At 39.4% G+C, this 144,179-nt stretch overlaps 1 protein-coding gene across 1 annotated transcript; it reads left to right on the top strand.

Moving 5' to 3' along the window:
• The first annotated feature begins 44,293 nt into the window (after positions 1–44,293).
• Positions 44,294–142,780, top strand: pcdh11 (protocadherin 11). Its single transcript, XM_067248106.1, has 4 exons — positions 44,294–44,833; positions 50,530–53,016; positions 106,960–107,158; positions 142,374–142,780. Exons 1-4 carry the CDS (start codon positions 44,294–44,296, stop codon positions 142,778–142,780), a joined length of 3,633 nt encoding a protein of 1,210 aa, XP_067104207.1.
• The last annotated feature ends 1,399 nt before the right edge of the window (positions 142,781–144,179 follow it).

The following is a 144,179-nucleotide window of genomic DNA, read 5'->3' as shown; positions in this document are numbered from 1 at the left end:
AACATGGTCAGATAAAAACCTAGTCTAATTGTTAAACGACAATTTCTAAGATTCTAATATTTTACTCATAATTAGCATACATAATTTACCCTATTTCTGTTTGTAATCAAATAATGGCCATAACTAAAAAACGATGTAGGCTATTGTGTATGTTGGCTGTTCCTAAGACTCCTTACTGTATCAGCATAGTGTACTAACCTCAAAGGGGCATTGAAATTGCAATGATTTGCATGCAGCCTTAAAGTTGGAGAGGTAGAAGAAGGGGCAGAGAAAGAGGACATTAAATTAATGAGGAGAAAAATGAATGAGCCATGGTAGTCGAACTGATAGTATTTTAGAATTAATATCTTGGAACCTAGTTTGGAAATAGCACAAAATACGAAGTTAACATACTAACATAACCAATACAGCATTTATAAATCTAGGATACAATCAATGCTATGAACGGTCCTTCTTCTTACAAATGACATCACTCTCATGTACTGTAAAATGTGACAGGAGATCATGACACAACAGGAAGGTGAAAAGACATTCAATGATTCCCATATTCTACCGTATACACCTTGATACACATAACTGTAATATTTTCAAATCAGAGATTAACTTTTATTTTAGAGAAATATTCTTCTCGCAACCTTTTTTGGGCACATGGATGTGTGATTTCAAACGTTGTATTCTGAGGATGCATCTCTGTAAATGGTGTGATGTTGTACATTCAGGTAAGTGTGATTATGCATTCCACCCCATTCTTTTGAATCTATAATCATTAACATCTTCTCTAGCTTTCTTGATTGAACTATTTTGCCCCTGTATGGTCCACTTATCCGAGTTAACTCCTCTTCGGCTAACTCAGCAGATAAAGAGGGGCCTTCAAAAAAGGCCCTCTTAATAAAATCCTTATACGCTTTGCTGTGCCTTTGCTGTTTGGTAAAAACCTTACAGCAGGTTACTCCTACCAAGATAAAAATGTCTTAATGTTGCATTAGCTTATTATGCCTGCAAGGAATGGATTTAATATCCAGTTGCAGGATTAAAATATTATGATATACATTATTGTTCGTGCTGTATTGATTCAGATGAGGTAAGAGTGCAATGAGAATGTCACAATAATATGTTGTCTATTGAAATTGAAAACTCATTAGAAATAACATTAACCTTGTCCTTACGCTAAACTTAAATGACACCTTTTTTAGTTGCATTTGAAATAATTAATTGCAATATTGATTCACTCATTTCACTCAAGGTCTCATCAAAAGCATAATAGGCCAATGGCTTGCAAGTTTCATCCAATCATGTCACCTTTATATCAATTGATTAAAAGGTATCAATATTTTCAGACATTGAAAGACCTTGTATACCTTACATCATTTACAAAAACAAACCAAAAATGCTCTGGTTACTCATCCCTACAGAACATATAAATAACTTGGGACCGAAAATTATTAACATGTTTATCTATATGTCTTGTAGAGTTGAGAAGAAGTTGAGAAGGAGTTACATTCCTTTTAAATCTTTTGTATTTTACCTTTTTTTGTCCTAGACTATTCCATAAAACATATTTAACCATCAGTGCACTTGAATTTGCAATGTCCTTAATTCAGCCCTCAATTCTACAAAATACGGTCCTTGAGCAAAATGGCATTCCGACTAAGTGGGTCTTTTTTTGCAAGCGATCAAGGCTGTAACTAGAATATTATTTACTGGATTGGCAGTGTTAAAATTAATGTTGCAAAAATCCTCTTTCTACAGTTGGATTCCAGCTTTAATGAAGCTTTACTGATATGAGTTTTGATGGCTCTGCAGAGGAGACGGCCTCCTGGAGGAATGTCAAAAATTACCTCTGCATCCCGCTGTACCTCATCAGGGTCATTTAGAAGTTTCATTACATCCCTGCTGCAGAAATGACATGCAAAAGTCCATGAGAAATCACCTCTCACGCTGAAGACCACAGTTGCTGAAGTTTCATGCCTGGAACTTAAAGTGTATTTGCATGTTACAGAGGGAAAGTGTTGGATGTGTCTGCCTTCAGAGCTCTTAGTGCACATTAATGTATTGATTTTATGGTCAATTTAGCTATCACAGACACTTTTAGACTTGCATAACATACCACAGAGAGACTCTTTTAAGTATAGTCCAGAAAGGTAAAGCGCACTTTGAGGTAAACTGTCAAATGTAAAATCAACTAAATAGTTGGTATGCCTGTATCATTCATGATGACCTATTACACAGTCCACATATTGGATAATGTTGGCAACCATTATATACTGATCACTGAAAAATATCTATACTCTTACTGTATACAATACATTGAAGCAGAGGTAATTGGCCATGCTATTAAATGTTTACAAGACTACTTGTAACATTGTAACAAGACTTTATTTGATAAAAAAAAAAACGTAATCCTCAGGATTAGAATCTTATTTGCAGTTGATGAGTACTACATCTCTAAAACAAAAGTTACTGCTGATTACAGGCAATTAACAATTGCCAGTGGGAAGAAGTCAAGTGGGTACTCTCAGCCCGTGTTCTACAGTATCCATCTATCCAATCCATCTCAAATCTATTTTTTATTAGTTCTCAAGATTTCATTTTATTCCATTTCATCTGTTCCCGTCAAATCCACTTTAGGGGTTCTCTGTCTCTGAGCCTAAAGCCACTCTATGGGTGCTTTAACTATGTATGTGACCAGTTGACCTTACAGTACAATAAATCAGGTGACACTTCAGGTTTGATTGAACCCTGTCTGACTTTAGCATTGTCAAAATATACCTTGGCATAATTTTCTATCAAAGTCCTGGGGAAGCATTTACAAAACCAAATTAGGCTTATTACTAATATTTCCTAATAAAGATAATATGATAGTTACAATAGCTGATATAATATATTTGTATTATGTTAACATATAATCAGTGTACCTCAATGATGCATTTGCATACTTAATTTGACTGAGTACCGGTACTTGGTGAAATGATTGGAAAGTTAATACAGGATCGCCTTTATTCCAGTAGAACATTGTTTGTTGTACAGTTTGACCTAAAAGGTCAACTCTATCATTGGCAGCTGCTACACATACATCTACAGACATAATGAGATCATAATCCTTCATATGCATACATTGTTCGCCTGTGCCCTCCTTTGAAAAAAAAACCCTCTGTTCTTAACTGTTAAAAACATGTAAAAATGACAAATGAAGTTTAACAATTTCCCACTGCACTGTGCAAATAACATTTGGTTTAACTGCATGGTATAAACGTCCCATCAAAGTCCTATCAAGCACTTTTGATGTAAACTAGACTGGAGTCTCACACGCATGCAATTTGAAAGAGTCTTAATAATAAAGTGGGTAAATCTCAAGAGAAAAAAGTCAGGGTCTTGTATTTCATTAATGATAGTTAATTATAGAATAGGGAAGGGTGGTATGTGTTGAGGATGGACATATTTGCATTTTGATATGGTTGGAATTGTGCCATCGTCTTCATTAAACCAGTTGAAATCTGCATTCCTGAAGCTCCCAAACTTTCACCTGCTGGGAACTGTCAGAAGCACTTACAAATCTGGTTTACACACAGAATTATACATGGGGTTTTCATCGCATAATGCAGGCTGAACACCACCAACCTAACACGCTACTGTTAAACATTTGTAGAGATTAACACTGTGAAAGTTGTTTACATATCTTGCCATTGGCATCATCTAAGATGTTTTCTCAGTGGGTATCAGTTTGGTGTCTGTCTTTGTGGAGCGTCTTTGAACAAGCTATCCTTGGACTACCACCGAATGTTGTCTCAGTTAACATGGCTTGTGTTGACATGTTTCTGCAAGGCATTTAAAAAGTTCCAAAAGAACCAATGTTCAGAGTACATTTGCTTTAAGGTTGTCTTTCAATTGTTGTTAGCATTGCAAAGTTGCATTGCACTTTCAGACAAATTAATTGAGAAATCCTATTAAAAGGTTAACAAGTTTACAAAACTGTAATTTTTCTTAGGCCGTTACAAAAATGTCCATCACTATGAAAGTGTGTGGATGTTTTTTGCAGTAAGCCAATAATACTAGCACAAATCTTTGGGCATATGAATCTCTCGATTCATATGCCCACGAGCCATCATCAAACTCTTTGTGTGCATTGTGTTGTCCCTGTCATTAGTCATACTATTCTATAAATATTCAATCAGCTTGACTATACCAGTCTAACACTACAGTCCTGAAAAACAATTTCACAAATGTTTACATGATTTATCTTCATAGCTTCCTATGAATTATTTCACCATCAAACATGTAATTTAATGTTTTTCCGTGCTGGATCTTCAAAACAATCATCAGAACAACATGAACAAAAGAACTTGCAGACATTTTTATATAACAATCCAGAACTTAAACTTCATGCGAGTCCAAAAAGCAATGTAGAAACCTGCAGTGACGACAACTGACAAGGCAATATACAAATGTTGTATTTATTAAGTGTAGTATGTACTGTCTGTATGTATATTTGCTTTTAAAATATATATTTATGTATATTGGCTTTAAGATGAGATAAGATCATCCATTATTAGTCCCACTATGGGGAAATGTGCAGGATTACAGAAGCGTAGAGATAGTGCAAACTACAAACAAGAGTAAAAAACCACATGGTACAAAAACAACAATGTAGCAAAATAAGTTTAATAATAATACTGAGCCATTTTCTCATAGTTACTTTTGTTTCGCAATTCATCTCGGACACCGAGATCTCAGGTAGAAAATTGTTTCCTGAATAAATGCACCAGCTAGATTAACTTTAGGTTCAATATCAGTACTAATAATTACTGGCCTGTTGTCATGTGACCCGCAACAACTCAGAGATCAAGGCCATAATCAGTGATGCTTCCCACTTCTTTCATTTCCTGCATCAATGTCATCTTTGCTCACACCTACAGCAATATTTTGGTACAAAGAAAACAACATCATTATCACTATGTGCGATGGTGTATCACCAGCCTGCAAAGTTAATGTCTGCAATGGAAGTTACTGTGAAACTAACCACTTACAGGGTGTTTAAAAATCTGAGAATCAAAAATGGGTTGAGGGGGAGCCAGCTAACTTTTCATAACAGGTACAGGATTGGGTGATTAGCATTACAGTTATGATGTCACTCAATGCCCATTAGAACAAGGTTCTTCTTATCTTTGAAGGACAATGATGAGTGTCTTATTGTTATAGGCCCCAGCTCACTGTAGCTGGTCATTAGTCCCTGTCTGGCCCTCGCTCATGTTCAAAACTGGGAAATCTGTGTTCTTGTCATTCCCCCATTTAAACTCAATTTTCAGAACTCCTTTTGGTGATGGATTGGCCCCAATAGCGGCACTTCAATCAGAGCTTATTCTCTATAACACGTTGGAAATGAGAGAGAAAATGATATGGAAATAAATCACATTTGGTACTTGATCAGAACACAGAGTGAGCCGCTCTGCCTTGAGTCAATTACTCATTACACATGGCTATTGACCTTTCTCCCAACAGGAAGTGCTGCGACTATCTCCGCGAGGATTGTAATTGACAAGATGTCTCTTCTAATAGAAAAATGCCCACATTTCCCCACAAGTTAATTATAAATTCAATGATGATGCCGATGGTTGTAACTGCTGAGAAAGGTTAGTGTAGACATTTGTACCTGCCAGGATGCCCATACATGAGGAAATAATTTGTTTCTGACAGAGCAATTACCATAGGGGCTACTTCTGATGTCACATTGTGCTCGAGAATGTCACAATATCCAAATCTAGGTTCAAGTTTAGAGACCCTAGTATGGACTCAGCAGAATGTGAAATTGCTTACATAAACACAAGGTAAGCTGATGAATACAAGTTGGAATTGATTGTATTTGCAACCCAGTCTCTCAGAAATTTTGTTTTGCTGTAAATTTGCAGTTTAGTTTTACATTCTCTCCCTACTTAATTGTGATAAATCACATGTACTTCAGGAAGCAATGGTCCTGTGGCTATATTTTGGCAAACCCTAATTATGTTGTGAATCAACAAATCAGATGGTTTATATTTGTTATGAAAATATAATATTATTATATATTTAACATTGGCCTACATATACCAGTTGTTATCTGTCCAGCAGAAGTGCAATGTTGCTACATTTTGTAGCAACTATTTTACATTGTTTTCTAACCCTAAACATAACCAGTCACAGACTATTAATATAACTATGCAGAAATGTTTGATATCATGCCAGCACAATGTGGTATTAGAGTATTTTAGAACAGGCAAAATATGAAACAGGGGACTTGCCTTTGGCCCTATACATACTTTATATACAGTTCATTTTCTTGAAGCCAAAATGATCTAATAGTATGGGCAATTCAGTTTGCATTATGAGACAATTCTAAGGTGACATCTCATCCGTCAAAGTAAGGAAAACATGACAAGATCCCTCCACTTGCATGCAAATCTGCCCTTCATTTGCCCCCACACCTCTCCCTGAACCCTGCCAAACGATAAGAATGATCAACACACGGTGCCATTCCCATGATAAACGATTTTAGAGAGCAGTTCATTCTTATCTTCTTAAAATTTGTGAGACTGTGTATTACATCCCAATGCATTAACTCCAGGGATGCTGTGATGGTTGTGTAACACCCTGTCTCGTTTCTGAAAAGAGCCTTCAAAGCCCTCTCACTTTCCACATAGGAATGAGGGACATTGACATTGTTCTTTCTCAAGGAGGGTTCAAGTGTGACTGTGGTTGGTTTGGACGGAATTACTTTTGCCTCTTTTTGAGTAAATCCCATGAGATCATTATGATCATTTACACAACCTCCTAAATATAATTTGGTATTTTTGGGGATGAAAACCTGAACTTGATATTCCACTGATTTGGCACATGCTTTTAGATTGCGCTTCAAGATTTACCTACAAACAAGAGACAAGAGCACAATCTATTCAATTCTCATGATGGGAAGCCAATCTGATAAACTGTCAATTTGGAACTTTGGCCCTCAAATTCTGATTTTGTTGCCGTTTGTTTTTGCTCCATTCATGAGTTGTCTTGAATATCACTCCATTGGCATTCTAAATATGAATCAGTCCCTGACTAGACAGCAACAATGAAAAACAGCAGTCTGTAACCCCCGGGACATTTACTGAATAGCCCTGTACTTGGTTGGTAATTAGGCTGATTATTCATTTTTTGTACAGTAAGAAAACGATCTGCAGTCTGAACAACAACAAAAAAATGATATTGAGCACTACCAAAGTGGAGAGAGCACAGTAGGGATTGACAATAAAATGTCCTTTTAGTGATGTGATGAATACATCCACATTAACAGCCTTGTTCTGAAGGGTTTGCTTTGCAGTTTTGTGTTGGGTGCAGTTCTGATTTGGTGGATCAAATTCCTGTTTCATTAACAAATAACACAGACAGTTCTTTGCACTAACAATATATCTGTGGATGAAACTAAGGCCACATCATCACAGGATGGTGGTTTCAAACCACCAAATTTACAATGGGCCACCACTCATTGTAAATCTACCAAGTGCAAATGTTTCCGGCAATTACATGGAAACATGAAGCAAAATCTAATCTGATGAAGGCAAAGAGTGCCATTTCTCATCTGTTGCCCGAGTCTGCAAACAAATTATACTAAATGAAAACCACACCGCATGGATGAAGGATCAACTTGAACCAATGACCAGCTAGAAAGGGAAACTCTGGGATTTGGTCTAAGGTCTTTCATTCAGAAACCAGATTCCCTGAGTGACAACTCTAACTTCTACTGTGTGAAGAAAAGTAATTGGCAGTGGGGAAGACATTTTCCATCATCTCACCACATGGTAATAGGAAGAATCTCACATTTACCCAGCTTCCTTGAGTAGCAACACCACACAGAATATCATGTAAGGGAATACAATGTACTGTTTAAACTATTTATAAGGAAATAAAGTATATCACACACTTACCTCATAATAAGACATTATGTGAAACTGAGACCTTGTACCATATCTAGTAGTGATCTGTTGCAGACTCCATGAGGTGATAAGAATGTCTGGATCGGGCATCCACAGGTTCCAGAAGTCAACTCCTTACCTTTTTTCACAATGATCAAAGTTGAGGTCAAACACAACGTACATACAGTACACATAAGCATATACAGTAGTACTTTTATATAGTATGCATGCATCATTCTCCTATGAAATACTCAACGATGCGATTGCAATCGTCTACTTTTCAATCCCACACATTCAATGCACATCTCAAGGGAAGTTTTGGAAACCTCTTGACATGCAGTTTCCTGTTCATTAACCAACCAGCTGTTCTCTCATTCTGGTGACTTATAGACCCATCTCCACTGGAACTGGTTACATGTCATCTTCCCATGGAGTTGAGCCCATATATTTGAAGAGAGAGTTCTTGTCACCAACTTTTGTTTTTACTTCTGCTGTTCTGAGACACTTCGCATGCAGCTTGTTATTCTGATGCATAATGGCCTCCTTTGTATAATAACTCATTTTCATTCAAGAAGCTTCTATGTGGTGGTATTACAAAGCATTAAGGCAGATTTGAAATATATTTCTAGAAATTGAAAATGCACATAACTCCAACTTCGATTGAACACTACAATTACTACACTACAAGGTATTCTCATTTAGCAGCATACCATACAGTACTTTACAGTGGATTTACCACAATTGCAGTTTGCATGCCAAACTTTTCCATATTCTGTAGTCTACTGTCTCAGGGTTATGTTTTCTCAAGCAAAGGGAATACCAAACCTGAACAAGGTATCTCTGCATTGTCACATGTATCAGAGAACAATCAGAGCACCTGTGATTTAGCCCTGCGGGGCAAGATTAGCTTCCTCAGGTTGCAGCCCCATGAATCCTGACAGATAGAACATGTACCCTGACGCAGAGAGAGAGAGAGAGAGAGAGAGAGAGAGAGAGAGAGACTGCTCACTGTGTGCCGGAGGAGAATCACTCCCTGATGTATCACATTAATATATGATAAACAACCTTGCATTGCCAGATTACAATAAATAATTCACTGCCCTTCAGAGAATGTGATATGTCCCTGTGCAGATTATTTACAGCTTTGAAATTATTCTTTTAATCTCGCAAAGGAAACAGCCAAGGTGAACCTAGACTAAATAATACATGTAGAAAGTTTATTTTCAATACATTTTGGGGGTAGAACATATCAAATAGCAGTCCATGCAAAAGGAATAGTAATCCCAAAGCAGTGTGTCTATTGTCTGGGTTATTCTACAACTTTGATGGCTGTCTTTGGTTTGTTTGGTTATATGGTTGTTTTTCTTCAGTGAAGGGTTTTGTTTTTATCCGGCGGATAGCACTGGATTTGGAAAGCGGCCTGTATTGCACAGCAATGTGGACTCTCTCTATGTGTTTCTGAAGTTCAATAGTTCATCTCAAGTAATTATCTCAATTCGATATCAGCCATGACTCTTGATGAAAAAAACTTTCTTGATTGCATCTCAATACAATCTTCATATCATAAATGCATACAAAATACTTAAACCCTAGCTTCAGTTACTTAGATCACAGAACCAATGTTAACCAGTGTTTCTTGTCGATAGTATCATCATTATAGATTATATAGATTTTATTTTGAATGTTATTTTGAATGGAAAATGTATGAAATGTGTCTTTATACCAATTATTAACCACACATCAGTACTCATAACAACAAGAAATAAGTATACAGTAAGAAGATTGGGGGGGTATTTTATGGGGGGGCTACCAACATTATTGTGCCACATAAAGATAAAACCTCCTCTTAAAGGTAATATATCAGATTCGGAGATAAATATAATAATTCCACAGAAGACCATTATGAGAATTATATTACATTTTGCATTGATTTCGCTACTAAATTGCTGACTACAGCTGGACCTACTAAAAGGTAATTTTAAGAAGTCAAATACATTGTTATACAGGTTTGTCTTACCATTTGGTGAAAATCCATTAGTGCTTAAAGAATACAAAACATGTGTCACCTTCTTGATTGGAGGATTTATTCACACCCACACAAAGTTACTGTGGTAAAAGACCCATTTGCCCATCTTTAAAGAAAGAAGTATGATCACCTCTCCAAGGGCTTGACTCCACCACCTCACCACCCAAAAGTGATGACACTAGGATCTGATGAAAAACAGCTACCTAAGCATTTTTGTACTGTAGCTCCAATTTTAACACAAGGATTTCTGTCTGACAATACAGTGGGGAGGACCTTACTGAGAAGGGGCACACAATTTGTATTCCTATGCTTGAAGACAGTAAGGTTGGTATAGAGCTAATGGGCTAAAACAAATCTCAAGTTTTGTTCATTACTGTGGAAACATCTGTACATTGGACAGAAGGCTGAGCTTGGTTCAGCTAGAAGTAACAGAAAAAGTAAGTTTGTGGAAGGACGGTTGACTTAACAAGCATTCCCCTTTGGTGCCAGTGAACTATGTTCACTTTGCAAAAAAAGATCATGTGAATGTTTTGTTTTAACTCACAACTTAATGGTGACGTTGATTTCAAAGGGTATCTAGATGCCTACCCAGCATATTATGGGTTCAGACCAACACACTAGTTCACTTTTTTTTCAAGTTCATGGAAATTACCCTTCTTAGCATGCATTTAAGTTTAATTGTTGTATTCAGACTTTGACAACATTTCACAAAATGTTCCCTTCTTTCCATAAATAATGCTTAGCATTTAAATCCATTAACACATAATATACATTTCACCTTATTCACTCAATATGGTAGTACATCAAGAAGACAGTTCTCATTTATCCTGTCTCCCAGTGCTCATTCGAGAGGTCTTTTGTGTACAAATCAAACACTTGGAGATGTCTACATTTCCAGGTTGTAGACAAACACACGCTCGCTTTACTGGTACAAATGATTTTAATCATCTGAGTTCAGAGAAGGAATGATACCGCAAATAGATCAATACTGCGTGCGTGCCACACCAAAAGTTTTCCACTTTCACTCCTAGCCCCTGCCAGGATAAGAAGCAGGCGCCACCAGCCATACAATCTTCAAGTACAAATACGGCTAAGCCTTTAAGCTGATGATTGGTGTGGGAACACAGTATGTAAGCGAATGACTTTGAGGAGGAGGAAAAGGCCCCGCTGATTTCTCAATTATATTTCCTTCTCGGGCCTCGGAGAAACAAAAAGCTAAACTGCATCATTGACAGTCAGCAGGGCCAGACAGAACCCTTTTGCCCTGAGGTTTTGTGGTCCAACAAAGATGGGTAATAGAGCTTGCTCCATGTGCGAGGGGTTCACGCTGCTCAGAGACTAAGAAAGCAGGTTCCACATGTGAACTATGTGACAATTCAACACTCTTGATCTCAGTTTGAGATCAACCTTCATGATCTGTGGTGTGTTTGGGGGAATATGCCATTGATCGACAATTTGATTGATCTAGGCCAACATAGGAAAGTCGAATCTACCAAAACTTATGGTTATATGTACATGTAGTGCACATCATTGCCTGAATTTAGCCTAAATCAGCATGTTATCCAACTTTTATAGAGACTGTAGAGTCAAAATATATTTTTTTGTTATGGACCCATGTCATGGGAAAACATTACAATCGAATTCATGAATTTTGAATTTTATCTTAACAACAAAAGGAAACATAGTATAAATAAACATAACCATTAGAATTGCATTTGGTAACTTAGTAAAAAGTAGGTTATGCTAGAAATGTTGTGTTTGTGTCTCAATGGAGACTGTTTAAATACTTAATGATGGTGAGGCCTGTATCTTTAAGGGACACATTTTGTATGCAAGAGTATTGGTCCATTTGCCAAATATGGACAAAAATATAGGTAACAAATACATAAAATTCATAATTATTCGGTCTTAAAATCGACATTAAAAACATCAAACGCCTTTAGGACAGTATCGTACGAGACAAAGTACACAGCAAAGCAATATATAAAGATTTGAACCCATGCATGCACATTTACTGTATAGGCATTTAACAGGTAGAATCTCCTACCACAACACCATGTACAAGACTACAGTACCTGTCACTTACACTGAGTGCAAGGTGTAGGCGGACTGTATTTCCCTTGCTCTATCTGTCTATTTTAAGTGATCTTGTTTCCAAGCCAGCAATCTGGTAATTAAGGCCCTTCATCATCTTTATTTATCGTCACAGGTCTTTGACAACCTACAACTGTTTCGCCACCCACTGCTAAACCTTGTACACACATTAAAACTCCTATGGGGTGTTTGATAGTTGATTGTTCTTTCATGTTGATTCTCTTTTAGCACATTGGTAAGATCAGAAGAAATAATGTCTGAAGCAAATAGACCTCCACATACTCAGATTATAACCTATCATAATTGTTCCTAGAGTTTACAAAGTAGTATTATTCAACAGTCTCATGTGTTTCTAAATTAAACTGTCACTCTAGCTGAACAAGAACTAGACTTTCATCCACTCTAAACAAGGCATTGCTATAAGGAATGCAGGAAACAAAAACATGATATGTTGAAGTTGTCTTTATATCTAAACTGGGTGGATTTGGATGACTAAAAGCATTGCTTTCTAGCTGCTTTCTTTTGAGAAAGCAGTAAGAACAGGAATATGGCCTGATGCATAATTCCACATTTTGACATTAAGTAATATCCTATTACCAGGCTGATTATTAAATGTTTATAAGGTGGTTGTCGTTGTCTCTGGCTACCTTAAAAGCTTTGATTTATTATTAAGACTCTGTCAGGGAACAATATATAGCCACACCGACATGCAAAAAGTGATACAGTGCTCAGCTGACAATCTCCCTGATGTGGAATAAGAGAAAGTGCACAATACACATACACTCAAAGTCCCCAGCAACACCCAGTGGAAATATGTGCATCTTTTATGTCTACTTGAGTGCTTGGGAAGATGGGAGATATTTCTCAGAATATCTCAGTTTCCAAATTGGGGTGATTTGATGTAGAAACAAGGGCATTTTAGAGATAGATGGGTGGGTGGGGCAGGATAAGGATTGAGTTTTGAGGAATATCCATGAAGCCATGCAGTCAGTTAACTCTGTCTAGTACTAGCTCATGTGATACACACCAACCTCCTACAATCCCTCCCACGTAGCTACAGGTAGCAATTTTTTTCAGTTTGTCTAGGTAGTACTACAGTAGACAGGAACAATGCTGGGGATTATACAATAAACATCTGTCCAATTAAGCAGCAATTAACACCTCAGTTGGTGGTAGACCTTTGTAGACCTCATAAACTAGGCATAACAGAAATTCAGAGGCTTTTCAAAGCTCACTTCAATCATTTGAAAAACTATTAGAGAAAATGCCTCATGTCATCTATTGTAAACAAATTATATTTAAAGTGTGAGTTTGATATAATTAGGCTTGTTGGTCCTAATGACTGCTGGGTAAATGGGTAAATACACACATTTAAAACAAGATTGGGTTCACTTCCAGTTTTCTGCTGTAGCACCACGGTTCCAGGGACTAGGCATGCTGCCAGTTAGCACTCACAAGGGTGCTGTGTCGTTAACAAACAAGCCCCACACAGCTCCATTCTCTGCCTCCCACAATTTAAAACACAAGACGGGAGGGTATGTGCCAATGACATAATACGGGGCACTGCCAGAGAAGCATAGACAACGTGGGTGAAGTGTTAATGATCAACAGCACTTCTCCTATATTAAACCATCATAGCAAGAAGATCAAATACAAAAGTTATACAAAATGATCATACGCTTATTCTTCTAATCTGTATTTACCACAGCTGCAGTGACATGTTACTGTACCATTTTACAAACGTTTTACAGCACTAGTATAATCAGTTGCCCTGTCTGAAACCTGGGATCTGAAGAGTGATTAAAGACCTCTATCCACTGCAGTGGACAGTGTTTTTTGGGCGGCAAGTTAAGCCACCAACCTTTTTTTGGAAGTTACCAGAAACAAATTTAAAAACCACAGAATTATTTCCATGTCCCTCTGTGGATATTAGTTACTTTTATGCTTAGTCAAAAGCTATGAATAAATTATCAGTTTCTCACAGAATATATACACAATACCCGAAGGGAGGAGTTGAAAACAGTGAGAGAAAGAGTGAGCATCAATGTGTCTCCAGTTGGTCTTTGAGAGATCATCGCCTCTTGTTCAGTTAGAAGTAGATATAAACGTATGCAAACATAATTCTACTCCGCAAAATCGAACAAGGCTAAGCACACAGCTGTTCATGCAAATTGGCCCCCAAATGTCCACAGCAAGCTGTAACAGTTATTGTCAAAAGTAGTTAGTATAGTTTGTATCTCAACGATTAACATCAAACTCACTTTACTTTATTTAACAGTTTGGTATTGGATTTCAGGCATTTGAGCCATTAAATTCTCACATAATATACTTTTCTACAGTGTTTACCTCAAACATCGACTACCCTTTATGGCATGTCTCACTATGGACCATGGAACAATGCTTTTTCACTTGCAACAATTGCTTCTATCTGAGACAATTTTCTAAAAAGTAAGAATTGCTTTTCAACAACGTTGTTCATTCTGAAAGAAGAAACAATTTTCCAAAACACTTGATGCATTGGTTACATCAATGAGCGACATACAATTCAGCCGATTGGCATAACATTACGTGCTGACAGAATCTATTCCATTGTCGCCTATCATGTTGACTGTAATGATCATCCAGGAGTAGAAATTAACTAGATGAAACAATAGAATATAGAAGAGACATACTGTACAGTATATACTGTATATTATACAACGAGATCATTCCCAGGAGGCAATCCAATTAGGCTTATCCTTTGTTTGGGGTGATGCTTAGGAGGGATGGGAGAATTGGGATGGGATGTATCCAGAAAACAATTATTGAATGTATTTTTATTTGTTTTGTGCTGAATCTCCTCCTTTACATTTATGCATTTAGCATTTAGCACTTCCTTTGTGAAGTGACAATATCTGTATAACTATTTTTGATGCAATTCAAGATTCAAGAGATGATACTCTCAGGTTAAACTACTTTATATTATGTAATGAAATGTGACAATACCATGGTAAATTTAAATGGAATCCTTGGTTGCTGTTGCAGAACATGTTTTTGTCTGATGAATGTAATACCTTGATAAAGTTCTAGAGGTACAGATAACATTATCTGGCATAATCTATGTGGTGCCTCAGCAAATCAATTTTGTGTCATTAAAAATCACTCTGCGTGTTACTTTGGAATACCTCCTGATATTGCATTTTAAAAGTCAATTATACAATCAATAAGGGGAAGATTTCTTTAGCAGGATATTAAGAGAGACAAGATCTCACTCAGTCAATATCATTATTGGCAATTTCAGCAGTGTCCCCATGGACACTATGTTAAATACATTGAAGAACTAGTATACAAAGTGAAAGCAACAGTGGCAGTGGGATTCTTAAGCTTACAAAAACACTCAAGCAATATTCTTCTTGCAATCTTAGCAATAACACATTTCATTAGTTGGCACAACCTGCTGTCCAGTAGTAGTTATGAAACATTCAGTTCTTAAGTTTAATTAGTTGGATAGAGGTAAAGAGTGAGCCAGTGTTTTAAGTGTGTCATGCTCCTTGATCCTCAGTCATGGCCTACTGGATGGCCTCTCTAAGACACTGGAGGGGAGAGTAGGTCATGATTGCCCTCAGGAGGATCAGAGCCACGGCCTTAGGGACTGGACATCTTGTTAAGGCCTGTGGACCACACTGAAAATGAATGGTCCACACTTCAGCAGGAATTTCAGGATGGAACTCTGGCTATCTAACAAGACAATCACAAAAGCCAATTAGGACAGAGGAGGAGCTCTGGGAATACAAAGATTTCCAGGGCTTGTGGAAGTGATTTTAGCCTTGGTGTGGTCTAACCTAGAGGAGGTTTCTGCGTGTCTGCAGGAGAGCAAACTCAAACTCTGGATCAATCTCACCGGTGAACCGAATCAGATTTCCCTTGGTTCAGTGTACATGGACTGAATGCAACATTACTTTACTTAACTTGTGTTTTGACAACTTTCCAGGGTTTGGTAACTAGTGTGTTTGTTTCTGGTGTCAGAGTGCAAACAAGTTAGGTGTTGTACCAAACACACAAAAAGTTGACTTTCATTGATGTCAAACAACTTAATTACTAATAATACATTTCCTGTTTGAACAGTATATACACACAAGAAGTGCATGAATGAATGACATTTTTAATATTCAGATTTGTTTCCATATTTACATTTTACATTTAGCAGACACTCTTATCCAGAGCGACTTCCAGTAAGTGCAGGGACAGTCCCCCCAAGGCAAGTAGGGTGAAGAGCCTTGCCCAAGGACACAACTTCATTAGGCAGAGCGGGGAATCGAACCGGTTACCTTCAGATTACTAGCCCGACTCCCTAACCGCTCAGCCACCTGACTCCCTATACCTCACTGTAGTTCTCTATTAAAAACATTTGCTGAGGTTTAGCAAGGCATTTACATGATCTGTTAAAACACTGGTAAAAAGGGTGGCTGCCTCTCTCAAAAGTAACCTACACAGATGTAAAAAACAAAACTGCCAGTAGAACAGACCAATCAGACTAGCTCCAATACTTTCTGCAGATGACATACTAGATTACTATAACCCTCTGAGTGGATTATAAAAAAAACTCTTGTTAAACATGAAAGCAACTGCAAGACAATTTTGTTATCGCTTACACACCAACATCGTCTCCACAAAGGACTTCCCCAAAGCCTTCACCATGGTTCGATTCTAAAGGACTTAGCTGTATTAGACTAAGAACAACTACAAAAGAAGGATAACTGCACCCACCCCCACAATTAAAAGAAAGATTAGGCAGAGGCGGAAAATCCACTGAATGTTTACAACAGGTGACTGGATGTGGTTCCCTAATTGAATAAAGGGATTACCCTGCCCAAAAATAAACGCGAACACATGTTGCCTTACTTCGATGATATGCCGCTGGATGAAAATGTAATTTACACCAAGGAATTCGATTAGAAAATACACAATTGTATGAGAACAGTTGCTACACCCAACTAGGCACACAAGAGCAGCACGAACAAACACACCCACACCCACCAACTGTAATCACAAACAATTTAAACTTGATCAAATATATTGATTTAGTCTTCGAGACTAAAATTATTAATGGAATAAAGTACGACTGCAATTTTCTTTCGCTCCAAATTTCTGTATGAAGGATTACAAGAGCTAGGTCTTCTTATCAGCGTTTGGGTCCACAAACATGGAGTATGTCTGTCTTTGTGGCTGTTTGATGGTATCTAGAAACCATTAAGAATACCTTTAACTGAAATGACAATTCCATTTGCAATTTCAACAGTTGAGCTTTCTGCTCAATATGGTTGAGAGTATTAAATTACCATTTTTCAGACAATTAACAATGCATTAACAAATCATATGTATAAGTATGTATATACACTATATTGCCATAAGTATTCCCTCAGCTATCCAAATCATTAAATTCAGGTGCACAAAGTAAGGGCCATAAAGACATGGATGAGCGAGTTTGGTGTGGAAGAACTTGACTGGCCTGCACAGAGTCCTGACCTCAACCCGATAGAACACCTTCGGGATGAATTAGAGAGGAGACTGCGAGCCAGGCCTTCTCGTCCAACATCTGTCTGACCTCACAAATGCACTTCTGGAAGAATGGTCCAAAATTCCCATAAACACACTCCTAAACCTTGTGGAAAGCCTTCCTAGAAGAGTTGAAGCTGTTATAGCTGCAAAGGGTGGTCCGACATCATATGAAATCCTATGGTTTAAGAATGGAATGTCACTCACGTTCATATGTGTGTGAAGGCAGACGAGCGAATACTTTTGGCAATATAGTGTAAGTGCAAATGGAATTGCTGTATGTAATTTCAGTTAAGAAATATACATTTTCCTTTATTGATCTGAATCCCTGTATACTTTCCTTCCCAATAATCTGCTTGTACCCCAATCAAGATGAAGATCAATGGTTGATTAACAAATATTTAGGTATTGACATGTTTTAAGGCATTGCCATGTGGTCCAACATCCCCTGAACATGGGATTATATAATTTGTCATCCCACAGTTCTAATATTCTCAAACAATTTTTCAACAAAAAAAGGGTGCCCTCTCAGAAGACCTAGTATAAGACTGATCTGACAGATCTGGTTGGTGGCTTTGTCAGAGAGGCTCCATCAGTGCAGTGCAGCCTCATAAAACTGACACAGATGCTGCCAGTTCCTCCAGTGTTGTGCTGGCACTGGTCCTCCACCTCCTCGTTTGATCAATGCTAATCCACGGCCACCCGTTTGTTTGTGATACAAGACAAACAGGAGGCATCCGAATCTCCCTGTTAATCACAAAATGTATCTATTACTATATCTACTTTTTTAGTACACACATCAACACACATCAACCTGCTCATACGTTATGTGATGTAACAGGAGACATTTTAGAGAATAACTATTTGATCCAGGTCTTTGCTAGACAATTTAAAGGATCAAAACTAAATATACTTTACATAACTGTCTGCTGAGAGATGTTTTGTGCTAAAGGGGAAAGAAGGTAAACTTCAAGGAATTGTAAGAGAACACGTTTTGTTTTTTTCAAAGTTGTATGATATCAAGACAGGCCTGGAGACAACAGCACAAGCATAGCTTGCATTGACAATACCTCAAGCAGTAGGGTCCTACTGGCATGGATGTACTGTGTTGTTAAAAACTGAAATGAAAATGTTAGGATTCATTTTTAAGCTTGGCTTGAAACCTGTTTATTCAAGGTCATAACTCATCTGGAGTTAATAGAAGCAGGAGTCACTCAGTTCTATTAATGACACGAGGCCTTCCACTTGAGACAGTAAGGAGACTGTGAGAAGACTTGAAGAGTAAGAGGAGTTATGATATTGTTATGGTCCACCACAAAAGGATAGAGGATGAACACTGCAGCATCCTGTTATTTACATTTAGTCTTCTTTTTTTACTTGATTGTGTCATGCTGTACCATAGAAGGAAGGAATTATATGGAAACCATTTTTGTACTCTTTTACATCATATAAGTGACTCTGTAACCTGCCTACAGTACGTCATTCATTTGACCACAAAGCACTAGTTTGTGATGAACCAATGATCCGAGTCTGATACTTATAAACATCTGTAATCAGTTATTTTTTGCCATTTTAAACTGTTTACAAACCATGTAGTTAGCAATATGTTTTGCAGGCATCTAAGATTAAATAGTTTCCAAATAGTTTATCAGCATTTAATGACGATTCTCACATCTCAGGTGGAAGCATAATTTCACGAAGATAATAACAATCACTTCATGCTAAACAATCCCAAGAAACAATTTTAGATATCAGCATGATGGGGACACTTCAGAGTAGTGATTCATATTCCAGTGCAGTATGTCAGTGAAGGCTTTTAATGTCATTCTTTTGAAAGCAATCAGGATGCTTGTTCTTTCTGCCTGAGCACCTCTTCTTGGGATGATGAACCATACCTTAGAGGTCCAATGTATTTGATGCCGGCAGCCTACAAAAGAGAGTTCAGATTCCAGATAGTATACAACAAGGTGATATTGACTACTTCCGCTTCACTTGAGCCAAGACAGATTGGCATTTAATGATGAAAAGAGAAGGAGGAGAAGAAGACGAGGAAGAAAGCTACACATGGATAGTCAGAAAGACAATGGATTCCACATTTGAAGCCATTAGAGCACCGTTTTAAGTCATCATTGCAATTATGTAATTTATAACTTTCTAAAATTGATCACTGCCAAAAATCTGTATGTTGCATCGTTTTTTATCTCAGTGTCAAGATGCTGACCTGCTGTTTCCAATTACCAAAGGCAATACAGTCTACTGTGTAATTAGAAAACAATTAGTGAAGTGTGCAGGCTTGAGAAAACCTTAGCCTCCCTCAAGTCTAAGGTTATACGACTTTTAACAGTGGGTAAAGGTAAAGTCAATTAAAGACAATGTAATCAGTTAATTGTCAAAGATGCAACCCCTTACATGGTACAGATATCATTTATTACATCCAAGGAGTCTAATTAAGTGTTGGACTTCCTATCCACAGGAATCGAGATATCACTTAGTCCTACTATTCACAATTTCACAAAGTTTCAAAATTCTAATTTAAAAAAAAATACCTCAGACAAAGTAGCATACAAGTACTTTGTCTGGTTAGACTCCATGAAGACAGTGTCAAAATACTGCAACAATGAAGTCCCTCGTTTCATTGTTAAGTCATAGATGGTGTTATTTTACCAATGCCTCTGAGCACCAGTGAGGTCCATAATTCTATTGGCGTATCAGCTAGACTTCTCTGTTTACTGGCAGCTCTTTTAAATTAAAAGTCACAATCTGGCTGTCAAGCCAACTGCAGTGTCTTTGCCTTGTGGCAATAATGTCATCAACTGAATATTTTAAGTGAAGATGCACCCTCTCCCCCTCCAGTGCTCATTGTGATTAAACGACAATCGCCTGCCAATATCACTTTGCATTAATTACAACGCACCCAGAACCTGGTGGGAAAACATACAGTCTAACAAAGACATTAAAAATAAAGGTGTTCTGTATGGAAAGGCTATGTCACATTAGATATGTCTTAAAAAGGAATGACAGCCATGGAAGCCTGTACACTTAACCAGAGGGGTTTCAACCATGGCTGGAGTCTCAACAGCATGCTACTGTACATGAGTACCTTAGCACACTACGCAAAAGTCATCATTCAAGCTTTGTTACATAACCTTTAAGAAACTTCTTCAGGGACTCTGTCTTCTCTCACATAGACTCATCAAGGTGCTCTGGGTAGAGACTGCAATCTTCTCCTGAAATACAAACAGTGATAAATTAAATGAAAGGGTAACACATCTGCAATACTTCAATAGAGATGTCTTTTCTCATTTTCTGCATTGCTTTTCCAAAAGAACCCCCTCACCCCCCTCACTTATATTACAATTTATTATGGTAAATTAAATATAGAACCAAACAAACAATAAAACTTGAACAGCATATTGCATTCAATTACAAATCAAACGATTTCATGTATACAAAACTTAAGGATAAAAAGCAGCAAACTTGTTTCCATGGAAACCTTTTCCGATAGACATAACTGAAAAAGTGTGTGGGCACCCAAGAGAGTGGGTTTGTTTCTTTGTCGACTTTCTAGTCGAAAATGAGGACAATAAATAAAGTAAGCATGTTGAAGAATTTTTAAAACAACTGTTAATTGTCAGAGAGCTTTGAAATTAATATAATTATCCCTACAATACCAAACAAGGAAAGCACAGACAATTGCTGTATGTCTCATCTGTTTGGAATTCTCTGGTCATCTTGCAGTTCCACAGCTAGGAAACATACACTAAATGTTCCCAGCAGAAGCTAAATGTAAAGGTTTTTAATATCAATAATCAATAGCACTGGACCTGTGTGTGTAACAATATTTGCTTTGGCTTTAGTATTGCCATGTTGCTTTTTTGACCTGCAGACTGGAGTTATAAGACAAAACATGGAGAGAAGGTATGCACTTTAGGGAATACTAGGGTTGGGCAGATGCTGTATGTTTGCTGAATGAATACTGTATTTGTAATGTAAAGGACCCTTGATCAAAACAAACATGGGTAGAAACCTTATCTTCCAAAAAACACATTCAGGCAAAGTATTTAATCAACATTGAATTGTTGATTAAATACATTGGTATTGTCCTGTAAAAAATGTTTTGCAAAGGAAACAACTTTCTAAAAAGGCATATGCATATCCTTTGGTTCTACAAAAATGTACTGTTGGTCCCAACATATGAATGTACAAATTGAGTTATCTTCTAACAAAATTTCCTTGTAATTAATATGGCATCTTGGCAAGTACGCTAAACCTAAATGTCTTTTAAAAGAATTGAATAAAAACATTTGAGATTAAATTAGCTAATGCCCATTGACATTTTATACTGGGCATTATTATTGTAAACTAGATTCAGCTATCATATTTTCCCAAGATTTGTGAAGACAGTCTTTGTGACTCAAATGCAATTGCATGGGTGGAATCTTAAAATTAAATCTTAAATCCTATAGACCTAATTCATACCACATGTCACATCAAAACATGAATATACCTACTTTTACTTGTATACAGTGTGTATACAAGTAGGGAAAAAAATCACAATTGAACAACATTTTTGTTTTGATTTGCTACAAACGAACCTGCAGAAACATAATGGGTTATTTTTACTAAAGTACTAAAGTGGATTGAACTCTATAACCACATAGGCTACTTTGAACGACACCATTTATGCCTGTTGTTAGCCTAGTCAGTTAAGATCTCGCTTGCAACAGACATCCACAACACATCAATTCATACACAGACCGAACCATCACTGGTCATGCAATACAATTAAGATAACTTGGACTCTTGCCATCCATGAAACTGTTTTGATCTTAGATTCTCAGCAAACTAGAGATAGGGCCTACAGGGGTGTGCATATTTTCCTTTTGTTATAATCACAGCAAATGTCAACTATAAAGATGGAGGCCCACGCAATGTTTCAGCAGACTGAAGAGCATTAAACATAGGCTATGTCTCATGAAGCAGCACACAGTCTTAAGCTTTCAATTCCTACATTTTTTTCAGTAACTATATGTATATGTATGTTGATATATATATATATAAATCTGTATATATTTTCTTAAGTTTGAAGTAAATTCACCATTGGAATAGCAGCATGAAGCACACTGTTAGAATAGCTTCAGCTGTTAGAAGATAGTTCTTCTTGCTTGTGAAATGTTAGAAATCCAGTCCTTTTACGTGCAATGCTGGTGCACAGATATTGATGAAAGTTAAGTTTCAAACACAGTAATAGTTGATAGAACATTGTTTATTTAATTTATTTGATAGTGTATTTCCCCCACTCTCATTTACAGATAGAAAACCAACACAACCTAATCGGAAAGCAAGCCCAGTTTTATGGGTTGTTCCTAAGACTGGTGAAACACCATTATCAATATTTTTTATATATTGAATCTTGCAACTACACAATTCAAATTGTCTTCAGTAAAAAAGTTGTGTGTTCTTAATGAGAAGGATATGACTTCAAATTTAGCAATATAACTAAAAAAGTGTGTAACCAGCACACACAATTGTTTACTGTGTATGCTTTCAGTATACAATACTGTATGATGTGGCTTTTTTTGTTGGCTGTATTATGATTCTTGAACATTCAAGATCTCGTTTTAAAGCAAAGCTAATTTCCCTATAGCTTTACTGTTCTGCTGCGCTTCATTAGTCAGACAGTGGAAAGTTAACAAAGCACCAGTAACTTTGACATTACACATTGAGAAAAATTAACAGACCTTTTTCTTCTGTGCTTTTGTAATACTTGTGTAGGGGAGCTAATTAAGGCAAATAAACTTGTATGCTTAGCTGACTTTGAGCCAATATATCAAGATCTTCTAAAACTGTCTCTTTTCTCTGATTCCACAAATGTTTCTTTTCAGGGATAGTCCAATTAACAGGCTGAAAAATTTTACATCTCTCACATGTTTAACTTAAACAAGTACGATAACAAGCTCAATTAAAAACATACTATGCATTGTGTAAACTACAGTTCGCTACATAGTTTCATTTCAACTGTGAAGTGAACTTAGGGCCATTTCACAAGCATATTTTCTTAAATTAGTAGCCTGTGTGTCAGATGTGCTGCCTTTGATTCCCAGATTCTCTTGAAGGTCAGGATATTTGTCAAAAGCAATATAGCAGACATGAGTTTCTGGAATGACCTTGCCACTGTTGCTTAAAACATGGAGTAAAACTAGTCTGAGTTGACAAATTCAGAAAAAGTCCATCTTTAATAGCTTGCATCAAAAGTTTTCAATGTACTTAGGACATTTTATGCACAGAAGCATCTTAAGGTTCACATACTATAGTCTTGAGAGTTGAAAATGTCTGATCTTGCTTACGGTCTAAAAAAGCCTAAAGTTAAATACATACTTTATTACTTGCTCATCTTTCACCTGGCCGTGAACTGACAAAGAAACAGATATTAAGATTCTGAGGAAAGTAGCTGAGGTGAATATAGTGGCATTAGATTTCATATTGTGAACTAGAAAAAACTGGGAGGGACTGAGAACAAAAAAAGCCTCTAGGCAAATGTCTGTTTTACACAGGCAGAGCCTCTGGGTTGCTGCAGGCAACATCTTCAGCAAATGACAAGGCTTGGTCGTTTTCTCCAATAATACAAGTCACTCATGGTCTTGTGTAAGATTCCACTGTATGTCTCCAAGATTGTTTTTGAGCACTTTGCATTTTTTTTGCAACCCCTAATCATTTCCTTTAGTCTCTTTGGCCTGTCAGTTGACCACCAGAGACAAAACTAATGTGAACTATTCTGCCTTGCTTTTCATGCCATCCCTAGCAGGCACTGATTTATCTCAACTCCCCGTCAATAGCCATCAGTTGAAGGCCGACCTACTCATATCAAATGAACACTTAAAGAACCCATCTGGTGATGCTCCATGACGGAAATGTTGTGTTATAAATTTGGTGTTCCAAAGGGTACTACAACTTATGTGCCCTTGATAAATATCCCCCTTAGGACTATTTCAACTGGTTATTGAACAAAACACGTAACAGATGCTTGATCAAGACCCCCAGATAAATCATCAAATGGCGCATTTCAGTCACTTCTTCAAACATCCGAGAGAAAACAAAAAAACAAAAAAAAGAAACAAAACACATATGGTATGCTTCGAGCGATGTCAAGGTGGTAGAACATTTTCCATTTGTTAGATTGTGTTCCTACCCCTGAATTTCAGACTGTAAGTCCAAGTGTACCATTCATAGTATAGAAATATGTTATACTGTACCTAATCCAGTGAAGGAAAGCTCAGATGTGTAGATGAGGCGGTCGTTGTTGTGCTCGCAGCTGTGGGGATGAGGCCCTGGGGAACTGCATTACCAGTCACCCTGTAAAAAAGTGCCAGAGCACATCTGGGTCCCCAGCAGGTGTACACTCCCATGATAGATGTTGTTTGGTGGTAAACCTTTGGACTGGCATCCCTTGGCATTTTCTATGCTTTCGGTCTGATTTTATTTCAAGAATAGGAATCGGGGCAAGAGTACAAAGCAACGATACGTGCAGGGTATGAGTAAACTGTTGGATGATGGTTAACAATATTAAAGGTAGCTTTTTTCAACTGAGGTTCTGCCCGTTTGTATTTGGCTGTGACTAGGAGAGCTAATAGCAACATTTCATGTTTCTATTGAGTTTTGAGTTTTCCTAAAACAAACTTCTGTCTTTTTGGTGCATTATCTATCAGTATAGTCTATGTATGGTATAGTCTATGTATGTTGAGGTAAAAAAAAACATACTTAGGAAGTCAGGGTTTTTTGGCCCTTGAGAATAATGGATAGTTTGTTTTAATTTTTACTGAAGCCAGAGGAGGACAAGGCAAGGAGAGCCAAATGTCACTTTCTAATCATTATTCTGCTCAGTGTTGTGGCCGTATCACCACTGATAAGCCAGGGATAATTGGCAAAGATAACTATTATTCAAGCAATCATTATCTCTTACTGTTATCCTGTTTTAATTGTAATAGTTTTTCTCCACAAAATATAATAGATTTTCATGTCACCTATCCTTTATCAACACAAAATCACAATCATATTCCCACTATGTCCGGTTTGAAGAAAAAAAAAGATGACATTTGGATGTGGAAAAATGTGTTACATTGCATTAAATAAAACAAACAACAAAGGTATTCAATTATGAATTTAAAGAGTTCCATTAAATTTGATTGTAGCTGGTTTTAACATGAAAACATACACATAAATTGTTGTCATCATGACTTCTGCAAAACCCAAAAGTAATAATTATTTTTACTCCAGATGTCAATATATTTACAATAAATTATTCGAAGTACATGGTGGAATCCCTAATATGAAAAGAACATGAGAAATAATTCTTGTTTAAAAGTAAAGTATTTCTTATTTACAAATTTTTTAGATTCTGAAGTTTTTTGCAGAATCTGAAAGGAACTCAGTTCCTTTGGATGGTACTTTCTGTGCCTCTGCTTCTCAAGTGTTATCACCTTGTGCTCAATATCTAAGGTTGACTATCCTTTTTCAGGGCAGACTGGTACACCTGCAAAACAGTGTTTTACATGCCAGCCTGAGTTTGAAAATAGCTAAGCGGAATTCGATTAGGGCTGTGCTCTTCCGCCCACGGGTCACAGAAAAACACTGTGTGTTTGTGCATTTGAATCCTCCCCCTTCAACTTGTCAGCACTTTGATTCCTTGGCAGATTCCCTTGCTGCGTTTTTGCTTCAATGCTTCTCACACTCCGTTCTCCGTTCCATCTCCCTACTTCTTGTATCTGTCTCCTATCTCATCCCACATCCGCTCGCAGGCAACAGTCTTGTTCATTGGTTGTTTTCAATATAAAGATTTGGCTGCTGAGTTAAAATCTGGAGTGAATGTCCTCTTTGTGATGTACACCTGTATGGATTAGGATACAAAGTGAATAGGGTACAGTATCACACATTTCACAAGTTTGATAACTCAATATAAGTATTTACAAGATAACTTTAGTATGTACTTGATAACTTTAGCAAAAGGCATCAAATATTCTTGCATTAACCACACTGTCTCTCAGTTTGGAATTCGTTCATATCACATTTTTACAGCTATACTCTGATTGGCATGAATGAAAGGTGGTTAGAGAAATAATCGAAATAATCCATGCCCTCAGCAATACAGCACAAACAAATCAATCCCTGACCAGATGAGCACTTAATGACAAGCATATTATTTAAAGCCACACCAACATCAATGGATTTATGTTGTGGTATTGCTGGCAGACGAAAATGTATTTAATTTTTTTATCGTCATTAAGACAGTGTAAACAATGGTGACACCGGTTACCAACAGTTCAACTTTTAGTATGCCACCTCATCTAAACCTCTTGAGTGACTAATGATGTGAAAAACAACTATAACCTCACACATCATCCAATTGTCATATGTCAAGCCTTCTCATCCAGAACATAGGCATCCTGGGGCTTCTCCAGTCTACACTTAATGTAACTTGCCTGACATTAGCACACCTGGTTACTCTCATCAGCAAATCATTAAAACTGGGATTGAAGACATATGTTCTGTAGTTTAAGAAGAAAGGTATGCTGTGTCATCATGAAGCATACATGTTTCCGAATTCAAAACCATGTTTAATTACTCTTCTCCTCTTCTTTATAGCTCATCACATCACAATGAGTGGCAAACGAGACAGCACCATTTCGCCTAGCGTCGAAACAGAAGGTAGACTCAATCTCTCCTGTCTCATGTTCATTGTTGGCAATTTAGTGAGGAGGTTTGCATGTCTTTGGATTCCATCGTACATTCAAACGTCATTGCGACATCTCGTTAGGGATCCCTCTCATTGAGGCACATCACACTAGGCTACAAAACAGACAGGACAATCTTCAAAAGCTTCACCTAGGCCTAGTGTAGCGCTGTAGAATGAGTGAGGGGTCAGCACACTGACGGTTAGGGAGAAGCCTCAGGGACGTTTATAAAATTGGATCTGCCATTTTCTGAAAAATGTGCTGTTGATTTGATACTTTTCGGTCTGGCTTCTGTTGGCCGGGTGTCCATACAAGTTGATGAAGACAAATTACAGGTGTTTTCCTGTAAAAGAAAGAACAGAAAGCAGATCACTAGGGGCCTGTTTTCTCAGAACTTCAATAGGGTCTGTGCATAAGCAGATCGACACCAAAGCACATGAGCTTCCTTTGCAGCATTCTGAGCCTACAGCGATAAGCCTGATGGTTTCCACTATTTTGACTTTACCTGCAGTGGATTAAGGGTTGCAACTTTATCTGTGAAAAACACTTGGACCAGGTTCATGGTTAAATCTGGTCTCACCACATCTCTTGACACAACCCCCTAAAACAAAGAGTATACTTGAAGAAAATAATGACATAATTGCGGAACTCCTGAGCAGAAAGAGTATGGCGTTAGAATACAAAGTTTACTGTGAAGGGAGCTTACAGCTCCAGCCCACAGAAGAGTGTTTCTTGTGGCAGGCAGCCTTATTGGCATTTTATACGGCGATTTCAATGAGCTTACACTATTAGAATCACAGAGGGTTCCGACTAGTCCCCAGCAGCCTGTATGCAAAAGGAGAGAAGTCCCCGAAGCCTCTGTTTACCAACCAAGTCGGATTTGCTGCTCTCATACACAAACCAGCTAAGGCTCAGCTACCCCCCTCTCACCCCCTACACCCTCGAGGCTTTCATTTTGTCTCCCATTCTAAGTCTACTTCAGCCAGAATCTGTTCAAAAGTTACTAGACTGAGAGTTTTTTATGTAAATCTCATACAAAAAAAAAGTCATGGTTACAAGCCGAATCCTCCTTCAAAAAACACACACACTTCAAACAGAAGCCATTTAAATCACAAACAACAAAACAGAGCGTGCTTCCCATTATTGCCTTCACAAACTAGAGGGTGTGACTTAAGGTCCTTGTTAATAAACAGAAAAAGACGAAGAAGTAAACCTTTTTTTCTCTTAGAAAAGCATTAAAGGATAGTGGATCGGTATTCAAAGTTGTTTTTTTCAATCAAATGTTTTCAGAACTTTAGACAATCAAGACATGGTTTGTCATGTATCGTTGTGCTATTCTTAATCATTTCTTTTTCACTTTGATATCCAAAAAATAAAATATATAATAGCGGGTGGCATTGAAATAAAGTGCTGTCTTTCCAAGAAGAGCCGCTTGATGATCAAGAGGCCCAACTGTTTCTGAGGCAACACAAGAGGAGTCAGAATATTTCTGACTCGTCCGTCCAATGCTGCAGGCGAGAAAGTACCCACAGATTCTAAAGTTAGTCAACAACTACACCATGTGCACTATCAGATGAAAGATAGCACAGTACTTTATCACTGTATTGTGTGGAATATTTGGAGAAGCAACAGGCCCTTCAAGGTTATTATGCTTTTTGACAATGTGTACTGCCAGGGTTCTTGGTTGTGGTGGGGTTGGGTGTACTGTATATCATGTGTCGCTTTCTTTAAGAATGAAACAATGAAATTTGACTTTAATCCCAAGCTATTATGTTACAGTAAATGACAAAGACTGCTTTGGTTTTCTGTCTAGAAATGCATTTCCTATATTTCCTATGGGATCAGTGTATGTGTGTGTGCATGTGTGTGTGTGTGCGTGTGTGTGTGTGTGTTTATGCGAAAGGAGGACACACCATCCAGGGCTGACTAGCATCCAAGAAGCCAGACACGCAGCATTAGGTCTATGTGTAGGCTGCACCAACCATGCACAATGAAACCCCCATGGATGGAAAAAAAAACTGTCCTCTTTAATCACAATATTTGCTGAATTTTTCTGAATTAAGATGGAAATGCATCACGCAGAAACCCCATTTGGTATATATTTTGTGCACTGGAAAATGGAGTGGTGAAGAGCACCTTCTCCTGCATCTTTGTGGTATGTCTGTCACATCAGGACTGGAGCTGAGTCTCAAGGTTGTCACTCCCAAATGTACTCTGTAGGGCTTCCAGACACTAAATCAATACCCAACATTCTGCCACTGATGGACGGATACTGCCAGAGACAAATCCCCTCCCTCACAGAGACTCCACATGATCGAATCCCACTTAGATTGCTAATATGACTGACTGACTGACAGACAGATAGATCTACTGTAAGTCACTGAGTACTGTATAGTGAAGATACTTTATTGACAGCAAACCGAGATACTGTTCCTGAAGGTACTGTACATTGAGTCAGTACAGGTGAATCTCTTTGACTGTGTTGCTTCATTGTACATTGATGCTTGCTGATGTGATATATTTGCATAGCTTTCAGGAACTGAAAATGAACAAATGTATTTCCTGGTTCTCCTTCACACTGCTCCCCAGCCATGGCTTAACATGAGGTGCAGTGGCTAGCTTACTACATTGTCTGGTTGTCAGTATATTTTTATATCATAATTCCAATTATTTAATTACTGTCACCACACAGTACTTTCCACCTTGGTCCAGTACAATTTGCGATCAGACATATTTGATGCTTAGTGTAGTTACTTCTTCTTCTTCTTCTTCTTCATGCGTGTTAATTGTATTGTTCCTGGATCCCTGTTTGCTTTCCTGTGTTTGGTCCTCCTGATCGGGGCAACAACACCAAGGTGAGGAAGGTTCTCCTCAGGCCTATTTCACACCAGCCGCTTTGACTAAGACTCTTACTGTAATTGCACTACATGAAGAGAAGTTGAAGTTTTGAAGTTTTGGAAGGACGGTATTTCAACCCTATTCCCTTGACATATCAAAACAGTTATCCTAACCAAGACTATAACATAAGCCTGACATTTTATGTTTAGATTGGTAGACCAAACACACAATACTGCCAAACTGCCATTGCTCGGAGACTTCCAGATGCTATGTTGTCTTTTTTTTTTAAGATTGAGGCTACAACGCTAGAAGACCTAGGGACGTAAAAGGTTGTTGAACACATTGTCCCAGCATTTCCATGTCTTTAGCCACAGGCACCCACAGGCACCCACAGTTTACAAGCATTGCCTTCAATTTTGGTAATCAAACAATGGTTGTGTACACAGCTCTTTCAAAACAGGAAAAATGCAACACAACGTGACAGGAACATCAAGTATAAGGCCATCTGGGAAGGGATAATGGAGCCCAATAAATGACTCCTTAGTAATTATCTGGGCATTATTCTTTCTTTTTTTGTCAAACCTGAAATTAGAAGAGGGATACTTGTATGCATTAAGTCTTTGCATGTGCCTGTTAGTTAAAATGGTATGGTCAGCTTGCAGTTCAATAATATGAGACAAAGAAGGGAGAGAGGCAAAGAGACAGAGAGACTGAAAGAGAGAAACTGCTTGAAAGAAATGTGTGTCTGTGTGAGTGTGTATGTGGGGTGTTTGTGTATATGTGTGTGAGAGAGAAGCTACCAGGGCCAACACTAGCTGATTGAGGACTTCCCTATAGTCACTTCACACAATTCATTTCACCTGCTTTTGTTGCCACCCAGGCCAGTCCAGACCCTGACCTTACAAAGGATTGTCATTAAGATTGAAATCTTCAGCTCATAAAAATGTATTTGAAATCAATTCCTTGACCTTCCCATGCAAAGCCAGACGATGACAAGTCCATCCAGATTAGCGGCACTGCAATAAACAAGTGTTTTATGTCTGAATTAACCAGGTCTCCATGAGGGAAAATACATTCAAACTTTCCCAGATTAGAAACAAGGAAATATTTCCATAATACTGTACATACCTTAAATGTGTAGATTTTGCTTATGCTAGAATGGCATGACTTAAAGCAGAATGCCATCATGTGACTCTCTTTGGCATGTGGAATTTTTACAATGCACCGTACAACAGTGATATACAAATATATATAGAAAGATAGGATCATTATGCCTGTGTCTGCTTTCCTCAGGAAAACAACGTTTCTCTCACAAAGGTGAGAACTGTGTAATGCATGCACACATAACAAATTGATCTTGCACTACACTGTCACAGAAAACAGATGTTCAAGCATTGTACTGTTGGTAAAAAATGGGCCAAATTGCACAACATTAACACTGGTTCTATTCAAATGTACTGCACAGAACAAACACTTGTCTCTTGCTCGTGAAAAAGGTACACCAACATTATGACAACAAACTGTCAATTCACTACCACAACTCTACTATGTAAATATACTGTACATCAAGCTAAATATTATTTTTATGGTTATGACCAACTACTCCTTAAAACGTTCAAACGTGATCTGTGATTTTAAAAAAAAATGTTTGTTTGGGGTCTCCATTTATATTGAAATATTTGAAAACAATACCAAAACAATTCTATCAACTATATTCTATCAAAATATCTGACTTTGATGTAAATCACTGCACTTATAACTAGAATGGTGTTCTAGTTAGTTGGTGACAACGTGACTTTGATAGAGCTTCTATCAAAGTCACGGAAAGGTACAAACACACATTGCTTGTGAATTGGAATCCAGATCCCTTATAACGTATCGTGGCTCATAAGCCCATTTGTTTTTTTCCGTGTGATGTTAGGTGAGGATGAGGATATCTATAGAGACAATAATGGGCACTGCTCACAGTCCTGGGTATTCTCTAATTGGTCTCTTATAAATACATGCCACTCAGTGGAGGGCCTTCATTAGCCTCTATCCAGGAGAGTTGCAAGGTTTCAATACAGGAATATCTGACAAGCTTTTCACATTGACCATTATTATAGTAAAATTGTGAAAGTAAATATTTGACGTTTAGTATCTTTCCACGTGTGGTACGTATTTAGAAGGGATTTGAAACCAGAGCACTTACAAATACTTGCCATGTTTACTGTGAAGTATGAAATAGCCCAAACTAAGTAGTCATATTACACTGATGTGTACTGAACTTAACTTTAAGACCACAATGCGGTACTGAATGTTTTACCAGTTTACATGTCATCACAATCGTTTATCACAGAAATGTCATGGTAACAGTTGAAGTGGCCGAGAGAAGCTGAAATGGCAGAAGGTCCAATAATAATGCAAACAATGCTTTCTGTTGGTCCATGTCATGTTCATTTGACAGAGCCAGTATCTAAAAACACTCATCTGATTCTGGCAAAATGTGTTAAATATTGTAAGGTATGACAACTCTTGTTCAGCGCCACAGAAGAGTTCTAAGATTTCATACTGTAAGATGAAACCAGTGCTGTGAATTATAGTTTCTTGTACTTCACACGAGGGCTGTCAGGCTTCCATGACAGTAAAACAAACAATAGTCAGCATCAGCAAACATTTGGCTTAAGGTGGTTTAGACAATGCACATAGGTCTAAAACCTGTGGTCAGGCAATGTTTTTTTCAGGACTGTAGAAAATCAAACATACAACACTAATCAAACATCAATATGGCTTAGAGTACATTCACGAACCTAACCCACACTCAAAATATTTTTGTGACAACAACCATGACTTTCAATTCCACATCCTAAACAATAGCCAGACATTCCACATTAGATGTATTTATGATTGATATTACCCATCAAGTAGAAAATGATGCTGATCAGTATACTTATATATTTCATGATTTGTGAAATTAATAAAGGTTTATTAATCTTTATTAAACTCACCTATCAATCTCTCTGAAAGACATATGGCCTTCTGGTGTTTTATGTATTAAGATATTTTTGATGAGGGACTTCTCTTCTGAACCGAGGATGGTCACGCCCGAAGGCCTTTCCGTTTGCAGTACCTGTCTGGTGTTCTGGACGAAACTGAAGGCATGCATGTTGTATTGTTGTATGGCAAAGGTAACTCTTCCCCTCTGTTCTCCCTCTTAGTGTTTCCTGGTGTTCCCCATTTTGTTGTTGACGAAAAAGAAAATACTGGATAGTCCTTGATCTGTCATTTCTTATTCTGTCAAATGTATGTCTCCTGAGATCCCAAAAAGACAGAAGAGAAAAAAATTGATTTTTTGTTATAATATAAGGATCTTGAATGTTGCTATGGACACGAACCCAGCCCATAAGGGCAAAAAGGGAACAACAGAATGTCAACAGATTCTACCTTCAACCTATTCAAATCATTTTTGCATACACCATAGATGTAAAAGCCCTACAATTTAACATATTATGACTTAAGTATTGAAATCATTACAATTCATATTGGAGACCAACTTCCGACCTCTCAGGTTAACCTTCTAAAACATTGCAGACTTGCCATCTGAAATAGTGGATAAATGATCAATCTCATTTAGAAGTAACCTGAATGTTAATACACTGAGGCATACCTTGCAATTTAGACAACCCCCCACCCCCTCTTCATGGCTGTCTGTGCCAGACTGATAAGGTATATTAGTGAGTCTGCTATTTTCTCCCAATTATTTATCCTCCAGGTTTATGTAACAAGTCATGGTTTCAGTGGGGGAGGCCTACCGCATGCAGATTAAAGTCACCGTTGAGAAAAACTCATTTGATCATATCTAGGGAGAAAACAAAAGCCTGCCTGCCAATGTTGCATCTCTCATGCCGAGTCTATCTGTTCCCATTTTTATTTAAAATATCTTGGAAATCAGCAACTAGGCTACTGCAGTACAGTATGCGCTTATTACAGTATGTGACAAATGTTGTCTAACGGTTGACTTTGAGAGGTGTGAATTGGATTTTTGTCTTTCAACCTGTAATTGTTAACAAAAACATACTTTTTTTACACATGGACTAAAACAAGATAAGAGAAAGTGAAACATCAGCTTATCTTCAGGTTTCATCTGCTGTATTTTGCTGCAACAGTGAGTAAGGTTTCTCTAAGCCATGGATAATCAATCATGAGTCGAACAGTGGCCTGTGGCAGACACACACTGGAACACATGCTATTGACTTTGTCTCAACTTTTAAGTGCACCTATATATACGTAGGTGTATATAGGTGTTATATACACAAAGGAAACTTTTCATAGTGTTGAAGTTTAGGAATATGTGATTTGATGAAACACCTTCAAGTACTGAGAACTACTACTACTAACACACTGGAACACATGCTATTGACTTTGTCTCAACTTTTAAGTACACCTATATATAGGTGTATATATAGGTGTTATATACACAAAGGAAACTTTGCATTGTGTTGAAGCTTAGGAATATGTGATTTGATGAAACACCTTCAAGTACTGAGAACTCTGCAATCTCTGCTTTATAGGTGATTTCCACAATTTATCAGAAATTAATAAATTGTCTCTGAAAGTTCATTTGAGAGTAGCAAATAGGCCTCTGCCCTCTGCATAATGCATGACAAATTGTTTGCCTTTATACATAGCTGTGAGGCTTTCCGATTAGCATTTTTTAAACACGCCTTCAAGGAATCCTTCAATGACAAAGAATATAATTAAGAAAACATAGATCAACCCCCTTCAGCTCTGTAACGGACGGCTCTTTCGTAGAGAGAAAGCTGCTCTGAATGTTTTGTATTCTTAAAATCAATATTCCCAAAAACTGTTCCAGAATGCAACCTCATGCTCAGTATCAGAGCTCTTTCACATTACTGGTATGACTTCTCTTTCATTGTGTGTGTGTGTGTGTGTATGTATGTATGTGTGTACAGTTTAGTCCAGTTTGTTTATGTGTCCATGCGTGAGCTCAGACAATAATTCCAAGAAATACTTGATATTCTCTCTTCTCTTCTTTGATGTGTTTGTGTTTGAGTGCACAGGTGGGCGGGGATGGGAATGTGTTATCGCTTCAGGGGATGTCTGCCTCCTGTCGCAGTGAGACTGTGAAAAACTATTTGTACTGAACAGTGGCGATCATGTGACCCACTGCCCCCTCTGTCTTAGGGGTTGAGAAGTGTGACATCCAATAGTGTTGGATGGATGGGGAAGAGACGGACCACAGGTGGAGTAGCCACTGGCTAGGAAACCTTGCTGGAGGGTAAACCTGTTAAATAACAAAGGGATATGTTACATGGGGCAGTGAGTTGGGGTGAGTCAAACTGACAAAGGTGGCCTCTTATGCCACACAACCTCTTTGACCTCCATCCATGTTCCCTAATTGAAGACATGAAGTACTGGTATGGTGGTCTAACAGTCTATTCATATGTATCAGTGAATGGGAATGGGGAACTGTGATTGAATGTCCGAACAGTGCACAACACTATGGATAATCAATGGCAGGCTGAACTCCAATGGCCTACTCAAGAAAACCACTTAACATACAAGCAGGGTCTGCTCAAATACAGGCAATGCCCCCCCCCAAAAAAATGGAATGCTGTGCAACTGTGGAAGAAATTGCGATTTCCGGTGTACTTACATTATTCACTAATCAATATAACTAGTCATTGGATACTAGTTAGTATGTTCTCATGTAAGCTTGATATTAATAAGAGTAGATTGTGTCTATGTGTCAGGGTTAATATATGTTCGTGATCAGGAGAAAATACTGGGTAAACGTCCTTTGTCATGACTACAAGGAGAGCGCCAACTATGATCTAACTAGTCTGAGTGGTCATGTGTTGGGAGCTGTGAATCTCTTCCTATGAGACTGTTGTAACGTCATTTCTGCCTGACTGTCACTATCTATGTTTACATTCCTGTGCCCTATAAAAGATGGTCCTTCGGCTTTCAGAGCTGAGAGAGACATGATTGAAACCTAAGCCTGGTGTTGTGTTGTCATTTATTGTCAGAGGTCTGGTTTTCGCTCCCAATCTGCATATTGATAATACTTATTAAAATCCAGAACTCAACTGAACTTAGTCACTCCGTTTATGAAGACACAGACAAAACACTTTCTTCTTCATCACCCCCCCCCCCCCCCCCCATTAGTTTAGCGATATGTTTCTATAACAGCTATATACAAAATGCCCCCTTGTGGAAACCAAATGCCCCCCCATCTGTTTCATTTTGGAACTGAGCCTGCATACATAGATTGTTTTGTTGTACTGCAATTGTGACAATTACGTTACAAATAGCTGTAGGGATGTGATAATGCTTCAATTGCAATGTTGTAATTGCAATTACATGACATCACATGTCTGACCAGTTATCTTTAACAGTTGTAACACCATGCACAGGAATATCACACATTTATCCCTCCTAGTATTTCAGTTGAGTTCACATTCAGGTTAGTCATTTGGATTTGGCTTTCACATTATAAGAGAATGTAGCATGGTAAAATGGCTTGACACTAACCAAACACATGTGGGACATATCCCCATTCACTATGGATGTTATAGACTCAAATTAATTGCAGATGATTGTCCAAAATAATATTAACCAGTTATCACTTAAAAGTACCATGAAAATGATGATTATGACTGACCAACAGAACGTGAACGTTTATTAGAAAAGTGAACAGTGCCCCCTCTTTTTCTCAGGCGGTTGTTGGACCTGGATTGGAGCAAACAGCAGTCTGTATTGCTCATCCGGCTAAATCTCATTGCAGGGATCTCCTCAAAGCAGTGCAGCTTTAAGAGGATAGGGGCGCTGAAATGTATTGCTGGCTCCTCCTCCCGAGATGATGTCAATCGGAGGCAGAGAGAGAGGGGTGAGCAGTACTAAGGGACTGAGTTCATACTATACTACTGAGACATCGACAGCTTAGCACACCGCTACAGCGAAACGCCAAACTGGGCTCCTGTTAGTGATGCGGCATTGAGGCACACTTTCATTTAACTCCGTTGGGGGACGAAATAATAGTACTATCCCACGTATCCCATGTATTTTGGGTTATACGTAGCCTAACCTGAAAACTCAACCAAACAAGTAGTAAAATCATATAGGCTCAAGGGTTAAGTTTGTAGTCAACTTAATTTGTTATTTTGTGCCCTTGGAACGAAGTTTAGGCGCACGTTATACAGCTTCAATTCACAGATGCAATTATTATGTTTTTTTCAGAGCACTTTTCATTTTGAAGTATGAGGTAGGACGATCTTGAAAGCACGCGTAGGATAGGCTACTTCATGTAAATCAAGGGACTTGGACCAACTGCGTTTCTCCTTCAGTGGGATTCAACCAGAGTTAACCCAAGATATTTCAGAAGGAATAACATCGTTTCTTTCTAACAAAGTTAATCGGTGTCAATATTTTTTTTGTAATATACGAACGTGGATCAGCCATTTTTTAGAACATGGATAATTTTCTGTAGTGGATACCTTTTTTAATTTACATTTTACTTGTTTCCGAAGAGGATCTTTTCCGTCCCCTTTTACCCACTTCAGTCTAATTCATGGCACTTCTTTTAAAGCAGTGATGTCGCTACGTGACGGGAATTGCTATTGATTTTCATATTTTGTTTCTAGGGATAGAAGGTAAGCATTATGTGTTTAAAAAAAATCTCAACTTTAAATAGACATAAGTGACATTTATTTACTGTAGATTAATATCAGTTGGTTATTCACCTCATGTTAACTAGCCTACATGGTTCATGAAGATTGGACTCCTTGGTAGTGTGCGTTGGTTTAAACCTACAGATATGTTGAATACTGGATATAATTCAATGATATAGCCTATAAGCTATAGCCTTCTGTTGGTGAACAATTACCGACTTTGGACCTGAACTGATTGATTCTCCCCACTTCTCCCACGTCTTTCAGGGTGCTATCAAACCGAATCTAGAGAACTTATTGACGTTGGTTAAATCCCATTAATCCATTCTACAAAGCAAGAACCACATTTTTGTTTATTGAAGGCCAGCCGACCCTTGATCAGTCACAACGAAGCAGTGGTTTTCCAAACACAAACATTCACTTCTTTATAATAATAATATGTGCTTCATTTCAAGTAGGCGCAATAGTCTATTTTACAAGTCTGTGATGCTTGTGTTGCAGACTTGATGTTGATGTTGCCGGACGGTGTATGCATTGCTTGTTCTTTATTTAAAATACATAGCTTATTTCACATTGGCATGCGGCTATACTTTTCGGCAGGTGGATTCCAAGAGCATACTAGCCATTCATTTGCTTATCTCAGAGCGCACGGTGATGGTGCGCACTTCAGAGGACACGGCTCGATTGTGCCGCTATTGCGTTTTGCCTTCATATAATTTTTAGTTGAGGCGCAATAACAAAGCACATTTACTATTAGTATATTCATCCCTGCTATGCGCGTTCCCAGCCACGTTTTGGAATGAGTCCATCATGATAATTTTATGACTGTTTTGCTATTGCCACCCAAAATGGAAATACATTCTCTCTTTACGCATCTTGTAGTCTATATTGAAAACATAGCGGCACAATATAGGGGAGATAGTTGCAATAAAAGTACTATGATGGAAGTCTAACCAGATGGTCGGTGCTGTAGGGTAGATTCGTGCTCATAAAGCCCACGATGCCCAGCAAAAGTACATTCTTCATTGGAAATGTGACCTTATTTCAGTGCCCCATACTGCATTGTTTTTTGTAATCAATGAGGTCAGGTTTTAAAGTCTAAAGTTTCTGAAACATTACAATCTTAAAACGTTTTAATTATGGCCAACATCTTGGCGTGGTAGTGTGATACTATCTCTTGATTGAATCCATTGCGCAAATGAAAAGGCTATTCACATGGATGGTCAGTTTAATTGGTTAGTGACACACTGAAATTGTTGAGGTAAAGAGGAATAATGTTACCAAGCAATGCAAGATCTTTGCCATAGTAGCCTAAATGTATACTTGTAAAACTAACAAATAACTAGTCAACTGCAGGACATTACAAACTTTTGGTTTTGTGAATTGTGTGTATGAACACTACCCGTGATTGAAGAGGCTACACCTTCAAGTAGAAACGTTTCTTGGAACAAACTTATTTATTAGATGTATCCATTAACCATAATTATGACCAGTCATATATAATCATGCAGACCAAATCCACCTGCCTGTGTTCCTTGTTTATTTTGTATGACATGGAGCGTTTCTTTGTGACTATGGGTTTCTATGTAGTCCATACAAAAAAAGTAGCAACAGTTTGACAAAAACATCTGACACAGCAATTTTAGGGTGATCATGTTAAACAATGCATGAGGACTTGATTTTTTTTAGGTTGATGGATTATATTATATTTAATATGTTTTATACCAGTACATAGTTTGGTCAGAACAGCTTATTATTTGAATTGTTGTTTTGCAAAATGGGATATTATTCTAATTTTCTTTTGTAAAATATCACTATGTAGTCGTTATTTAGTTTGGTTATTCATTTGAAAACTACATCATTTTGCGTTCTGTGTCAGGCTACTTGGTTAAAGTATAAATGTTTACTGTTAACACTATTTCAGATCTAGTTTTTATATATTTCAGAGTCCCTTTAAATACACTTTACCTCTTATAAATACTGTTCCTTTCAGAACTCCCAGCTATCCCAATAATATTCACATGGGTATCGTAAAGAAGAATAGAATACTATTTATTTATTTATTCATAATAGCTTATGCATGGGATAGAATGAATGGCACGAAATTCAAACTCCCCCAAAAATGTCCATTTTGTCATGTCCAAATATGAGGTTTGCGGCCCATATTAAGCTCTGTTAGAGGCAGCTATCTCGCTAGATGCAAAATTTGTGTTTCGAACTTATGTTTGTACACCTTGACTGCCCCCTATAGGTCCCATGGTCTCCCAATGTGCACAGCTAGTGGAGCTCAGCGCTACACAGTAAATGGCTTTACACCTATTTGCATGTCTTTCCTGTGCAGCATAACTCAATATCAGTCAGATCCCATCTCTATTTTAGGACAAAAACTAGGCACATGTGATGACATGGTGATACATCAGTTCTGATTGATATTAGCCCTTAGTGGGTTAGTTGATAAAAGTAATACGTGACATGAAGAATCTTTCCTATGAGAAGGTAATGACCTTATGCCTGTATCTTGATCTGTATCAGCTCAGTTAACCTCTGAATCCATCATCTTTGTTGACCACAATCATTCTTAGAGTCAGACTAAGGCAATGATTTATCTCCTTTGCCAAGTCCGAAATATACTGGAAATATTCTTGGCAGAATCACAATTTCTCTGATGGTTGGAAATCTATAGAAAGGTAAGAGGCAGAGGCACTGAGTTTATCAAGGTGCTGTTGTTGGGTTATCAAGAGCTCGATGTTGTGAAAATATACAATATATCTATAAACACCCAAATCATCAAGTTTTTTTTAAATAACTTTGGTGCCATTTCATCTGTTCGCCTTCATACTACTGTTGAAGCTTCAGCGATCAGACAGTCTTTAGGGAGGCAAAGCCCCCCCCCCCCCCCCCCCACACACACACACACACACACAAACATACACTCAGAGGCTGGCTGGTAATAACACCAGGGTGGCCTGTCCATCATATTGTCATGTAAAGAGATCCAGGATCTGTCTGCTCCTTCACTCTTGTCTCCTGAGAGAGAAGGTAGAGTTGCCTACTGAATGAATCTGGCTGTCTGGGGCTCAAAATAGCATTTCTAGAGCCTAGTGAAATGTAAGCAAGGGAGACTCTGACAGACACTTTACCTTTTGCTCTACTCCCCACCTCTTGTTTTCCTTTTCCAACCTTCATTGGAAAAAGTTGTGAGCTGTGAACTGTTAAAGTTTAAAAGCACAAAGGCATGCAGATTCCTACAAAATATAATTCAAAAGGGGGTGGTCCCTAGGGTATACACTGCTCAAGCATAGAACTGCTAAGGAAGCACTGTAACAAGGGATCTGCCCTGAATATTTTGAGGGATGACATGTGGACTTCCCTATGGAATTTGTAATACCCCAACGGTCACCGCCTGCAAAATACATGACATTTATGTCTGTCCATTCGGTCAGTTTGATCACTAGACCATATGACATTGTTTGTGATGGCTGGCAATTTCAGATGACATTACTCATTGTGTCGAGAAGGATTATAAGATATCTCCTTAAAAATGATTGAAAGATTGAACTCTCACCACTTCTCATATGTAGGAGTCCTGGACTCATCGCATCATCTACCGTAACATATTGTTACATGCAAAATAAATCGAAATCATCCTTTGATCTTTTATTCAACACTGTAGCACACCCTTTAGAAAATGTATTCTCTTCATCATGCATGGTTGGGTTCAGCATTGGACTACCTACACTTGTCAAAATGAATAGTAATTGCTCAAACTCTCTACAAATGAAACAAATTTCAAAGTGAAACTGTCATGGTTACTTGTGTCTATGTATTACCTGTATTCTTGAAGCGACAACATCCCACTGTTTGCCCGACTCTAGAGTATGCCAACGCATTGATCTACGTCAGGAAAACACTGTCAGCCATGTTTGATGCACAGCAGACTTTAATGAGGCGTCTGTGATGTCATGAGAATGAGCGAATGAGAGAAGACATGTCCGTTTATAGAGGGGGTGAATGCTGGGTCCAAAACAAATTTAATGAAATCTCCCTATTTAATCATCACACTCCCTTCAGAGATGTTAGTATAGAGATAACCGTCATAGCCATGTCAGTGTAAAGGTGCCCTGCAGTTTTGATTGTGATGATTTGGTATATTGTTTTCTTTCCCAGTGAGAGTAAAAATTTCATAAAGTGAGGAACACGCACAGAGCGTACTGAACAATCTGCTTTTATCAGCAACTATATGCAAGCTATGTACAGAATTGATCATTAGCATGGTGGACTATTTGTGTGATGGGTGTCACACTGCTCTGTCACAGGAGGAAATTGAAGTTTGATGACATGATGTGGAATTCTTTATTAATACAAACCAAGGTGTTCTGAAGAAACTTAAATTACTCAGAGTGATCCGACACCATAGTGACAGGCACATGGGGTTTAAATAAAGTGGGCCGGAAACATGGTGGGCTATGAGCAAGAAAATTACCCAGATCCGTTATCGACTGGATGGAAGAAGCTCAATTCAAATGCTCCTTGAGATGCCAATAGTTAGCAGTAATACTTTACATCATTACATAGCAGGGTCAGTATTATTAAGAGCACACTGTAAAACCTCTATACTGGACTGCAATATTCCTAACCCTGACCCTGTAACCAGACTCATAACCATTTTTACAAAATGACTTTGGGGGTAGCCTAACGTTTTATACTTTATTTGACTTAATTACATTTAGTTTGACAGGCACAGTACAAATTTATGAACATTATTTTGAGAGTACCAGTATTATGTAAGCGGCCACTATCCAACTGTAGTCCTTATGTGCTTGTAATATAATGACACCACTTTGACATTTTTTGTGGTTTTGTGGTCTTAAAGATCTTAGTGCTCACAATTATATGATTCTCCTACTCTTCTTTGATCTTCCAGAACAATTGTACACATGTATCCTATAGGACCTTTCCATGGTAAAACATGGAACAACAAATGGTAACTCCATTGTTTTGTACTTTGTTTTACTTGGCATAGTTGCATGGAATGTCTTCAGTGTCTCCACCAACCATCTTGCAGTGACCTACTTGAGATTTTGGCAATCAAGAACCTTGCCCTTCAGCAAGGTTTTAGCATTTGAAGCATTAGTTTGTGAAACCATCAAGGAAGTTGGCATCTGTTTAAAGCACTGATTTATGGATAACGTCATATGGCACTGAATCCCATTGGCTTCTTATTTACTATGCCAGACTCAGACATTGCGTCCTATCGAGTTCTGTTTCTTTATGTCATTTAAATTGAAAATGAAGAAAACACATTATTCGATATATAATGAAGTTATGATTGTATTCTAGATATTAAGATAGATGGCGGCTCTCACAATTGATCAATTAATTTAGTTTCCCATGCAGAGTAATGATGAACAGTGCACTTGTCTCTCTCTTAATTATCTGTTTGTTTACAGTGATGGCTTTCATGTCACTTTTCGCGTATGAGTTATTATTTATTTATTTACACTTGGATAAATTAGGCTCTGCATTAAAGGTACACACACCCATTTATGGTTACTGGCTGTCTATAGAAGTTGCTATTAACATGTGGTCAATACTGAAGTGTAAATGAGATTGGTGTCACACTAGAGGCCTGGGGGGTATTCCAGAAAGCAGGTTATGCAACATAACCGGGTAAGTTAACCCACCAGCTGATTCACATTGTTGCAGCAACCTACTGGCAATGTTGCTACAACGCTGGGTGTCAGCTGGGGAGTCAACTTACCCAGGTATGTCACATAACCTGCTTTCTGGAATACCCCCCTGGACATTTGTTGTAGTTTCTGAAGACTGAACACTCCACTAACAGTCATACTGGAGATAGAAAAAGTGTTCCACTGTGTTTGTGCTCATTGAACACAACGGTATGTCACATGAAAGATCAGACAGCTAAAAAAGAGAGTACTAGAATGTTTTAAAAGATGAGCGAAAAATACAAAATGTGTATGACTTTCTTCAACAGTACAATACAGCATACCTGCTTTTCAGATATTCATTAAACATTGTAGTAACGTTGTCCCCTGACAACTGCAGATGTGAACCCCTCTGTCCCTCTAGTAAGCAATGAAAATATGAAATGGATGATTACCGCAGCAGAACGATTGATGGAATACGTGAACTACTAACCTTTTCACATCTGCATGTTCGATGGGATGTCATCAAAGGTTAATTGTGTAAAACTGCTGTTAATTTTCTCTCAAAGACATTGGAAGGATGCAAGCTTACAGCTAGTTAGGATGAAAAGGTCAAGTTCAAAACACTCCATTAGGGAAAATAATACTAATTACAGAAGAACCTAGGAATGTCATGTAATTTCTGAGGTGACATGTCTCTCTCTGGCTCTTTCTTACTCTCTCTAAAAATGACCTCTCTTTTCCTCCAATGTGGTCTTATGACAGAATTGCAGTTTAGAAGACAAGCTTCCCACCCACTTTGATTATGGACTTGGCAAGTTGGGCACATGTGCTGGTGGTCTTGCTCACCTGCCTGGTCTTGCCGTCCTGGGCCCAGGAGAAGGACTACACAGTGAGAGAGGAGCAGCCAGAGAATGTCCGCATTGGTAACCTCCGCCGGGACCTGGACCTGGCCCTCGACCCAGACATCAAGCTATCCTCACCACTGCAGTTCAAGCCAGTCTACAAGACGGGTGACGTGCCTTTGGTGAGGGTGGAGGCCAATACCGGCGAGATCTTCACCACCTCCCATCGCATTGACCGTGAAAAGCTCTGCTCTGGAGTATTCAACGAGAAACGCTGCTACTATGAGATCGAGGTGGCCATCCTGCCTGATGAGATCTTCCAACTGGTCAAAATCCGGTTCCTCATTGAGGACATCAATGACAACGCACCGCTGTTCCAATCCACGGTCATAAATATATCCATCCCAGAGAACACAGCCATAAACACCCGCTACCCGGTGCCATCAGCCTTTGATCCCGATGTGGGCATAAATGGGATTCAGCACTACGAACTGGTCAAGGTGAGGTTCCATTTGTATTAACCCCACAGAACTAACTGCTCACGGCCTGTTGGAGGGGTTATGCTTGAATTCAGACATTCATTTTACAGGTCAATCAATTCAGCAACAAGCATTGTATCCAATTAGAAAATATATTTTTTATCCTACTGCAAACGGTGATCAACTAATTATAACCTTGCCACCATCACAACAGCAAACAGCACATCAGTTGACCAGATAATTTCAGTAAAGATTAAGCTTTTAGCCTCCGTTTGCTTGCTGCTAAACACTTGATGACCGAAATGAAGATCATGTTTAAACATGGATTATTTTATGACCCATAAAAGCAACAACCTTTCTCATGTGGAGCTGATTTTGAACATGGATACTTCACTTGACCTACAGTGTGAGCTATGAACCATGGCAACTACTTTGTAGTTGGACACAGCAACCTTTACTATTTTACAGTCAATAGATAGTTGTAATTTTGATTATGAAATAAATTGCCTTCACAGTACATATGTATGTCCAATTTCCAGAAACAGATTGAATGTTGTGCACAATGTTGATTAGAGGCAATGGAAAGGAATGCACTTCATTATGTTAATAAGTGCCTCATGCAGAACCAGGCAAACTTTACTTCATCATCTAATTGATGCTCTATTAAAGCACAGTGCAATATTCTCTGTTGCCTAATGAAGTTAGAGTAAACCCCAGAAAGTAGGATGATGTCATGCATTCTCCATTTATAGTCTAGACAACACTTTTGCTTTAGATAAACAATTGAAGATGAATGGTAATTCTACTGAGGTGAGGTTAAACAAGACGCATGAGAGGTAGCTCTTAAAACACAAAGTAAGGTGAGGGGGCCACAGTAGAGTAACTGTAAATATGCATTTACTTTGCAAGTTTCTGAAAAGATTACATCTCTGGCTTGATTGTTTTTTTGTTCCCAGTGTGAGATGAGAATGACAAATCTATCACAGTCTATCAGATTACGTTTGCACGGCATGCAAATTAGCAGAGTCCTTGCTGCCCATGTCTGCCTTGATTATCATTTTGCATTTTTAAAGAGCCTTTCTCTCTGCCAAGACCTCCCCAATGTAACGCTATGAATTGTTCATGCCTGGAAAATGACCAACCAAATGTTCTGCACATTACGGTGATGGTCTGCACTCATTTTCATTGCCCTTTTCACAGTGCAATATTGTTTCACGCTAGTTTTCTCTCTCATCTTTGCTTTATTTAAACCTCGTACAGACCTGTACAGGGTCTTCACAACCATTGGAAGGCATTGCAGCAGTATATTTGATAGGATTAGAATATTTAATATCTCTAGTCTTCTCTATTTATGGAGGTTTCAAAGATGAATAGTGCTTGGGTTGTTAGAGTACACATGGATGGATATGTTGAACCTCTGGTTCCTACTGTCTTCAGAAGTGAAGAATAAAGGCAACCAGTTTTTGTGAAAAGCTTGTGCAAGCATTCCTAGAATAGCTACTGGCCGTTAATCCACCCCTTGGACTATGTTTGTATGGTCCTCTGAGATTTGTCTGACGCTCCAACAGAATAATACTTTGCCCAGTGTTCCTGTTTTGTGCCGGACATGATGCTGAAATTTCTACCAATGTGTGTCACAGTGGGTCAGCTCCCTGCAACAGAAGCCGACTATGCATGTAGCTAGCTGTCTTCATGAAGAGCAGATGACAGTCCTACCTTTTTATAATCTTTACTTTTATTTTTTATTTTCATCAGGAGGGAACATAGATAATACTGGCCAACATAACGTGTCTCATCATGGTTTCTAATTGCAGATCGAGTGAGATTTTTCCATTAGCATGAACACTGTTACGTCATCTGTACTGCAGCAGGGGCAATTCTAAGAAATGGTCAAGGTCGAGGAAAGTAATACCATGCATGGCTGATGATGGGCCCTCCATTAGGAGATATTTTATCACTTAAAGAGAACCCCTTTACAGGTTCACTCTTATACACTACATGAAGACCTGGCCACGCACTAGGGATGGGGCTATTGACATTTTGTTGTTTGTTGGTTTTCTAGTTGCCTCCCCAATTGTTTTATTTCCTCTGCTTAAACCTTTTATGAGTTTTCGCTACACGGCATGATGAAACTAAATCCCTTTCCATTTTAGCTATTTTAGTATCTAGAAAAGGGGTCTGGGTGGGTGTTTTTCAGAATCACCTTGTGTAGATCGATACCCGGCTGTTGGGTGCAGCCTATGACTCTCAGATAAAGCAAGACATTTTTATTTTGGTTGGGGCGAATTTAAACGACAACCCCATTTAGGAAGAGTTTATTCTGTACTACCTCTGTTGTTTATCTGAGGACCAGGTTATTTAAAGCTAGTTGTCAGTTGCAAACATGTACAAAGGACTTCAGAATGGATGTGCTATGATGGTCCTTGTTAATAGTTTTGAAGCTAGAGTTGGAGTATCTTGTTCATATTTAACTGCCCACAATGATTGAATGTACTCACCCTTCAACTGACTGAAACTGGTATGTTGAATTTGATTAATGTTCTGGATTGTGGGCTGCTTGTGCAGAGAAAAAGGGCCTGTTAGACACCAAGCTTCCCTGTCAACCATTTCCAGTTTTCATTTGTGTATGATTCTGACACATTATCTTCCTCAAAGGTTTATCAAGAGGAGAAAAACAATCCTGTGCTCCTTTTGTTTTAACGATGCATCTGATCATCACGTCCAGTAGTGAAAGAGAGGGAGAGAGAACAATATACATCCGATCAAGTCCAGTAGTGAGAGAGAGGGAGAGAGAATGAGCAGAGTTCCATCTATGTTGCAAAATGATGTAATAGCCAATGATAAATAGCCACACCAGTTTGAAGGGACATCCACCATCATCAGCTTGACTATGAAGGGGGCAGATATATTCACCGCTGAATCACAGTCCCCTCTGAGTTTTAAATAAGGTCATCAACTTCATTCTAAGATGCATCCGCTGATAATTTAGCATTGAAAGTGTCTGCTGAAAGGTTTTTGAGTCATCCTCCTTGCTATCTCTCAACTCTGGCCTTTAACAATTCCTCCTCCTGAGATTCTCCCGAGATTTCACTTCTTTGATGAGATATTTCTTATACACAGACGTCTCCTCCATACTGATAGGTATTAGCACACAACTCCTTGAATGTTAAATTATGAAGTTTATATTTAGGGTTCAGAAAGGCTGCTAAGACCTTGACATAAGAGGTCAAAGATTCAGCAATGTTTTAATCTGCTCTCGTTATCCATTTAGAGTGAATCATCATTACCTGACCTCAGGGCTAGTGATTCATATTCTTATTTCGCCATTTCTTAGACTTGACTTAACATCACAACATAAATGCCTACGTTATATCAGTAGGTATGTATTTGCTTTTGTTCAAATTTAGAAGCCTGAGATACACCTCTCTGGTAATGAAATGTGTTATAATGCTTAGTGCTGCAAGTGTTGCTCGGTTTAAATTGTTGAGCGATGGAATGGCCCTTATCCAATGTTATTCCTATTCAACCTGATGACTGTTAATACAGAATTCAGGTTGAACCTGATTCAGGTTGTGTACAGTCAGACTATCAAGAAACTACAACATCCACCATCTCACACACTATAATGAAGCAAGTTACATTTTTTGAGTTTCTTGTTTTCTGTTGGTGTGGTTTTTATTTTAAACTGCTCTGGTTTGTTTCACACAATCACATTTAGAAACTATAATATAGTAATTATTTACGTTTTTGTCATAAAGTCCATTTGAGTGATTTAATACCACCAACTCTTATAAGTCAGCACTTCAGATATGGTCTGTCCATTCACCAGTAATGTAGACTACTTCATCCAAACACTTACTGTATCATCTTATTTTTTGCAAGACTGATCATAAACTAACCATCACATGATCACTCAGGCAGTGCCAGTTCTATAAAGTAGTCCTGTCACTCAGTGTAATGCATCAGTCTGGTGACAACATACATAGCAAGCAATTTCCGACAGTGCAAAATAATTTACATGCTGTTCCTATACATGCTTCCCTCTGCCATATTGGTTTCCATATGCATACAAGAGTGATACTGATTTGAAAACGTACTGGGTAGTCGAGGGTACACATTTGGTCCAAATATTCCTTTCACAATGAAAATGTATGTATCGTAATCTCATTTGATAGCTGTGCCTAGACAGAATAATCTCTTACAACATTATGTGCAGCATGAAGCTTATCTCTTTAAGGAGGATGCTTTTTCTTGTTTCAGCATGAAACTGCTTCTGACTCAAAGAGCTTCAAAGAGCTTCTTTGTGTTGTAATGTGCATGTGTCTCATTCATGGGTCTGATCTCTTTTCGCAGTCCCTTCTCTCTCTCTCTCTCTCTCTCTCTCTCTCTCTCTCTCTCTCTCTCTCTCTCTCTCTCTCTCTCTCTCTCTCTCTCTCTCTCCCTCCCTCTCTTTATTTCTCTCTCTGTCTTGCTCTGTCTCTTTCTCTCTCTGTCCCTCACTTTCTCTCATTTCCACTTCTCACCTCTCTATATATCTCCTTCACTCTCACTTTTTCCCTCTTCTTATCTTCCTTCTAAATCAAAGAATGCTGAAAAATATGCCAAGTCCCATCTATACCCCATAGTCAATTTGAAATTATAAATATGAAGCAATATTTTTTTTTTTTTTTTTGGTGTGTGTTTGAGGGGCAATTACTTTGAACAGTCAGTGCCAGTTTCTCATGGGGATTACATGTGCATTTGTTTTCATTTTCCTCAGGCTTTACACTTCCCTAGATTTAGCCCTCCTTGGGTGAAAGGCTTTTTAAATGTGCAGTCTCGCTCTCTCTTTAATCTATGGTGGTCTCACAGTGCATTTAAAATTGGAGCTTATCTTTACGGCTCTCTTTTCAACTGTCTCTTTCACATATGAACTTGAAATCGTGTAAGCAGTCCCCTCTATTCCAAAGTCGACACAAGATAGGAAGGTAGAATAGAATCTCATTTGACTTAAGTCAAGAAAAGGAACTGAGGAGGCTAGCAGGCTAAAACACTCTTTCATTCCAGCTCTGGAAAAGAACAGCTGGGTGGCAGGGCTAGGTATGCATGCCTCCCAACAAGATGTCAAGCAATATTAGTGAACAAATTACACAGTTTTTATGAATATTTGTTTCCTTGTTTAGAATAAGTTTGTTTAGGAGATGATTAAGTACTTAAGTGGTCCGGATTACTGGAAATGACTTGAAATGATTTGTGAATATGCAACCAGCAAGTGCCGGGTTGTATGTAAGCGCCAATCAACTCTATGGCGAGGCCTAAAATTGTTTACTTTGCTCTCAGCATCTAAAGTTTGCTCAAGTATTTTCTAATAAGTGGATGATCCCCTCTGTTTTTTTCTCAAAGTAAATATATTAGGGACCTTTTTGGCGTTCTAATGAGATTTTATAGAACTTTCACCCCAAGCTTTTTTTCTGCACTTTGAGCAAACATCTGTTTAAGCTAAAACAAACCAGTGTGTATTTTTTCACTCAAAACATTCAAAACTGCTGTGTTAGCATGGTTGCAGTGTACTAGTTATGTAGCTGGTGAAGCATATAATTCAGGTCCTTTGAATGTGGTCCCATGCAGATAAATAGCCAATTATAGCATTAAACATGTTGGAGGTTGTAATGAGCATGTAGTTCTCTAACATGGAATGAAACCCACTAATTATTTCCCCTCATTATCTGTTGTTACAGAGTGTCAGTGAGTTTGGCCTTGACATAATTGAGACCCCGGAGGGCGACAAGTGGCCCCAGCTCATTGTCCAGCAAAGCCTGGACCGGGAGCAGAAGGACACCTTTGTCATGAAGATCAAGGTGGAGGACGGAGGCACTCCACCCAAATCCAGCACAGCAATCCTCCAGGTGACCATCTCCGATGTAAACGATAATCGCCCGGTCTTCAAGGACAGCGAGGTGGAGGTGACCGTTCCGGAGAATGCGCCAATGGGGACATCGGTGAGCCAACTCCATGCCACAGATGCCGACCTGGGCTCCAATGCACAGATCCACTTCGCCTTTAGCAACCAGATCGCCGCCTCCACCAAACGTCACTTTGCCATCGACAGCTCCACGGGACTCATCACCGTCAAACAGCCGTTGGACCGAGAGATGACCCCAGTCCACAAGCTGATTGTGCTGGCCAGTGACGGGAGCTCCACCCCCTCTAGAGCCACAGTGATCGTTAACGTGACGGACGTTAACGACAATGTTCCCTCCATAGACACCCGCTACATAATGAACCTAGTTAATGGGACTGTTCTGCTGTCCGAGAATGCTCCTCTTAACACAAAAATAGCCCTAATTAGAGTCACAGACAAAGACGCTGATCTGAATGGTAAAGTGACTTGTTACACTGACCATGACGTTCCCTTTCGGTTGAGGCCCGTCTTTAATGACCAATTCTTACTGGAAACTGCTGCCACACTAGACTATGAAACAACCAGGGAATATGCAATTAAGATAGTGGCCTCCGATTCAGGGAAGCCTCCCTTGAACACATCAGCGATGGTTTTAATTAAAATCAAGGATGAAAATGACAACGCACCCATCTTCCCCCAACCTGAGATACAGCTCTCCATACCAGAGAACAACGACCCCTCCACGCAGTTGATCAAAATCAGCGCTACGGACGCCGACAGCGGACATAATGCAGAGATTATTTATACTCTCGGCCCTGACTCGCCTGACGGGTTTAACGTGGACAGACGATCGGGAGTCCTCTCTGTTGGAAAGCGTCTGGACAGGGAGAAGCAGGAAAAGTATTCATTCACTGTCATTGCCAGGGACAACGGCTCCACGTCGCTGCAGAACAATGTCACAGTAAGGTTAATCGTCCAGGACCTTAACGACAACAGCCCTGCGTTCACCCACCCCGAGTACAACTTCTACGTGCCTGAGAACCTGCCTCTTTACGGGACCGTGGGCCTGATCACGGTGACGGACTCGGACGCCGGCGACAACGCGGTCGTCACCCTCTCAATTTTGAACGGCAAAGATCATTTCATTATCGACCCCCAGACCGGCGTGATCAAACCCAACATCACGTTCGATAGGGAGCAGCAGAGCTCGTACACATTCACGGTGAAGGCAGTAGATGGGGGTCAGCCACCTAGCACCTCATATGCAAAGGTCACCATCAACGTCGTCGATGTCAACGACAATCGGCCTGTGTTTGTCATACCCTCCTCCAACTATTCCTATGATTTGGTTCAGTCTACCACCAGTCCTGGGTCTGTGGTCACAAGGGTTTTTGCCATTGATAATGATACAGGCATGAATGCTGAGCTGCAATACAGCATCATCGGGGGCTCCCCGAGAGGGCTTTTTGCCATAGACAAAATCTCTGGTAACATAACACTGCAGGAGAAGATAATTGCAGCAGATCAAGGTCTGCACAGGCTGGTAGTCAAGGTCAAAGATCTAGGCCAGCCAGAGTCATTACACGCCATTGCACTCATTCACCTGTTTGTAAATGAGACTGTGTCTAACGCTACCTTCATCCAGGAACAACTACGGAAGAGCATGGAGACGCCCTTGGACCGCAATGTGGGGGACAATGAGGTGACACCCCAAACCAACGGATATGTCATTGTTGTCATAGCTATCATAGCAGGGACGATGACTGTGGTGCTGGTCATTTTCGTGACAGCCTTGGTACGCTGTCGCCAGACGCCCCGCCACAAGGTGGTCCAGAAAGGCAAGCAGAGTGGTGAATGGGTGTCGCCCAACCAGGAGAACCGTCAGATCAAGAAGAAGAAGAAGAAAAAGAAGAGGTCCCCCAAGAGCCTCCTGTTGAACTTTGTAACCATCGAAGAATCCAAGCCTGACGACCCGACCCACGAGCACATTAACGGTACCTTAGACCTCCCGGTGGAATTGGAGGAGCAGACGATGGGAAAGTACAACTGGGCCACTACGCCGACCACCTTCAAACCTGACAGTCCGGACTTGGCCAAGCATTACAAGTCTGCCTCTCCCCAGCCCACCTTTCAAATCAAACCAGAGACCCCTGTAGCTCCCAAGAAGCACCATGTCATCCAGGAACTCCCCCTGGACAATACGTTTGTGGTGGGCTGCGACTCACTGTCCAAGTGTTCTTCAACCAGCTCCGACCCTTACAGTGTCTCAGAATGCAGCTGTCAAGGGGGATTCAAGACCGCGGGCCAAATCAGCACCCGACAGGTAATTCACGACTTCCTTTTTAAACCTACCACCCACCACAATTCCCCCCACTCACACCCCACTTACTGTCCTATGGCTGGTGATATCGAGGGGGGAGGATGGCAGCATGGAGCCAGGGAATTCACCCACACAGACAATCACGTCTACATGAACGTCTTCAGCATTGAATACTGAAAATATGGCCATCAGTACTGTGCATCAGAGAATGCTGAAAATGAGTCCTAATTAGTCATGATTTTCATTTCATTTCAAGTGGTTTATGCAAAATTCACATCTTTAAAATAAACGTAACTCCTTCTCAGAATGTGAAAGAATGTAGGCAAAGATTCTACCTCCTCTTGCAACAACAACAAAAAATACACACTTTAGCTTTCTAGTAAATGTTCTACTTGGAAATTCAGGCTACTGGCTGTAGAAAAATGGTGGTAACTATTTTGTTTTTGGTATGTCTGGCAGTAGACTGACAACATGCCAGAGAGGCAGACGGGTGGTGGCAGTGGTGATGCTAATTGAACTCCGCTCAGCTGTATTTGAGGTCAGAGAGGATTAAAGAAATGCTTAGCTGTTTGATTGACACTTCATAAAACAAGCAAAGGCTGAAAGAGAGCCTAACAAGAGGGCCTTGACTGACAGGCGTAGCTCCACAGATGGAACTTCGCCTCATCAGCTGATTGAGTGCGCCGGGACACAGGAACATCCCAAAAGAGTGGCAACACAGCACAGGTCTCAATTAATAATCCCATATATTTTCAATTTCCGTGCTTGCAATATTAAGCTGTGTCTTTACTACGCTCACAAAGATGGGTGGGCAGAGAGCCTCATTTGAATGCTAGGGTACGGCAGGGATTATGATTCCCTAAGAGATGTGCCAAATGCGAAGTGCCCTAATAAATAACAGCCGGCAAGGGAAATAAATGTAAATCAGAGGTGAAGAGAGGTGGCCTTGCTCAGCACTGACATGCGGAGCAGAGCGGAGTAGAACACCACAGGACAGAGACTGAGTACTGCTATACCGAGGGTCACAGGGATCAAGGTGATGGAGGAGCTGAGGGACCCATATACTTAAACACAGAGCAGGAAGTAGGTTCCATAAAACGCCTCCCATGCCGATGTCCACTTAACCCGTTCATTTTGCTCCCTAATGACCCACATTCACGGTTTTAAAAGTGACACCTAGACTTTAGTCATAGGTTTTTTGCTTGGACCTGGATGTCTGTGTCGGTTTATCATTTGTCTTAAAGAAAGCCAAGGGTTGTTTGGAACCCCTCTGATGTTGTCTCTTTTCGTACGTGAACACCATGTTTGGCCGTGGTATTCATTTGATATCAAGTATCCAGCAGACTTACCTGGATCTTGAGGCTGAGGCAGAAATACCTACGCCTATAATCTGTCTTGATTTTCACATATTTTTTATTTGATTGTTGCTTGCTGTTATTGTTTTTTTTATGGGTTATTCACTTATATTTAGGTTCATCATTTACTATAAAAATGGATTGCCTGACATGATGTAACATTTGTACCTGTGTGCTGCGTTCCACAGACTTTTTTTCATTTTCATTTGTTTCTATTTCAATTTTGACCCCATTGTAACCCTACTATAAGATACCATGTCCTTTGTTCTTTAATTCTCTCATGGCACAGTTTTTTTTGCAAGTGACTGTATATCCCTTGATATACTGTTCTTGTTAATGTCAGAAAAATTCAGTTAAACCCTGTCAAAAGCATCTTAGCCATTTTACCTACAGCATGCCTATAATCCCACTTACAAGTTGTCGAATGCCTTTCCACTAAAATCAGTTATGATTAAAGCATAGTATGCAGGAATATTCAATCTGTTTCGCAGTCCCAAATTCTGTTTGTTTTTTTCTTCCTTGTTTGAATATATTCATAGAATTGCACTGATGTTACTCATCAAAGGGAAAATACCATCTGCAAACCTCATTTAAATATGAATGAATTCATGACTAAGTAAACATTCTTCACAATCTTCTAGATAATGCTGTATCAGCCGCTCCTAGGGCAATGTCTTCCTGTATGTGCATTACTCGAAAGTCTGAAAAGTAGCCTACGTCAGTGGCCTAAAATGGGACATTATTGGACTCTCTGACCAATACCCTTAATGATGGTGAGACAATGGTACTCAATAATCAAATTTTTTTACTCCCTGTCGCCTTAAGCTATAGTAAAGTGATACCTCCCCTTGCTGTTAGATTTCCCACCAGTTTTAAGTGTGCTTATTTAAAGCCTGTGCCAGGAAAAGCCCTACCATAAAGTCAGGCCTGATGAGAATCTGCTGCTCCAGAGGTTAATTAAATGCATCAAAGGGTTAATCACTCGTAATACAATATGATTAAAATCACTGTAATTAGGTTTTGGATGAGGCAGATAAAAAGTTGTCTTTAATATTAGCAGGCGTACCACATATAGGCGACGCTAGTCCTCAGAATTCCTTCGGAAGTGAAATGATGATTGACAAGAACAACTATTTTGACCCACTTTATCAATGCTTTGAACAAAATCTAGTTTAAGCGTAATCTTAAAAAGAACACTTAAAGCCCCACTTGAAAAATATGGATTTCATTGTCTTAATCTCGTGAAAAGGAAAGTGTTTTGTGTTGTTCAGCCTTCGTCCAGTCGGCGCTTAACAAAAGCTTCACAATCAACATTGGCGCACTGTTCATTCTCTCATACGATAAAAATGTAATCCAAAACTCCAAAATGCAGGAGGTAAAAAGCAGATTGACAAATGTTTTCTGCATGGAAGTGACAGATGGTGATTTAGTGACTTTGGCATGATTCCTCATTCACTCCCTACCTAAGCAGTGGAGGATAAAGCAGACAGTAACCCCCCATCCATTGAATCATAATAGTCTGTGTCACAGGAGACACTTGCAGATGAAGGTCAACTGGATGTTTGACAGGATTTACGGACGTTCTCTCCAAAGAGAAAAGCTTGTCAAAATACTTCAGAGACTACATATTTACGGCAGCATATGGTACGTAATACAGTAAGAGCTCCATTTGCAGATTCCAATGCTTCACAAGAGCTTCTTTCCCTATACCCCCTTCCTCTTTCTCTTCTCTTCCACTCATCTCTTCCCTTTCTTTTATCAACCCCCCCCCCACCCCTCCTTCGGTTCTCATATTTGAGGTCAATCCCCCCTGGTGCTAGGGAGCCTCTGTCTGAATATGTGCTTTAGACAAGGCAGATCAAATGAGCACCACCCTGCTTGAGTGATCTTAGACACAGACATGAATATGTAGGAGTAGAAAGGCCAGTGCACCTCTTTGTTTGTCCTGTATTTCCAGGGCCGTGGTGTACGAAGGGTCAGTGTCAGTGCCGACTAACCTCTCACCACCGCATTCCTCAAAAGCCCATCTACATATTCATGGCATACTGTACACATGCATTATCATCCGGCTTTCTGATCCCAGGGTAGGATGTGTTGACAATTCTTTGTGTAATTCATTATTTATTCACACCAAACAGTAAGACAATTGCACTTGCTAAACAGAAGCTACAAGAATCCCATAGAGACCCGTCCTCTATCCACATGTTGGTGAGGAGCATGGACTCTAACATTAGCCATCCATGTTCAGATGTTCACAACTTCTGTTGTCCACGCTGTTCACAACTTACTATGCTAGTCATAGAAGTGATTTCTCTTAACTAGGGCTAGGTAATCAAATCGGACGCCAGTGTCTTGCGTTAGAAGTTGATTGGAGCACTTTTTGCAGAAATATCACTACTGTAATCTTGACTCAAGTAAGCAAGGGGTAGGTCAATTTTTTTACATGATTCAGATGTTGCCACGGCTGTCGTTTCATTTGTTGAAGGTTAGTGAATGTCAAATCTGGACAAATCAGAAGACCAAGCACAGGGGTCCCAAGGACCAAATTGAGACACATTATGTTTCCAGGGTAACCTGCGAGTTTTGCACTAGGGTGGTGGAGTCAAAAACATTTTCTAAAATTGCATGCTCTGATAAGTACACTCCAATGCTCACGCTTGTAACACACATAGCATTCTTCAAGGAAATCTGACCAGATAATGGCCACTGTCAGCTGTGCCTTGAAGAATGTTTATTTTTTATTTTTTTATCTCTTTGAAATCAATTATTGTATTCACTGTTAAGCTAGCCTCACAGTGGAATACAACAGTTTAGGTACTCAGAGCTTATTGATATTGTAATTACAATCTCCCTATATCTGTCTGTCTCTCTATATTTCAGGAGACGGCACTGAAACCACCACTCTATGGCACACTCTGTGGCACAGGTACAACTCGCTCCCACAGGATAAAAATCAATCTCTAGCTCCCAGTACCTTGAGAGAAAAAGAGAAAATGAGAGAGAGAGAGGGAGGAGAGGGAGGACTGAAGAAGTGAAACAAGTACTTTACTGTCTCCACAGCCTCAAAACATGGCCTAGAGAAGAATATGTCTCGCTCTTTCTTTCATTTTTATTTATAATTTTTTTTTGGCGGGAGGAAAAAGATGAACTTGAAACAATCACCCCGAGATGAGACACATAGTGTTGCCTGTCTGAAATTTGACAAACCTCGACTTGTAAATCTGTCAGATTTTTGAAGGTTTGAAATGCTTTCTTGAATCCTATGCCATCACTTTACCTTTGTCATAAAAGACGAGGCATTCTGAACCGTTTCCCACTCTAATCCTCCCATCTCAACTTGTAAAAAGCAGCATAGAAATACAGTGGATAGATCTGTAAAGTATGTTTATATGTATGTATGTAATCTATCACAGAGTTGACCGTGTTTATATTTATTAATTCTTTTTTGGCCTTGTTTTTTTTTTTATCTGCCTGGTGGCTATTTTTTGTTTTATTTTTTTTCTGACTTGCTTTTTTGTCCATTGAATTTGGGCTAGCTCGTGGAGATAGTGACTGACAATGTTTTAATGCTGCAAGGTCTACTGCCAGTGGGCCTCTTTGACTGTTCTGCCCATGTCATAGTGTACTTTTCGTCAACTATTGGCTCTATCTTTTCCACTTGCAGTGCCACAGTGTGTTTGTGAAGAGTGTGGCTAGCATTACAGTGCATGGACTCACAGTACAGAACCGACACATTTGAGTACTTACCAATATAACTAGGGAGTCAGGTGGCTGAGCGGTGAGGGAGTCGGGCTAGTAATCTGAAGGTTGCCAGTTCGATTCCCGGCCGAGTCAAATGACGTTGTGTCCTTGGGCAAGGCACTTCACCCTACTTGCCTAGGGGGGAATGTCCCTGTACTTACTGTAAGTCGCTCTGGATAAGAGCGTCTGCTAAATGACTAAATGTAAAATGTAAATGTAACTCCACAATATTACTGTGGAATGATTCGGGTGAAAGTAGAAAATGTTTAATACCTTTGAGCTAAGCCACAATCATAAGGGACTGAATGCTTATGGTTATAATCAAAAGCTGTTTATGTATGACAGAATAGAGAGGCATCATGCTTAACCTTTGTGTGTTGCTGTCAGCTCCAAGTCAGAGCCGATTTACCCTGTGAGATATCATTTAAATTATTCCAAATGGTAATACCTCAGGCAGACTTCTAGGTTGGCTTGAGCAAGCTAAAAGGGACAAAAGTTTTCTGCACTAATTTGTATTGCAGCATTATTTATCCAAGCAAAATTGAAGAGAAGTGTATTTTAAGAGAAAGTGCAACACAAAAACAGACGTAGAATGAAGGCTACATTTTAAACAGCAATAAGGTCAACATTTAGGCGAAGAGTCCACTAAATAGTGCACTTTCTGATCTTAAAGCCTTGGTTCATGGTATCACACACACGTATGCCTCTTCTGTATTGTAACACTCATTATGATTAAGTCGATACTTGATTTACCTTTTTAATACTAAACTAGTCAATGGCTTGGTGGGCTTAGCAGCACTGTTGTCCAATGTTAATGGTTAACCTAAAGATTGCTTTGATAGAAGAGGCTGTATGGCACAACATAAGTAACGATCAATCATTGCTATAGGTGGGAGTATCAGATGTAATTATGGTATCAAATGCATCACTACAACTGAGTAGGAACCACAGTATAACTATACATAGCATTATAGCACTGTGTAATGAATTAGAGTTGCCTGATCTTCTGGGAGATGAGAAACCCATACATGAGGAGAGTTTTCATCCTCGTTAGGGAGATGAAGAACCTCACTTTTATTAAATGTGAAGTACAATATGCACCTTACATAATCTTTGTAACTGACTTTGATTTGCCAATGTGTGGAGAAAACTGTATATAAATGTTTTGTTTATGTACGTATGTGTGCGCTTCTGGAATTTATTAAAGTCTTTTGCATTGTAATGCACATTTCCACGAGTCTTTTTCTTAATCAGGAATATGCACTGCACATCTCTGTGCAATTATTTTTTTATTCCATATTTATGGAAGATCCCAACACTAGCACTCATTTGGATATAAAGTGTGCATGGTTTTACTTATATTGTATGTATTGTTATTCGACAGTGGACAGAATAGCTCAACCACAAACCAAGGCGTTTTAACTTCTGTGGCTGTCTCATTGGTTGTTTGGACTCACTTCATTGGATCCTTATTTCAGCCCAAGGAAAGAAAGAAAGAAAAAAAGTCACCTGCATTATTTATTTTCCTTTTTATGTTTGAAATGACTGCTGCAAACATAAAACTGTTGAGGAAATAATTCTGAAATATATTACTATATGTCATCAGGAATAGATTACAGAAATAACAGTTGAAGACACATTTCTGTTCAATGAAGAGCCATAGCGCTATAATGTTGGGCTTTCTTTAGAGAAAGCTTTTATATTCTTACAGTATCTTGTAAGGAGAGATCACGCACACCGGTGATACAATTAGCTAACACATAATAAGGGTTTTTCACACCTGACAAAAGGTTCACACTCACAAACATACATTTAAAGTACCGTATCTATTTGTGTATTTGATCCCAAACGTGCACTTGAAAGGTAAAACAAGAAAGACATAGGCAACTGAATTTGCTTAATTGCTTATCAAAGTTCCCTCATATTTCAGAACTAAGGAAGCTAATCATTTCCCTAGAGGGAATCGTGTCCTTGGTGATTAAAAGTAGTGGTACACACATTCACATGAGCATGCCTAGCCTTGCAGAGGAGGGTGCGCAAATGTCAGCCTCCTATTAATAGCTTAATGTATACCTGAACTCCTCTCTCTAAATGGCCTCTTTTTCACTTGGTGCTTGCTAGCTGCACTAGTGTGAAATGAGGAGATCTCCTTGCAGGCTCTTAGCCTGCTTGACTGCATGACATCAGAGCTTTGTTTTTGTTCACGGTGTCACCAGATGATAAAATGTTTTCAGGACTGCTAGAACCTAATGGTACACACGCTCAGATGCAGCATTGTTAATGAGTCTTTAAGCACACATATAATGATTTCAGTAGCATGGTATTGTGGAGTAGGTTTCAGTTGTAAATTAATTATGAAGGTAAACTTGCTTGCCTCTTTTAATGCCATACAAAAATGTTATCATATATGATTATCATCGTCATTGATTTATTTTAGTAACAGAATACCTCTGACACATCTTGTTCCTGTTTCATCCCTCCCCCCTCCAAAAAAAAGAAAAATGGACAGTTTGGATGTATTTATGGCTGTGCCTGAGCATGTGCTTGTGATCCCAGTCAGATCCCTTTTAGTGCATTTCCTGTGATTTTATCATCTGTGTAAATGACTTTTAAAGGTTGTCCCATGGTTGTATTACAGTTTGTCACTGAGAGGAGAGCTTTCGGGGATGCTTACCTGACATATTGATTCATGATTTATGAGGTTCTAGTCTAAGATTTCATCTCACAGTCCAGGAAGCTGGGCATATATTGTAAGTTTGATTACACATAATGCAATGATATGTCTGCAGACACAAACACCCACAGAAATGCTAAGCGTGTCCTTCTGCTTCATATTGAAGTAGCCTACAAGTGCATGTGGTTATGCCGTTTCACTGTCTTGAATCCTTAGGTTTCATGCCATGTCGGCCTACGTTACCTTTGTAGTCTGGTGTTATCCTATGTTCTTGTTCTGTAGTGTACTGCAAATTGGATTTCACACTGAAGTGAAATAAGCACAACCTAGTTAAAGAAAGCCATATAAATTGATCATGTCGTGCACTATGTATCATCGTGGAGAAACCCATAGAGAGATGACCCGATTTTAATCCACACAACCTTGAGCATGCTAATGTCTGTAACCACTAGGTTGACGCTGTGGTCAATCACCCCCTCTATTATTGTAACTCTACACATACCTGCATAAATCTGGAGTAGGCCTACATTAGTGACATGCTAGCATCAATAGAGAAAAGCTGTATTTATTCTTATTAGCATTGATTTTCTAATCACCATGTTGGTTGCTGAACTCATGATGTTATCCTCTGCCTGGTTGAGAATACGTGGCAGTTTCCATTTCGTCATTTTGATTACATAAGGGTACTGTAAGCTTACCAAATACCAACCTATGGTTTTCAGAGATTTTGTAGTTCGTGTGAATCAGTTTGTCTGTTTTTAACTGACCTTTCTAAACAAAATTAGTCATCAAAGTTGCCATTTTCTACAAAAAGGTTATAAGAAATATTTAACTCATTGTTGTAATAATTAGATGTTAGTTTGTTAGCCTACGTTTTGCAATGTTAATGGAGGCTCGGACTGCGTCCCTGTTGCTATGGTTACTCATTTTAGATACGGATAATATCTAGCCATCGCATTAATTTTAGAACGATAAACAGACAGTTTCACTGGACCTACTAAATACATGTCCATTACATATTCCTTTATTAGGAATTAATGGACACCATGCATCCAATCATAATCAAGTATTCACCCAGACCATGGTATAAATTGACAAATAACTGGATATGCTGATCGGCGGCAAGAGGCGCGGCAACATCGATTGGTCATTTGGCGATAAACCACACCCTCCTGGTTTTTAACTTAAACAGTGAGGTGTGGATAGGAACAGAGGCTAACTCTGGCGCAGGCATGACGTGTCGGTGCCCTGTGGTTGCTCGTTGCTGTCGGCTTGGGTAGAGGCTATTAATGCTTGTGCTGTGCAATGGTGCAGGAAACAAGACGGTGCTGTCTTGCTGTTGCTTGCACTCAAGGTAGCACTCCACACAATTGCTGCCAAATCTCTGCCAAACTGAATAATTCAATCATCCCATATCCACGGTAGGCAGTCTACCTTTGTGTGTACAACAATCAAATCAGTAACGGAGGCATGGCGAGTAGTTTCTCTCCGACACCAAGTGGCTCTACAGTGGAGAGATTGTTTTCATTGAAAACAATTCGGTTGATTAGAGGAGCTGTGACTGTGGACAGGAATGTGAGCAACATTGATTTCTGTTACAGTCCTTGGTCCTTGTTTAACAGTTATCTCAACCACACACTGGCAGTGTGGGATATTTACTGTCTGATGGTGATCTGATGTTTTTTTGCTGTCTTTGATCATAGACATCTTGGGTTTGTCAACAATGTATTCACTGTATCTCAAACACAAGGAATACAGGAAATGAATGAAATGCATTATGCAGAGCCGTGTTGTAAATATTACTAAGATCTTGTAGTCTTTTCAAGTATGGCTTAGTGACCTTAAATCCCAGAATACCATGTAGGGCCTACTGTAACCTTCATGGTGCTCACAGAGGTTTAGTCTAATTCTGTCAGTAGTAGATTGCTTTTTCAGAATTCATGTTGTGAAGGTTGTCATAGAGATAAACCTGTTTCTCTCTATGAACAGATATCCCCTTTTCTGCCCACATGTATTCAACATGAGGTTGAGAGACCATGTAGAGCTTTACACATAATCTACACAGGGGAACGGTTTCAAGAAACACTCAGAAAAAGGAAAAGGGGAAACAAGATTTAATTTAGTAGAGCTTGTTTTTCTTTGTGCGTGAACAATGTTTTTTTTCTTGCAAAATATCAAGAGGATGGTCAGAGGCACAATATCAAAAATTCACGGGACATCTGTGCCTGAGCTATTGCCGCTCACGGGTTGTTTGCATTGAAATTCTTGACTCATTTTACTCCCTTTGAAGCGTACAGTGGGAATCCTGTCCAGCAATCTATCATGCAGCGAAGTAGAGTTTTCAAACCTGAGCACGTTTCCTTTGGGTCATTGTTTTACACTATATAGCAGTGTATGTCGTGATATCTCCCATTGACTTATCCCCAGTGTGTGCCTGGACTGTAGCAATTTGCCTAAAGGACTTGGTTTCCACCAGCCCATTGATTTGGATCGAACAAGCCCTTACAATATTCAGGGGTGATTAGACTCACAAATGAACATATTTCCTTTGATTGGAGCCATGTAAAGACATGGCTTCCCCTACCAGCCTTTTACAGAGAGGCACACATCTAAAGGCTGTGTGACTTTCAAAGAAACAAAGAACCAGCTAGATGTTAAGGACACTCGCACGGCAGGAAGGGGGGGAGGGGAGGGGGGAGGTTAAAGGCTTTGCATGTTGGTAAGCTAAAGGTAGTCAGACCCAAGGGCAGCAGTGACTTAAGACGCAGTCCAGGACCATGTCTGTGGCCAGTCTAATCCCGGTAATCCCGTACAGAATTCTTGATTTACTTTTGTAAAAGAGATTGGGAGATGATAAGAAGCCGTCCCCTCCTCAGAATAGCGGCTAATCTGGTGGAGGACTCAGCGGTATTTAGCCGGCCTTAACATTTGCCCCAGCAGATGGTGGGGAGGGGGGCAACCTTTTGCATCCTAGCCATCCACTGTGGACAAAAAGAACAGTGGGATGATAATCAATGTTGTTTATTTTGCTGCTTGACTCCTTAAGTACTTTCAGCCAGATTATAGGCTTTTCCCGGGATAATCGGAGACCACAGACAATTGCCTTTTTTCCATCCTAAAAGTATCCCCCTGCGAATGCGTAAAGAAGGCGATTTAGAGTGGATGCCGGCTCCTAATTCCTGATTAGTCCCATTCCAAACCCTGCTAAAATTAACTGGGCAGTGTGCTAATCACCACGTCTCAGACACCCTCTGTTAATAGGTGGAGTGGACATCCCATATCCAGCAGCAATAACCCATCCCAGGAGAGATATCTCATAAGTACGGCGATTTTGAATGCTCCCTCGTGTTCAAAGTGTTGACCGGGCTACGGACATGGGATCAGCCGGGGGCTGTTGTAACACATCCAGAGCTGTGACTAGTGCTTTGACTCCTTTTGTCTTTCAAAAAGGACCAATCCCCCTCTGGGTGTTTTCTTTTATTTATATATTTTATACAAAGCTTGGAAGTCTACCATGAAAAACTTGCTGTCCCTGTTACTGCAGTTACATGCGGCCTTGCTCAAAGCAAAATGCATGTTAGAAATGATTGTCTTGGACATTTAAATAATTCTTACTTTAAATACTGGATGCAGTGCTTTTTTTCTGGGGAGTCTAGCAAGGCAATCATTCTTATTACATTGAGTGCATAAGCATGACTGTATAAACCATTAAGTCCCTTATATCCGTTTCCTAAACCCACCTCACTAACCTTCTGCCTCCGGCAGTCTTCACAGTCAAGACTGGACGCCTGCAACAAAGGCATTTGTCTAATGAGATCACTGCATTGACTAATTAGAGCTAAAAGCAGTATGAGTGGGATGTCTGAGAAATGCTTTGCATCTGTCGTCATTTCACTTAGATCATTTGATATTTTCTGCTCTTTGTATGCAGGTGTATAGTATAATTTGATATTATGGCTGTCTAACTCAATTTGAACCAAACAAAAGCCGACACGGTACTCCGGTAGAAACCTTTCAAAGACAAACTCCGTGGTCATGTTTCTGAGATGGTCTCACACCTAATATACCAATGACGTTACAAGCATTTGGTTGAATAGGCTAAAACTACTGAGATTCATATTGTACTGTGATTCTATTAACTGGGAAACAACAACAATGTGAGTCTTTTACATATCATGTTATTGAACTAGATAGAACTAACAATAGATTAATGATCCGTTTATATACAGAATCATGCTTCTTAAAAGAATGCACCCATTGATGGCACAGGCTTAGCAATTAAGGCAATGCAAAGGAGCAATGCATGTAGTTTGAAACCACACTGCCACAATTAGAATACTTAAAATGTTGTCCCTGGACCATTTCCTTTGGTCTAATGGCTGTAGCCTGACCTTGGAGATCATAAACTACTAGTGCCCCCTACCAAGAATCACACTTGAATGTATAATCTAACATATGACTCTTCACCTCACAACTGAGATTTACTTTTCCACTTCTAGGATGAGCCTGGAAATATGAGACTCAGTCGAGGACATTGTGACGGGTGTTCTTAAATAATGCGTGTGATATTCATTGGTGATGATGAAGAATTTATGGGTGAGCTTGCTTCAAAAAGAAAAGTGCTGCATTCTTGAAATAATTCATACAGATTATAACTGATCATTCTGATGATCTTTTTTGTAGCAGTGGTTTGCTTGATTAGCCAGATGGGGATTATAAAGTTAAACTGTAGGTATTCACCGTTATGCCAAGTCATGAACTTGAAGCTAATCAGTGTTTTTTAACTCCCCCATCCACCCCGCTTTCACACCCAATATGCTCTTTGTCATTAAACTGTACCTTGGGTGTAATTGTAACTACCATTTTCAGTCGAGAGCAGTATCAAAAGAGTTCCAACTACAGCCTTAATAGGATTTTCCAGCTCCTCTGCCATGGTTTACAACCTGGTTGAAACCTCTAAGACAAGAAGCAGTCTCCTTTCACAAGCATTTTGGTTTCACAGCTCCCTCGTCGACAAGTACATTTGCAGTCAATCTGTGGCAATTACAGTGGAAGAATTAGATTGAACTGTGATTTTATTATCTCTACTTTATTCCCAAATCTCTCTTTCGGTTCATTCAAATCATGGTTTTTGTATATCCATTCCGTGCTTTTGAGTGGTTTTGTCAGGTAGGTTTTCCCTCCAATGTATTCTATATTGTAACGAGTCAACACCAGAAGGTTGGCTGAGTAGCCTCACATTTGTTCCAGGCAAATTCACTGAATACATTATCAGCACATGGAGACTCCAAGTGCACATGTGGTGCAGCCTGAGGAAATGGACAACACTTGGGTAAATTGCGATCACCGACCTCATTGTATTGTGTGGTTGATTGTGTTCTCCCCACTGAGATAATGATTGTGCCCCACTTTGACTTTGAGGCAGTGACCTGAAATAAGGCCTGCAAGTGAAATCGGAGCCTGGATGAACCTGGAAGTGATTAAGGTCACACCGACTCACCACATTTGTTTGACCCTCCTGGCTTGCATCGACCACCGTCTGCATTCTGTGGAGAGGGTTTTGTGGGATTCCTCACGATGCAAACGTTGGTCAGTGATAACATGTTTGGGAGGGTATCACAATGAGAAAATGCCCCCAGCAAGAACAATTTCGGATTTTCTTGTGCTCCCAATTCTCCCGAGAGGAGTGAAAGCATGTTTCCTATTGTGCCTGACATAACATGTTTACAATGGCGGTAACCAATCAGAACCTGTCTCCTCTGATAGCTAAGAAATGCTCTGATGTGGGCTTTTCTTCTAGCTACCATTTTTGCATACTAGGATTGACTATGAATGAGGGCAGCTTTTCTGCTGAAGTTTACCTCATCTATTTTCACTTAACAACAGTGTACAGTTTAATCAATGACTGCAGCAAACGGTGCACTCCTCATATGTCTAATATTTCTTTGTACCCTTTATGGATGCTGACTACACAGAGGGCATCTTACTGAGGTCACAAATTGTCTGATGTGTAAGTGTCACTGCAAGTGCACAGTAATGCAATGTCTCCATGTCAACCATTAGTGGATCAAAACTAAACACAAGTGACTAAGAAAATGCATGCACCCAAAGACAAGGTATTTGTGCATTCCGTCGAGGAGCGTCCATCAAATGACTCAGGCGTGCTGTGTGTTTGGCAACTCGCTCAAGCCTTCACCCTGTTCCAAGAAAGACACTGAAGCTTGACTTTCTTTTAAAATTAGACTCCACTCTGCTCTACGATGCATAATTTAGCGCCGTGACTGAAAAAGAGAGAGTTTCTGCCATCCCCCGGTCTCATTGACATGGTACTGACTGGTTTTATGCTTGGGGGGAAACATGGATAACATGAGATCATGTCTGCCTCTAGAGGCAAGAAGGAACTGAGTGGTTCTCCGGCGTGTTTCTTAGTCTCCCTATTCACTTGGGATCACTACATATCTCCTACTATGAATTTAACACTAAGATAAAAAAACATCCTCCTCTGGCGCGCATGTAAATCTGAAAAATAATATAATAAAATAATGAAATCAGCTTCTGCTTTCCCGGGAAGGACCACCGGGACTTGCTATTTTTAGAGACAACAAAGGGATTGCCAGGGGTGTCCGGTCTGTGGCTAACTTATATATATATATTTTTTTTTTCTGGTTGTCATTGTACAGCACTTATCTGGGTGCTTAGATATGGGCTCGGAGAAAATGGAGGCGAAATTAAGTGCTTGTGTAGCCCTCCAGACAGGCCCATTACAGTTATATGAGATCAACAGATCCATGGATGGTCTTCCGTGGAGCTCTAGAATGTTAGATGGACCATTTCCTGTTGTGTGGTCACCACTTGTTTCCAGTCGGATCTCATTGTGACAGTTATTCATATTCTATTTTGGACAAAACATAACATTTTGGCATACAGTTCTTCCTGTGTAGGAAGTATCACCTTTTGACATTTACCTTAACTATTTCAATGTTGAACCCTGTAAATATGAGTTTTGTCCATCCCTGCAACATTATGAGTAATGGCCGTGAGACAAGTAGTTTGTTCCGGACGCGGTAGCCCTGTAAGATGACCCTCCTACAGGGAGGTTGTGCCGTGTCACTTGGACTCCAGATGAATGCTCAGTGTGATACCAGATTATTAATCATAATGCTGTTATATTGTGGAACAGGCACAGTAGCAAAAGTCCCAGGGCAACAAAGAACAGTGTTCTCTAGTCCACACCATTAGGAACCCCAGGGCTCTCAAGTACATGCTGTAGACTCACACATTCACATTACTGAGAACTTGGTGAAGGATGATTTCCCTGGTAATATACCGGAACTGCATTACCTCCGATGTGCTCATTGCACCGTTTGACCTTGAAAAGGTGCATTTCCTGATATTGTCAGATTCTGGCAGAATGAGACTTGTCTTTTGGATGTCCTTGAAAGGTGGGCATTTCTATTTATGTACATCTGTTTGTTAGTTTTTTTCCTACAAAGGTCCTTTGAAGGCAACATACAGTTTAAATTTCAAAACCAGCGGCTACCACACTGAAAGCATAGTACTACTCCAAAACATGAAGGTTTTGTGCTGTGAAAGCCTATAGTAGGCCTTGTAAAAGTGGAGCAGGGTGTGCATGTATGTAACATAACCAAAACCATCAACATGTCTTTAAATGTTGCAGATTAGGAGCCTCCAAAACTAACCGTCCTTGAATACTCAACTTTAAAGAGGAAACTTAAAAGGCAGAGCATGTCAAGACAGACATTCTCTGCAAACTGAGGGTTCCTGCTTCTTATCTGTTTGATTTCGCACTTGGGGAATTTTTCTTCATCTCTCTCTTCAAACGTCAAGTGCCAAAGTCATTTACATGCACTAGAGGCGACGAGGAGAGTTAAAACAAAGGCACACAACGTAACAGTGAGTGTCCAGAGGCGAATGATGAGGAAAATGAGCAAAATTGGGAGGACGTGGGTTTAGAATGGGGAAGGAGGAGAGGAGGATGAGGAAGAAGAAAGGTTGCAAGGGCAGTGAAACACAAAGGATAATTCAATTTGACTGGGACTATCTGCCGCTTCAAACAACAGGGGGATTGCCCTGGTCCTCCAAAATGAAATTTAAATTAATAAAGTATGAAAAGCTTCTATAGACGGAGGTAAGCATGATAGCGTTACAAATTAGGCAAATATATTTTCATTATCTTAAATCATTAGTTTACTTGGTTTAAAAGCAGGAAGGCTCAAGTGGTGCTATCTGATCAGGTGTAATTCCTTTTGAACAGATACAGGCCTATCTCAAACTCAAATTACTGAGGTGCTTGCAAGACTTGCAAGTCCTGTCTTAGTCCAAATTACTGGCTAGAGATTTATAGAAATGAAGCAAGACATAGCAATAGTTGCTAAATAACACCCATTAATATAATAATCATGTAAACAGTGTTTCAGATAATGTCTGTCACACTGAAATTCAAAGAAATCCATATTGGCTCTTGTTCTTCTATCAATACCTAATTTAATGTAGTATTGTGCTGAAAGAAAAATACAATGGGCAGAACAGAGAATATGATGTAGCTGGAATAATCCTTTAGAGGACTTATCCTGGCATAGCCTACAGGGGAAATCTAACTGGGGAGGTGAGATTCTCCTCCCCTTGCATTCATAGTTGTTATCATCGTTTCCAATCCCACTTTGTTTGCCGATATTGCATTGTGTTCTTTGATATTCCAGTTAATCCTTCAAGTGAAAAGATTTAACCCAAGATTATGCTGATTCAATGAACATTCAATGATACACTTACTCATGTCTGCAGCCCCTTGGGCGATGTCATGATGTGAGTTACAAATGTGCATGTGTGTGTGTTTGTGTGCATTAGTGAGTGTGTGCATTGTTTAAGTAAAGTTATTTCCTTCTCCCCTGTGTGGGAGACTTTGATTGTTACAAGATTGTACGAGTGTTACCATCGATGCCTTAAAACCCCTTAGCAACCCTCCAGCTATACTCTGCTACAGTAGGCTGTTTGCATGAACCTGAACACTAATATGGAGACCCTGACATTGGTGCTTTGTGTATTATTTCTCATCCTTTTGGGGCCAAAAGCACACCCTAATTGAGTAAAAAAAATGTCCAATTTGGCACATCCAGCATTAAAGCAAAGTATTTGGTACAAAAAACGTTAGAATAGACCTTCACCAAAAGAGTAATGATCTTTCTAAAATGTGATCCTGGACACCTGGTCACTGGTTTCGATGAAATAAGACAGAGATTGCTTGCTAAGTGTGTTTTAAGGCCATGTGCGGTGGGACCACCGACCCAGAGTGGATTACTTGGTAGGCAAGTTTGCAAACCTAGCAACTTGATTTATAGGTAGTGTTTCAACAACAAACCACAAAAGTGGGTTGGACAATTCAACCAAATGCAAGGCTTTATTTTTCTGCATGAATACGCTCAGATAGGTGAGGTTGCCTAGTAACAAAACTAAACCAGCTCCTATTGTTTTAAGCAAGGTGTGGTACGGGGTTTGTGGGGCTATGAATTTCGTCAAAAAAAATATTTTTTTATGCACAATTACTTGAGCCAATTCAAAGCAAAAGCTTTTTCAATTTGGCTCTTTGAGTGCTGTCACTGGTTATTACGTTGCTTGCTGTTTAGCAAAAGTGCATTTGCAGTCTGAAGAGCAACCCCAAGATATTAGTGGCATCTAATTGCATTACCTGGAAGAGACTGATGGCGCCAGTTAAAATGGCTGGCCGAGGTTCAAACTGTGTTGAAGACAAGTGCTCCTGTACAGCTTATACATCATGTTTCTGGTTTGGAATCTTTTGTCGACTAAGTGATTTTCTGACAGCTTTTACTCCACACGTCTCCCCACCCCCCTGCACCCCCTCCCTACCGCTGATACCCTACCATCCACCCTCTCCACCTCCACCTCCTCATTTTCAGCCACCCACTCCATAAGGAAGAATCCATCTTCTCATTACCCTGCAAAAAAAAATATGGAGAATATCAAATTCTATGCTACTTTAATAACCTGCACTGAAAACACAGTGTTCCTTTTGTTGAACCATTTAGGAGTTTTAAAATGTCTCCTTGTATTGGTTTTGTGTGTACTGCCAGTTTCCTTGTAAACCATATGCAGTCCAAAACTCATAGACTATTAGATAAAACACATTATTTGAATGAAAACATGTAGGCCTACACCAAATATGTTAAAGTGTTTGCTCAATAAGAGTCTAAATGAGATTGTTGCTTGATGATATCTTATCAAATCAGTGATAACGTATTTGCACTACATCTAGACAGAGATTGAAAATGAAGCTACAAAAACACCAGTTTATGTATACATGTACTGTATTGTAGGCTACAGTATGTCATAGGCCATTGGCAAATCTCAAGGATTCGGGTGTAACAATATGGAGAGCTTTGGAAAGTGACCCTCTGGCTGCTATAATGGCACCTTCCTTCTCACACTCTTAGATTTATACTGAGCACTGGAAGGGCTTTTAGCTTGACGTCCTCCTTCAGTCCAGTGGGACCCTTGTCAAGGGAATAGCATGCTAGTTTTATTAAGGAGGAGCTGGCAGTGGAGAGAAACAAGGGCCCTTGGAGACGTCTAGATGTTTTCCATATCACGGCACAGTGGCGGGCCGAGCAGCTCAAACTCTTGCATGTTCTATGACGGCTCATCTTTCTCTACGTTTATATATGCATTTGTAAATGTTTTCCCCCATTTTGCAGTACATTGTTAGGCATGGATTAGTCATACTGATTCTAAAAAATGAAAGATTGTGAGACACTCCTCATCTTTCTCTCTCTCTCGCTCTCTTTTTCTCACTCACTCACACACTCACTCCTTTTTTCCATTCCTCTCACCCACCTCACTCCATCCGGTCTCTTCCATCCTCCAGCCCCCTCCCTCACACACCCCTCTCATTCTGTTGAGAGCCAAATTGTCCACGGCCATTTATAGTATGATAGCTCATAATAATTTGGGTTAAGGACACGGGGGTAATAAATCTTCTTTCTCTTTTTTTTTTCTCAAAGCCAAAGTGGTACCACTTTCTACTTGTTGTTGTACACTTGTGGGTTGTGAAGTGAGAGGAAGCAGTGTTTGAAGTTCAAATTGGTCTTTGGGGAGGCCTACCTATTGGGACTGTTAACCTTTTGCCATTTGGCTATAAAGCAAGTGAGTTCCATTAGAATACATAATGCATGAAGTGCAGTGATTGTGCGCCATTGATCAGCTCTTGAATAAATTGAGTTGAAATCCTATTAACATAACCAGTTACACATAAAGTGAAGTGAACAAAGCGTAATGTAACACCTGCAGAAATCACCATCCGTCAGTGTGGACTATGTGAAACAGTTGGAGGGGCCTAGACAAGCACAACATTTTATTCAAATGTTACAGCATATGTATTTGGTGTCTGTTGTCTGTTGCCTGGTTGGACATGCAGTTTGACCTACTATTAGGGCCTTGCGGCCTCTTGGGTCCTTTGTCCATCTGTTCCTAATCCCCATTGTCATTTCAGCTAAAAACACATTTAGTATTTCACCATGTGACCCACCACATCTTGGATAAATTATCTTTTGCACCTTGATTTGTTTTCCTTCTTCTCCGGCTCTTGTTTTTGCGTGCTAGTTGCTGACTAGGATATATTTGTCGCTGATAAATGCACGCCGAATACTAGAGCAGAGCGCTGGGGCCTCCTGGGCTGCCTCGCCTCGCCTCGTGGCGCCTGTCTGCTCTGTGGGCTCTGTCAGACGGCCCATTTCTTCCCCTGCGACCACTCTCCACTCTCCTACATAAAGCATTTGCATGTTCCCCCATTTAAAGCAATTAGGAGCTAACCTGTCATCTTGACAGGTGGCCTCCATCTCCCTAAATGTGGTTTTATCGTGCGTATACGCAGTAGGTCTTTTGTGTATGACTGAGACTCAAACTAATGCCTACACACCCCCCTTCCCCCAAACCCCATTTCCCTCTGTATGGGGCATAATTAGTCCACTTAATTCGAGCTGGTACCCAATGCAACATATGTGTTTTTCATTCAGATTAGGCCCTCGCGTGGGTCTATCATTCAATCCCCGCATGGATGGAGCATTGACCCAAATTAGGAAACATACACCTCCTACCCACCCCCAACCCTCCCAAGTCCTGCCAGCCTTCCCATAACAATGCCAGGAATGTCTGCCAATGGCAGCGACACTTTAATGAAAAAGTAATCACGATCGTGACTTGAGTGTGATCGCTTGCTGTTTGGTTTGATTGTGTCGGAGAGAGTGGGACGCATGGGGCCAGTGTTTGGTTTTGACATTTGTATCACCTGTGGGTGGAAAATATCAAAGTGTTTAATTAGCAAATCCTAACTTTTTTATAACTTTAACAGTGTTTGTAATTATATAAAATTTCCGGTTAATATGTTAAAACTATTTAGGCTCATACAGGATCTACACAGTATAACCACTGTCTCTTTTTCCTGAAGCTCAATTCACATCCAATATAGTCTGACAGATATTAAAAAAACTAGAGTGAGACTTGGCGCATGGCGATAAGATCGGTCCAATATGGTGGAATATTTTAAATCGATACATCATTTATTTCAAGAGGGTTTGTAATGGGCTTCGCACGGAGCCACCATTACTGGACATGAGCCCCAGACTGCTGACCAATGGCTCCTAATGAAAACAAATGTACTGGCGCGGTGCTGAGAAGCAGCACTCTACACCCCAGGGTTTCTGTACCAGTGTCTGTGTAAGGAGGGCCCTTGGTTGTTCCATTCACGCCAACATAACAAGAGTGTCATCATGTATTTAGAGGGTAGATTTCAAAGGTGATCCATCACCATTTTCTCTGCGCTCGGTGGGGTGTCAGATCCCACTTGGATCATAGTCATTACAACAAAGTCGAATGACTTGGTCTAGATAATTGGTCATAGAACCCCATGACAGTAAAATGTCAGTGTATCAGTAAGCCCAACCCATTTTCTCAACAACATAAGATAGCCACGATTCTCTCTCTCAAAAAAAAAAAGTAAAATATACCGAAATCACAATCATTCCATGGCCCCTTCTTAGAACAATTTTACCTGTGTGACTTTTAATACATTGTTTTACTAATATAATTCCTACATTTAAGGTTTTAACATCATCCAGTGGTTGGGAAGAAGGAGAGATTTGAGATTATGGAACCATTACTCCTCAGTAACGAGACTGTGTTAGATTGCTTGTGTTAGACTGCGTTAGATGGACTTCTGTAAAGGAAAAAGACGCAATTGTACCTGCAACATCTATGTAAAACTTGAAACAATTGTGTTTTTTAAGATCGTAAAGGAGGGCTAAAAATGTGTTGCATTGTACTTTTCTGTTTACTTTTTCACTTAGTATTACCTTTTTTCAAGTACAATTAAAAGCATCCCACGTTTCATTTCAGCAAGTAAACACAGAGATAAAACAAGTATACAACTGGGGGGTATTCCAGAAAGCAGGTTATGCATTATAACCGGGTAAGTTAACCCACCAGCTGATTCAGAATCTTGCAGCAACCTACTGGCAATGTTGCTACAAGGCTGGGTGTCAACTGGGGAGTTAACTTACCTGGATATGTCACATAACCTGCTTTCTGGAATACCCCCCTGGATGTTTGGGAAGGTTCATCACTTAACTCTGGTTTGAGGGAGTGAGAAAAAAGGTAAAAGTTAATTGCAACCTTTTTTTTTCCCTTCTTTTGCTGTCTTCGTTAGTATGTGAGTGACTAAGACAGTGCTCTTACAAAACTATGGGAAGGAGTTGATCAGGTTCACAACATAAATCACACTGTTTTCAATGTGTTGTTATGCTGTATTTATGTCAGATCTGGGGGGCTTCAAACTGACGTAGTGAGTCATTTATATGAATATATTTACATTACTTCACAGCTTGTCAGTGAAGTTTTAACAGATGTTCACAGTGTACAAGTATTAAATGTATGGCTGTTACTCAAGATAGTGAACAAAAAACAACAACAAATTCTGAGTTGAGAACTGATCCATACAGTAAGCCTATGCAGTACTGTATGCATGATACACTGTGATTAACCCAGTTTCAACATGAACACAGTGTGGAATTTGAACTGTAAACAAGGAAATACAAGCAAATAGTCACAGATGATGGGTAAGCGTAACATAAAGGTTAACACCATTGCTAAACAGCAATTTCTTGCCGAAAAGATTCAGTGGGTGTATTGGGGCATTTTGAGCCAAATAAAATGTTTGCTAACACTCTCTAACATAATGTGGGTGGTGCTGAAGACTGTTTTACTCTATTGTAAACCTGGCATTTTTCAACAGGATTTTTCAATAATTCTGTGATCCCACAAATCTGTTTATTGTTTATACAATAGCGTTGCCTGCTATGCTTAGGTGAAGTAACTCTCATATTAAGAAGCAGTAATTGATAGAGAGTAATGTGGTTTCCAAACAATGCACTGCAATTGTCTAGTTGAAGAATATACTTATTGAATGCAGGATTTTGTTGTTTGTACTTTAGACTTACAGACAGAGAAGCCATCTCCTTTTCTTAGAAAAATGTCAGAATATGAGGTGCTGGTGTTCTTTGAGTTCTTTGTATGCAGGGTAGCAAGACAACAGCTTGACAGTTAGTTTCAAAGAATGTCTCAATACCTAAGGGGAGGTATGCAAGGAAGGAAGACCAAATCACAGAGGTGGTTCAGTCATGCAAATCACATTATATGCTTTCATTAATCCCCACTGTAAATCTAACACCATGCTAGAATAGACTGATAAAACCTTGCTTTCATCAATCAACTCTCTAAGTCAACGGTAGTGGCTTTTACCTCAAAACTATCAAGACTTTTTGGATTTTTTATGCAGGTTGAGGGTCAATTAAGGTGCATAACGCAAAAGTAAAAAATTGAACTAAATGGAACAAAACTCTTATATTGGCTAAATGTTAGACTAGATCTGTGGTTTCTGCTCGTCATTTGTAGTCTATAACTCAACATGGCTTCAACTCTAGTGACTGTTCAGTCTGTAGCAGTTTTAATTGCAGGACGCTCGCTGTGCCGCTAATCACATTGGGATTTAAAATAGTCTGACTTTGTTAGATCTAATCAGATGGATCTTGCACTGGGCTGACACATACAATGTAGCTATGAGTTATAGTTTCTAAACCATCTATCAACACAAAAATCAGTAGGGTACAAACAACTGTCCAATTCAAATTTCATGTCAACTTTAAAGAAACTTGCTTTCGCTCCATGTCTTGTGTTATTTAAAGTCAATTGACAGTGAATTTTATGTAATTATGTACTTTTAACTCTCTCGTTGTATGAATAAAGAACATGGGGATTATAATGCTTTATTTATATATATTGCCTTAATTCATAAAGTACTAAGCTTGGGAAACATGTCTCCACTTTGACAATTTTATCCTAACTGGGGAGAGGGAAGGTGGGTGGATGCATTGTTAAAAAAAGTATGAACTTAATTTGAATAATTGGCATTATACATTCTGTTTAAAACCTGCGTTTCAGAATCATAGCTGCTTATTTCCTCATTAAAACATGCACACGCATCTCCGTGTGTAGACATAAAAGTTGAGACACGCAACTGCAATAATTAAAGCTGAGTGAGAAAGATGGGAAAAGTAGGGCCAGGAATACGGAGAACAGGAGGAGGAAAAGAAGGAGGAGGAAGGGGTGTGGAGAGGAAGAGAAGGAGGAAGAGGGGAGGTGCTGCTGTCTACAGGTGTCTCTGATTAAGGGTAATCTGGCAACCCTCCCCTTCCTTATCTCTCTGCTGAGCCTCCCTGCCTCTGGGTGCAGCAATTGCACTGTAGCTGCCTGCCGTAATGAGCTCCTCAGCCACACATTGGATGCCCTGGAGGACAGTCCCTACAGAGCCATAATGAGCACTCCAGTGTACCACTCCACACTCCCTGCCAAGGGCCCCCGAGCCTGCCTCCCCTCAGACAATGGCATCGGGGTGGGCATGGCTTGTTCTCTCTTCCCCTTGTGGGGGCTCCCCCCGGGGGTCTAGTGAAGTGGCTGTGTGTGAGGCAGGAGGGATGGCCCAGAGCCTGAGGTTGGCATCAGTCACCTTGCAGGGAGAGGGATAGGGGGAGAAAGGCAGAGAGAGAGAGGAGAGAGAGTGAGAGTAACAGGGTAGGGAGTTGGGGGTGCGGGTGAGAAAAAGAGAGAGGATGGGGGGGGGGGTAGAAACAGTGGTGTGACAGAGACGGAAAGCGATCGGGGCACAGGAAGGCAGTGTGTGTGCATGTGTGAGCGTGAGAGAGAGTGAGAGAGACACGCAGTGTTTTACCAGACGGCAGTCCCTTGGTTGGTGCTCTGTGTGTTTAGGAAAGTGCACTGCTGTGCTTTGCTCTCTTAAACAACCAGGAGGTGGATGAGTGCCTCATATGTCGACCAGCGTGCATTGCTTTTAAGATAGTTCCTGCTGGGTCAGAGTGTAATCAAAGCTGCCTTCAAAAAATGAATTGCTGCTAGTATATCCATGATGTGTCTCTGCAACCCTCAGTTTATTATTCTCATTATTTGATAGATTAGCATAACAATTATGAGTCATTTTCAATAGTTGTGAAATGCAGATAACAATCATTTTGGTGTCATGGGGAAGCATTCAGTATAATTATTCACTATTAATTCAAATTGAATAGTTTCTAACATAGGAATCCTTTTGCATCTTTTTTTGTGTCAGGTTTATTTTCTTCCACCGTTATGTGAAATTGACTCAGAAAAACATGTATGTGTGGGTGTTTACTGTATGTGCAGGTCTTGAGGTTACATGCATTTAGGAAAGTGTGGTGCTTTAGGTGAGCAACTCCATGTCCTCAATTCTCTGAAGTTGAAAAAGACTTGAGTTAAATATGAGGACATTATTTATTCATGGTGGTTAGGAATGGGCAGTATTTCTTCTTTTAATTGCACTGTATTTTAATGAACTCACATCTCTTTCTCTCTCAAATGGAATCTCTCAGAGAGAAACTGTCTTTGCAGAAACAGTTCCATCTGGGAATTAGGATTACATTGTTATTATCTTGTGAGGATTAAGGATTTGTCTCAACCACAGAGTGGTGCTGCCGAAAACAAGTAAAGCACAACACAATGTTACAAATTATATTGTTCATTTCCGAATGATAACAACATTAAATCCTAGAAAGGGGAGGGCACATCTTAACAAAGGGAATGTTCTGTTTTAATGACATCATGTCATGTCTTTTTTTATTTAAATGGTGTGTGCAAAATGACCTCAAATCCCAAAGGTCATTGGCCAATACAAACATGTTGTGACTGTTTTAACATGTTCACAAGGCCCGTTGAGGTCAAGACCAAATACAAATCAAGTCGCCTTTGGATGTGACTGCCACAAGGTTATAAAGTTGACATACTCCTGTCATTGTGTCACTGTGTAGATGGACATGTTACATCTGCTTTTGCACTGCACCATAACATGGTATCTTGTACATTTGTATTTTTTGTAATATTTGTATTTTTGTATTTTTATATTGTAATTTACAGCAACTTATATTTATCCCACTTAGTACTGCTAGTTTATGTACCCTTAGTATAGTTAGTCCACATATTTAAATTTTAGGTATATGTTTATTGTATGCACCTTCCTGCCAAAGCAAATTCCTTGTCTGTGCAAACTTTCATGGCGAATAAATCCCTTTCTGATTCTGATTCTGATTCTGAGACCAACATCATTTTCTCTTAAGTTATTTGATTTTAAAAGAGAAAAAAGTGAAACTTCTATGCTTTTCGTATACTGTAATACTTATACAGGGAAATTAGATGATTGCCCGCTTTATCATAGTGTCACTGGGCTTCAACAGGAGAAAGAGTAGTAGGTCCCAGAAGAAAGCCTTTGCCTGTGGACACAATTGACCTTTTGCATTCTGGTACCTCTTAATGTGTGTCTCTGTGTCGCAACTGATAAAGTCTTTCTTTACCCCTGTCCCAATCCATTAGACTGGCCTCACAGATGCAGGGTGACTAGATTGTATAAGAGTCAAAATATGTACCCCGTCTTTCAGCCATAACCTCTGTCTCTCTCTGTAGTTTTAATAATCGTTTAGAAAACTCTGATTCCATGTGCAATCTGGACCGTGTTGTTTCTGTTGAACTCTTACTGAGCTCAAAAGAGGGTTCAGATGATAATACAGTGACGAAACTGATCTTACTATCTACATGGATACAACGGTTCAGTACCAGAGTGTGATGTTACAGCAGCAATTGTAGTGAAGTATTGGTAGTGGAGTCCGCATAAAAATGTCTAGGCTCAGAGTTGAAGTGTTGCCCTCTGAGGTGAAGTTGTTCTGAAGATGCTTCTGGGCCACCTGAGACAGCAGTACACATGATAATGTAGTTGAACAGGTTCAAGGCACAAAGGGGACCACCAAGGGAAACACAGTTTGTCTGATTGGTCGCCTGCCCCTAATCTGACTCCACGGTTTCATCAGGGCTGAAGAACTAGTGGATGTACATGTTGAACATGGCCAGTACAAGTGAAACTGATTGAAGCTTTCCAGATTCATTCCCCAATCACACACTTGTCAATTTTGCTCTGCAGATAAAAAATAAATAAAAAATAACATTTAGCAAATGAATGAAACTGTATAAAGAGTTTGAGATACTTTGAGAGACAGAGATGCAGAGATTGAAAAGAAGGAAGAGAGACATTTTGAAAGAGGGAAAGGAAGAGGGAGACAGAAAGAGAGAGAAAGGTAGTGAGAGAATGTTTGGGGAGGGGGTGATGATGGAGTCTTGGGTTGTATGGATGAATAGATTTGTCGATTTTGTTGAGATCATGATGAATTAGTAATGCGTAGTGTAATGCCAAGCAGAATTGAAAGACTGCAACATTAAATACAAAGGTTGCTCTCCACCCACATCGAGAACAGAAACTTATCATCACTAGAGAGAAGCTGATCTGTAATTTGTAGTGCAACAGATGATTAACAAATACTTTTGACAATTGTACTTCCAAAACACACTACTCGTGTTCCTGCTTTGACAATAAACCCAATTATAGGGCTCCAGTCATAAGTTGAACGCAGTAGATGGAGTAATGGCACAGAAAGTACAGCCGGGATCATGTTTTTTTTGCTTTAACAATAAAGCCCCTTTGAAAAAGGAAAAGGACATTAATTAAGTTTGTTAATAAACAGAAAATAATAATTAGGATAATCTTGTATAATGTTGTATTGTTTGACGGAGTGTAAAAGAAAATCAATGACATTGGGAATGTAATGTGACTTTAAATATGCTTAATGCTCTCTTTGCCTTACAAACAAGAACTGCTTGAGTAAATCAGCTAAATGTCTCTGATGAGCTTATAAACAGACTTGCTCCTCTCCCTTTGGATAACGGCATTCATAAATGGATAAAAGAAGAGAGTAAAGTGATACAGTCCATTTTTTGTCCCACACATTGTTCCTCATAAAATCATCTGCAAGCTTAAATAAGAACATAAAAAAATGTAATTTTGCAGGCAGACCTCCACAGTCCTCAGACCAATAAACAGTCTTATGTCACAACGATTCACCAAAAACACAATCGTTGTGGAACAAAAACCTTCCTATGATAATTGTATCTGCATCAGAAACGCATACAACACACACTCGCTGAAAAGCTCCATTTTGTGTTGAATGAAAGAGTCTGCAAAGCCTGTTCCTCCAGCCTTGGAGCTGAGGATCGGGAGGCACAAGCAGAAACACTCATGTCCCAGCGTAGCGCATGTAACACTTGGCCTGCTCCCTAGCCACTGCCTGGATCAGAGGAGCGCTCTGCCATCATCCCAGCGCTGGCAGCAATAAGGCTGGGCTTAGAATGACAAATTGGTTAGAGGGACTTACAAGAGCAGGCCAAAAAAGAAACTTTGAAGATGGGGAGCATGTTGCAGGTTGCGACAAGCGTCCACATTATATGGTCAAGTGTGTGTGCATGTGTGTGTATACACAAATCCAACAACGCCAGTGTCGACTGATCCAATCCCAAATACACTACAACCCGAGTCTTCTGGAGTAACAAAGTCAAGGCTGTTTATTCAACCAAACACGTTGGAATATAAAGCCTTTTCTGACTGTCTCTAGTTTTCTGGCCTCAATTTGAGTCAAACTGAACCCTGATCTCCAAACTTGTCCGACATTTATGCCTGCCTGCAATTTTTCATCTGTTGTGGACTCTGCCATTGCTTCGACATTGTAATGCTCAAGGTTGAGTACTGTAGATCCCTAATGATGACAAGTGTGACTTAAACAATTGATCAACTGTAGCAACGGTACCTTTATGAAAGGACAATTACTCAAAAATAAAAACAACTGTACAACTTTCAAGCACACACATCTAATTGTGCTATTATCCAGATTACATAAAACCTGTCATGGTGGACAACTTTTCTCCCTGTTGATAATCACAACAAGCATTAAATGGGAGTCTATTTACAGTTCCTTGGAACATTCTCTTGTCAACTCCTATGTGGATTGGAATGATCTGTCATTGTGTTCTCAAATCTTTCTCTGATATTCAAAGAGAACATTTGCTTTGAAATGACATGCAAATAATAATAATGTTTAGGGAAAATTGAGCATGTCTCTGTACACCCTGCATTTGCAGTGAGGACTTTGGAGATGAACACCTTGATACAAACTGGAATACCAACAAAACAGAACTGTTTACTGCTTTCCCATTATGTCCTACCAACAGATTTACATTTGCATTCCTGAAGTTAGACAACAACATTATGTGTATCCCCTTCTATAGATTACCATTGGATCCCAGCATGTTATCAAATCTATCTCTGGTTTTAATCCAGCTTGATACTGAGTTAATCAAAATGCTTCTGGAATCCTAGACATGTTGTCAAACATAATATTAAAAGAGGGTCCCTAAATCCCCTGTGAGTGCAGTACATCTAATTAATGGACATCAAAATGAACAGTCATGTTTGTTTATGGTGGGTCGGTTTGCACAACACAACCAAAGCTGTGGAAGTTGTAATTACATTGTTTTCCCTGTGGGCTGGCTGGCACCTTGGTCAAAAGCTAGCTCCTGAGTGCTCCAGGGCTTACTCCCCGTGGAAATTAGCTCTCCTCCCAGCCAAAGCAATCAGAGCCATGCATTGGCTATCCTAGGTCGGAAAACAGACTATTACAAAAGCGCAGACAGGCAATTGGGGCGGTATTCTCTTCTCCTTCCTTAATATGCCAAACACACTGGTTTGAATAGATAAACTTTGTTGCATAACTTTTATTTTTAAGTTTAATTGCTTTTCAACAAAACCCATCCTGGCACGGGTCTGGCTCATAGCTGTAACTTGTCATGCACATATGTGTTCAAATAAGGCATTATTACAACTGAACTAGTAAATAGTCTGAGAGTACTCGGACGGGCTGTGACTGGGATTCTGTATTCCTCTACATGACTGACACAGTCTCTATCACAACATGACAGGTGGAGACGTTGACTGCCTTGTAGGGATTCTGCCATTAAAATGATATTCAATCAGCCTTTGATGGCTTTTTTTCTTTGCCCCTGAAACCACAACTTACAACAATTCCAGGTGAGCCAGTCATATTGAGATATTGTGTTGCTTGAAGCCCCATCAAAATAATCGTTTTGATTTGGCCTGGATTCCTACTGGCACTGACATTTATTGGAAACAATCCTCGGAAAGGATAAAAAAGTATATATTTTTGTCTACTGCTAAGTCCCTTGGCTTACAATCAAGGCATTTCAGTTCCTCATCAGGCATGCAATGTTTAGGTAAAAAATATTAGCATACATTGGCTCCCTTTGATTGCGTGTCCATGCAGCTAAATAATAATACAGGATGGAAACTCAAAAATCGCCCAAGGCTCTGAAATTTCTAACAATCAGCTTTGTGTGTGAGTGTGTGTGTGGTTGGGGGTAGGCAGGGGGCTGATAAAGAGAGCTGGAGTGGGGTGGGGAGGATGTGTGTTGCTGTGGGTGTGCATGTGTTTTAGTTTGTTGTGCGAAGCCTGCCGATTTTGTTGCAAATCCTCCATTGTGCTTGCAGTGCATCTCTCCATATCTGAGACATGAGTGTCATTTCCTCCATATAATACAAGTGGATGAAGGAGAAGTTTTCTTGGAGCACAATCATTTGGGATTCATGTGAATGGCATATTCAGCTACACCACAAGACAATCCATTCAGAATTCACAATGTCGGTCTATCACACACACATGCACAGACACACAAACAAACACGCAATGTCTCATATTACGACATAAGACAAGCTACTTCTTGCTACAGTTTTCCAAATAGACTTGTTTTTTTGTGCTGGGTACATTCTTTACTCTCACAACCTGTCACATGCACTTGTCATGTAACAGCATATCTCTCGCAAAAGTGAAATCCATGGAGGGAGAAAATGTTTTTTTCCTGAATATGCAGCAGATCAAAAACATGGGAGTCACATGATCAAAGGCATTTGATAATCCTGGAACTACAGCATTGCTTTAATCCTAGTGAGAGAAATATGTTTTTGTGTGTATGTGTGTGAAACAATATAGGTAGGGTGGTAAACAAAAGACGGATAGCAAGAGAGCTAAAGGGGCAGAGATGCGGCAGAAATAACTTACGAAATGAAATGTATCCCAGGCCACATTTGAGAAAACGCCAAGGAAGTTGACAGAATAAAGGCCCCTTGTGTGAGTGTTGAGAATGCCGGTTGTGCTGTCGGCCTTCCAGATACACTAACGTGCCAAAAGTCCTGTCCACTCTGCACTGGCGCTGAATAGTGCTCTTGTTATGTTTTTTTTTCTTCCAGGCAGGGTTAGATAGAGAAGTCTTGCCTTGAATCTGAACTGTCTACACCTGGGTTTACAAGAAAGGACAGTAGATTGAATCAGCTAAGTATCCTCTACTGGTCCTCAAAACCAGCTTCTAGCCTTTCCCATACCTCATTGCTGAGTACTCATTGACCCTAATCAAATTACGATCATCATCCTGGCTCAGAAAATAACTGAAAAACATCAATATGTGGTGTAGTCCAAGGGCATGTGTTGCTAGGACTGTCAACAAAGCTTCCCCTATCAACCAGACCAAAAGTTGATCTGAAAACACAATAGTTAGAGGTTTGTCTTTTCTGTAATGTGTTAATTTTTCAATCACATATATTCATATGCTATAATGAATCGGAAGAATATAGATTTAATGCTCTGATATAGCTCCATTGCGTCTGTATTGATGAAATATTCATGATAAATTATTCATGGATTATATGTAGCGTCCTTGGAGCAGTAATAAATGAACAGGCTCTTCACGAACAGTGTTGTTTTGTTCTGCTAAAGAATGAAATGTGATTTTAATGCTGTTAATCCTGTTAAAAAACATAGCACACTCATTACAGCCTGAGGAAATATTCAGTATGTGTGTGTGTGTGTATATGAAAGGATAAAGGATTTAGATTATCTATGGTTGCTATCAAGCTTGAACAGTCTACTCTCTTGGTTATAAAGCCAAATATTGAACACATTTAGTGTACAATGTTTTGGCAAGAGATTCCTCTTCCAATGTCTATTATACTGAACACCTTCAGATGTAAATTATATATATGTATATATATATATATATTCACTAAATGTTCTAGAAATATATACCAAGGTGTTTAGATGTTCACATTCAGTGGTTAATTGATTCATAACACCATTTTAATTGAGACTTCACTCAGCACCAGAGTGGTGAAAAGACTCAGGCAGGTTTTGAAAAACGTTTTTTGGCTAGACCCAAAGACACACCCGTGTCTCTGTGTACCTGTGGGAAGGGGACATTTCAAGAGCTCTCGTCAGTGGCTGCTATGGCAGACAGAGGAGAAGTCAGTTGCGACACTGGTAGGGGGGAGATTATGGCACTTTGCAGCCTATTGCTTCACCCCATAGGGCTTTGGTGAGAACAGCTGGGGAACTGGGGGGTGAGCCCAGACCAAAAAGTCTGTGGAGAAATGTACAGGTTTAATACCCCCGATGGAACTCAGTCTCTCTTTTCATCTGTCACGTTACAAAATATTGTCCATGGTGATGCCACCATCAGCTGTTTTACCATGTTATTTCAGCTACTTGTCTCAAGGTTGAATTTAAATAACCTATAATACATTAGATAATTTACAACATTGTTCTTCCAAATTGATTGTCATTAACCATTATTAGCTAGATGCAATTGTACTAAACCAAAACAGGAAATACTAAAAGGATAATAATAGTAGGTGCCGGGGTTAATGGAAATACTGATTTTTCCACGTTCCTAAATCAAATCTACACTATTTTGCCCTTGAGCAAGAAGCCTTGATAGTTTCCATTGTGTAACCATCCAATGGTAGGAATAACTTACAATGATCTGTATTTTTGATCCTGTTGGAACGTTTTTAGATGGTTGTGAAATGGACAGTATTAAATAGCTTGAAGAATATTACAGTTAGAGATCATTAAACTAATCAACCCCCTTCCCTCTCTCCCTTAACCGCCTCTCTTTCTCTCTCCCTAAACACCCCCCACTTCTCCCACTTACATCTCCACACATCTCCATCTTTTTTGTTGTTCAATTATTGTATTATGATTATAGATGTTTTTAGTCTGTGGGGGAAATTGTATCTCCTAATTCAGACCGCCAAGCTACAGTCTGGCCATAGCTACATCCATATTTCATGAACTGGTGTTTATGCTGCTAGGAAAGCTGGGTCCTCCTCTCCACAGTTACTAAAGTTGTGATGAAATATAGATGTTAGGCATCTGGACAGTTCACTGTTCGTCTCTCTTGGTGATACCATAAGGAAGCCATTTATAGTGTCAGGGAGCATTAGCCATACCGCAGGAGGATAATTGGATGTGAGGATATAACTGGCGGCACCTGCTTGGAATCAACAGGCCATCCAAGGAAGAAGGCAGTCCTACAGTGTGGTCTACAGAGGCCTGGGAAGTCAGTTATATACCTTTCTTCCACAGAGAGGGGTTTCATGGTACAAGTGTATTCATGTATAACTTAGCTCATCTCAAGATGGCCTTAATTATTATTATTTTGCTTGGCTATTGTGAGTAGCAACCGCTACACGTCTTTGCATAATCATAAACAGCAGGACCATCTGTTGTTGGCTTGTTGACTTACCTTGGAGTCGCCCTTTAAGTGCTGTTTTTCCTTGTATCTGACGAATATATTGCTGTATTAACAATATGATAATCATCAAACTCAAAATCTGGGCAAAAGTCTTACTACTATAATGTGCGGCTTTGTTTTTTAATCTTTATAGCAGAAAAAAGGAAAACGGACAAACATAAGCATTATCGCCCTTGTACGGACCTCTAATGTAGGTTGAGAACAAATCTGAGGTTTGGGACATTGAGAAACTACTGTAGGAGTATGCTATAAATTGGGATTAGCAAATTGATAAGACCAGCTCTTTGGTCCATTTAAACCAGCACAATGTAGATGTCCCCTGGGTAACATGAGCACTGTCATAATTGATTTCCTGTTTGATGCCTTTCACAGAAAGCAGGTTCTGATAATGTTTTTCTTGTAGAATCAGAGCCAGATGCCAGAGAAGTCCTTCAGCATCCAACCCATGTGTCCTCATAAGGTAAGCCTTTGCTTTATCCAATCTAAGTGACACTGTATTTTTGGAAAAAGATCCCCATTCCAAGCATTTCTTCTTAGAAAAAACATAGATCTGGTAGTACAAGAAGAATTTTGTCAAGTATTTGTAAATGTGGGATTGCAATTAAAACCTGTAACCTATAGTGAATCAGTCAGAGGTTTTTCTTCCAGAGGTGAGAAGGGAAGATTTATGCAATGATAATGCAATGATAGCTTTGACTGAGCATGGATGAGTAACGCTATCACTCCAGACTATTCGGGTAATCTTCACACATCGATCGAAGGAACTTTCCACTCTGCTCTGCTCCTGTTGCTTGCCATTTGCGAAATGTGATAATGTGCTACGTAGTGAAATTCACACAATTTCGGTTCACTTAGCCCCCGATGTGTCAACATGACTGTGTCCTCTTTTGGTTGACTGCTGCGGTCAAGTCTAAGCAAAGACTTTGTGAAAACACTTGGTAAAAGGAAACCAATGGAGGAAAGCTTGTGTGTCTGACAACCTGTCATCAAGCGGCCATTCACAATGCTGTCTCGTTGCTGTAATGCCCGGACAGTTTCCTAAAGTGACTGGACCGGCATTGAAAGCTGCATGCTCATGTGTGGCAGTAAATAATATGACACAACACCACCATGTCCCTGTCATTGTTAAATAATGAGAGAGCCAATCAGCTTTGTTCAGAGCTTTGTCTACACAAAATGGCACTCTAATTGTCGACCTGTCCTTCAACAGCTCATATTTAGAAGACCTCTAATGAGAGTCTTGTCTGACAACTTCCAAGTCACGCCCGCGAGTCACCTCCAAGTTAACATTCAGATGTATGGACTGCCCTTGGAATTGGAGAGTTTGCGAGTTGCTTGGTGTTGTTGGCAGCTTTTCCTCTCTTTTTAAACAGCTGATCTGTACTGGTGTAATGAGCAGGAGAACATCGACGATATGCAGCCGTGTTAACATTTAGCTGAAACCAGCAGAACATAATCTCCCTCTCGTCGACTCACATTAGTGTCTATGATCCGCACAAACCCAATATGCAAAAAGAATGCGACGGGGCAGTAGGGTAATTTGGTATGTCACTCAGCCCAGGATGAGAATATAATGAGTAAATGGGCGGATATGATTCATGTAAAAGTAATGTCTGATTATATGGTGCTTAAAATATACCCGATCTATTTTTTTTTCTTCTATTTTTCTTGGTCTGCATTGTATGCATCCTTGAGAAAGATAGGAATGAAGAGAGAAGCTTTTAAAACAGTCAGCTCTGTGATTATATAAAGAGTTTCAGAGCGCGGGAGCGAGGGAGAGGGGGAGAGGGAGAGAACAGGGAATGGTGGAGATGGGTGGGCAGAGGACTAAGTATACATAATTGCTTCTTGACACATTGGCCAAATTCTGCTGTGCCAGGATCTGAGCGAAGATGATTAACGGCTGTCCGAGTGGGTGGGTAACTTGGTCGTCCAGGGCCTTTGGTTTCCATAACGATGGTACTTGAAAGGCCATACATTGCATTCTGTCAGTCCCAGGGGTCTGCACATTGTTAAACTATAATAATAACTCACATTATATGCATTGTCTGTCCACCGGCTCCTCTCATTCATTCCCAGATGCATTTCTTTTCTCTTTTGTTACCGTCTCTTTTTCCACATTTTTAAATTGCCTCTTCTGGTGAGATGCAAATGAAGGAAAATCTTGCTATCTGTGAATAATTGAAGAGTATCTCACAGCCAGCCAGACTAAGAGGGAGACGAGACTGATATATTTTTGGCAGTTCTGACACACTTCAAGATTCACATGACAATTTGCCATTTTTTGTCATTACAACTTGATACAATCAAAAGTAAATAAACTAACCATATCATAAGCAGCAAAATTTTAGCATGAACATATACCTATCTTCTCTCTTCATTTATCTATTTATTTATTTATTTTTTACATAGGATATTATATTATTCTGTGAAACGGGTCAGTGATTTTCACACTGTATACAGAAGACAGGCGGATGGCAGATGGAGAGGGTGTGGGATGGGGATAGGATCACCCACCTCCTGGATGGGGTCCTCGCTGCACCCTGTCCCTGCCAGGTTGCTGAAATTAGCATGGCAACTGAAATCCTCACACACTCCTCCATGCCTTTATGAAGTCAGACTGTAACCTGGGAACAATCATTTCTATTCGCACTAATATGTGTTACGCTTTTCTGCTTTCTCTATTTCTATCATAATTGTTAATGCACATGTACAAATTCCTTTGCTTGTGGCATGGTGAATAATGTGGATGATCAATTTCATAGACTTATAGTGGAACACAGAAGTCATACAGGCCTCATTGTCGGCAAACAGGCAGCATGTTTTAGCAAAAGAAACCCTGCCTGTGAATAAGCATATCTTATTGCAATGATGATTCACCGTGCATAATTAAAGAAAATCCCTCTAGCAGATACTAGTCTTGCAACAATTAAGATTCGTACTATGCTTAACTCAAATAACTGGGCCATGGGTTACACAAGCAACTTCATGTAAGCACACACACGCACGCACACGCAAAAACTAATCATTTGAGGTAAACCTGATTGTGAAGGACAAGCTACAGAAAAGCCGGGTAGGTGCCTGAGGTTGCATCAGTGTCCATCCTTAGACAAATATGTGGTGTGACTGAACCAAAAAAAAAGACAATCCGAAAGGTCATTTGTGACCTCTGGGTTAGCTCCTGTGCAGCATCTGTCACTAGTGAGCACAGCCTGTCCATGTCAAATGGTAAAAGGTAAACTGTGCGTCCAGCTCGCTATGCTATAAAACAAGATGAGAAATATACATAGGCTCCACTGTTGGCTTTCTCAGGGTGGTGACAGGTTTCCACTACGGATTTGGCTTTGTCTGCAAAGCATCCATGTGCCATATGCGACATGACTGGTTGCACGTTATATATGACTGCTCACAGCAAGGATGGTTCAACTGGTGTACATAGAGACACGATAAAAAAATTAAAAAAACTTCTGTTGATCAGTCCTTTTTTGTCTATTTTGAGAATCTATTGTTTAAACTCAAAAGATATTATTTTAAATATAACATTAAACATGTTTATTGTCTTTGTTGTTGTTTTTTTACTTTGGCAGGATTGTTTTTCACATTGCACATGTCTGGTCCCATATATGCCACTGTGGTTAGTATTCTGAGTGGTTATCTCAGCCAGGTTGGTTCTCCTTATGTTCCTTCTGTATTGGTTTTACATTTACATTTACATTTAGTCATTTAGCAGACGCTCTTATCCAGAGCGACTTACAGTAAGTACAGGGACATTCCCCCGAGGCAAGTAGGGTGAAGTGCCTTGCCCAAGGACACAACGTCAGTTTGCATGACCGGGAATCGAACTGGCAACCTTCGGATTACTAGTCGGACTTCCTCACCGCTCAGCCAACTGACTTGGAGCTTGGGAGTTATCCTCAGGGGAAGCCACTACTATCCTGTATATTTAAGTAAAGATGTCACCTCCCACACAACATGGGTCCCACAGCAACACCTAATGATATCTACAAAATCAGGAAATGGATGGATGAAATAAGATTTCCACCACCCACTCTTGAAGTTGCTGCTGAAAGAATATGAATTAGACCACACCTCAATACGGAATGAATCGATATGAGGAACATTCCATTGCCATTCATATTCCACTGTTGGTATAGTGAAATTGGATTTGAATTGGGGGCGTATGAACAAATTGGATATCCTGAAGGTTGCATTAAAAGCATCATAGATATGGGTACGGCATACAATGCACAACAGCAATACACTCCTGTTTACAGCATACGTCATCTTTGTATATTCTTGCACTGCATATTTCTATGTAACAATATCCAATTAATCTGTCTTTTTTTTTCTCCAAAAAGTTCAAATGGCCTGCAGTGTTTTTGTTGCCACATTACCAAGCTCTTCCTCATGTCATCACATATTCCTTCCAGGCCTCTTCTCAGTTAAACCAATCAGGGATTTAAGTGCCTCCTGTCCAATCAATTACCTCCCAAATCACTGCAGACCCCTTTGATATGAAATCATTTGTCAAATCACTACAGATGGCTGGGGCCCTGTACCCCAGTGTCAGAGGCACTGCCCTCGAGGAAATCTCTTCGCCTGGGTGGACTCTCCTAGCCGACCCATACCTATTAATGGGAAGTCATTGTACGCTGGAGGATCTGAGTTCAAGCCTGTTCCCAAGGATGTTTTAGGCATTACCCTCTTAGCCTCTTCACTCGCTAATCCTGGAACCAGCAGTCTGTGGGACCAGCGGTCTGAAAGGAAGTGCACCAATTCTGTCTGAAGTCTTCATATAACCTAGAGTGTGATTAAAGCTGTTTTTAGGTACTCTGCCTACAAGCTGTGCTTGATATATATACCTATGATATTCATCGAGGTTTTTGTTATTTCTTTTGATATAAAGTTTTTTTTTTACAATGTTCTCCTCAGATTACTTCAGTTCCAAATGTTTTGAGTTTTAAAAGCTTAATTCATAGAGGAGAACATCTATCTATGAGACATGCAGGATTTATGACCAGTCTGCCTATATGGAAAAATATGGTTTCTTTTAATGATTTTATTCATGAGGAAAGTATTATTCAATGCTTCTATGATTCAGTTATATACCAGCCTCTTATTTTCTCCATCCAGCAGTTATAAATCAATGCAGCCAGATGACACATATGCTAGGCTTCTGTTCTTTGTGCACAGTCAACTCCTCTGTAGTGTTTGATATACATTTCTTCAGCATCACCCCTCAGATCAACACAGAACGTCTGCATTTCTAACCCACAGCTGCAAGATGACCAAAACAAGAACTGATAAATTAATTCAGGTCTACTGTACAGTAATGACCGACCACATAACTTTTCTTCAGATGATCAAAAGCTATATTGTATCACACCATTCTTCTTCAGACAGAGCTTCTATGGTTTGTAAGTAAGAGTAAGCATCAGTTGCACTTGCTAAGATACGGACTAGTCGCTAGGGACAATGAATTTATATAAATACATTTTTATTTTAGACACTAATACACAAGACGCTTTGTTCTCGATTCAACCATATGTCGCTGAGCGTGTCCAGATTAGTAATAACAACGACAAATACATTTAGAAAACTTAATTAGGTCTAACTCTTAGGTGAAACTTAGGAATTATTAAAATTCTTAATGCTGTACCAAAGTAATTTTTAAATAAAACTAACTGAAGGAATAACTGTGAAGGCAACATAGCCTCAGCCTAGAGGGAGTTTCTTAACACAAGGTTTCTAAACTTGTTAATATCAGAGAAGTCTGGTTCAAGCAAACAATTTGACACCTTGTCAAACATACCTGTTAGGCATGACAGAACTGTTTTAAACTTTAAATAGCAATAAAAGCCTTCCAATGAGCCAACATTTTTATCAATGTCTCACAACCATGTATATAACTCTTCAGTTGTTTTTTTTCTTCCTTTTCTTCTCTTTTTACACGTTACCTATGTGATATCCAGGAACAGCGTTGCATACTTTTTGGGGCTTAGCATTGAAGCTGCTTCAATCACTGAGAGATGGCATTGATAACTGCCTTGTTTGCTCGAATATTCCATGCCCATTGTCTGCCTCATAATTTTCATGGTTTGGTTTATTACAAGGAATTTATGATTTTGTAAAATCCTTCTCCGGTTTCAGAGGCGAAATATCAAACTGAAGGCATGAAAGGAAATTGCATTAGTCTGAAAATCATTAAAAGGATATAAGTGTTCTAGGCAAAGAGATGATGGTACCATGAGGCACCGCTTTGGAATATTTTCTCTTTATTTCTCATTGCATATTTCATTTTGGCATGGTCTTTGGAGATGCACACCCTACCGAGGGAATTGAAGTCTGCATGCTAAAAAGGCATAAATACAGATAGAAAAAAGCAACCTAACCATCAGATGACCTCATTAAACTCTGTGCCTACCATTCAGTGCCGGTATTGCCTTTCTTTGTCATTATTAAAATACTCTGTCAGCACATGGAATGCATATTATGTTGATAAAAAGGCCTCTGACGAAATGTTAAAGAGGCCTCCCGTCACGAGATATACACCCCTACTGTTACACGAGTGGGTAGATACAGACATGTTTTAGTACATATGGATATCCAATGGGAGCATACTGAACCGAACCTGCTATAGTAAAGCATTAACCAATCAAATGTAGAGCTGTGGACTGTGAGAGCATATGTTAATGTGCTTCTCTCTGGCCAGAAAACAGTATGAGGTTTGGAAAAGGAAGTCCATGAGAAGCCTCCTGGAGCACGCAATTGCCATCTACAAAGACATTACTATGATGACTGCTCTGCAGAAAAAGTGCTTTGGCAGAAAGAAAACTTTGTTTTGGTGGTGGTGTTGGACCCCAATGGGTAAGCAGGCAAAGGAACTAAAATTATTATTTTTTATCACGTACAGCTTTGAATCACTTCAATGGCATACTTTTATCCGCCACTCAACTGCCAAAAACTGACATAAACATATTTAGAGCAGGCATGTGAGCCGGGATACAACTATATTAGCACAGAGCTGATCAATGTTTCACCAAGATTGGATCCCTTGCGGTGCATGCATTTCTCCCTGTGTACATTTTTAAGTGTTGATTATTACTGCTCATAACATACCAGCATACTGGCAAATAATTGTACATCGTCATAAAATACTTTAATCTAGAAGCTGTTTCTGAAAATCATTCAGCATTGGAAAAATGCTTTTTTCAATGTATCTATCTTCTTCCAGTGTCAGAATACAAATGAGTGATTGTTCGTGCTCTTTTAAATAGCATGAAGGAGTTTAAGAGTATCTTTTATTTTTCAGTGTGTACTATTTTATGACAGCTGTGAACAATTCAGACTGTTTTTTCGGTCAGATGTTCTCGATGCTGTTTCTGCAGTTAAGATACACTTTCCCTCCAGAACTTTCTTCATCCTTAGTCGCCCGTATTGAATAATCTGGCATATTGAAGTTTTTACAGATTATTACTTTATTGTCAATGCCATTTTACTGGAAGATATAAAGACATGACTGTGCCTATGTTTTATATTTTGAGAGTAGGATTCCACTTGTTTCTACCAAAATACTGAGAACATTTATAGAAGACATTTAGGAGACAACTGGTTGTCATTTGTATAGTTAAAAGCCCACTGACAGGTACATTATCCAGTACCCATAGGCCCACTTAAGATGTACTTGTAATAATGTTGTATGAAGTGTCAGATAAAAAACAAAGAAGAAGGAAAAAGCATCACATGGACGGATGTGAGTGCTGTAATTAGTGTTACTTGGTCTCACATTACTTAAGTTACCAGCACTTTTTGATCAGAACGCAGTCCTCGAGGTGCAAGGACATTTCTTAATTTTGTTTCATTAATACATGATCTGTCACAGAAAGATATTTCTCAGTTAGTACTTTGAAGGAGCTAGGAACATGGTTTTTATATTACCCCATGAAATGTAATATGTGGGGCTTGGTAGATTAATTTTAAAAGTTATTTTCTTACAGAATACTACTACTTTATATCAAGATACAAGAATCACAATGTTTCTCAATTGGTGACAAGACACAAGTGTCAAATTACCACTTTGCTTGTTGAGACAGTCTCATTAAAAAGTCAATTCAGAGTGTCAACTGTTCACACCGTTATTTGAGAACTCTTTGCTGGTGCAATGTAATTTCATGCAACAATCCGGTACAACTTGTATGTGATAACTGTATTTTGACAGTCTTGAAAGATTCTTGAATTACACCAACCATAAGGGTGCCAACTGTATTATGTTGTATTCATGAATGTACCGAGAACTATTAATCAGTGTCATGATCGCATGTCTTGTTTGCCGATCGGTGACAGTGATAAGTGATTCTGCCACTTGCTTGAACATCAGGTTCCAATACAGTGTGCTGTCTCACATCATAGTCAGTGGACAATGTCTTCTGCCACTCTCAATGAACAAAACTGTCAAGCATTTCAATAGAGAAGGAGATGAAACGCATTAACAATTCATATGTCACTGTGAAATCTTGATAAACTAACACCAAAGGTTGAAACTACAATAGGATTTCCTTCTCCTGTCCTAGTACCGCTCCTCCTTGTCATATTTACAATACCAGTAAAGGGCTGCAGTGCATTCAGTGACCGTGGGTTGGAATATTTTTACCCTTCTTGGCTTTTTAGTTTGAGACACCATGACACCTTGAATTTGCATAGTACTGAAGATCAATGTAGCTCATAGAGACCTGGTGTATATGACACTTATTCAAAATTCGCTAGCGTAACTGTCTTGAGCAGAAGTACATGAGACAAATGCATGTAAAAGCCCAGTTCAGTTTCTGAGTTGTATTCATGCCTTTTAGTGCATTTTATTGCGTTAATGTATCATGCATACTGTAACGACCTGACACTCTTTCACCCTGTTTTAAGTTCATAGAATGTGCAGGATTCACAAATCTCTTGATTTAAAGTGATTTAGTTAGATGAGTGGTTTAAAAAGTTACATATTTCCCTAAAACCTGCTTTTACTTTTACTTTATCTTTTAGTTCAAGACAATAATTTTCGTAAGTGCTGATTATTATGTTAGATGTTTCGTTATTATGAAGGATGTCCTTCAAGTTGTATTTGATTCCAAGGGACAGCTTGACAAAATACACTTTGAATTTGGTTGAAAGCTTGTCTAATTGAATTTTGATACGTAATTAAATCAAGCAATAAATCAGACCAGCTCCCACTGCAACCGACAATTCAGCACTCCAGAGCACCACAAGCTAATTAAGATGAAGTTATTATCTGAGCCTATGGGATAGCTTTCAATGGCTCCTTTTGAGGCACATTGAGTCTTTTCAACTAGAATGTACTCAACCTTGAGGGAAGGACATCCCTAACATGCAATATGTAGGCTATATAGTTCTTGTCCTTCATTTAAATATAATTCCAGGAACCTCTGTATGTCTGTCTGTTTGTCTGTCTGTGTATCTGTCTGTGTGTCTGTCTGTGTGGCTGTGGCTCTATTACCTTGAGAAAGTTGCATAGTTTTTAGTTGAATTGGACTGCATAGTGCTCAGGACCCAGGCATGTGCCATGACGCCTGTGAAGTTGTTTGGATGAGCAGTTCACTACGATTAAATTAAAATGGGTTCTCTGTTAACAGGCAATGCACATGTGTTCTCCATGTTGAGTTGGCCAAGGGAAATTTCATTATTTGATGAAAACACAGCAACAAGACTCATGGAAATCAGAATGTACTGAATGTATTTCACAACAAACAAACTGGGCTTCGCCATGAACTGAGGGCAACATGGGGGCCAAATATGGGCATAATGTCGTATTGAGGCTGTCAGGATAGGTAAAGGTGTGGGTTAGCTCTATATCCATCACAACATAGCGGCTAACATTAGCTAGATAGCTTCCCACATGACAAAATATTGTATAGACAGCTTACTGTCTGCTAACTGACAAAGTTACGTTCAGCTAAATGTTATTTGATTAGAAAATGAGAAGCAACAAATTAAATAAATGTTTTTGCAAACAACCAGCACTCTATTAGCATTGGGCCCTAAGGGCAGTGCAGTCATGTTAGTTGAAAAGATTCAAACATTAAACATAAAAACAAGACTCATAAAAGTAGCAACTGCATATGGAATTAATTTTTCAAGAAGCAACACAGGCCCCCCTTCATCACTGAACATTTTTATTTCTCACATTGTCATAAAATGAGGGCCACATGGAGGGCAAAGAGTCAAGGACAGGTTTCATGTTGTATAAGGTGGCCCAACAATAAAGGTAAAAGCGTGGGTCAGCTATATATCCATCACCGCATAGCGTTAGCTACCTAGCAGCTATAGTCTGGCTTTCAGTGGCTAACACTAGCTAGCTAGACATAGCTACCCACATGACTAACACGTCATATAGCCAACTAACTGTAGCAGTGGCTAACTGACAAGTTTTTCTCAGCTAATTGTTATTTGATTAAAATTGGAAAAATGAACAAGATAAAGTACATTCTGTCTGTTTAACTACAATAATTAGCAACAGTCGTCCACATTCAGAAATATATAACAGCGGCACTGCACTAGTAGGCCTATATCTCAATGACTGAACAGGGATTTTAACTTTGGTTCCTACTTGGGCTAAAGCCCAGCATTTATGTTTTTGAGCGAACACATGTCTTCAAGACACAAGGGGGGTTTATTAACTCCCTGGCAACAATAAATGAAATAGTTTGTCCCAAGTAATAGAGGAGTAATAAAATGAATAAATATGGCATAGTCTTACTGCTTTTAAGCCATACCAATTTTAATACTCTTCCACTCCCTAGACAATCATACTAGATCCAACTGGTATGATACCCGTAAATGAATCCTCTGCAACTATAACCGGAGTACCCTCCTTCTGCATAATTTGATGAGCAAAGAGAGAACATTGATGAACTTTTTTAATTATTATGCCGCTTGGGAGTTTGACACTGGCTGTGCAAAGATCGGGCTGTTGAGCTATTCCTTTTTTTTTCTCTTCTCCCTTTTTTAATTCACCCAATTTGTCGGTCCAAATGAAACAGGGAAAGGTTATAGTGTGGAGTAATTAACAGCAGCGAGCCTAATGAAATCAGGAGGGGCTGGTACACTGGGAGGATCAATACAGCTCTGAGAGCTGGACGAGAGGGGATTGTTCAGGGGAAACACTAACCACTTAATAATAATAAGCTGATGAAAAGGCAACATGTCCACTTGTAAATCAAAATTGGTTTGAACATGCTGGTGACATTATTGGTTGCTAGTAATTGTGTTAAGAGAAACTTCCCAACACTCAGGAAGTACAAGTCCCACACTTAAGGGTTTGAAGCCTGACTTGGTAGCAGGGAGAGGGTTTCCATGTTTATTGAATGCCAAAAGCTGCATTGATAGAAACATAAAAGACAAATTACAGAAGCAAGCTGAATGAATATATTTTATCTACATTTGAAGTGACAGTTTTGTTGAGGAAATGTTTGTTTGTACCACCCAGACCCAGCCTATCAGAGGTTGTGTTTGCCAGTAGTGAGTAGAATGTAAACTTGAACTTTGTTGTTCATTTTTCAACCACAGAACAAAACTCATTCTTACATATTGAGTCATTACTGTAGCCTAACAGATGGCATGTGCAACTGTTGGTACTGTCTGCGTGTGTGTTTGTGTGAATGTGTAGGCTATGTGTGTATTTATGTGGAGGTGGATGGATGTGTGGGTGGTTGATGGTTCAGACTCTGAGCTGTCCAATACAATCCTCGTCTCCTGGGACAACTGCTTGATGACAGGTCACATGACTTCCCAATTTTCAGTTAACAGTGGCAGGAAAAAGTCAGCAGCCCCCCTTGACATTTCTTGAATACTGAGCAGCATTGACAGGGCCTGCTTGACCGTCATTTACACAAAATTCACACATATAAAACTAGTTGCGTACGACCAGTCTAAACTAGAGCCCCCAGACAAGTCATGATTGGAGTGAAATGAGCGGCGGGTAGCCTTGGCAAGCAGCAGTGAGACTCTGTTTTTCCCCGTCTTCAAAGGTATTTACACTGTGAAATAAACTGTGAAGTGGACGCAGACTGGGGAGAGTAGAGTAGCAGATCTCATTAGTGTTAAACCATTAAAAGCACCAAGCCTTGGGAGAAATGTTTCTTCTGCTTTTAGTGAAATTTGAAGTTACTAAATCATACACTTGACATTATTTACATAAATAGTTTATATTATATGATGGATTACTACCTTTCACTCACTTGCAGTAGACAATGAACTTGTTTGGGATTAGTAAAAGCCTCAAACTGTACAAACACATGGACCATATATAACAGGCCATTTTATTTTGTTGAGTTATGGACGGCTGTAACGTGTGTTTGAGAATTGTATGTCAAACGTAACTTATAGGCTACGGTACAACTGTTCAACATAAGCTGCTCGGATAGTAACAACACAATAAATGTAACAACATTACAAATTAACATGGGTTTAGCTAAAACTGGGGCAGCATGGTTATTCTAAAGCATCTGAACTGTGAGTTTGAACTCTACCAAGGTTGTGAAGCAGGGATCTCTTGCAGTGTAATAGTGCTGGGAGAAGGTGGATTGTTTGAAGGGCAACATAATGCCAGCTATCCCTAGAGGCCTGGTGGGGGTTCCATCAATGTTTCTCACTCAGCGGATACATGTTGGGTCTGTTCTGACCCCTGAAAGTACGCAAGCAACAGAGGTTCTGCTGCGAAACGATAGGCCTCTTACACCACTACAAGGAAATTGACAACCACTCACTGTACCGCAGCTATGACATAGACGTCCAACAATACTGTTGAGAAGAGGGTCTTCGGTTTGCAAGGCCTGAGAAAATTCACCCAAAGATTTTGTTGCATTGCATGAGCATTTTGAATGATAGCAATAACAACCTGTTCTCTATGCTGATGTATGTATGTATTTTGATTCTTACGAATATATGCTCTTTAATGAATATGATGCAGGAATGATGTTACAGAGTTGACAGTTAAAGTTTGCATATTAATTATACCACCATACCTATAATATTTTCCTGTGTTACATGTATATTGTATTTGCATTTGTCTGACATACCTGATCGATGTCCAACATGACTGTTTGCATTTTATTTATGATGATGAGTGAAAGTTAGAGGCACAATTCCATGCCCTCCTCAGTTGTATCTACATATTTATTCATTCAAAGCGAATAGCAGTCTTAAATTTGGAATAATTTGAGATACAGAGATGGAGCACAATGAGCCCTGGTGTTTTTAATCAATTATTTATCCAATATTTTAATGATCAGAAAGCTGGGAGTGATCAAAGGCTTAGTTTGAGCCCTACTGCCTCAGCTCGCCCCCTTCTGAAGACACCCTTCTGCTCTTTGATGTGGTTCACCAACAAATGCACTTATCTTCCCCATCTCTCTCACTGGCATGGCTGTGGGTGCTTTGAAACCATTGGTCTGAGAGGCATTCTGTATGTGGAGAGAAGAGGGTCAGTGACCCATCACTACAGAGATGGATCACACGTTTACGCTCCCTGGCAAATGTGCAAAATGCACACACACACACTGTTGGAATATAAAGGCATAGCATAGGTCACCTTTTGAAATACTTCCCTTCTGCTGTGGTCTTGCATTATCATAGATTTAATTGGTCTGTTGCTGAGGTCTATAACAAGAGCTATTTATGTCGTGAAATAATGAATAAAACATGTGTAATGTCGCAGGGAGGTTGCTGTCTGACAGCTGCCTCATTCCAACATGCCTAAAAACGTCCGGTCAAGGAATGCAAATTAATGTATCTTTAAACAACTTTGACGTTGAATCCAAATTTTAAAAATGCTTTGCAAAAGTTGCACATCAATCCAGTTGTATCTCCGTTATAAGCATAATGTTTTCAATCTTGCTCTCACTAAGCCTTAAGCTTAATATGTTCAGGGTACATAAGTCATCTGCTAATGATACAAATAATTTTTACAATACCCCTAACAAGTACTTGGTAGTTCAGAAAAGCAAGCTAATGATGGGTTTAGTTTAGCTTACTTGAACTTACTTGATCCCTTAACCTGACACCAGATGGTCCTCTCCTCCCAATGAGGCTCAACTCTACTATTTCCGTTGTGCATTCATTTTGATCAAGGCCTTTGTGTGGGCCGAAATGTCATGATGTTTTAAAGATGTATGATTATATTATTTATCTTTTATAATGATGTAAAGTATGATGTTATTAAGTGAGATATAGTTGTGCCTTTTGTTTGAAGCCATCTCACTTCAATAAACACACCAATAAAATATTTGATGAACATTTGATCTATAAATCTTTTTCGTGCCATCTCAACATCCTTGCATGGGAGGTAGTATGTACATTTGGCTGTACCCCAGGCACATACATTTATTTAGTTTTGTGTTTTTTTTTAAGTTGTTTGTTTCACTGTGTACTGTACTAGCTGTATATGATTGAAATTACAATAAAAGCCACTTACACTTGGTATAGTACTATATGACAGGGATTGTATGTTAGCACCTTTAATGAACTATGATTTTGTCCTATTGGACAAACAGTGCACCTGGTCTTTGCATCCCTAAGAGTGATAGGAATGTTCCAGTATCCCTCAGTGATTTGTTTGATTTGAGTGTGATCGGCTGATTTGTAGACACAAACTAGCCGTGTTCTGTTCTTACTTCATCACAGCAAGTATTGCTGTGTCTTTCTATGCTTGTACCCAATGCCTCTAACAGTTAGATTTCAATGTACAGTAGTCACATTATTAGACACAGTACAACGACAACAAAATTGGTGATTAAAAATTAAATACTGTTATCTCTCTCTGAGCTATTATCTAGTCCCTGGGGAGAGGATGCTATTTTGCAGCCTTGCGGGCGGCTTTTGTTCCCAATTTAGAAGCCTTGTCACTGTTTATTGTTAATTTTTGATGCTTCATTTGATATTTTGTGGTCTATCTTCCTCAAACTCGAAGAAGACGTCTTTATGTAGAGTGTCAGACGTGGCTTGTGTTGTCACAATGTCAGGTTCACAGCCGCCTGTACGTTTCTTGTGTGGGAGTGTACGACTGCGTTTGTCGGCTGCTAACTCAGACCTGACATTTGATGTACAACCTCCTCTCATACAAGGTTGAAATCAATACGTGTTACTTCCACCTAAAACAAAAAACAGACTTTGTCCAACAACAAAACAAATTGATGCACTTTGAGATAAATGTTTGGCATTTGGCATGAGGCAATCTCTCAACATCCATCTTTAAATTGTATGGTATATCTACCCATAATTATATTTGAATATTTGAAGGAGCCATACACTTTCATTTCAAAGCTGATTTTCGATTCAGTATAGTGGCAGTGGACTAACCGTCATTGTGTTGCTCAAATCATCATGGAGAATGTACTGTCTGCAGTATTAACGTCCCCTTGTGTTCTTTCAGGAGACCTGTCAACTCGGCAAGATATCTTCTACAAATGTAAGTTCTGCCTTGCTGACATTTATCTACCTTTACAATTTTTGGGGGCCATTTAGTCGCATGCTTGGACAAATGCCCAAAGAAGGAACCACTGCTATTCTCTGGTATTCTGTACGCTGTTTTGCATACAGCAACCCCAATTATAGTACATGTTAAAACCAGTTAATTGATACAAGAACAAGAAATAAGGTGGTTGATATCCCATCATGGGTGATTTTAGACCCTTTTTAGGGATGCTCAAGCACCCCTAAATGTAATCTCAGCACCCCTAAAAAAATTAAATATATAAATTATTATTGTTTATTATCATTTGAGGCTGGTAGTTCATTAAGAAAGGGACATCCTTAGTTTTTCATTCATTCAATATTTTGCATAATAACACATATATGTATACATTTTTATCCAGTGAAATTGGGGATTTATTAGCGAGGGGGTTTAGCACTTTTGCAAGGCACTGTATTCATGTCACATTCTCATTGGGGGCTGAGCACCCCTAAAGGTCTGATCATAGAATCGCCCCTGTATCTCATTATGACTGCAATGTCTTTGGGAGTGATGTATGTATACATTTCTAGGAGCTTCCTTGTTTATTGGGTCATATCAAGCCAATGAAAGGCAAAAGATAGTCTTGGAAGGCATTTCTATCTTAAGTCATTCTTCTTTTTTTTATCAGTGTTACTTCCATGTTGGTAGCGGTTGACACACAACAAGGTTTCAGAGGGGACTTACATGTGGCATCTTCCACAGAGATCTGTAATTGGCTTCAAAGAATTGTCTCTGTCCTATAAATTTAGATCTTTCTCTTGAACCCTATTCTGTACTCTATCAAAGTAGACAACGTCTATTTCATCGATAGAAGTTGAAAAGATTTGTTCGTGGTTGTCCGTGATGTAGTTTTAATTTCAAGTTTTGTTGAGATGCATCGATGTGGAAAAAACCTTTCAACTACTCTCAGTTGTTCTATGTTTGATGACATTACTCAACCTGACTTGCCCCTGTGGCTCGAAAGGTTTCTTTCAACAGACAAGACCTACTAACAGTAACTGGATTTCTATTGCAACACATGCCCTTTGTGCCCCCTGCGATCCTTCATTCTCTTACAATGAAGCAATCTATTTTTTTCTGTCACTTTTCACATATTGTTCTTGACAAAATTCTGATATCTGAGAGTTCACTGGTTTTGGATCAATGTGGATCTTGTTAAGAGACGGTACTGTTGAAATTATGGTGCATCCACAGCCATTGAATTGCTCATGAAGTAAGGAAGTCAGGGATGCCATGTGCAGTACTTAAAAAGGACCTTCTTGTTTTGGGGCCTTAACTTGCAATGAAAAAATTATAATACTGCATACGACATATAGACTTTACATAGACTAAATACAAGTGCATAAATACCATGAAGGCATGTGACAGCTTGCTACAAATGACACTCTTTTTAAGACCCATGACACAGCAGACATTAGGGATATAAATACTTTTGTCTAAATTGCTTTCCAAGGAGGGAGATGACAAATCACCATTTGCACAGATTTCACCAGGTCTAGGTGTTTCTGCAAGGCTGATCTTTATCTCAAATGGCAGAGCAAATCTCCCCTTATCTACCCCTAAGTGGTCCCTGTTTATCACTCAGGGCGGAAGGATTGTCAGTTTGCTTTTCTTATGCCACTTGGCATTCTCTCCAATGTTAAGGCAGATATGTTTCTGTTGTTGTTGCAGGGATGTAAAACCATATAGCTAAAAACACGTAATGTGCGTGTAACTCACCACTTTCACAAGGAAGAGAATAATCAGCATCCCATCCCTTTAGCTCTCTGTAAATATAGAAGGGCTTTTAATCCTCCAACCCATGAATCTGGCCCCATCTGCACATTGTCTGTGTGGACACCAGAGAGGGGCTTTGGTTCAGGCTGGCCCGCTATAGAACTTGGCTTGTCTCCCCTCCCTCTGTTTTTATCTCTATGCACATACTTTTCAAGGCAGTGTTTTATCTGGTTTGACAGGCTTTGTTTGGTCTTGATATCTCTTACAACAGCTTGTCTTTGCTTTATGGATTTCTGATGTGTTCTTCCAATAAGTGACTGTGCCTAACACAACACTCACCTTGACTCATCTGCAAACTTGTTATTTGTAGCCATGTGAACATTTGTCTGAAGAAAACAGATTTAAATGCAAGTGCTGAATGGAAATAAAGACATTTTAGGCGAAAATGTATTTACCTCACTTTTTTGTCAGTTCTTAGCATGTAACCATCAATGTCACCATCCTGTTTTGTAGTTACTCAGTGTAGAATTTAGAAGTTTTTTTTGGGTAAACATCTGACAAAAAGAATAAATAGTCCCACCCACACAATGATTAAATCGTAATTGTTGTGGACAGCTGTTTGTTCTAATAGATCCTGGCTGTCATTGTTGGTATAAGCCTCAGATAAATTATCAGCAAGTTGAAGAGTAAGTGAGTTCTGTGTGAAGCTGCCAAGGCACAATGAACATGCTACTTCCTTCATTGCTACTCAACTTTGCTTCTGCTCGTAACATAACTAATGTGAGAAATCACCTCAAAGGCTGTGTACAAGCAGATTATCAAACAATCTGCTGCTCTGATGAAAGGCGGACTGCTGTCTCCCTCCCATCTGATGCATCCTACTGAAAAATATGTATGAACAGTCCTAAAGCAAAGAGAACACTGTTACCTCATGAAATAGCTGTAAAGAAGTTGAATCGAATGCTGGGTTTTGACAACTTATTTACACGATGGGGGCTTCACAGAAAACCAGGTTTGGAGGCAGTTTGTAAGTTCCGAATTGTCTACTTTCAGTGGTATCTGGATACATAAACAGTCTGGTCAGGCAGACACACATAGACACACACACACTTACTAATTGTCTCTACCTTTTGGTTGTTTCACATCTCAAAGCCAGACATCTCTTAGTTCTGCTTTCAGGGTTCTAATTGTTAGGATTTAGCTAAGTCAATCGTCTGATAGTTCTTAAATTAACTGGTAAGCTGTTTGCAGATCTCAGATTTTGGCAGTATTCAGAGAAGGGCTGCCAAGATTTTTTTCAGACATTCTCTTTTTCAGCCTCAGTCTCCCTGCCTTATCAAAGAACAATAAGCTCTTTATCTGTATACCACAATGGTAGAGGAAAAAGTTTTAGTACAAAGCGAAGTAGACTCCCCTTGAGCATTAAGGAGCATGTGTTAATGATGTTTTTAATTCAGGACTTTCATATCGCATTTGTTGCTATAGAGATGAAGAAAATTGCTATCCTTGTGTGCACAAGCATTAGATCGCATTAGTTCTAAAAAACATTTTTTTCTAATCAGTCTGCATAATAGGAGAAATAAAAAAGGACACAACAACAAAATAGAGGGCATATTATGCTTTAATACAATTCATTCTTCAAATTAATTCAATGATAAAAGATCAATGTTTTGAAATAATTGAAGCTACAACATAAAAATGACTTCAAGTTTAAACCAGCAATAATACCTAAAAGAAACATTTAATGAAATCATCATTCAGGAATGTACTAATACGAACAAATTATGAATAGTGAACAGGTGAAAGAATCTACGTGTGAGAAGGGGGTTATGGAATTTGTAATTACTGAGTTGCTGTCCACTTTACCCAAAACCATTCTGTGATGAATGACAAGAAATGTCACTTCATAAATCCCGCTATCAAAATTTGATTGCATCCAACTGCAAATGTGCTCTTCCCTTACGATACACTTTCAAAAACATCACAACAACTATAAATATGAAACGGTCAGAATAAATGGCCGATGGTCACAGACTCTTGTTAAATGTGAAACGCTGCCTTTTACTGTCGCTTTTTTGTAGTGCTACAGTACTAAATTGTGTGCTCGAGAAAGGTCACAATATGAACTTTTCGAAGTCCCCTGAGAAATCAAAGGCCTGTGCCTTTGAGTGGGAAAATCTACACATGCTTACAACCTTAAGACCTTCCTAATCAAAGTCTGTACCTCCACACCTCCTTAAGACCTTCCTAATCAAAGTCTGTACCTCCACACCTCCCTCTCCCTCCTTCCCCCTTGTGTCTAAATTGGGCGAGTAGTAAAAGTAGGACATGGTTCAACCTGGTTAAAAACAGATCCACTTATTACAAAATCACAGAGCTTTAAGTTTCAATGAGGCCTTGTCAAACCTGTCTTTTCACTGAACACCATCATTCAATTAACTTAAAATAAGACATCTATAATGACATTTCTCATTGTTCAGAATAAGAATTCGGTTTATTCGTCATGTATGTTATACAAACACGGAATTTACTGTGGCAGGGAGGTGCAAAACACTAAACATATACAAATCTTAAATTAAGTAAAAGTACAAAAGTTTAACTATTTCTAAGAACTAAACAATCTAAGAATACAACAATTTAAATATAAAATAAAAAATATATAAAAATAAGAATAAGAAAGAGCAGCGTGAGTGGTCAACATAGTGCAATCGGATACTGAGGTAAGGTGGCTTGTGCATACTGTAATTGCCATTAGATGGACTTATAATAGTTAAATGAGTTAATGAATGTCAGTGGGAGTCCTTGGCTTTGTTGAAGAGGCCAGTAGCAGATGGAAAGAAACTGTTCTTATGGCGTGAGGTTTTGGTCCTGATGTTGAATCCGTAATGGTACTATATCAGTACAAAGTAAAAGGTATGGAATCTCAACACATTTTAATTTTGAGATGACGAGGACATGAACATGACAGAAGCTTCTTGTTAAACATGCAATAGCAACTTGTGGCTTTCAGGAATTTAGACGACCGTTCCATTGCCACACCCACCCCATCTCACCCTCTCCTAATCCATAAATCCCTCCACCCAGCCCATCAAATACTGCTAATGTAAGATAAAACAATCGCATTAAAGGTGGGCAGCTTCATGTGACAGTTGAAATGGTTAAATATTTGATGTGGGCTTTGTCAGATGCAGAAGTAGATGTCTACAGGGTGCTGTGTGAACTTTATTAAGAAGCCATTTATCTTTAACGCTGTGCCTGTTCTTGCAAAACAAGTTCAATAGCTGACACAATGTTAAGGTGACCCTTGGACAGTTCTTGTATGAGCAAGCACTGATTCCTGTTTTTTTGCAAGCATGATCCTTTCCCACACCTGAAACATTGTCATTGTATGATGTTTTGTGGGAATGCTTTTGCTTTTGCTGGGTTCCCATCCTGACTGGTTACACTGACTCTGTGAGAGTCTCTTATCAATGACAACTGATTCTTTTCACGAGCATGCTTGAATGAAACTCAGCAAAACTTTGGCTGCTGATTCCATCTTTACTTACTTTAAATCCTTGACACCATCTAAGATGACTGACACTCTATCTCACTTGATGGCACCCATATGTATCATGCATGGCTGGTGTGACTACAGTGCTTCCTACCCATATTCGTAAACAAAATCTGTTTTGATGATATGAGGTATTTTGAATAATCCGCTCATCTCCCAGCATACCACCCCGTTTTCAATTATGAACTTTCTCACTCTGTCTCAGCTTAGAACCCATCATAATCACCCGCCCGTTATTGTGGTGTTTCAGACCCAGCGCCGCGTGACCTTTCACCTTCCAGATGGCTCCCAAGAGAGCTGTAGTGACAGCGGCCTGGGGGACCAAGAGCCCAGCAGCACTGCCAGCACCACTCAGCCTCTGCCCCTCAGCTTCGCCCAGGAGGAGTACTACGAACAGACCTCACCCAACAGCCGTACTGAGGGAGATGGCAACTCTGACCCAGAATCCAGTGAGTACCAAACTGCTTTTTGTAAAGTTTTCTTCTCTGTGTTTCAGGGGTGTGGTTTCTGTTGTTTCATGCCGTCCTCCAGACGTTTGCCGGAGAACAACAAACTAAGGAGTCTTATGAATATTAGAAAGTCACAAGCACAATAAAGATAACTGCTAAGTGAGAATTATACATTGTGTAGCCCGGCAACGCTGGTTGCATCATCTTGCGTAAGGTGATTTGGCGGGTTATGTACGACCTTGCAATAAAAAGGCCCTGTAAGTGAGAAGGAAAAGTCGCCAGTCTGCCGAAGCCGACTTGATTCTGAGGGGCCACCCCCTCCACCTCGCGTCACATAATCATACAGGGATGGTGAAACTGATGAGAACAGACCTGCACTCCCTCTGTGCCCTCCACAGCAATGATGTGGATGAATTACCATTGCTGTGGCTGTGGCTGTCACAGACCACACAATTTCTCGTCCGCCCCCCCCCCCCCCCCTTCCCCATTCCAAAGACAAGAGCATTGCTGGATATAGATAGTTTTGCATACACGTACATATACACTTTGTGTCACGGTCATGAGTGAGACAACTCTCATCTGCCTCACATCTGCCCTCTACATTTGCCCAGTCAGAGGCTGCCTGGGATGTCACAGTGTGTTTGTGCACGTCTGTGTGTGCATGTGACAGGCAAGGCATTCATTACAGATAACAGAAGATGGGTGACTCTGACAATGACAATTCACCTCGCATTATATACTGCACTTTTCCACAAGGCCATATTGATTGGAGATTTACTGTTTTAAATAAGCAGATGCTGTAAAGCCAGCCAGAGGTCCAGATAATGATAATATTTTGCTAAATCATTTTTAATTCCTGAATGCAAAAGATGCATTAAACCCTTTTCTGCTTTCTAATTAAAAGTAAAATGGTGGTAAAATGGTGGCATGATGATGTCAATTATTCATTTTTGTGATTCGGTCACATGCAAACATAATTTCTCATAATCTGATTAATATTCATTAATGTACAGTAAACATCTCCTAGTCCATAAACCAGGCTATTACAAATGTTCCGTCTTGGAGACAATGGGTTCAAAAACAATTTTCGACAAAGTTCGACTTTGAATTCTATGTTAATGTATCTCTTAATATGTATGTGTAATCCCTACAACACTGATACCACATGGCATAGACTAAAGGCTTGTGTGTAGGCTAATAGAACAAGAAAGGGTATGTGACAAGTCATTTGACCATAAAGCTCCCAATAATTCTCTGTAATAGAACCTTATCACACCAAATGTGATTAATGGCAGCATAATTCTCCCTGTTGTTAAAGGAAGTAGATAAGGCATACTCCTAACATAAGTTAAAATAAGATTTATTTTATGAGGAATTTTGCAATATTTAGGTATATTAGTTAAACACTTACAATGACATTTGATTTTCAAAACAGGATTTAATTGTAAAATTAGTAACTTTTTTTAAATAAAGAGGATCCTGTCTTCACTACATCGTAAAACCAGTTTAAGGCTGGTTTAACTTGTATGCTTCTGTCAACATGGGAGTCAACTGGTGACTTCTTTGGCCCCAGTTTCTTCTCCCAAAAGTTCTTAGATAAACCTTGACACTGTTGTGCCCAGTTTAAAGGGAGAGATGGATCCCCTGTCTGTTGACAGCCTAAGAGATGAGTGCATTGGTGGCATAGGGGGCCCACAGATGGATTAGATATGGTTTTATCAATGAGCAGCAGCCTGCTATGGCTGTGGTAATCTCTTATCTTTCCGTCTCAATTTGTAAAGAAGTGAGAACAAGGGAAAGAGGAACAGGGGAAGGGGAGAATGTGAGATGTGAAGAGAAAGGGGAGGCGTACGGATGGCTAGAGTAGGTGTGTGGGTGAGACAGAGCCAGGGAACAGAACCACAGTTTCTTAAGGCTTTGCGTTTCAAAAGGTGGTGTGGCAAGGTCTTGAATGTCAACTTGCACTGAGTACGCCTAACTCTCTATGAAAAGGAACGGGATGTGGCCTTCTTATGACAATGAATTTCTCTTTAAAACTGCATCTTTATTAGACCACCCGCTCTTGAAATAAAGTTCATTTGACATTTATGTTTCTATTATTTATGAGGTAGGAGGCAATTCATTTTATGGCCTCTTTTGCTTTCCCTCCCCAGGCTTACTTTATCAGACTGTCAGCACTCTTATGCTGTTGCCTTTCAGCAACACATTGCCTCCCAGTTTTTTATATTTCTTTCTCTGTCTTGACAGAGAAACAAACAGAGAAAATCAAAGAAAAGCAATATATTAATATAATTAACATGTCGGTATTAGCTCCAAACAGCTATCTACCTGTCCCATTGGGTAGGTTACTTAAAATGCAGGGGGATGTAAAATGTTTTTGCTATGGAAGCATGAGGTAACCAATGGTTGCAAACTATATTTACTATTGCTATGGTAATAGTAATCTTGTACAATCACAAGTTTGCTTTAATTTAGACTATGGGAATCATTAGTTTGAGGGACAAATAAGAATTGATTGAACAAGGATGTGGCAAAGTGTGGATATTTACTTATGTCAATGGCTACAGACATTGGTTGTTTCAGTGTAATGATAATTGTTGGCATTTCTCTGAGTGATATGCCAATAGCAGATTAATCTCTTAGGGGACCAGAAAATAGATCAACAAATTCATAAACATTGTGTTGTTTATTTTTTATGGGTTTAGTCAATAATGACATCAAGAAGTATAAGGTTTTTGGTAGAGGTTGGCTTTTACGTCATTCCATGGTAAACCCTGTCAAGCTAAGAGCAGTAAAGTATGTCATGGTTTAATCCATTGCAGTAAATCCAACAAATTGGGCTCTGGACGACTTCTAATATTCTTACCTTTGGCCCATACTGTTGTAAATCAAAATATTCTGAAATTATTTGCTTTCACCAGCTCAAATCAGGTCACACAAATGTTGGTGGTCACAGTTTGTTCGTGTGTCAGTGTTTTAGACATGCACATGGTTTATATAAATACAAATATCTAAATCTGTGACATATGGCTTTTAAATGACCAGCTAATGCCTTGTCATTCCAAGATCTAAATCCTCTATTGAAATAAGCCAATCCTTATTATACACAATAACTATAACAAGATGACCATTTTCTACATACAGTACATAGGACAACATATTAGAGATGAAAGGGTTTCTGAGTTCACACTTAGTAAGTTTGGCGTTATAAACTATTTATTTTTGTTAGGAAAGGAGCCATAAAGATTTTGCTATATTTTTTTATCTGGGTCAAAATAGTATTTATCTTCCTTACAAAACACTACTGTTGTAGCTTGGCAAGACAATAAATATTGTTTTCCTCAATTCAGATTAGATTTCCGGTAAAGACAGTATTCCTCTGTTTGGATTCTGTAATGGATTTGATGGGCTCTACTTAGTTCATAAAGAGTTTTTTGGCTTTTTGGGGGCATTTTAGGCCATTTGTTTGGAGACTTTAATGCCATACAGTGACAACATTGTGATTCATATGAGTCCAATCTCCATTTCACTTTGAGAGCATTCATTACGTTATGCAATTATAAGTAATGAATGTGGATCTTAATTACATTCATTTGTGCAAATTTCAAATCCCCATTGAATTTCTCTGTGGAAACATTGTGACACTGACCAATGGCAAATCATTTGCAATGTGACTAAATCCATTCAGCCCACTTCAATTAAACATAATTAGTGTTACAATGTCATCGACGACCAGGGAGAAAGTCTAAGCTGACGTGAATGTAGAAAGAGGTTCCCTGTTCATAGTTTAATAAAGTCCTACATTATCTGGGGTCTGGCTAGACACAGGTTTGTCACTGTGTAGGCTTGAACTAGAGTAGCCTTTTAATTTATTGAAGGGTAGGCTGGATAGACTGTACGTTGTATAGCCTTGTACAGTGAGAGTATTTGAATGTACTCAGGCCCAAATAAAAGCTTGCCATAGAACTGCATGTCCTGACTTCAGTAAATATTGAAGACAGGTTGATGTCTTCAAATAGAAATGCAAATGGAAACACAGTATTGAGCCGTACTCCATCGTTGAGTGCAGCGTTTCATCATGTGCAATGCTCTGTCTCACAACTATTTTCCTTCAGATCATTAGGATTGCGTTCACAGTAGTATTTTCTCAACAAAATAAATAAATAATAGAGCCTCGTGCCTGAAGCTCCCAGTACTTTTTACAGATGCCCCACTGGGCTTGCAAAGGAGCTAAATGAAGCAACAGTGAGTATTGACCTACATAGATTATGTGTATCCTTTTAAGATGATTTAAGATTTTTTTTACCATTCTGTTCTTTGACGGGTAAGGGTCTGAGATTGAGGGCCTGAGTCAGGGTAGGGATTTAAAATGGACTCCTCTGTAGCCTTCCCAGCCAGTGGGATTTGACGGAAGTGCTCAGTTCTCAGAGGTGATATTGAGGGGAACCTGTGTTTCATCTGGTTCAAATGCCACACCAGTTGTCTCTTAGAGAGACAAGCTATTGATCTGGAGTGAGTCAACTCAAATCGTTGAAATCTCTCCCTCCTCTGCTTCAAGAGGCTGGAAAGTGTTACTTTAGAAACCTCTTTTTCCACAGTATTAGGTTGTCTTACGTTGAGCTTCCAAAAGCTGATACTATGTATTATGTCGCCATGATATAGATCGTATCAGGATTTGCTAAAGCTTTGTACTATGCAGTTTTGGCTTAGAATTACTATATGGCTTTGACTTTTACTATACATGACTGATGAAACATTATCATTTCAGTGGATTTTTAAACCGCAACTGTAGTACAAGTAATGCAAGCATCAATCTCATACAATTTTTATAACTTTGGTATGAAGCCCAAAATGGCAAAACTATGGCATAGTAACATGAGACGTAACATTTAACATACAACATAAAATTCAAAACACCTTTCAAAATGAGGCACACAGAAGTTTTTTATTTCCCAGATTTGCTTTTTGATTAACTTTTATAAAAGGGGATTAAAAATGACTTAATAAGAAACTGATACCTTTCTATGATAACGCATCCATCACTACATTAAATCCACCATTTATTGATAGTGTCCTGAAGGATGTTTTATTTATTTAAATATATATGGAGTTGCCTGGAAGTCATTGTTTGGACTGAGACAAGGGAACTAGCTACTTGCTGGAGTAGATGGTCTCCAGCCACCGTAGCTGCTTGTTCAAATTTGTGCCACCATCCTGTAAATAGAGTAGGCTTTCAAAGAACTGTACAATTAAAATACCCATTCTCTACTTGTTAACATGTTCAGTAAGTCTCATGTCTGGGTTGGAAATGGATCAATAGCTGCCAAGTTTGATCGTGTCTCCGGACAATGTATTCTGAACCGAGCCGTAGCTAGTCTTCAAACCATTCATTGCGTTCCATTTCACTGACTCCATGATTCCTAAAATGGAATAAAGCTAGCCCTGCATATTAAACCTGTGAAATGTGCCTTTGCAGGGATGTGTGTAGGTGTTTGTGGGTATGAGCATTTGTGTGTGTGTGTGTGTATGTGTACAGTGTGCGTGGGTTAGAGTAGAAAGAAAGTGAGACAGAAAGAAAAGATAGAATGATCTCATTAGGTTCATCCAAGAGTTGTCATCTGAAAAAAGGCAAAGTTCAGGTTCCTTTCATCAAAACTATGTCGTTTTTACTTTAAAGATGTACAACTGTAAAATTATCTCTATACTTGGCCTCCCATATTACTTTTACTCATCCAATTCCACAAAGATAAAGACTCAATATTCATACATTTGCTTTGGTGATGTCTTTGTTATCCAGGCAGGTTAACATTTAAGAAATCTCCTCTGAGACCAAGACCTTTTCCCCTCTTCTGTCAGCTTCCAGAGAGCTTCCATTCAATGTGTTCCACTGTATACAGTATGGAGAAGGACTTTCACATCTTTCAGATGCAGGGGGAAACATGGGAAGCCATAAAAAATAGATAAAGTCATGTTTTATTCAAAACCATTTGTTATAGATAGTTTTTACAAAAATCCTTCTCCCTTTCATGTTGGGCTTTAGCTATGCTTGGACAGCAGAGGAGTTGGACCCAGAGATGAACCCTACACTAGGAACAGCATTAGGAGCATATTGATCTATTACAAGATTAAGAAATGAAATTCATTTGTGGCACCTGGCCCGATGCTCCAGTCCCATTCACATGGAATTGAATTCTACATTGACCTTTTCTTGGTGTTAATAGCAGGCAAATGATAATAACACCAGCCTCTGCATTTGAATAATAGATATTTCTGACAATTGGTTTTAAAGTGTCAAGTCCCAAGGTAGTTAATTTAGCTGTTGCTGTGATGCTAGTTTGGGGGGTTTGTAGTATTCATGTTAAGTTTTAGATAGAAAGCAAAAGTGTGATATTTCTCTATAATGTGTGTGGGGAAAGACCTTGGGAACAGAATGAATAACGTTTCAACAAAGTTATTAGCTTCAGTTCATGAACTTCTGTTGCTGAACCCTATGTTTCTTTCCTTTGTTAACGTCTGCATTCAGCAGGAAGCAAGTCAGGGTAGTGCCCTCTGTCTCCCTCTTGAAGTACTGTATATAGCAGAATAAATAGATAATAATGCACAGCATTGTCCCTTTCTCATTTTTCACATACAGACAGTATCAAGGATAAAGATGGTCTCTGCTCAGAGGGACTTATTGACCAAAACAATGGAGCATCAATATGTCTCCTGAAGGCTGAACAGACTCAGCTTCAGAAGGGTTGTATTTTCAGGGATTCTCTCAGACGTGATTCTATTGACTTGCACTGCCCCTGCATCTTGTGAAAGCTTGGCTTTTTAATGTGGCTAATGCCATTTTACAGCCTTCAGTGACCGCAGATATTTTGCAAATGGTAAGATAAAATGTGTCTTAATGGATCATTACTACTGGTTGTGTGTAAATATGTCACACATACTGTTATATTTGGCTTTTAGATGTCTTCTAGCTTATTTTCATAGCAAAATGCTGTATTTATTGAGGGGGAAAAAATTGCAGTTTATATTAATTTTGTTCTACATCTCGGTGGAACTACAATCTAATGTGAGTATAATGACAGACAGCTACAACATAACACCATCTGTCTAAATTAGCATATTTCACTGATGTTCTGTCATAAGCAAGAAATCTAAGAGCCTTTCACAAAGATTTTCTAAAACAGATACAACTCATATTTTCCAGACTAGAAAAAAAAACACCTGCCACAGTCAGTTTTTCTTGGATTTTTAAGTGAACTTGACAGAATGTTGCGCTCCAGTCATGTTTAAAATACTGTCACCTACTGTAGCTTTCAAACTGGTTTAATCCAGATATTTCAATGCAGATGTATGAGGCTGGATTACTCTACATGGGTACCTTATCCCTCTTTGATCAATGCATGCTGCAACTCCCTGATAAATTGGTATTCTCAGACAAATGGATCCCTTCGGAGACCACTCAAGGACCAGTAACACTGATAAATTGAGGAAGTACATGGGGATAACCCAAGTTGTGCGAGCGAAAGCAAAAAAGGCTTTCAGCTGGGACATACTGAAGGGTTGGATTTGAGGGGGGCCCTGCAGGAAATGTTTAGCCTAACAGGAAATGACAGGGAGTTTTTGAGGGGGACGACACTAGACACACAAACCTGGCGGTTCCACATGCTTCCTCATCAATGAACTAAAGCATTCATGCCGTTTGTCATGGTCAAGTTTGCAGGCTACTTTAGCGTTTTTGCCTCTGTGTGGCATCTGTGGGACCTCGAGGCATTCCAGCGCAAGCGAGGTCAGTCATATGCCTGCCGCTCCGCGCGTGTAGCAGGAAACCTGGTTCTTGAGCCGTGCCAGAAACCCGAGCGTGCAAGAAGGCAGGCGAGCCGTCCGACAGGAACTCTGTGTCCCTTTGTCCCCATTTTCCCTAGACACCTGCTTGATTGCATTGAATTGTCCTGATTTCATTCATCTTGGACTCCCAGTGGATTTAGGTGTCAAACATCTGTCAGACAGTGTGCCCCCGGTGCTACACACGGATCCAGCAAACACACATTATGGGAAAATCACAGCTGAATCGATCGTGAATGAGAAAAATCACTAGAGGAGACATGTATTGGGTTTTCATTTTTGTGTTTGGGAGACAACATCGGATTCTCTGAATCTACATAATATGTTGTCTTTATTGAGAATTGGGGGTGGGGTGTTTCCTTGACCTTGGGTTAGGTTGGTAATTGGTGCTGATATCTAGGCATCTTTAAAGCTCTTTGGGACACTGCTTGTAAAAAGTACATTTTGATTTGATTATTTTAGGTGATTGTGCTTAATTGTTGGAAAGAAAATTATGGTTATTAAAGTTTGCACAAGTATATTGTTTTAGTAATGCAAAATAACCAGAGCAACAGAGAGAAATGGAGGTAGAGACAGACAGAAAGTGTTCAACAGAAAGAAAAAAAAACATGTCAAGAAAACTGTCAAATTAACATTTATAGACTGTACAAGATACAGAAAGACTATCTTTGTCACACAACTCAAACATAAAGTTCCAGTTATACGTTTTGCTACAGTTGCAGAAAAGAGCCACAGAACAGAGAGAGCATTTCCTGAACTCAGATACAGTATCTCTCCAAGATACCACAGGAACCTTCAAATGCACCCCAAATCCGCCTTGCATGTTAGTATCAGTGACTCTACTATAGAGTGAGCAACCCCCCCCCCCCCCCCCCGCGAAAGATAGCCTTGCCTACTACAGCTTTGTTATGATAGAATAGGAACCTCAGTGTGCCCTTGATGCTGCAGCTGGCTTAACTTTGCTGTCACCAGGGGGAGGCAGATGTTGTCTTGCGGCGTGTCCCGGTCTTCTCGACGGCTGTTGCTGTGTGTCACTGAGCTTACAGGTGCACGGGGCCACTAAGCTGGTTCTCACCCGCCAAAGGCCAGAGCCGGGGGTGTTGAAAGGAAGAGATATGCTCATTTAGATCCAGTGAGGTATGATAATTGATGATCAGCCCGGCTGCCAAGGCTTGAAATTACTGGGCTGTAAAATAATAGGCCTTTTTTCTAATGCAACACATTCTGCTGTGGTACTGTACTTGTGGTGATTCAGCCATATTCTGAAGTGACGTACCAATCTACTGAATGTTAAATGCTGGGTATTTAGAGGTCCTCAATTGACGAATATGGACTTAGCTTATTCACTTTACAGAATTGCATTGATGGTTGTATGTGGGGTTTAAGTGACTAATAGAAAAGGTGTTATTCTCTGAGGGGGAAAAAAATTAATAATCTGAAGTACGTAAAATATATTATGAGGATAGATACAACGTTCAATTGCCATGTACATGACTTACAGTATGTATAATAGATGTGCTAGTGCAAAGGTCTGTTGATCTGTAACCCATCTACACTCCACTACACAACCACCACACTCCCTCAACCCCCTCTGCCTGCCTGCAGGAGCTTGATTTGCATTATAATAGAGAGAAAAGCTCTGTTGATGACACAGGCAGACACACCTTGATCTGTATTCGCCAGCAGTTGAATATGCCTCCCACGTCCAATGTCAATACAGCTTCAGTTAATAACACAATGTGCTGTAGCACCCTGCATTGCTACTGAAAGCCTAGGTTTTCTGTCAACCCATAGATCAACTTTATCGTTTTAATCTCAATGTCAGAACCAATGTAGCTGGTTTCCATTAGGAATGGTTCATATTCTGCATTACAGCTTGCAAATAATGAATCCTTTAAAATAATAAACATGCAAGTAGTTATTAAAGTATTTAAAAACACTGAAAAATCGATAAAGTGTAATTGTTCCATCATAATATAAACCATTATATCAGACATTGCTGATGTTGTGCTGTGCTGGATCAGGAGCTATGCAAGATTGGGAGCTCTATTCATTGTTTGTTGTCACAGTTAAGATTCAGTTTTAACCATACTATTTAGGAATATTGATTTTCTGTTCCCCAGAGATTGAATTGAATGAGGCTGTTCTTTTTCCTCCCATCAAGAGCAATTATCCGACAATAAAAGTTGGATGCCTTTGAAAGGACTGTTTGGTCTCAAATTGTGTGAATGGTGGAAAGGCTGGCAGTGGTCAGCCTCATTGTTTTGTTTTCTATTAGGCCACATTATCATTCCACCCTCAGAGATCTGCATCTCAGGCCTATATTCTGATTGGTGCCCCTACACACATCTGTTTGTGTTTGCTTCAGGGGTGCTTTTATATTCCACAACGGAGGCATCCTTTCCCGTCGTGTCATGGAGTTTCATTGATTGCGCTACGCAGGAGGCTGCACGCTGTTTGACATCTTATCTGTTCTGTCTTCATGTGGTATATATTCCGAGGAGGTTGAAACAGTGTGTTGGGAGTTTCAAACAATTCTAGAGCATGCTTGTTTCCTTGAAGCAGGTTTGGTGATGAACATTAAATTAATTCTTCAATTTGCTTTCTAGTCCAAGGTTAGGTCATCTGAAAACGGCCTTGAATTGTCATTTCTTAGTTCTTTTTGGGGGGGCGTATATTCTTAATTTTTCACTATGATTAAAATTAATATGGCTGACAGGAAATGCTCATAGTTTTACCACACCAAAGTGAATCCCATCTGTTTTACCTTTAGAGCATCTGCCATTGCTTGCAGGGCCGTCCACCTCGTGAGTCACAGGGACTTAGGGACATCTGTCCCAACAGATAGAAAGTCGGGACGGGCCATCGCCATCCTTTCTGTCAACGCTCCACTGAACTCTGTGTTATGTTCGCTGTAATTCGCTTTGCCGTATCCTGGAATATTGCAGAGTCCTCAGACAGACAAAGTCCTGTGGTTATAATTCCTCCCATTTTTCTGGCTTTCTGCAAGCAGATAACTTGATAAGCCTCTGCTCTAATGATAATGCTGCATCCTGATAAATGTGTGTAATATGACAGTGGGTGGGAGATTTCCCTAACAATATCTGAAGAGGAGTTTGACTATTAGGTTTATTTTATATTTTTTCAGAGAGAATACAATTTTTCCAAGGGAAAGTGCTTTGTTGCCATCCAGGTTATTGCATGTTGTATTATAAAATGTTTGTAGAAAACTATGTCAGAAGTAATTGATTTCAATTTCACCCAAATATATTTGATTGCATCATTTCACAGACAGGCATTGTGAAACATTGTGTCTGAAGTTTCTTCTTAATAGCAAGTTAATGTACTGGAAGTCTTAAATTCCCTGTTTGTAACATTTAGTAGAATATCTGAAGACAAAGTATTGGGTTTGCATATGTTTAAATGTTCTCCTCCAGTACTCTGTTTCCACAAAGGTTTGCCTTGTCTCTTTCCTCAGAATTGCAAAACCCTCTTAAATAGTGAATACAAGAATCAGAATAATGTTGCTTTGACCATTCAGTGACCCTAAAGGACACTGAGACACAATCCCTGAATTCCTTTCCTCCACAAACCCCTCTGCAGAGTAATGTTTGTCAGCTATTGCTCTTATGGTAAAATATGCTATCTCTGCCTACCAGTCTATGTGAGAGTTTCTGCTTAATCCTCATGAATACATGACTTTGTGCGCATGAATAAATAAAAAGCTGCTTGCCGGGTAATTGAGGTGCCGTGCCACTAACAAACGAGGACACAATTTGTAAATGAGAATTTTTTTCCCCTTTCCCAAACTAGACCCGAGATGATTAATATCAAATTAAACCGTTTACCAAAATCATGAGACACATTTCGCCCTCCTCTCTCTCTTCCTTCTACGTTCTCACCAAATGACCATATAATCTACAGGTCTTTTATGTGGTTCAGACCTTTTTTGATTTGCGAATGTATGAGTAATTCAGTGTGGAAAGTCTGTGGTGATTCTTTGTAAAAGGGGGTAAGCAATACATGTACCATTTGTTATGAACCACTTGTCCCTCAAATATGGATGAAATGGAGGTACTAACATGACTTCAATTTTATATGCATTACCTTACACTATTAAGATTTTTGGGAAACATGTTACATTAGGTTGCATAACTATCATGTAACTACATAGCAATATCTATACTCACAACATAGCATTTCCTATATAAATACAATGTATGGTTTAGCTATACAAGTTATTACACAAGTGAAAGTCGGAATTGGGGAGGTTGGGCTTTCCGGCGGTAAGTGTATGTTAACATTGTTTGTGTAATTGTTTTGTAACACAACAGCAAAGTATTCCTTACACCCCTCCCCAATACTATACCTTTGTACACTTTTGTTAGAAACTTTAGCACTAACACTTAATCCAATATAATACATGCCAATTCCTATGTATCTACAATGCTTTTTATTATAGGTAGTGCATAGTAGTTTATAGTAGTTTATGTAACCTTAATGTAAAGTCTTGCCAAGTGTCATCCATGCGATTAAACTATAATTGAAGTACAGAAGTGAGTGACCATAAACTTTTTGCTTGAAAGCAAGAGAAGAACATTCAAGATCCTGTACTATTTCTCATCTCAACTTATATTTTCCAACTAAAACACTCAAAAACACAACTGAAAGATCTAAAGGTGAGCTTTCATCGACACCAGTCGGTACCCATCAGAATTTATTTTGAGGTTGACTGATATCTGTTTGAATAGATGTATCTTACAATATTAGCTCAGTATCTAGGTTGCAGTTACTGCAAACAATTACACCTTGATACTCATTTGATACTATCTGATAACCGAGAACAGGATGTAAATTACGTAATTAAATGTAAAAAGATCATTTACAGCTTTTATCCAGTCGATCAGCTGGACACCATGTATTTTTCTGGGTGTTCAATATCCCTCTAAAGCACACCCTGAGAACTGCATTGATTTCTGAGTTTCTCCTCCCCCCATCCCAGCCCCTCACACCCTGTGCTTGACCCACTTATTTTCTCATCTTTCCCTATTTCCTCATGAGGGTTATGCTTGCACACTGCTTTCCCCATTACAGTGTGGACGTCCGCCAAGTGTGCTGTACCACCTAACTGTCTGTCTCTGTCTCGCTGAATGAGTTAGGTGATACCAGCTCAGTTAGTCAACATCATAAATCACCTAACAAATTGACATATGTGCCACAAGAGAGGCGATCCTTAAAGGAGTCTTAGAAGACCACATACAGTTGAAAGACCCGAGCCATGATGGGTATTGACAAAACACTGAGTTAAAACTAAACCATGGCTGTGCTGTGTCCCTTCTGCAATGGTCAAGCATCGCAATAAAACGCAAGGTTGTCAGTGTAAGTTATTTTTAGTTTTACAGCAATGTTCATTGATGACAGGAGAGTACAAAAATGCTTATTTTCAGAGAATGACAACAGTGTAAAAAAAAAATAGGAACGAAAACTTGTGCAATGCCTTGGCCAGGTTTCCCAGATTCGTTAAGAAGCCCTTGTCAGTGCCAAACTTTACTCATTTAATATATTGTTCAGGGACATATTAATCCCAAGATATGCAGCACCACTCAATTCATCAACCTTCTTCAAATTCCCCCAAATATAGCCTGCTAGAAGAAAAAGAAAAGCATGCTCTCTTGTGCACTTTCCAATCCATTGAATTCTAAGACAAGAAAAATGAAATTCTCTATTGATACTTGCTGAACCAAAGAGGCTGACGGGAGACAGGCTGGCAGCTGAGTTTAAGCCAAGTTGCCCTGGAAGGCTGCATAATAATTCTTAATAGGGTTGAACGCAAGCTTGGGGCAGGTCTGGGGAGATTCCCTCTGCCTCCCCTGGATTATCGTTTTAAAGCAGCTTCTTCACTAGAAAATGAGAAGGAACGCTGGAAGTGTGAGGAGCTTGGGGAGAGAGAAAAGGATTTAGTGCAACAATTTGGATATTTCTTGATGACAAATGCTGGTGCCCAATGCAAGTGAGTTTGCCAAAGTCATATTAGATAGACTTCATTTGCTTCTGAAGCAACAGCAATGGTTGGGCTCTGGTATGCTTTGCTAAACTTTACATGGGCATTATTCTCTTTTTATCTTTCAACACATTTTTCCTTCACCCATGGAAGCCCTATTCTTGTATTTCATGAAAAGATTTAAGTAGAATACATTATAACAGTATTGTCACTGAAATAAACGCAATAAAATATGTTTTTATCAATGGAGTGGGAATACCAGCCAGTCAAGTTGATGTGAAGATTCTTTTATATAAAAATTCATTTCAACTCTACACTATTAAAAGAAGATATAATACCCTAGTACTCATGAGGATGTGACATATTTTATATATATATTTGTCAGTGATTTCTCTATTGGCTTCAGACTGTTGGCATCTTGTGATGTCATAGCGTTGCCGTTTTATTGTTTCATATGGGATGGTATCTAAGGAATGATGCAAATCCAGCTCACAGCATTGAATCTTTCACACTACGCAATATCTTTGAGAAAATTAGTCCCCTTATATTTTGTTATTCAAAAACCAAATATTGCCTTTTAATACTGTGTAGTCATGAAGAATATGTGTATTTAGTATCCTACCCTATGTCAGGAGGAGTCTTTGGAATCCAAAACGCATGACACTGGCTCATAGATCAGCAGGATATCCTGGGCTCGTTCCTTGTTAATTCATGTGTCCCTGATCATCTTTTCATTGCAATAGAATTTGACGACCAGGATTTGAGCAAAGAGTATGATTGCTCTCCTTGCTAGTTAAATGTTTGAAGAAGGCATGCAATTTGAATAGCTGCAGAGCTCATTAATATGAATTTGATGCAGTGGAGGGGAAGCCAAACTGAAGGAGGCTGTTAGGAACTTTCTGTGCCTAGTTCTTGGGAGTCCGTTTTCTCAGTTTTTTATCTGTAGTGGAACAAAACTTTACTGAATGAGCTTGTTTCATTGCTAAAAACAATAAAAATGGCTAAATATTCTGTTAAAAGTCATAAGTCTGTTATACGGGAAACACTAAAATGCTATTTGACTTAGGAGAAGTCTGACTAAAGCTAACAGGATTACATTCATTTTCTAACATGTACTTATGTTGCTATCATTTGCACATTTATAATCCAAAATTCTTTGCATGAAGATTTTGAGGAATTATTTATGATCCCCAACATTACTTATGACAGGATGTCAATCAACTATCTTATGAGTAACGCAATGATTAGTAAAAAATGGAAGGGTACCATGCCTTTTCATAACTGGTATGAAGTACTGTACTATACTGTACATAACCCTCAAGGGAAATACACGAGGCCTTTGTGCTTGTTATCTGTCACTCATTTCCAAAAAGCCCTCCTGCTGGTTTCCAGCCCCAAACTCTGCTACTCTTAAAGATGTGTCTGCCGCAGCAAATTATTAAATGGTGTTTCTCAATCCCAAGGGTGTCAGATGCACCATAACAAATATAATTTCACAATATGGTAATGATTACTAGAGGGAAGCAAATAAAGAGAAATGCAATGAAGTAAAGAAGGACTGAGCTGCAGACAATGGATCTGTACAGTACCTCCGTATGTTGACAGATTTCACCATAGATATATATAAAGGGTAGATGTCTCGTTATGCCACTGCATACTTCTATTCTGTAAAAACATAATTATTAATAAGTATGCAGTGGCATACCGACATCTCTGACGTTGATAACAAACCAAACCGTTTAAAAATCGGTTGAAAATTGAGAAAGTTATGGTCATTTAAAAAGTACATGTAGCATCAACACAATGTTATGGGTAAGCGAGTTGAATGTAGCAAGATGGCCGCCATGTGTGGACGTTCTAGACTCCACCGTAAGACATCTAGTCTTTATATATAGTATCTATGGATTTCACCTCCTCCAGTTTTAGTGTCAGTTGAGCAAATGTGACTGACAATTAAGCATGTTCCAATGCAAACGTTACTTCCAATAGTCGTTTTTATGTGTAGGTGGGGTGGGGGGAAGGGGCAGGGGCAGGGGTGGCAGACATAGTGCAACAGACTTTCTGTCATCGGCTCCTTTGGCTGATAAAATTCGCAACGCAACTTGGGCAAAAGGGGGCCATGCAGAGTTGACAGATTCTATCATGGATGACTTTAGCGTACCGGAGCACCACTGTTTCCCTGCCCTCTGTGAGGGACCAAACCAAGCCGAATAGCTACTCTACAACAAATGGATTCAGTGTTGCCTTGGCGTTTTTGCTGGTGGTGAAGCTCATGTTTTATGCGTTACATTCATTCGACTGTTCAGTGCTGCTTGTGTGTGTCCTTGCCCTAAATTCCTTTGCTATTATAAGCTGAACAGATAAATGGAGGATACATAATCAAATTACAAAACAGCTTTCCCCTCACGCGTTACTGGGCTGGGACGTAAAAAGAATAAAAAACGCCACCTTATTGTTTCTCTATTGTCTGCAGCTGATGAGCTAATCTCTTTGATGTTGTGTCCCTTTCATCATTAAAGCCCCACTGCACCCCAGGCAGCCAAAATATCAACAAAAAAAAACAAAGTTGGGAATATTAATAGTCTGGAAATAATAATTTAACAAAAGGATTAAATCTGTGCCACTCACTGCTGAGAACTAATAGGCCTACAGTATACAGTAAGTTGAAATTCATTAACTGACACCACAGCCTATAATTGGGATAAGCATTGGTGTAAGTCAATGCCATAGATTTGCCCAGTGCCCTCACACAAAATTCATGGGTATTAAAATAAGGTCACTAATGTTGCCCAACCGCAAAGTGGCTGCTAGTATCTGAGCACTTATTGGCTTATTCATTACCCTTATTCGTTTATTGATTATATATTTGAACTCCTAGTAAACACTTTTATTACATTTACGAAAAGAAAGCCTTTCAAGAAGATATTTGATTGAAACAGTATGTTTCTTTCTTACATTGTAAGCCTATAGCTTTAATATTTGTAATGACAGAGAATCATTCTCACAAGCATTCTCAGCATGCATCTGTGGTCTTGATATCATCATTTCTCACAGACATATCAACACCAGCGGTATTTTGGCTGTTTGAGTGTCGAAGCTACAGCACATACTCATAACTTATTTACGGGTCAACTTCGACTTGTATTCACAATGCACCCAGAAGCCCAATGCGAGTATACAATCTGCCTGTTTGCTAACTCTGACTGTGCTACTGCACTGTATATCATGGCCCCGTTCCCAGTCCAGCCAAATGGTGAACACAGGCAATTTAAATTACCCAACTACCAACTTTATTAAAACGTTTCCTTGTGTGACCTACACTATATATTGTGATGAACTGGAAGTTGGCTTGCAGAAACAAGTGTGTTTTCAAAGAACAAACCTTTTACCTTTTTTCCCCCGCAATTGAAAAGGCAAAGTGCTGTCAGGTTCAAGTCCATCTGGGGAACTATGGACCCCCTCTGTCTCTGTTGTGTGCTTTCTTCCAAATATCTGTTGGGCTTGTTTGTTTTGCCCCATCTTTTTCTTGAGAGCTTTGTACGACTGTAAAAGCCACTCCAAAGACTCATTTCCCTCATGTTGCCCTGACAACAGACATGATAAATGGATGGTAAATGGTCACCATGTGGGCTGATGAACAAGCATGTTAATATTGTCTCTTTCTGACCTTTTCATATTCTTGTCTTCTCGGAAGACCTTGGAATATGTTCTAAATGTTTTGAAATGGTGTGTTGTGTGCTGTTTATCGCCAGTGGTGAGGTCCAGCAATCATCGAGAGCAACTCAGCTCTATGATTGCACGCAGCCTTTGAACGAACCTATTCCCAGTTGAATTGATATAGCCTTGGGCCTTTTCACAAAACTCAGTATTTTCATGTGTTCATACAGTACATTCCTGTCGGTGGATAAAAACAGATGAAACTGGTATATGGATGTGTACAATAGCCTATGGTACCTGACTAGAGCATGACAGGAGATCTTAAAGATATCTCATAGAGTATCACAAATTAATAATACTCTATCAGCAAAGACATGATATTATGAACACACACTATTTACATTGACATTTATTCATTTAGCAGAGGCTTTTATCCAAAGCGACTTCCAAGAGAGAGCTTTACAAAAGTGCATAGGTCAATGATGATAAACAAGGAGATATCCCCAAAAACATTAAGCATATACATTGTGAAAAGCAAATAAGTGCCAATAGGAAGAAACATAAGAGCATGTACTTAAACAAATGACAAATTATACAGCATCAACCTCAAAAGTGCAAGAGTGTACCTGTAGGAAAGCAAGCAACAATAATATAATTTACAGCGAGTACAAGTAGTTAAATCAGTTAAAACTAACTAACATGCACTATTACGTGCATGTATATACAGGTCATATCTTAATTCATATATCAACTGTTTTGGTATATTTGCTAGATCTAAAGTATTTTTCTTCTTGTTGAATGTCATTGACAGCGTTTGACATGAAAACCTAAGTTAGCAGTATCAAACCTGTCATATTGTATTTGTAAACAGCTCATAGCATACTCTCGTCTCAGAGCTATAGGAAGGGAGGTACGATTTGACAGCAGACAACACATGCATTTGTAATGCACCATGACTAACAGAAGCTGCCACTTTTTTCTATCACTTTTTTTCTTTTAGAATGTTTTTCTTCAGTGCAAAGCTAAATGAGCAAGCTCTATGCCTTGGACTTGTCCAGTTGGCACTTCGCAGCCCATAGGTCAACAAAAAATGCTGTTGAGTTCAGCTGGAGTCCTGTTCAGGTCATAAGTGTGAAATACATTTACATTCCAGATTTCAGTCCAGATAGGAAAACCTTTGGCTTGTACAAGTTTACGTTTTCAGAGTAAATGTTTCTCATGATAAATTAGCACTGGTTCCCAACATGAACTTTGGCAGATTTGGCTTCGCATGATTCATTGGCTACATTCACAAGTACAAGCTGCGTTTGTGTTGCATGAATATTGATTGATGTTTCAGAGTAGTGGTAGAGGTTCTACGTGCTTTGCCTCAAAGCCCTGTGGAAATCCTGTGGATTCGTGTCCGAGGCTGGATGAAACCCTCAGCACAATGGAACCCTCTGGGAGCTGACGAGATCAAGGGCAGGTGTGAGGACACTAATGAACTATGACCTTTTCTCTCCGTTATCTGACCTTGATCCAGAATTGCTGCCTCAGAATCAGGAGCTTCCGTTAGATCAATTTGATGATGTATGGCTGTCTCTTGGGAAGCCTGGGTTCTTTTACATCAATGCTCAATATTGGTACTTAGAAAGACAAAGCGTGAATTTATCTTCATCAGCGACAAGATAGCTCGTCTCAAGACGTACTGTTGCCATTTTAATTAACAAAACCTCAAAAGTTTGACTAAAAGACGACCTGAAAACTCATAGGCGTGTGGAGTACACACTACGTTTCACACATACACTTTACATAGAACACGGACATCCAACGCAGACATGAAGCTATTCCTTTACTATTTTCAATTCAAGGCATCATCAGTGTACAGCAGCAAGCATCCGATATGTCCCGTACTGTTTAAAGGCATCCACACTTCCGTTAGGGACCAAATCGCCATTGTGTGTTTCCTTGTTGTCGTCTATTGCACCATCCAGGTGGGGGTCTGGAATTGTCACCTTTGGAGGGAGTGAGTGTAAGCAGATGGCAGGCCTTTAGGGTCCATAGCACATTGCCGACACCGAATTACAGTCCAGAGGGAAACGGGATGCCTGATAACCTCCATCCCTTGGTTCCATCTGGTGAATTCTAAGCAAGGACAGCGCATTCAGACATGCAAACCCACAATTGAAATTCTGCAAACCCCATTGTCGAATTGTACGAAGTGTCATGAATTGTGGTATAATGCCATTTTTGGTATTGCTCAGGACATTCGTAAATAATGAGACAGAATGTGGCATAGGTATTTCCATTAAACATTCAAGATACAATTAACTCTTTGGTATGGTTCTTACTGTATCACTCGAATCCTTACTTATCACAGTTGGTATAAACACAGACAGTTCATATCAGAAAACTCTCCATACTGTATATAATCAAAATGTAGATATTTTATATAACTGGTATATACAGGTATACTTTTTCCACCCCAATATTCATGGTGTCAGAAGTGACCTAGAAAGAACAGACCTCAAATGCTTGGCATAGGCTTTGTTGGAGAACAACATACAAAGACAATTGTATTGTCCCCTTACATAAAGTGCTTTGTCATTTTCTGTATGTTCTTGAGGATTCAAATGAGGCTTTCATCACAATAGGACTATCTAATTCCCATTGTTGTAGATCAAGGCTGTGTTCTCAGAAACAAATAGAAAAGAAAGGATCCGGTATCCAATTGCAGCCCCTGTTCTGTCCTCTGGCAGTGTATAATCTAGCTGCATTCATGTTCATGCTAATCACGACATACTCACAACCACAGAATTACCCATGAATACAATTCATGCTGGTATAACTTTACAATGGGCACTGGCAGTAGCCTATGAAGCCATCTATATAAACTGCACAGATATGCTTACGAGGTACACTCATCCATGGTAAACATATTGTCTTGCTTCCCGTGCTTTTGTAGGCCACACGAGGAGTGAGCAACAAAGTGAGGTGCTATCCACTCCTCACACACCCACGTTCAAATCCACACCCACGCACACAGAAGCACTCCCATAAACACACTCTTTAACTCCCTCTCTATTTTCTCTCTCTCACTCACTCTCTCTCTCTCTCTCTCTCTCTCTCTCTCTCTCTCTCTCTCTCTCTCTCTCTCTCTCTCTCTCTCTCTCTCTCTCTCTCTCTCTCTCTCTCTCTCAGACACAAACACACACGCTCTTAAAACCCCAGCGACAGCATGCAGTCACCCAAAACACTATATACACTCATTTGTCTGATGGCGGAAATCCGTCTATCTGTGGGGAGTACAGTAAGCAGACAAGACCTCCACGGCAACAGCAGCTGTTTCCACTTTTGTAATGGCTGTAGGATGTCAGCTCATATTCTGGCTGGTAAAGCTGTCACAAATCATTAATCCAGGCCTGTCTGTGGGGCACTCTGTCAAGTCAGTTTGGACATCAGGGCTAGACGTAAGGGGCACAGTTTAAACGGACGCTTCACGGTTTCACACCCACATCCGCGTTACCTTCCGGAAAACACCTGACTTTACCCAGTGTCTCTTTTGCTTCTGTCAGACTCTGTTATAATTAGCGTTTTGTTCAGTCCATTTGTTAAGTGAGTACTTTCAGTACAACAGAGAGGTTGCTCCGCAACCACAATCTCCTCATAATATATGTTTTAGCTTGCACCCAACGTCAAATCATAATTACAATGTATTGCAAATTGTGTCGACAGAACTCCCAGCTCAACCATTTTTGAGAAGTACAATGTTTCTGAAGACCCCTGTACTCAGACTTTGGCTGTCTTGCTGGTCGGGGACACCATACTTTGGAAACTCGGGAACCACACACCGCTCCTGCAGAGGCGAGAAGTACATCAAGAGGCTTAGCTGTAACATTAGTGCTGCCTTACATGTGAATGCAGTAGGTTCTGGATGCAACAAGACCGAGACTGAAAAATGCATTGGAGGAGACAGGTTGTGCCCTCTACTGGCTACTAGGAGTGAGAGAGAGAACATATTTGGTTGTTTTCCTGTAATTTTATTGGATATGGATATTTCCATCCATCGTGTTGTATGCTGTATTGTAGGGTGAAGAGTACCAACTCCACAGCAAAGGACTACCATCAGCACCTTCTGTGGCAGCAATGATGGGTTGTATGTGGGCATAATAAATGTATTTGTGATATGCAGTTTAGTCTCTAGAACTGTATGTTGGCACAATACAAACAGTGTTGTTTTTAGGCTGTGTTGAAAGTGTGAGCGATTATGCCGTGCTTCAAGGGTATTTTATTTTCATCAATCTTCTTTGCCATCACTGATTATGTGACTTGAGAATCGGAAGAATATAATAATACAAGAATAGAACCATTTAAGGAAGACATACAGTTTGGATTTAGCTCATAATTGCTTTTCAAATGCTTGCTTTGAAAGCAATTAGAAGAAGGAGTAAAAACACTAAACATCCAGATAATCACACCACCATTACAGCTGCAGTATTTACTTATCTGTTGACCCCTGCTTGCTTCATAGGAATAGGACATAAGTGTCCACAGTGGAGTCCAGACCTTGGTTTAGTATGTTTTGCATTCAAGTTGTTAATAGGTTGTTTAGTGCAAAGGTCAACCCCAGCGATTTAAACAGGAGTATATTAAGTGATTGACCTAATTAGGATGGATGGCATCATACCAGCGCCTTCTCGTGTTGGGCCTCATGTAGAGTAATGTAACTAATTAACTTTGCCTTTTTACAGAAAAAAAAAGATCTTTTTTTATTGCTTGACCTTTCATGTTGGCCATTGACAGACTTGTGATCCAGTGCAAATTTCATTGCAGAGACTCATCTTCATTGATCAAATTGAAAACACTGGCGTGGGGTTAAAGAGGGAGCCAAGGAGTTGCACCACGATTTAAGAGATCCGCAACACTAGCTGTGGTGTGTCAACAGGCTTGTGGTTAGCAAAGGTCATTTCATTCATACTGTACATATACTGTATGGCCAGGCTTATTTTTTCCCCAAGAAAATTGCCTTTTAGAAAACAACTCTTGCTTACTCACTGTGGACATGGCAGGATATGCACATAGGTATATGATATACTCCTTTTTGATTATATGAATGAAAAATACTTAATACTTACTTACCCTTACGTACTACTGTTACTTTTTTTTTTTAACTGTAGTTCAGTCATGTAATTTTATTTCTGGTACAGCAAATTTATTTATTTCAACTTAAATAATTGACGTGTTGTTCATGGATCAGTCTTCTCACAGAGAATACAGACACAATCCTTTTATTTTCGTTATTTTTTCATTAAAACCTGAGAAGAAACATCAAAGGCAAACTGGATAAAAATGAATTAATTAACAATGTGGACTGAATGTGTATACAGCAGTCTACATTTGCAAATTACTATTTACCTCGGAATAAGACACTTATCAGAGCCATGCAGACATCACTGCACACCTCAAAAGAAGTTGTGTTGACACGAGAGAAGAAAATGCATGTCTCCCTCAGACAGAATTATCCACTTCACAGGTATTTCCAGTTTACAAAGGCAGACAGCCAGGTTGGAAAATTAATAGTACCTTTTCTTCCTCTGTTGCCAGAGTTTGTTATTCATATTGTGAAGTTAGCTTTCAAAGAAATGTAGTGAAGAACGTATGCAGTGTTTTGGATGATTGTTCTAACTGTTTCCTTTTAATATCAATTCACTGTTCGATATACACTTTCTGTTCCTTTTCTAGAAGGCTGCTGTCAACGAACACCCTGTACTTTGAATTCCAAGCCAGTCGACTTTCAGAAATGGAATCTCTTTCTCTATATGATGTTTAGTTCCTCCCGTAGCATTTCAAGAAATTATCTTCAACAGCAGGTTTGACAATGACAATGAATAACATTTCTTTTAAAAAGGCAATAACCTGAATTGTGCAACAACTTTAAATGGTCATTGTTCTACCTTTATTTTAAAAGGCCTGAAAGAACAGTCCAGTTCAAATTAAATAGATGACTCAGATACAGTAGGCATACCTGTCATTCTTTTTAGTCCCTCACAAAATGAGTGAAACAAGTGAAGTGTTTCCTTAAGCACTGTTCTTATACATACGGTTTGTCCAATATACTACCCCAGCATTCTCTTAAAGGTAAGAAACAGTATGATGTCTGAATACATTACTAATGGATCATGAATAAAAATGTCCAGGGTCACCCAGAAGCAAATTAGTAAATTAGTTTGCAGCTTGCCAAAGAGATAAATGGCCCATACCCAACCTTTCCTAAATCTGTGTTGACTCCCTCAGATCCGACATAAGTAAATAAATTACACAAATAGCATGGGCTGGGAGTAAGATAATGGAACAAAAGCAACGAATCCAGCTAAAGGATGTCAAATGAAATGATGCTGAACACGACATTCAGTCTGTTATAATCTAGCTTTGTCGTGTAATATTTTTAACTGCAGATAAACCTTCAGTAATAAAGGCTGTTTTAAAAAGACAAGATTCTGCTATTGTGATTGCATTCCTTTGGCATTGCTGTCTGAGCTGCAGAGAGCTGAAATGTAGACAATATCAGACCTTTCCAGACACAGATAAAGACAATTTTGTTCCCTAAAGTAAGGTAAAACATGGATAGCCGATTCAATATTATGCCCGTGTTTTGTTGCGACATTCTTCTTCACTTGTGCTTGACATTTCTGGGTTTGAAAGTGCCTATTACAGCTCAACATTGCCATGTCTCACATGAATTCACATTAACACGTTTCCGCTGAAATGGTTTTTTCTGCTCTCCGCAAGTGATGTGGCACTATTATTCTGGTCATGAACAAGCCATCGCAGGTTTAAGACAGAGACAATGCAGAGCTGAGGAAAATTGGCAGATACAAGTAGAAATGTCATACAGGATAGATTCACTCTGGTTACACATATGCAGTAAATTAAAACCCCTGTGGAATTGCATTGCAGTGGAGGCTAATATCATGATTTCAATGGCTGGTCCCACTTCCATTATCATGGCATGGTGAAGAAAATTGTTATTGAAGCTGAGGCAGATAAAAAATGACAGTTAGAGAAGATCTACCTTCCCTCTTTCATTTACTTAAAGACTAAAAGAACAGGTAATCAAAATGTTGCAACAGTCACTCAACTGACTAGAGAAACAGTTTTTTGGTTTGGTTTTTGTTTCTTTTTTGGGGGGGGGATTGGTCTAGACAAACTTTTAATTTCCTCTTTCTCAAATTTTGGCTAACTCCTACATTACCAATATTGCAGATGCTGGATGGAAAAGGATGGGGGTGGGGCTTTTAGGTTGAGAGAATGTCATAAATCAACATTTACCACTGGCTCTGAGCTATTGACTGATGATTCACTGCTGCATCTCCCTTCGCCTTTCAAATGAAACCCAGCGGCAGCGTTGTATGAAACAAACATTTTGCTGATTGACACAGCATCGAGTCGGAGAGGCAACTGTGATTGCAGAGCCTGTCAAAGTTGGTTAATTATTTTTCCCCTATACATTTTGTCATCACAGTATTAACCTTATTCAGACAGTGTCTGAAAGGCATAGGTCAAGTCATGTTGTTTAGTTTTTCTATGTGGTCAATGTATATTTCTGGAGGATGAAGATTAAAACCATTTAATAAACTGTAGTCTACATAAAATTCTTTGGAGTGGAATTGTTCTGACATACTACAGACCTTAAAGGCTATGTTACATGAATTCGGCATTTTGTCTTGATGAGACAAAGTGTTTACTGTGTTTGTGTGTGGTGTCGCCATCATGTAATCATCATAATCCAAACATTTGGATTCACAGCCGTAACTAGTCAGGCAGATTAACTGCATACTCGTAAATCTGTCAGCCTTCAGGCCCAGGCGGACCTTCGTTGTCCAGCCTTGGAGGGGTTAATTGGGTCACTTTCGATAATCACATTAGGGATATTTCCGGAAGAAATATACCTTGCTGAACTCTTGTCTTGATTCGGTCGAACAGGGCCTATGTATTCAATAGCAACTGGGTTCAAATTGAGTTAAGATTTCTTCTTAAATAGCACCTGTAACTACCTGGGACCTGTGTGGGTCTGTAAGTGTGTCCCCATGCTGCGCCCAAGGTCAAAGTAGGAGTAGAGTTTTAATTGAAAATGAAATTGTCTACCTGATGGGTTCAGCTAATTAGCAGAATTAGAGACGAGACTGGAGAGTCTGGGATGGGGCTAATAAAGAGGACAATTCTGTAATGGTAGTTCCCAAAGCCTCTACATGGACAACTAGGCTGTTCTGCAGTGGTGAGTGCACGATTTGGAAGCCAGGTTCCTTCCATTTAGTGGGGCTGCCTTAGCCTGCTAAGCAAGAGTCTAGCCACACCTAGGACTACGCATATGTGGGTCTAGCAAATGTGCACTAGACTAGCATTTTCGGTCAAATTTCCACCCCAATAACAACTTCAGCAAGTGCTTCTTTTACAACAGTCAACTATGCAGCCCCATCCTAGACATTTCCACACCAGTTAATAATAACGAAATGAAACGTATCAGTGTTTCTGTCTTCCCATGGTGAATAGGAAATTATCATAGAAATGGGTACTGGTCTCTTTATACAGTGAGTCACTCAAAATGTCTTGAAATAGACTTGGGGTCTAGTTGCTGGTGATGTCATAGCTAACTGAAAATTGGGGCTGCACTGTACTAGGAATTAATTTAAAGTTGCACATGCCATGCACAACTGCCCCAATGAGTTTGTGACATTTGTGAGGAGGGGCATTAGTGAAGTTGAACCTCCTCCCAATGCCCTCCCTAAGCTCTCTTAATGCATCCTGACATTATGGCCCATCCAGGACGCCAAGCATGAGACCAGACAGAACACAGGGTTTGTGGGGGTGTTTGGGGGTTAGCAGGAGAAGAATAAAGTGTGTGTGTGTGTGTGTGTGTGTGTGTGTGTGTGTGTGTGTGTGTGTGTGTGTGTGTGTGTGTGTGTGTGTGTGTGTGTGTGTGTGTGTGTGTGTGTGTGTGTGGTGATTGGAGACCTTGGGGGCTGGTAGGGACACAAATCAAAAGTGTACAGTGTTAATGTTTGATGTTTGATACTAAAGGCAAAAAGAAAAAAACATTGGGGTCAATGAGTTCCAGGCAGTCTTGGAAGAACAAGCAGTCAAAGGGGATATTTTCTTTGGCTCTTTCCCTGTGGAATGTTCTGCCCTCTAGAGAATTCCCCCTCATCATCGTTGACAAAACCCAATCAGTAGCAACCTACATCCACACAGCATCCTGTTTTTTCTTCTTCTTTTGAAAGTACTTCATTTCAGCATCTGAAAGTTGCTTTGTAAGACAAGAATTGAGTTCAGATAGGTGAAGGTGATAATGATAAAAAGCTTCATAAAAAGGTGCTAACAATATGCACATCAAGGCTCAGCCACTTACTAACAAGAGAAAATAAGGTTTTAGAAAAGTTAATGGAATTACTGATAATTCAGTCTCTTTATGATTATATGACAGATGGATATGAAGAATATACCGTAAGTGGACTGTGCTTGTTAGGTAGTAATTTAAAATAATCTTCTTTTCTTTTGAAAAGTTGATTATACCATTATGTCAAAGTATACTATTCTATTCCTAGACACAGTTGATAACTGAAGTTATGAGAGTTATATATGGTTTGGAGGCAGGAGGCTTTGCCCTCAATTGTTTCCCTGGTACATAGTGACTAGATAGGAATCCTTTCACCCATACAGCATGTGAGTGCTATAGAAGAACACAAGGGGAAAGAAGCAGAATCTTGTCTGATTACTCTGGAGGAATCAAGCCATGTTTGCTGCCCTCTAGATCTCTGACTCTCTGTCTGTCTAACTCTTCCTTACTTTCTTTCTGTCTTTCACTCTGTTGTTGTGCTGAACCATCAATGCCAGTCCTTTGACAAGGAGACTGCACTCACGGCCCACAACACAAGAACCCACAGACAGAAACATTACCACTAACACCAGCATCTTTTTCTGACTAGTAAATAAGGGTGTCTGTCAGCTGCTCCTTGTGTAGTGGAAATGATTGAACTAGGTCTGTGTTTGGGAGGGGGAGAATGACAGTCAATGTCGAAACGCAAAAATTATAGATCAGATTTAATCAAATACACAGTTTGGATGTTTTTTTATGTCTGTTAGTGATACATTTTCTGATTTACCGTCCTTAGTAGCTGATACAAATATATTAAACATGATAAGATTGGAAATTTCATGTTTTTTCTCTCTGAAAGCCATAGCTTTTTCAGAATAACCCCTTTTTAGGGCATTTGGTGGACTTATCACGGGGGTATAAATAGGACAAAATTCATTATTCAAGGAGGTTTGAGTGAAAAATTAATACTTGTCCCCTGAGGAACCACTACACCGCCTCAGAAAAGAAAACCTTTAAAGTGTACATGCGTACTGGGACCAGGAGTGCCTGCCCCTTATATTAACCGTTTTACTACACAACACACTGATACAGCAAATCCTGTATGCAACCACTATTCAGCTAAGCAACTGGTTTACATATACCTTTTCCAGACAGCTTTGCCAATACTGTCAATACGACACATGACTGCTTGTGAGTCAATGCCATATTATTATTCTTTAGGTCATCTTTTTGTGGCCAAAGTGTGTGTGTTTAAGAAGACATCGTTGTCAGATGTGTCAGGGACAAAAAAGGGGAAAAAGTAGAAGCAGACACATAGCGCAGAACAGATCCCTCCGGGCTAGCAACATAAAATATTGCAGTTTCCTAGATCCCTCATGCACTGAAATAATGACAGTGGTGTTGGCGACTTGTTTTCTGCCTGCCAGTTAACAGCTGAAAGATAGACTCGGCTGATGCCTTTGTATCCACTTACTATCTGTCTGACCACAGAGGCAATAACAATAATGTATGGCTAAGGGAAAAAGGAGCTAATCATTAATGACTACAAGATATATAGCATATGCAGTGGTGGCACCTTGTTTATTCCACCTCTTCTTCTCCTCTGCTGGGCCCACAGGATGTAGAGACATGACAGTGAAAGCCGGGGGCAGACCTCAACATTAATTTGATTCATTCTTGGTTTCCTTAATAATTGGGGCCAACAGGTCAGTCTGATGAATTTTCTAGTCACATGATGCATGAAGTTCTAAAACCACATACGAACAATCAGTTTGTATTTGTACATTCAGAGTGTTTGTATCTATGACATTTTTGTAGTTTTGGACCTTTTTGTATACACTGTGGCTGGGTAATGACAATGTATTGTCCAGGCCATATTTTCCAAGGAACACTTAACTTGTTTGGATCAAAAAGCTTCCCTTTTTATCCAGTAGATTGTATATAGAGCTCTTGTATGCTGCAAAGCTTTTTGAAAAACATCAAATCTATTTGTCAGGTTTGTCTTTATCAACCTATTTCCCATTTTTCACCTGAAAGTTTTATGCTTGCTCTCTCTGAGAAATTACGAAATATGGAGATTTAATACGTTCATATGTCTGCAATGAATTTTAAGGGAGGCCTATCTCTTTGTGCTCAACTCTTGGTAAATATGCATTTATGTATTACTTCTTTCTAGTCTGCAACACACATCTACACAACAGCAGTATCCTGAACAAGCTCAGAAAGTCTATCCTAGATGAGTCCTCTTCAGCACTCTCTGCGTCGTCGCGGTGATCAGTGCTGATTGCTGATTGTTATGGTGTTTGCACCTCTCATCTATTCAGCCCATGCTGTGTGTTTGGCCAGCGTTGATTGTGTTGATGTTGACACCGACGGCTGGGCGGCTGACAGAGATTCAGCCCATCCTGAAGACAAGACTAGCCTTCAGACATAATGAAGGAGATGCAATCAGTACCATCACGACCAAACGGAAAAAAAGTCAAGTGGCAGGAATAAAGCTTGTCCGCAATTTGTCTTTATCATTTTTTTCCTCACTCTCCTTCTGTTTCTGTCTCTATCCCCTCTGTCTCCCTATCTTTCTCACTTTCAACTTTTTTGTTGACAGAAATGGTGGTTATGGTGTTGCTGTAGCCTTCGGCTTTGGATGCTATTCATTAAGAAGGCCTAGAAAGTTAGTAGAGGAGGTGGGTGTAGTGCAGTAGATGGGTACATTTACATTCAATTAAACCTATAAGTTCTATTAGGTTTGTTGGTGTTTGAGAGAGGATGGAAGCTTCAACCTGCAACATATATTTAATCAAGAGTAACAAAAAGAGAGAAAAGTGTTTGACACTAGGTGTTCAGGAGAACCTTTCTTTCTTTGTGCACTTTGTCCTTTCTCTCTACTTTGTTATTTGTTTGGGTGTTTTAATCTCAGCCAAGTCAATAATATTCTTTGTTGTTTGAAATTGTGTGTCGGGAAAAAAAAGAACCTCCTCTTTCTGTTGAATGTACCTGTCTGTGACTTTTCTCTCCCGGAGTCCCAGATAAAGTAATCATTAGATGTTGTTTTCTGCCTGCAATTACTTTCAGTTACAACGGGTCAAATGGGAGAGAATAGAGGAAGGGGAGAGAAGGGGACAGAGAGCAGACAAGGCTAGATGGATTGCAGCAGTGGAACTGTATGGGTCCCACAAGTACTGATAAATACGTATGCAGCTCTGAGACCGGCCATTGTGAGGAGAGCCTCGACAAATGCATCAAACGTAATTAGTTCAGAGTATATATGAATGACCTTTTTTGCTCTTATCTCAGGCATATTGTCTTCTTTAAAGGACCCCATTCATTATAGGCGCCTCTATTTGTTTTGGAAATGTGGAAAGAAGGGACAGTGAAAAAGAAATTCTGTGGGGCTTCAAGCTTTTACGGTTTTCTGTTCTGAGTGGCCTGGTTGACTTGCTCAAGTGAATGTGTGGCATGGAACTTCTTCCACTACATTATTTTAGATGTCCTTATACAGTGTCATCTGATATTCCTATCTGGATGTAGCCCCCTCTACCTTAGATCAGCGACACTGTCAAATGCCTCTAGAGCACACATCATTGGAATGCGTCATCATTGAATCACCATGGATTTTATCGTAATTTCATCAGGTTGTCAAGACCTTGATCTCCTCACCTCAGAATAGTTCTTATAGATCATAACGCATGTCACCTTCCACAGTGCATGGGGTCTTTGACCTCAGTGGCACAGCCAAACCCTCTTTCCAACAGCAGCGTTTTATTGCCTCAATTGAATATTTACTCTCACCTGCCCTTGTCACCGTTGACAATGACAGCGCTTGTCATCCCATATTGCTTCCTGTAGGATTATAATCCTCTTTTGGGGGGGTAAAAACCTGAAAATGTAGGAAATCTGTGTTAAATCGGTTTTGCAGGATTTTGTGTTACTAATTTCAATTGTAACTTACTCGTGCCTGCAGGCCAGAACCACACAGAAAGAACCAGCGCACAAATGAACTAATACCTCTAGAACACACCATGCGTGATGATGATACATGTTCATGCTGAAACCAGATGTCTTCTCAAAGCTTGGTAATCGTTGAATGTATCATGAAACCACATGAATCCGAAACCCAAAGTTTTAATCAATCATGAAAGTGACTGAAATAGGAACACTAAGAGAGAGAGTGAGAGAAGGAAAGTGTATCATGTAATACAGTAGGTGGCCTATCTGTGATATATTTGCAGAGATTTAGCTATCCAAGTCATGCTTGTGACATGCAGCATAATGAAAACGTCATCTTGACTATTCTGGAATGGCTGTGAGGTTAAATATCCTCATTATTATTAATGACCGTTCATTTGCCTATCCAGATGCTGAATTTGAGTGGGTGTTAGGCAATGTAAAGTGATAAAGTCTTTGTAATTACAAATTCAATTATTTCCTTTCAAAATTCATTGTGTTTGACAGAATGGGATTCCGTTAATCGCTGGTGAGTGTTTCTTTCTTCGACACACAACCAAAGCCTGTCTAACCCGAGTACTTGCATATTTGCCATTTCACAACTAAAGTAAGTAAGGTAAAGTCTATCATTTACACATACTTTTCATCCCATGACACAAAATACCTTAGAAAACACTCTCTTCTTGTTGAACTTGAACCACCTGACATTGACATGTTGAGGCGTGTAAAGGTTCTCTTTATGACTCTCAAATGTCAGGGAGACCCTGCCATGTTATGTTGTTAGCCATCCTTCAGAGTGAAACAGCATAGTCTTGAATACAAAGCATCTGCTTGAATAAAGTTCTTCCTATGTCTCACCTTAGACACTTGCTAGTTAGAAGAATGCATTTTATGTCATTTCAATAGAATACAATTAATTTAAATGAAGCAATCAAATGGGAATGACAATTTCATTATGACTATACTAGACATACAGAAGGAAAGTTGTTGTTGCTGTCAGAATACAGTCAGTATCTTCATTAACTTTACTACCTAACTGTGTTCAGGGAATCTAATGTCCTAAATCCATGCAATTATCTATTTGATTAGCAATAATGAGTTGGTGCATGCTAACATGATGAGTTGAATTATGGTATGTGTGCAAGTCTTAATGTGAATCTCATCAAGATATAACTAGCTTTGAGGGTAAATAGCTTGTCATTGTAAATATCCCTTTCAGGGACCTGATATAACAGCTTAAAAGGGTCTTTGTTAACAAACTCCAGTAATGTGCAGCTATTGTATAGTTTTCAATGTAAAAAAAAAAAGCCCAATGAATACAATTATTGAGTTGATGGATTATTAGTGTAACTGTATAGTGTAGGAGAGGTCCTGTAGATAGATAAAGCAACATTTTCCTTATATCCAAAAAGTAGACAGTACTAAACCTTTTGGGATTTATTATGGGGTGGCTTACTCTGATGATGACATTGTTTCAGACCTACAGTACAGTAACAGTACACGTTAACTAATACGTGGACTATCATGCACCATGTTGTCAGTAAACTTGCATTTGCTTGGATACATGAGCTGTGTTGATCCTCAACACATTGCCTGACAGTCCTTATGGTGCTGAAACTCAATGGAGAATAAATATTTTCACATCCTTTGGCAACTGTTTCATACGGTACTTCTTTTAATAAATCTTTACACATGGACGCTTGAAGAATGTCTGCCACGGACTTTACTGTGGAGAACGGAAGGTCAAAAAAAGGTGGATGCAGCAGTGTTCAATAGCTAGTTTGGCTCGGCTATGTGTCGATGTTGCAGAACAAGGTTGCCATGGGCTACTGCTGTGGGATCACCTTGCCGAAGACCTTAGATCCACTTGTAGTCAGGAACTGTGCCACAAGGAAGTTTAGACTATAGAAACACAACAAACATGGATAGTGTATTGTTCTATTATCTCACAAAGACTTTACAGGTCTTGTAATTTCATATTTACAGTTTTAAGGGATCGGTGATGTTAATTGTGTTGACAGCAACTCAACGCTCAAAAAGCAGTTAGCTGCCATGAACACTGAGACAAACAAATTGCTGGCATGAACACTAAACGTGCTGGCGGAGTCATGTTGTAGGACAATGGTACAGTAGGAGACATTCCACCCTGTAATCATTTTAGATAAAGCGGATGATTCAGATTAAAACCATTAGGGTTTGTGTTCTGCCATGGAATCTTTTATACAAATGATCTTCTGAAAGGGACAGAGAGGCCTTCACAGCTATGTGGGATCAGTGGCATCAGCATGGTGCGCTTCCTCTCAAAAGCTCCACGGGGGTAATGTTATTTGCCCTGAATACAAAAGGCACTTAGGCAACGTCAGAAGGAGCGGTTCGCCTCTGGTTGACGAAAGCAGCCGGAGCTGTCAGCAACATCAGTCAAGCGATCGTCCCAGCGGAGTAGTGACTGATACAGACTAGGCTACATCTCTTTGGAAGCTGTTTTAATGTGAAATATCACTTGCAAAAATAGAAGCACTTCTGGCTGTTGACACAATTCGCCTGACAGCCCATGTTGTAAGTTCGTGGCGTTTGCACCTGGGGAAGCTCTGAAGCACCAGACACCTTTCACGTATTATGTAATTACAGACAATCACCTTCCTTTGTACTGAACTTAATGTCTTTTAGGGTGGAAAAGTGCTCTTGTAGCCCCCCCAAAAAATCATGAAGGCCTTGTTTTGTATGTGCTTGTGTGCATGCCTTGGTGTGTTTGTGGGTGCAATGGTTTGCTAGACAATGTGTGCAGTGTAATAATGAGGGAATTTTAATGTTGAAAAATGCTATGGAAACACAACAACAGCAGAAACCTCAGAAAGATTGAGTCAGGGAATAGTAAGGACTTGGCTGAGGCTAATTGTGCTTGCTCAGAGAAGGGTGAGCAGCATCATTTTAGCCTTAATGAAGGTAGTGACCCTCTGAAAGGTGACACATTTACCGCTCCACAGATTTACACACACAGGGGCTCAAAAGGCTGAGTTCAATATGGAGAGGACAGATTTGACATCATGTGGAGACTCCAAATATATCCTGGATAATTTATATCAGGTGGCTCATTTTCAGCTGTTTTCGTAATTAAAATACATTGCTTTTGTACTGCTCAGGCTGCAATTACAGTGTTTCACTGTAACATAACAATACCAGCATATGTTTTAATTGTAGACTGCTTTTTTGCCGCAATATACTAAACAATATATAAACTAGTTAGTTTTATAGACTTTAAAAAACAATAAACACAGTGGAAGGAAAAAAATCTCTTCAAATGACTGGGGAATAGAATTAAACAGAGCATGCACAACTTATAATGGAGGGAACTCATAGGCCTAGGACCATTCAATTATTGATTGCGTTCTTACTTATGCAAATATGCTAAATTATTTCTATGTGACAGCTTGAAGCTGAAGCCTAGAGGACTGATGTGATGTTCAAGCAAGGACCTCTCTTTTCTTAGGCAGATAGGAAACATAACATTGTGGGCTCCTATTTGCCTTGGTGCATACTGTTTTACATTCTAATTATCTGAGTTGACAGGCTTTATTGCTTGGGCTCAATGGTGAGGCCTCTTCCTAGACTCATTTCACATGTGTTGTCAGCGAAGGCATAATGAGATAAGATAGTTTGAGTGCCTTGCTTTCCAGTCCTCTCCTCTGGATGCAAATCAAATACAGTCCTCATAACTATATTTGTTGTACCTCAAATGTCAAAAACGCTAACACAAATTCGAAAGAGGCAGGGCTTGGTTGTGATACGGTCATGTTCAGTGTTTGAGTTATTTACATTTAGTCATTTTTTTAAGTTATCTTAATTGACCAGATTTATCTCAAAGTCAAACGAGATCTGAGGAAAAGCAAGCCGTGTCATGATGACAGGGTTAAAAATAAACAACAATTTGTTAAAATGTTCATTAAATATTTAATACGGCTAAGACAATCGCAGACAAAAACAACTGAGACAGTTTTTTCTAGATTTAATTAAGCTACAGGGAATTCATTGCATATTGTAGGTAAACAGTTGGAGCCATGGGAATACCAATGAAAATTAAATGTTCTGGTGGTGTTTTTCTCATTTCAAGATGAATCAAACATTTATTACAGCCTTTCATTTCTCTAAAAGGTTGACATTTGCAGGTCAGCCTTAAATAAGTGTGTAACTTTATTATATCAACTTTTGTATTTCATTTAGGTGATTCCCCTCATTCTCTATCCCTCTTTGGCTTTTCATCTCATAACAGTTTATCTCAATGACAGTAGTGTACTTTAGTGTGTGTGGGTGTTTTAGTTTGTATGTGTTTTCTCATTTTTCTCAATGTATTCCTGTTTTATTACACAGTTAACTAAGCTTATCTCTGTTCTTGCTTCTTTTTTCTCGTTTCCTAATTGCCTTTGCAGCCATTGAAGTGAACCTGCAGAAAGCCTTGGCAGAAGCCTCAGAGACCTGCACCCAGGAATGTCTGATCCTTGGCCACTCCGACAGCTGCTGGATGCCCCCAGCCCTGACCCAGTTCCAGACGTCCACCACCACCATCACCCTGCCTTCCTTCGGCTTCCAGCAGAGCTGGGCCCGAGGAGGCAAGATGGACGGGCGTCACACCTTGGGCCGGTCAGTACCCAAGGACGATCTGGACAAAGGAATCAACCGTCCGCAGTTCTATAACACGTTGGAGAGACACTGCACCAGCAAGAAAGCAGAGCCAGTCAAGGTCATACCTCTGGCCAGCTTCACTTCACCTGGACAGCAGACTTCTCCTTCCTCCACTGGAGGCAGCGCCTCCTTCATGCACGAGCACCAGTTGTAAGGTCAGCAGTGACGTCAACTCCACCATGTAAACTGTAAGGCTCTACACATCCGCAGTGACATGTCTCAGATATTCTGATTAGCGTGTGTGTGTGTGTGTGTGTTTTGAGAAACAAATATGGACAAAACATTTAATTGCTATGTGTTGCATAAGAAGAGAGCTTGATGCTGGTTGTTAAAAAATATATAGTGCAAAAAAAACATGGAATAAATATAAAAGACTAACCATTAAAAGGAAAATCTAAATATTTGTTGAAATCCAATGTATGTACATTGTATAAATGGTAGTTCTATACCAAAGTAGTGTCTTTGCAGAAAAGATGAGAAAATGTCATATGTCCCAGTTTGATAGTTCACATATCCAGTAAAAGGATGTTTTGCATCATGTGCATTGGAATTGGCTTGGTAGACATATTGTTAAACAATTGACTATATGTACAGATAATCAAATGCAAATGCAGTGTTTTCTTGTTGAGTGAGCTGTAACTGGCTTTATGTTATTTGTGAACACCAGGTGAATAGTGCATCTATCCACATTTCTGGTGACATATTGCTTAGCATATTCAGTAAGACAAGTGACTCAAACTTTTCTGTTGATCCAACATATGTAGGCTACATCTCCTGTCTTGTGTGAATGGGTCTGCCGAAGCCTGTCAGTGGGACTGCAGATGGGACATACTGTAGAACACAAGCCCGAAATTGCAGAACTAGGCCAACAGTAAGAATTCAGTAGAACAATATAGTTTAGAATTCAAACAAACCTGCCATAGTGATGTTTACGTATTTATTTATGTACTGAAGTGGAGGTGCATACCTGTCAATGGAAGCCAATAGTGGCACAGTGACATTTCATCTTAAATTCTCATACAGTTTTTTGAATTGGTCTTGGGAATAAACAAATAAAACAAATGTTACCGCATGAATACTACAACATAACTTTCATAAGCCATAGTTGTACTTAATAATAATGTTTTGTGTGTGGATCTTGAACACCCTCTATCCCAGCCCCACTGCCTCTTCTGTGGGATGAGACGTGTTCCTCAGATGTTTGGCGTACGGTGGTTGCTACGCCTCTGACACTCCCACATCCCTACTCTGTTAAGAACTTGCTCATTTTCAACATTATCTCATTAGGCAGCCTTGAAAAGCATAGACAGATGTGCAGCGGAGCAACCTTTTTTTTTCTCTCTTTTGGTTTTTAACAGTCTCTTTCTCTCTCTCTCTCTCTCCCTGTACTATACAATTTATGCATCATAACAAATGCTATAAAGCCAATTATGAAAATCTCCCAGCAGTCTAATTACCTTGATGTGTAATCTCCATAGTTCTCATAGTTTGGTTGACGACTATGAACACCCGTCTACCATTACGCAAATGAAAGGCTACAGAAGCAACCTTAG

Source organism: Osmerus mordax, chromosome 12 (assembly GCF_038355195.1).
Source record: "Osmerus mordax isolate fOsmMor3 chromosome 12, fOsmMor3.pri, whole genome shotgun sequence".
Lineage (NCBI taxonomy): Eukaryota > Metazoa > Chordata > Actinopteri > Osmeriformes > Osmeridae > Osmerus > Osmerus mordax.
Note: the sequence above shows the minus strand (reverse complement) of the source record. Positions and strands in the feature narration are given on the sequence as shown.

Excerpts from the sequence above, each read along its gene's own strand:
- pcdh11 (XM_067248106.1), top strand. The coding sequence starts at position 44,294 with ATGGACTTGGCAAGTTGGGCACATGTGCTGGTGGTCTTGCTCACCTGC. Across the intron at positions 53,017-106,959 it reads GCCAAATCAGCACCCGACAG|ACCCAGCGCCGCGTGACCTT; the intron begins GTAATTCACGAC and ends GTGGTGTTTCAG. Across the intron at positions 107,159-142,373 it reads CAACTCTGACCCAGAATCCA|CCATTGAAGTGAACCTGCAG; the intron begins GTGAGTACCAAA and ends TTGCCTTTGCAG.